The sequence below is a fragment of the Aotus nancymaae genome, unplaced genomic scaffold (assembly GCF_030222135.1).
Source record: "Aotus nancymaae isolate 86718 unplaced genomic scaffold, 86718_ANA_hifiasm-v0.15.2.pri h1tg000267l, whole genome shotgun sequence".
NCBI classification, from domain to species: Eukaryota; Metazoa; Chordata; class Mammalia; order Primates; family Aotidae; genus Aotus; species Aotus nancymaae.
Window position 1 is genome coordinate 645,557 of NW_026988682.1, and position 144,179 is coordinate 789,735.

A 144,179-nucleotide genomic window follows, 5' to 3' on the forward strand; every position below is an offset into this window, starting at 1 on the left:
GATTTTGGCAGGGACACAAATCCAAACTGTATCAACAGTAAAATTCATTCCTATTTGCTTTAAGTGTAGAGTGTTACTGCAATACGAACTAGACTTACTAACTTCTTATCAGCATAGTAGTTCATACTCACTGCTCAGGGAGGAAATGACCTTATTGAGGGGAAAATATATAAAGTTTGTTTTGGCTGAAGAAGAGTCAACCTTCTTCCTTAGCAGAATGCATAAAATACTAGTATTCCATTTATGGTAATAGGTGGCATCAAGATAGTCAAACATTTTTTTCCCCATGAATAGTGGTCACTTTTGCACTGAAACTAAAGCTGTAAAATAGGTCTTTGTTTAACATAAAGCTCACATGACTAGTCACTTTAATACCTTATATTCCTTGTAGTATTACTATATTCCAATTAATATATAATTCTCTCAGACATAAATCAAGACAATTGTGATATTCTTATTTACTTAGCCATTTAGTATATAGAATAAATTATAGCTATATCATATTCATGTATGAATGACATGGTTGAAAATGCTTTTCACTTTTAGGTAGTATTGAATAACAAACACTAATTTACTAATAAATATCAAACAGCAACTCTGTTATAGTTTATGCTGCTGGGAACTAGGAATATAAATATTAAAATGATGTGCTTTCTGTCCTTAATTTGATTAAAATATTTGTTTCTTATGAGTTAGACTTCTGAAATTTAGTAGTTTAGGTGTAGTTCACTCAACTGTCTCAACTTAATTAAAAGAGGTATATATATATATACACACACACACACACACACACATACTTTCAAATATAATTTAAATGAACTGTGTGATTTTTTTTGCTACACTTACCTGGATTATATATTTCTTACTCAGTTATAGATGTCTTAAATGATGAGGTTTCTTCATTTACGTTAGTAAACGCAACAATTGTTCTTGTCGAATTCTAGTTATTTACTAGAATAATGTTATTGGAAATGTTCATGGATTTGAGAACATTTAGAAAAGTTGGCTGGAAGTAGGAGAGAAGGAGAGGATACATCCAGTTTTGGACCCATGGCCTTTCAGTGGCTGTGTGAAAGGCACTGCTTCAAAGCTGAACCCATGGTCTTCTCCAAATTGAGTAATAATTTAAACATACAGGACTGACTAAAACTCATCAAAAAGGGATTAATTAAGGATTTATTCCTTGGATCAGATTGTTCCACATGTGAGTGATAAATGATGGTATAGGTACATAAATTATGATTAAAGATATAAATGATATTATTCAGGAAGGATGTTTTGAAAGATAAGAGTCAAGTGCCTAAATGATATATCTGAAGACACTAATATTTAGGGAAATGGCAGTGGACAAGAAGTCTACCAAGAAAATGAGAGTGAGTGGTGTCATTACACCAAGGAAACCATGTTCAGAAGGGAGTGGTTAGTTAGCAATATCAAATCCTACAAGTAAAATAAAGTAAGAATACCCATGAGAATTTGGAAACAAGGCATTCATTGATGACCTTGACAAGAACAGTTTTGAGAACTCCTGGCAGTGTTTTTCAGATTGCAACAGGTTGAAGAATGCATCATAAGTGTAGGAAGAATAGAACAATGACTCTAAGCCATTTTTTCAAGATGTTTGTCTATGCTAGAGGTAGATAAGATGATGCTAAAAGAGTGACTTGAGGAAAAGAGTGTTGTTTTGCTTTTGTGATTGGAAAGACATAAGTGTATTTACGCAATATTCCTAAAAAAGCTAGTAAACATATAATAATCTGAAAAAAGTGGAAGAATGATGGGTAAGAAAGGAAGAAGGAGAATCCAAAGCACAGATAGAAGGATTGGCCTCAGGTTGAAGGAATAATACCTCTACATTTATGATTGGATGCAGTGGACCTTATCTCCATTTGTTTGTAGTGCTTGGATGATAGTTTCCATTTCTTTGTGAAGAGATAATGATCTGAGAGTCAGAAGGTGACTAGCATAGAGAGAAATGGTCGTGAAAATCCTTTCTTCCAATAATGGAAAAGAGAGCTAGAGAAATAAGAATGAATTGATCCAATCTTGAAATGTTTGCAGGAATGTGTGATGTAAAAGTAAAATTAAGCAAGGAATTTACAGCAAGAGGAGGGGCTAAAGTGGTGGGGCAGGGAATCTAGATCAGTCAGAAGTTGAATAGATTATGGCTGATAGCCATAATAGACAAACAAATTGGAGGATTGAGGGATTAACAAACATAACAAATTGGAGGATTGAGGGTCAGTTTGGAGAATTACAATGACAGTAAAACCTGGACAGTTAAGAAGTTGTTGCCAGCGAGTGGAATTTAAGATTTTAGAGGAAGATCATCTCTAGGTGATAAGAAGCTTCAAGTTTATACATGGCAACTGATCCTAAGAATAGAAGATTAGCAGATCTATCATATTGGCCTGTACATTCCTCAACCTACCATCTTTGTCTCTATGCATTTGTTGATCCCATTTATCTTCACTTATAACATCTGATCATTATCTGGATAATCAAAGTAAATATACCCAAAGTTCATAAGGCAACAGAAAATCTACTTCATTCAAGACTTGTCTCAATATGTCAGCCCACTGGGGTTATTTCCTACCATAATGCATGCTGTTAAATGTGTTTCTTCCTCGCTGGTCACATGAGTTACCATGGTATGCCACAAAAGCTACATTTCCCACTATCCTGCTGTTTGTGCCACTGTACCCTTGTTTATGCTTGTGCCTGTCTTGGAAGCCTCTCATGTTTTCCTCCTCTATCTAACTCAATTATGTTTCTGAGTTAGGTGCTCTCTCTTTTGTTCTTATCACTCCCTATGTATACACCTATTTCAGCACTTAGTCCATTATGTTCACATTAAACTTTTCATATTTTACTTTTTACAAGCCTCTACACTTCTTAAAACTGATTTTTTATTTTATTTATCTCAGTGTCAAACACTATGCCTGGTATAGATCAGATATTCAATATGTCCTTCTGGAGGCAAACTAAAGTAAAATCTTGTTTATTCATTTAATGGCTATGTGGCCCAGACAAGTTATAGCTACTCTTCCCTCTGTCTTCATCTCAAATGTTGGGGAAAACATCTCACAGAGTTATTGAGGAGTTAGGTGAGACACCTAATGAGAGGAAGTACCCAATATAATGTCTGGCAGATAGAAGACTGAAATGAATACTTGCCAGCTTAATTTTCATCCAATTTGTGCCATCCTTGTATTTTTTAATTGATAAGGAATGTATGCATTGCTATTTGATGTGGGTTTTTTTTCATAAGAATGGCTTACTGACTCAACTAGATGTTAAAGTATCTGGAGGGTAAGGATTACATATTGTATTGGCTTATATATCTCAATATCTCACATTATCTAGCATATATTATGAATATGGATAAGTATCTACTCAGCAGATGAATATTAAACATTGTCAATCAAATGAACTACATTCATAGTTTCTGTTTGATGTCACAGCTCTGAAACAAATAAGGAAGGATGATTAATATTTTATTCCTTGAAGAAGGGCAGAGTTTTATATAAATATATGTATATTCAGTGACACAATTCAACCACAACCAACCACTAACTGAATGGGGGCTGAAAGCACTAATTAAAATTTCTATACCATAAACAAAATGCTTTTTGACTGCAGTTAAACTGCATACAGTTTGGCTGGTACAGGAAAATTCTGATCTGGGCTACTTACTACATAAGCAGACAAGAGAAGATATCCTATCTGCAGATGCAGATATAATGCTTGATTCATTAAACCTCTCTTCTCTTTGTTCATAAGAATGACCCAGCATCATGCAGGCATAACATTCAGCTGCACATTGTATTGAAAATTGAAATGGACAAAAGCCTTGAAATTGATGACCTATCCCAATTAGTGTCACTTTCTCACATAAATATATATGATTTTCATTAAAAAGTATATTCTCAATTTACTTAGTGATTTCTTAATGATGATAGCAAAGTCTATTTCCTAAACTGTATGGTAGAAAGATTTATAAACATCCTATTATATGGAAAGAAATTGAAGCAAAAGGATCATCACAGAATAACTTAATAGTGAGTGCATAGAAATATACCTGTTCCTCAGATCTAGCCATTCAGAAAGAAGCCAGGCACAACCCTCACTCATCAAGTCCACTCCTTAATTCTGACAATTTAATACAGTACTAATCAGAAAGTTTTGAATAATATGTATGTCACAACCCCAGAATGGAGAACTGATTTGACTTGTCTATTTGTTTGTACATACTTTGAATTTTGTAAAATGACAAAATACAACTTGAAAATAAAACATTTGATTGCATGTATTCATATGTACTCTTTATGTCTTTTTATAAACCTTCATCTATATTTTAGGCAATTTTTCTTGGATTTCTAACAAATACTGAGATCAGTTTGCCTCTCCATTTACCCTTTTATAATGTTCGTGACACAGTCCTGCATAATTTGACACCTTGGAACTTTAAACAGACTCAGAATCTTTTAGACCTTCTAGCCATCATCAATTCACATAGCGTGCAGTAAATCTAGCTCAAAATAAACAACACAGATGGAATGGAAGCTTATAGTACAATAGCAGCATCCACAGATTGACAGAGCTAGTTAGGTTGCCAGATGCACAGAATGTTCTTCTATCTACTTGTTCTTTGTAACTGGACTTGATGGAGTACATTAGTATCAAACTCCTTGCTGCTTTCCACATGCACATGCACAGAAACTCACCCTCATAAACACCCACATTCCTGTACTCTATGTGAATGGCACCATCTGCTCATGGCTTTACATGTGCTACCTAACAAACTATCCTACTGTGCTTGGTCTCACCAACTGCTTCCCCTGGAAACAGGTGACAACACTTTTTATCTTGTTCCCCCTTGGCATTATAAAATAAGGCTCTTCACAACTCCATAAGCATGTATTTTACCTGCATTTTTTAAAATTTCTGTTCTCTATTTTATTTACTGATTTCCTAGAGAATGGCAATAACGATTTTTATATCTTTCCCAAATTGAGATTTTCCTATGGAACTTCATATACTATGATTGTTTCTTCTAAGTTTTACATCAAAGCCATATATATATAAAAGCAGTGGGTCCTGGGATCATTTTCCTCTTTACATACTATTTTGTAGAGTACTACATACCTATTTGCAAAATGGGGGCGTAAAAAATGTGAGAATGCAATAGATGCAAAAGCCTTCATTCCTTTTCACTATTTTTTTCTATATAATTTTATTGGAAATAATGACCATGCTGGAACTGTTGAGATGGAGGTTGATGGTGATGGTTGGTGGGGGGCGTTGTATAAACATGAAATACTTTTATATGCATGTGTCTTGCCTGTAGGAGAAAGCCCATGTGTTATTCTTTTCCCAAATGCAGAATTTTTGCCTTGACCTCTTTGCCATCTCATGTGAGATCTAAATGTGTAGAAAGATATTAAAAGGATAATCCCTTTTTAACTGGCAAAATTAGATTGTAATATCTTTTCAAAGCAATACATTCACTTGAACTAGGAGTATGAAATGTCATAAGGATAGATGGAATGAAATTATTGAAAGATAACCCAGGTTTGGGCTGTCCCAAATATCCCTTCCTGACCCTTTTCCACATCTTGCACCTGTCTTTATGACAATCTCTCCAGCAGGTCTACAGAAATTATATTTACCTTCTGGTAAGTAGGTAACATAATCTCCTGGAGGCTAGCTAATTGCAGCCCATCATAATGTCCACATACGGTAAGTGTTAAAGTTTTCATTTCTTTCAAATTATTATGGATCAATGGAGAGGGTATTGATTTGATTCATTAACAGATTTCCAGTCTGTTCCAAGATTAATGATTACATGTATGTCACTTACATCCTTAACAAGTTATACTGTATAATCTGTTTTAACTGCTTTGTACATTGTGTATCTTTCTCAGCTGAAAGGTGTATTACCACTTCATGATTTAACAAATCTTTCTCCTCCTCTTCCTAAAACAATGAAGCTGATCTGATGGAACATATGAAAGCAGGACAAAAATGAACTGCAAAAGCTTTCTGCAGAATCTTCCAAGAACCATAGCAGTTTATTTTAGTCAGATAAATACTAGGCAATTCATCCATATTTGAAATATTCATAAGTATGGAGCAGAGGGTTGATCCTTCCTCTTGGTATTTTACACCACCTTCCTTATGTAGGAGGCACTTTATTTTTTAATCTTGATCTTTTGAATATACATATAATGAAATTCTTCTTAGAAAAGCAGGAGCAATATACATGTATCTTAATCACTGTGATTCTTACAACAGAAACCAGATAAATCTTAACTGCTCTGTAACCAAACAAATAATATAATTAAAAATACAATAACCATGTGATACTGTTTACAATGACAGTAAGTCAAACTCAGTAGGTATGCTTTTTATATCTATAATGGATAGGCAGGAGGAGAGAGAGAGAGACTCATTGTCTGGATTCTCTAGCAAGGACTCCATCTACCAATTTGAAGATGACACATTAATTTTGACAAGACAGAAGACATTTATGTATTCTAGTACCTCTATTTTCTTTTTTCCTCTTACTACTGCCACCAAGCCTACTTGCCTCCATACATTTAGGCAAATAAAGTTTTTACTGTATTCTGAACTAGAATTATTGAACCTAGGGACTGTCTATACATGCTTTCTTTGAAGAAAAAGCATTTCTTCTTGTTCATAGTACTATAGATTCTATAGCAGAAATTACATTTTAAAGAATGTAATTGCTTTTACTATCCCCTTGTATTTTGAATAAGCAAAACACCAGACTCTGGAAACTCCAAGATTCTGACAGGGACTCAGAAGCCAAACAAATTATCAGGAGATAATTCAGTTATACAATCCATTAAATAAAACAATAGAGCCTGCAGCTGAGCTATTAAAAAGAGTAGAGCAATTTTTATTTCAATAGCTACATTTCATTTCCTCTTCTGAGTGACTGCTAACAAATGGCCACTGAAAGGACTGGATAAAAAGCAGGCATCAGATGCAGGATCCATGAGTTAAACAACATTATTAGACAGAATTTCATAAAATCTAGTTGCTTTTTTGCTACTAGAAATCATGTCCTTTTGTCAACTTGTGGTCACTTCAGCACTTCTGCTGATATAATTTGCTCCAGCTGCAGAGAATAGCTGGCCTGCAAATCAAGAACCAGAACGAGGACAGGAAGGAATAACTCAATGGCTTGGATAATGTGCAAATCACTACACTTCTTCCTATCAGTCTACTAGTTTTTTCAGAATATTTGGAAGAGGAAAGATTTATCTTTAGCAAAACAGCCAATCAGCCTCCTTCTGAAGAACTGGTTTTTTTGATTATCTTCTCCTGAAGCCTAACCCTCCCTGCAGTAATGCTTTATAATCATGACATTATGCAATTTTTTAAACTTCTATTTCCCACCATAGAGTAGCAATTCAAACACCTAATATTAAATAGCTACTGCTTTTGTTAACTGCTCCCTAAAAAACATCCCTTAGATTTAAAAATACTCCTGAGCATTCCTGTTTATTATTCTTGCATTTCAAATGCATCTATGTGGCCTGGAATGTACACATTTACAAAATAATACATATCACTCTGTCAAGAAATGGCTTTATAGCCTCAATTATGGAGGCAATATGGTTCCAATCAAATATGAAATATAATACTACCTATTGATTTAAGCATAAGTTAAAATGGTAGAGGCTTAACTAGTCATTCAGCATTGAACTTAACCCTGATTAGAAACTCTACTGATTTACATTGAAATCAATTAGAACTGGATCCCAACCATTTAAAATTCAGCCATAATTGAATACTCAATAATCACTTCATATATAATGCAGGTGAGCTGATAGTCTCTTCTCTTGACATGGCAATTTTCCAGGGCCAGGTGCAATCATAACTTCAACCTCATTATGTAACCTGTCACCTTCTAAAATTCATTGCTGCACTAAGTACCAAACCCAAATCTATGGTTGGAATATTTCCCTTCTCTTTTCTGTGTAAATTCACCTGGAAAATTTTGTGATTATACAACATGTTTTTAGATACCATTGTTTTAGAAAAAGACAAAGGTAATGAATGTGCCACATACTTGTAGCACCAACTTCATTTACCTTTTCACAGAATTGTGCAGTGAGATGAAGATTACTCCCATACCCCTTTCTGTTCCTCTTTTGTTACATGTTGCTGAACTGAATTTGCCAAAACTCATAATTCTGTTAACTCCTTAGATCAGAATGGAAGTTATAACATTTTATGAAATGTATGTGGGTAATTTTTACCCATCCAAAAGTCTTTAAAAGTTTGCTTCTGCTAGATGTAGACTAGTGAACCTCATGGGCTGTAGCCTAGAGAAACAAGTTTTAATTTCTGAATGGCAGGACAGCTGATCTTTCACATGTTTTATACATATAATATACACACTTTTATTATTGCTCATTTGTTGGTGGGTGGCAAAATTGTGGTTTATTTAAAATAGAATCTAATTTATGTGATATTGACTAAAAAATCTACAATATTTAATTGTTATATCAAGCAACTGTCTTTGTTCAAATAAATAAGAAACAACTTGAATGACTTGCAAGAGGTTTTTACCTCTGAGAAAGAAAAACGTCATGGTACAAAATAAGTGGGTTTTGAAAGCTGAATTTTAACATCTCTGATCACACTTTTCTAATTCTGCCCATAACTGGTCTCATTAGAGGTAAGGCTAAATACAAAAAGTAGGTGAAAGTTGAGAGGCTTAAAACTGGTGAAGTCACCCTTGAATGGGAATGAGTTATTTTATGGGTCTATATTCATATCTCAGAATAAGCCATTCTTTTATCATCATTAAGTCAAAAATAGTTGTAGCAGTGAACAAAATGTGTGGGGCATGTTTAAAATGACAGTACACACAGACATGCTTTAAGGTTACCAAACTGCTATTGGATACAGCTAATGTGCAGCATCAGCTAAGATTCCTGATTAGTATTATGACTGCTTAAAAGAAAAATGTACCAGACTAAACAAAGAAAGAAAAACAAAATAAAAAATAAAATCTAGCTAAGCCATCTTTTCACTTTTATTTCATCAGAGAGAAACATTTAACACATTTATTTTGATAAGCAGTCAGAAAGTGCTAATTAAGTTCTTGTCAATAAAACCTCTGTCTTCTCACCATGGCTCATAAATTTCAACATTTAGAATATGCTAACACAGCTTAGTAACTTCATCATTTTGACATAAAACATCACAATATTAGTACAAAGTGTTTAGATCAAATTGCTTTTATGGCCTCTAAAGAGAGACCTTTGTGTCAACATCTCTTGTCAAGAGAAACATAATTCCCTGTGTCAGATTATCACTCTACTTTATATCTAAATCCAGAGAATAGCTAGTGTGGGAGCTTAATAAGTGGTTAAAAATCTGTTTCTGAAGTACTGTTTCCACTAAAGAATATTTTAAGAAAGGTCCTACCCTGCAATTATTTTTACATTTTTTTCTAGGATGAGAAAATAATAAACATGGACAGTTAACCCCTAGACAAAGTTTTAGCATCCAACTTACCTGACAAGATTTTCCTTGTCTCCAGGTCCACTGCAAAGTTGCATAACAGTTCTTCAATCTTCAGCCTTGGGCTTCTTTTGCAACACAGACTGCCTTTGTATTCTCTCTCTAGGAACTCTTTCTAGCCATACAAGGGATAATAAAATGAAACATAACAATTCAAAATCAGGATATACAGGAACAATTTTAAGCAAAAACATTTCTCAAAATTAACACTGTGTAAAGTGCTTAATTTATTCCAACCTCATGTTTTTCTTCCTCAAGAGAGAAGCTGTGTTTTCCTCTGCTGGTTCTCTGAAGAAAAAATATACACATATCTAATGTTTATTCAATGATAAAAATAAATTTCCTCTGTTCAACATTCTTGCTTAAGTTAGGTCCTTGAAAACTTAGCTATTTCTCAGGTTAAAGCAATTCTCCTGCTTCAGCTTCCCCAGTAGCTGAAATTATAGGCACATGGCAACACGCCTGGCTCATTTTTGAATTTTTAGTAGAGATGGGGTTTCATCATATTGACCAGACTGGTCTCAAACTTCTGACAAGTGATCCACCTGCCTCCACCTCCCAAAGTGTTGGGATTAAAGGCATGACCCAGCACTCCCAGCCTGAACACATTTTAACATTTAGTTTTTGAGATTAACTTGAAGTACTCTAAGACTATGCGCTGATGAAACTAGAAGAGGCACAGCCTCAGCTCCATGCAGGACAGATGCACAAAAGCATAATCTCCGTGGGATGTCTTTCTGGAGCATCAATATTATTGTAGATTCGGAAGAAGCAAATTTAAATAATTCCCAATTTAAGACACTGGAAATTTAAGAGAAAACTGGAAAGTCATCTGCCTTTAATAACTGTCAATCATCTGTGCCTAAGTCAGACATTCTCCAACAAAATAAAAGGAACTCTGAGGAGAAACTATTTTTCATTCTTCTAAGTAATTAAAATTAGAAATCACAGAAAGTCGGTAGAAAGCTCTGCCCTGCCAGTCTCTTAAATCACAGTATGGCCTTGGAATGGTTTTATTTGTATTTTTTGGAGGGGTTTGTTGACATATTGGGTATAAAAAGTGGGGGGATTTGAACAATTTTTGGAATTTTTTAGCTATCAGTTGGTGATTTACTTTGCACTTCATTTAATTTTTCTGTCCCCTCTCCAACTTGGACTCCATCACTCCACAGGTCTCCAAGACTCTTCATTTTCTTTAAGCTTTTTCACTCTTTTATTCAGAATGGACAGTTTCTATTGCTCTGTCTTCTGTTTCTAATCTTTGAATAAGCTCAAAAGTATTTTTAAAAATTTCTTATCTTCTTGTTTCATAATTTCCATTTTTTTGCTGATGTTCCACATCTCTTAATTCATTGTTAGAATATTTTCCTTTACTCCCATGAACAGATTTACAATAGCTGCCTTTAAACATCCTGAATTACTCTTCAAAGGTACACAACAGAATTGGGAGTCTCTATAATGATTCTTAAAGTTTTAGCACACAACTTAAAAATTGATGAGACATGTAAAGAAACACAAAATTGTAAAGTAATCCATACACAATTTAAAAAGCAGGCAGTAGAAGTGGCCCATGATTGGTCCCCATTTCCACACCCTCCCATACTGCACTACTGCCAGGCCACCAGGGGTGAGGGATGTGCACAGAACAGCACTGGAACTTGAACCGGGCTCTGGACTCTGATGAGGAGGTGTGGGAGTTGTGGCTCAGGGACCTTCTGCCCCAACATTCTCTGACAACAGACAGACAAACAGAGGCCCTGTATAGAACAAAAATGCTTGGCCACTTAGGAGCTGCCTGATGAGGGAGGGGCCCAATTTCCCTCTCCTACCAAGGGCACCAGCAGAGGGAAAGGCTGAGTCCAGCTCAGCCTGCAGCTCATGCAGCTTTGCAGTCATGCAGCTCTACAGCTTCAGCACTCAGGGAGCAGAGACTGGTGGCTGCTCTGAAGCCTCCACCACTCAGAAGTAAGATGGGCCTGATGCCCCGGCTCACAAGGCATGGGGAGGACTGTGCAGCTCACACAGGAGGAGGCTTGCTGAGATGGAAGGGCTGAGTCCAGGGCTCTCTCCTCCCAAGACTCAGGATCCTGGCCCCTGACCTGCCTGCCCCAGGCTAACCCCCATCCACACAGTCCTTCATGGCAATGTCCAGCTTCACCAGGTCAGTGAGGAACCTGCCCAGAGAGGGCCCATCACCCTGGGCCATTGGGGTGGTAGCGGTGGTGAGTCCCCACTGTCAGGTGCCCACCCAAGACCTGTCTCCTGAAATCTCACCAACCACTCCAGCCAGGACACTCCCTCCCCAGGTCTCCTACTTGGAAGAGCCCAGGACCCTCAGCTGCCTCCCCCAGCACTCTCCCTCCTCTCCATGTCTCCCCAGCTGGCCACCAAGGCCATTAGACATCCTTAGTTACTTCCATGGTGGGATTTTAACAAGTTATAAGGTCATAGAGTCCCCTGTCCTACCGTTCCCCAAATTTACACTGAGCCCAGCTCACCCAGGTGGTTTCTCCAGTCTCTCTAATGGAGGCATTTCAGGCCCTGTGGCCACATTACGGCAGGGCTGGGGGAGGAAGACTCCTTGCTCACATGATGTGGAGGCCTCCAGCAGGGAGGGAAGAAGCCTGTCCTCTGACTCCCTGGAGCCCCTCTCCGACACACACATACTCACCTGCTGCTCCTACAGCCTCATATGGGTTGTCTGGGGATTCTTCTCTAGCATGGGCAATTTGAAGGTCCCCACCTGCCAGGGTCTGGAACAAGGTCAGGGAGACCATTCTCTCCTCTCCTCATTCAGTTATACCTCAAATCCTGGATAACCAGTCTGAGCCAGCTGTGGAAATGCTCCCACCCCATCCAGTGAACCCTGATTCTAGATTCACTCCCAGCTCCAACACTCACTGCCTGTGTCACCTTGGGCAGGTGGCCAGGCCTCCCTGAGACTGTTTCCTCATCTGGGAGGTGTGATGGGAACCACACCTTCCTCACAGGGCCTCCTGAAGTCTCAGTTTCATGTGGCTCTCAGCATTGCTCTCACCATCATTGTTTGTGGAAAGGACCAGGCACAAGCAACATCAAATTCTCTTCCTCCCTGAACTCCATCATCATCTTGTGAGGTCTGCAAAACAGGCTCAACATTTCTACATTTGCCAGATGAGGAAACAGAGGCCCAAAGAGGGCAGTGAGTTGCCCAGAGCCTCCCAGGAGAGGATGGCTCCTCCCACATCTGGAGGCCCTGTCCCAGCTGTCTTCACCCACACCCCAGCACCACCACTGAACAGGGTCCCATCCTCTGGAGTCTAGGGGTGTCCACACTCCCATCCAGACTCAGCTATGGTGGGAGAGGGAAAAGGGGTCTTGGGAGGCCTGGTTGAGCAGCACCTACTTGTCCCAGAACCACTAGAATCTCTGCTCCACATGCCAGGCTTTATGCTAGACCACAGGCCTCAGTTGCCCCATGATCCACCAAGGGAGTTCTCTGCACAGAACCCTCTCTTCTTCCATGCAGGAAGTGGTCACCCAAGATGCCATTTCAGACTGACAGGGTAGGGTCTTCCTAAGGTACTGGGTGGTGACATGTCACTTCCTCATTTCCAGGGAAGGTTCTGAAATCTGGTCAGGGAGAATCCACAGGGAATTCAAAAGTCTCCAGGTATTTATAAACCATCTGGATCTTTTAGAAGTACTCACTGGGCACCGGGGTGAGAATCCTGTGACTGTGACTGATTAGCAGTGTCTGCAAAGGACAGAGTGGGGAGCCACAGCAAACACATATATATCCACACCACATTTACCAATGGAGACCCACCTGGCCTGTGATATTACTCTGCTGTCCCCATCATTGTTACAGACAGGGTGACCCTCCCTGTAGAGGTGCAGTACAGGAAGAAGCAGTAGCAGAAGACTGGCTTCCTAGGGAATTTCTGGGCTAGTCTGGGGAAAGAAGGAAGCCCCACCTACCACACCCACCCTGCAGCCTGCAGGAAGTCCATGCTAGCAGAATGGATCAATGTAGAAACCAGAGCCCTGATGCTTCTGCATCTCATCATGCCTGCTCAACAGCCCAGCTGCCATCAGCACATCCCATTACTGGGGTTGCCTGCCCCCAAACCTTCCACATGCCCACGGGCAAACACACAACTTTCAGTTAATCTAGTCTAGACAGGGCTGGAGGTTTTCAAGTAAATGTTTAGCAAGAAAGACACACACACACACACACACACACACAGGCGTGCACACCCTCACACCTGGCCCAGTACCTCTTTCAGCCTAATCTTTTTCTCTACCCCCCAAAACACCTGACTCCCATCTCTACTTTTTCTTGATGTGCAAATCCTACTCAGGATACTCTCTTTTCTGAAAATATTTTTAAATTTTCTGGAGCTTTTTCTGTGGAGAGGGAAAGGAAGGAAAGGTTTGAGAAACACTATGGTAAAAGAATAAATCATTTGAGAATAATAAGCAGATGTGTACATTCAATTTTCTTTTGAGAACCAAGAGGATCAACCTTCCTGGATGAAAATGTCTATGCTGGTCCTCTAAACCCTTAGGGCTCCATGGGTCTGGGGAGAGAGCTCTGTGGAGGCTAAAGCAACTTTGCTTTGGATGCAAATCCACCATGTTGACTTCGGATTAACCCCAGTTCTGGGAATGCCTTTAAGATTGCTACTTACCTACTGTTTCTTGTGTAAGAGCACATACTTACTGCAAATCTTCTCATTAGGTCAAAGCAACCTGGATGTATTATGCAAATTACAGGCTACAATGGGCACATCCTTCTCTTCCTGGAAGGCTGACTTTAATTGTCCTGCACAATCTGAATACAGCATATTTACCCTTTTCCTCTACTAAGTAAGCCCTAAATCTTGGGGGTAACAGCCTGGAGAACTACTTAAGTTGCTACCATTCAAGACCATGCTTCTGTTCATAAATTCCCCCCAATAAATTACCTTTTACTGAAAAATTGGATTTGTCTGTCTCATTCTTTGGTTTCTTGACTCCTTCTGTGTTGGGGATCCCTTTGCAGATACAGCACTTTGTATATTACTAATATAAAACAAGGGATATTAGTCGATCCTCACACTGCTACAAATAAATACCTGGAACTGAGTTTCCTTGGCTCACAGTTCCACAGGCTGTACAGGAAGCAAAGTGGCTTATGCTCAGCTTTGGGAGAGGCCTCAGGGAGCTTAAAATCATGTTGGAAAGGGAAGAGGAAGCAGGCACATCTTACATGGCTGGAGCAGGAGCAAGAACGAGAGAGGAGAGGTGTGACACACTTTCAAACAACTAGATCTTGTGAGAGCTCTCACTATCACAAGAACAGCATGGGAGGGATGGTGCTGAACTATTCATGAGGGACAACCCCCATGATTCAATAACCTCCCAGCAGGCCTCACCTCCAATACTGCAGATTACAATTAGATTTGAGATTCAGGTGTGGACACAAATCCAAACAGTGGCCTGAGGATATGTCTGGATTTTGCTGAACACAGCTGTTGGCAAAAATTGGGTCTTACTTAACCCAACCATGCCCAGGAATGTTATGGTGCCCACTGGTCCCTGGACTTTCTGGGCACTACTGGCCCATACTCTGGATTGTAAATGCTTAAGAGTTTCTGGGTAGATTTCTGCAAAATACTTAAATCTGTAGAGATTAAAATAATATCCATACAGTGTTCCCAGAGAATGAGGGGCACATCACTCCAAAATGTCTCACTTCACTCTAAAACATGCCAGATAGGTGGGCTGTTGGGCTCAGTAAGTTTCTCTGGGAACAACCAAAAGGTACACTGTTGGTCCTCTCAGCTGAAGGCACAAAGGTCCTGGGAAGGGTATGCTGCAGAAAGCATTTGCCAAAGTCAGGACTGTGCCATGGACCTGAGCAACTATTTAGTTTGTCCAGGATTTGAGCCATTTGGGGGACAGCGGCACACATGGCCAGAGTCACCTTATTCAGCTCCCAATAATCAATGATCAACTGTCATATTATCCCAATAATCAACTGTCACACTCCAGGTTCCATTAGGCTTGGGCACAAATCACACAAAGCTGTTTTATGGGCTCTGTGCAGACGTGCAATCACCATCCTCTCCAAGCCCTGAAGAGAAGCTATGATCTCAGGCCAGGCACAGTGGCTCATGCCTGTAATCCCAGCACTTTGGGAGGTTGAGGTGGGTGGATCACTTGAGGTCAGGAGGTTGAGACTAGCCTAGACAATATGGTGAAAGCCCATCTCTACTAAAAATGCAAAAATTAGCCAGCATCATGGCACATGCCTGTAATCCCAGCTACTTGGGAGTCTAAGGTAAAAGACTCTCTTGGACCTGAGAGGAGAGAGTTGCAGTGAGCCAAGATTGTACCACTACACTCCAGTCTGGGTGGCAGTGAGACTTGTTAAAAAAAAAAAGAAAAAAAATGTTATCTCCTGTGCCCTCCTGGGAGGTGATATTGTTTATTGTTTGATGCACACCAGTCCTCTTATGAGAGACAATATCACCAGCTTCCATGTGGCTTCCCCTCAGAGCATGGCTTTTGCCACCTTCACCTAGAGATAGAACTTGTCTAAGGTTGCCTCAAGGGCAGTTTCCAAGAGAGTGTTTGTCCCAACATGTGCTGGGGGATTGGGAAGATGCAGACCCCTGAGAGCCAAAACTCATTGCTTGCTCTGAAGGGACCAGTGACTCATTCTATCCACATGGGGTCTCCAGTCTCCTTCAATGGCCCAACATTGAGGGGAATATTGGCCTTCCTGTCATGGTAGGGTGCTAGATCCCTTCCTTTGGTGCTAGATCCCTTCCTGGGAGAGGGAGGAGGTGGTGGGAGCAGCCTGCTCCTCACACTGGCACCCACATTCCATCCTTGGACCCCAGAATTCCACTCCTGGCCTGTATGGGTCCCAGTATCAGCCAGGCCTGCCAGTATCTGCCCAGTATCAGAACTCAGCCCTGCCCCTTAAGGTCTGACCTGGTCCAGCTACCACCTAGAACCCCAATGAGTTTGAGGTGAGTGTGAGGCAAGTGGCACAGCTTCTCTTTCCTTTTTTCTTCTCTGTCTGCACAGAAAATTGGATCCTGAGCCCTTGCGGCCACTGCCATTCAAAGCCACCCTCAGAAGCAGGCCTGAAGCTTCAGGCTCCCCTGGCACCTCTCTGCCAAGACTTTCTTCCATTTAACCTCCACAGGGGCAACTAACAGAGTGGGCAGCAGTGGGCAGGCCTTTCTCTAGGTTCATTTCTGCTTCTCTAACTTGGAGACCTTGCTCTCAGCCCCCAGTAGAGCCTTTGCTCCCAGGTGGACAGCCCATAGCAGAGGCCAGTCTAACCCTCCTCTGCCCACTGACCTCTGAGATCCTTGGCAATTTCAAACACCCCATCAGTCTCCTCTAGCCTGGTGGAATTTTCACTGCATCTTGGCACTCACAGGGCAGTCTGCAGGTATCAGACAGTGGGTGACAAAGCCTCACATTGGCACTTGCAGGCAACCCAGGATCTCCCCAGCAGGATCCTGTTTTCCCCAACCCATTCTCTCTCTCTCTTTTTCTTTTTGAGACAGAGTCTCCATCTGTCATCCAGGCTGGAGTGCAGTGGTGTGATCTCAGCTCAGTGCAACCTCCAACTTCTGGGTTCAAGTGATTCTCCTGCCACAGCCTCCTCAGTAGCTTGGATTAAAGGTGTCCACCACCATGCCCAGCTAGTTTTTGTATTTTTAGTAGAAACAGGGTTTCACCATGTTTGCCAGGCTGCTCTCAAACTCCTGACCTCATGATCCATCCACTTCAGCCTCCCAGAATGCTGGGATTACTGGTGTGAGCCACTGTGCCTGTCCACCCAGCCCATTCTTTTGAATAATCCCAACTACACCAGTTCTTCCCTCAGGCTGAACCAGTGGCTGAAGTTGCCCCCAAAAGTGACAGTAGGGGAGTTCTCACAAGAGACTTCCCCAAACTGCCCCTGAAATGTGGCAGTTGGAATTTCAAAGGGAGCTCTGAAGCCCAGAGTGCTCTGTCTGAAGCATGCATTGGAGGAACAGACACACAGAGAGGGCTGCAGCATATTCTTGCAAGGGACAAAACAGAGATGTTCTACTGCAATGTGTCTGCAATGAGTGGGTCTGGTTATGGAGTTTATAAAAAGGTTTAAGGAATTTGGCTGAGGGTCAGGGCTACATTATTTCAATACTGTGGACAACATCCTAAACATTTTTATCAGTGCCTGCAAATATTTAAGACCCTGGCTTGGGTTTAAGCCTGCAGGGAAAAACCTGCAGCTGGCAGTATTACAGAGTGGTTAAGTTACTCTGTAGTTCTCAGTCTGGACAGAGAAAAAAATGGGGAATAAGTGGGGTAATAGACATTATTCTTTGCAGTAAGATTTTTTTTTCTTTTGAGATGGAGTTCCACCTTGAGATGGAGCCCAGGCTATCTCAAAGTGGAATTCCATCTCAAAAAATGGCGCTATCTCAGCTCACTGAAACCTCCAAGTCCTGGGTTCAAGCAATTCTTCTGCCTCAGCCTCCCAAGCAGCTGGATTTTAAGGTGTCCACTACCATGCCCAGCTAATTTTTGTATTTTTAGTAGATACAGAGTTTCACCACGTTGGCCAGGCTGCTTTGGAACTCCTGACCTCAAGTGATCCTCCCATCTCACCCTCCCAAAGTGCTGGGATTACAGGTGTGGGCCACCACACAGCCTGAAGTAAGAATTTATACTGGGATGTGGAAGTCAGTTATTCTTCAGGATTGCTTCATATATTTGGTTTCCTGTATATATCTGTATCAGTTTCAGAGTGGGAAGAGTTGCCAATTTCCACAAAAAACAGCCAGGAATTTGAAGGGATTATGTTGAATCTCTTTTTCAACTTGTGGGATATTGTTGTCTTGAAAAGATTAAGTATTTTTATCCTTGAATATTAAATACCTTTCAATTATTTCAGATCTTGATTTCTTTCAGTGTTAAAAAAAATTCAGTGTCGGTCAGGCATGGTGGCTCCCACCTGTAACGCCGATACTTTAACAGTCAGAATTAGGCAGATTGCTTCAGCCCAGTTGGAGATCAGCCTGGCAAGATGGAGGAACTTTGTCTCTACAAAAAAAACACAAAAATTAGTCAGGCATAGTAGCACACACCTGTGGTCCCAGCTACTGAGGAGACTGACGCAGGTGGATTAATTGAGCCCAGGAGATTGAGGCTGCAGTGAGCTATGATGACACCACCGCACTCCAGGCTGGGTGACAGAGCAAGACTTCATCTCAAAAAAATTAAGTGTAAAATCTTCGCACTTCTATTGTTTTTTCTAAATATTTTTGAAGCTATTATAAATCAAATTTATGCACTTTATTTTCACTGTTTGATATGTTCATTTATTTCACTGTTGCAGACATTGGCTCAGCTCTCATCCACAAATCCTCAGGCCACTTGGTATGGTGCCCTCCTAGGTAACACAGGGCAGCTAAGGGCAGGCCAGACCTTGCCAGTCACTCCATCTGGATTTATGTATAATTTTGTATGTGTATCTTTTATCTTGTGACACTGATCAACTTACTAATTCTAGTGGTATTTTAGTGAAACTCTTACACATTTTTATATAAAGGATTATGTTATTTGCAATCAAGACTGTTCCTGAAGTTGACACAAGAAAGGCGGGTGAGCAGTCAGGACACTAGCAGGGCCTGTGGGCAAGTTGCACTGAAGGAAGGGGCCCAGGTGATGGAACCTTTAAGTAACCTCACTTCCTTGGTGACAGGCCCACCAGAACTTAAAACTCTGATGATCAGAAACCCTTATTCTAGACAAAACCTTGTATCAAACAAATTGCATGGGACATGCTCAACAGCAAGACATTCTTCTGACTTCCTGAGGCTCTCATCTGTGGAGGCTCAAAGTGAGGACATTTTCCAATGATGCAGATGTTGGCTCAGCTCTCATCCACAAATCTTTAGGCCACTTGGCAGGGGGTACCCATAGGTAACACAGAGAGGCTCAGGGCAGACCTCGCCTATGATCCTATCTGGGCAACCCCATATCTCTGCCCACCACTATGTGCTGAGGGAGAAAGAGATGAGGGTTCTCTCCCTGGACAGGAGCAGGTTGTCAAGTGTTGGGAGTCTGGTGGATCTGCCAGGATCATATCCCAGGTCATGACTGGCACAATAAGTTGGGCATTGGGGAACACGTTTGTCTACTCAGAAGAGAATCCCAAGATTTCACACTGTAATCTGGTTTTCTCTCTGACTGGAAATCTATGCAGATGCTCCTATGTGCCTGATCTGGGGAACAGAATTTCTAATTGGGTTTTCCCCCTGCAGAGATAGCCAGGCAGGTCACTGACACCTCTTGGCCCAGCTGCTGGGCACTCTCCTTGCAGAACTTCATGCAGATCAGTAGAAATGAGTGATAGGTTCAACCACTCCATCTCCTTCGGCAAAGAGCAGGAGCACCAATGCACAAACCTTGGCCAGTGCTGGTCTGGGGTGGCAGTAGGAACAGAGGGGTCACCTCAGACAGAGATCCAAGATCAGGACAGGTCCAGGATTCAGACTCAAATATGGAGTCTCCATTGCTTCAGGGCTTTCACACCTAAGTAACCCACAGTCTCCTCCCAAAAGAAATGGTCCTCTACTCATCACCAATAGAAACTTGGTTTGGTGCCAAGCTCTCGCTCACATAGTTGTAAAAAGAGGAGAGAACATAGCTTCGCATTGTTTATGCTGGCCCATGGGTATCTTTGCATGTTGCTACTATTTATATTTTGTTTTGGTTTTGGAGACAGTCTTGCTCTGTCACCCAGCCTGGAGTCCAGGGGCCTGATCTCAGCTTACTGCAGCCTTCACCTCCCAGGTTCCAGTGATTCTACTGCCTCAGCCTCCCAGGTTGCTGAGATTCCAGGCACAAACCACCACACCCAACTAATGTTTGTGTTTTTAATAGAGACGGGGTTTCATCATGTTAGCCAGGCTAGTCTTGACTTCCGCCGTCAGGTGATCTTCCTGCCTCAGGCTCCCAAAGTGCTAGGATTACAGGCATGGGTCACAATGCTCAGCCTATTTATATTGTTTTTAACATCCACCCCAGGTGTTTCCTGTAGCAGGCAACTCCACCTCCCTGCCAGACCTTTAAGATGTAAAAGCCCACACTCTTACTAGGGAGGTTTTTACACAAAAAAATGGTTAAAAGAGAGAGGGAGGGTGGCTAAGTTACTCTATGTGTTGATTATCCCACAGAACTCATTCTTGTAGCCCCATTAGGACTGGAGCTGCAACCTCACATGTCTTCATAATATTCCATAAAGAAGGCCATTTTCCTCAGCAGTTCAGCCTTGCAATGCAGGTGGAGCCTGAACACTATCATCTTCTATTTCCATTTCAGCCACTCCTCAGGAAACACCCTCTACGTGCCATAATAGTCTGTAACCATCTACTAGAGCTTCCATACACAGCACGGCAGACTGAAGAACTTTAACAGAAGAAATTTAGTTTTCCACAATTCTGGATGCTAGAAATCCAACAACAAGCTGTTAGCTGGGATGGTTTCTCTGAGAACTCTCTCCTTGGCTTGGAGATGGCTGATTTCTATCTCTGTGTTCTTGCTGCCTCTTCTAACAAGGACTCCAGTCATATTGGATTGGGGCCCACTCCAGTGAACTCAAAACTTACAACCTCTGTGGAGACTGTATGTCCAAATACAGTCACATTCTGAGGCACTCAGTGTTAGAACATAAACTTTGGGGTGGGGACATCTTTCAGCCCATTGAGTGTTTTATTCCCTTGTAGATGATAAACTTCTGGGAGATTACTCAGTGAAAGGATATGCATATGTAAAATTGTAAGAGCTATCACCAGATCACTTTACAAAAGAGCTTTAGAAGGGACATTGCCACCAGCAATTTCTGAATATAGCTGTGTCTCTCAATCCAGATTCACCTGGATGTTAACTTTAATTTTTTGCCAATATAGTGTCCATGTGGAAAATAAAATCATGTTGACTCATGTTGATTTCCAGTTTTCTGACTGAAATTTTTGAGTCATCTTTCAATTGCTTAATACATATGTTTTCCCTGAGTCATCTGCTCAGATTCTCAACCTTTAAACCAACTTTCTCCCATCCTGGACTCTCCCAGCATTTTCTCCCTTGTCATGGCTGGAATGTAGCTGCTTGGCAAGGTTCCTATTAATGTTAAAACTTGTGTTACTGAAAGTCAAAAAGGTACTCCTAGGCTGTCTTACCTTGTGCGCTGTCTCTAAAATAGAAACTGAGGCTTCTTGAGGCCCTCTCAATCCATGTGAGGAGCAGATACAGCCTCAATTAGCTTGAAGGAAATTTCTTGCAGCCCTTGCTGTTTACGGTTCTCAGTTCTGACCCATGTGCTGTTGAGCAGACATTTGACATTGCAAAACTTGTGTTTTCCCAACTCTAAAACAAGGACATTTCATGAGGATTCACTGGGATAATTCTCTCCATACAAGCTTTTAATATAGGTGAGTGCTGTTGCTCCACAGTTGTCGAAGTATCATGAAGATGCCTCGAAGGTGTTAATGGCTTAATTATTCTCCAACTCCACATAAGACTTTGTTGTTGTTGTTTGTTTTGCAGATGGAGTTTTGCACTTGTAACTCAGGCTAAAATGCAATGGTGCAATCTTGGCTCACTGCAACCTCCTTCTCCTGGGTTCCAGCGAGTCTCCCATCTCAGCCTCCTGAGTAGCTGGGATTACAGGTGCCCACCACTTCAACTGGCTAATTTTTTGCATTGTTAGTAGAGACAGGCTTTCACCATGTTAGCGAGGCTGGTCTTGATCTCCTGACCTCAGGTGATCCATCTGCCCTGACCTCCCAAAGTGCTGGGATTACAGGGATAAGCCACAGTGCCTGGCCCACATACATCTTTGGAAGCCTAGAACCTTCTTCACCATGGACACATATGTCCTCCACATGCACAAGTGTCTGAAGAATAGGAGCTTCCTGGTATAAGCCTCAGCCCCCAATCTGCCAGTGGTTCACAGTGATGTCATTGAGCATATGTCTCTTCTTGTTCCACTCCATATGAAAGTAAGTCTACCCTAAACCTAGAGATGAGAATCATGCAGATACTCCCAGCCAGGTACAAGGGAGAAGCTGAATGAGCCTCTGGTACTGGACTTCCAAGTAGAGCCATCTTCTCCTTTACTACTTTCCTGGGCTCCTAACAGTACCTCAACCCCAATCCATAGTTCCTGGGCCAGGTGTAGGTGTCTATCTTCTTCAAGACGCACTGGTGACTCAGCAAGCTACTAGGTGTGTACTAAGGATATCACAGCAGCTCTCTCAATCTGTGCCTCTGCAAAGTGGGAAGATGAATCTCATAGAGTTCTTGTAGGGACCAAATGGCATAAGACATAGTGAGCAGATGTCTAGTGCCTGGCTCTGTACAAAGGCTGCTTAGGATGTTCTGGTTGCTTATATATACATTTTTCTGTCTTTTTGCACAAGAAGTTCTCTGACTCATTGGCCTGTGTCCCTCTGCATTTGGAACACCACATAGAAAGCAAAGCTGTTTTTGCATTTGTAAGCTACATTTGAGATTCCTTCTTACTGGATTTTGTCCTTGACAGAAAATTAACAAACTTCCCAGGGTTCTGAAACAGGAGTCCCTCTCCAATTTAGATATCAGAGGAGGTTCTCATTGAGATTTGTTTATTCAATACATATTTTAAGCATAGTGTGTAAAGTCAGCTTTCTAGATGCTTGGCATAATTCAATAAACAAAGATGACAGCCCCTGGGTTCTGGATATTTACTGCTAATTCCGGAGCTACTGTTGCACAGCTAGCACTGCCTTGTGTGTGTTCATTTATGTGCCAAAACAACCTCATGATGTATAAAGGCTCCTATTGTTTAATAAACAAATTAGCTCAATAAACTTGATTATGTCCATTACAAAAAGAACAATCATGAAAGAAAATGTGGCTTAAATGAAGTTCTCCAATTAAAAGAAAAACAATGGACTGTAACTGAAATCACTAACTGTAGAAACACTAAGATCTAAAAGTTATTTTCTGAGCACTCTTCAATATCATAAACGTCATTCTTGTAATCCCATAGGACATCATATAAAGAATGCTTTGTAAACCTTGAAATGAGAAAATTATATATTAGGTCCACCATAAGAAACAGGCAAGAAAAAGACAGACCATTTCCATGGAAATTCTGAGCCAAGGGGCCATAAGGTTTTAGATAAATGAATTCATTAAAAAGAAGAGAAAATAATTTTGCTTTTAGAACCATTAAGTTTGATCTGCCTAGTAAATGATCAACACTTTCAAAAATTATCTGTATTGATCTAAGGTTTGTCTTTGCTTCTCAAAATAGGCACACTCATACACAAATGTAATTACATTCACCACAAACTCTTACACCTGAAGTTTATCTGTAAAGTGGCATGTTTGTATATATAAACCCATGCAAACCAAAACAAAAATCTGTGTTTTGCAGACTAGTGGGGGCACACTCAGAAAAATGTAAAGTAAAAAATATTTAAAAGTCATTCAGAATTTGAAAATATGTGAATATATTTTATTATAGTCTTATATAATCTTTACTATGACCATCATAATGATCTTGTAGTTACAAAAACTAATAAAAATATTACCTCTGGTAAAAAATAATTCCACTGGGAAAAGGGATTATGAAAGATGTCATTGTACTATGTTATTCTTCACCATGCTATTCAATAGTATATTTCTACCATCAGTTACCTACAACATGTGGGTAAGGTGGGATAGGTTAATGTTGGTGGTAGGATGCATTTCATTCAAAGGAAAACAGTCTTAACACAGTAAAAACAATTTTATTCCATTAAAATAAGTTAAGTTCAAACATTATCTCAAAAAGCATTTTCAGCTCCATTGCATTTCATTATTTTAATGTGTAACTAGTAAAACAATTTACTTCTAAGATTCAAACTGCTTCTCTTCTACTACAATGCAGAATAATATTACCCTGAAAAAATACCTCATGAGTCACTTACAACACTGTTATAAAGGGCCTCTTCACTTAGATTTTCTTTATGCATCTTACATTCAAGTGAGTATCACACACTGGGATTTGTTGGGGGGAAATAGGTGAGGGACAGTGCGGGGTGGAGAGTTGGGGAGAGATAGCATGGGGAGAAATGCCAGATATAGGTGATGGGGAGGAAGGCAGCAAATCACACTGCCATGTGTGTACCTATGCAACAATCTTGCACATTCTTCACATGTACCCCCAAACCTAAAATGCAATAAAAAAAGAAAAGTGTATTAATGGTACCAACCTAATAGAGAAAGATGGCTCAGAGCTCTGATGCAGAAACTATTAACCACGTGCTTTCACATAAGCACTAGAAATGAAAATACAACATCAAGAAATTTGTAAGTTTAATTTGTAAAAATATTTGCTTTACAAAATAACTAAAATTATTTCAATTCCAAAAAGGATAATTTGAACGTAATTATAATTGTCCAAAAAAAGAGAAAATTAATTTCTTTCTCCATTTAAACTTACATATAAGTAAGCAAATTATTTTAAAGTATTCTCTATAATCAACCCTGATTAAGAGTAATGTCTCAAACTGTCACTGTCTTAGTGCTTTTTACTGTCAATCTATGATGGTTACTTGGGCTTGATTTCTAATTTACTTTTTCACATTTCCTAAATCTGTATAATATACTCTAGTAGAAACTCTCCAGTGTTTTCTAAGGTATGTGTATGAAATAAAAGTTGTTCCGCATTAATTACATCCATAGGGTTTCTCCCCAATATAAAGTTTGAGGTACCCGTGTAGAGTTTCCTTTTAGTATAAATTTTCCACTGTACAGTAAAATCTGTGATATAGGTAAAGTATTGTGCCTTTCTTTATATTTGTAATGTTTATCTTCAATAAAACAATCATGTACCCTTTAAGGGTTATATTTTGTGAAGGATTCTTCAACAGTCATTACATTTCTACCACTTTTATTTAGTATTAAATTACTGATGTAGATTGTGATGTCAGCATTCATTAATGATTCGGCCACATTCCATACCTTGGTAGGGTTTCTCTCCAGAATGAATTCACTTACATTAAAAGTTAAGCACAAATTGAAACCTTTGCTACATTCCTTATAATTGTAGGGGTTCTCTATCATGAATAATCTTACATTCAGTAAGGATTGAACATTGATCAAAGACTTACCATATTCTTCACATTTCTAGGGTTTTTCTCCAAATGAATTCTCTTATGTTTAGTAAGGTTTGAGAACCAGTTAAAGGCTTTGCCACAATTTTCTCATTTGTAGGGTTGCTCTCCAGTATAAATTATCTTGTGTCCAATAAGATGGTATCTCTGGTAAAGTTTTTCCCACATTCTTCACATTTGTAGCATTTCTCTCCAGTATGAATTCTCCCATGTTTAGTAAGGATGAAGTGATGCATAAAAGTTTTTTTCACATTCTTCATGATTGTAGGATTTCTCTCCTTGTTATCATGTTGAGATTAAAAGTTTTGCCACATTTTCGTACGCATAGGGTTTCCTTCCAGTATGAGTTATCTTGTGTCTAGTGAGATGTGAGACCTGGTTGAATGCTTTGCCACATTCTTCATATTTGTAAGGTTTCTCTCCAGAATGAATTACCTTATGTCCAATAAAGGGTGAGCACTGATTAAAGGTCTTGCTACATTCTTCATATTTGTAGGATTTCTCTCCAGTGTGAATTATCTTATTTTGAGTAAGGTTTGAGAACCTGTTAAAGGCTTTGCCATATTCTTCACATTGATATGGGTTCCACCTGTACACAAAAGTAAAACTTTGTAGCATTATACTTATTAGGCAGAAAACAATTGTGCTTTAAAATTTGAGAGACATGAAAACTAAAGCAGCCATAAATTTATGATATATTTAGTGATATTATAAGTCAAGGGCAGATAAAATAAACAAGATGTTTCACATGCAACTGAGTGCAAGTTGTTACCAGTTTAAAACATGCAGTTGTAACTTTAAGGGATTCAATCTAATTTAAATGGTAACCATAAAGAAAATGCAGATACAGAAAAGAAAATAAGCAAAGTATGCCACTACATATATCCACAAGACACAAAGGAATACAAAGTAAATAGGGACAAATAGCTACAAGAGACAAATAAAACAATAAAATGGTAATTGTAAGTCATTTCCTTTCAGTAAAGTACTAAAATATTCATGGACTGAACTTTCCAGTCAAAAGGGAAATGATAAATAAAGGATTTATTTTTAAATTTAGGAAACAAAATCCATGTGTGTCATGTCTCCAGGAGACTCACCTCAGATCTAATGATGAAAATAGACTGAAGTGGCAGGATTGAAAAAACATTCCATGCAAATGTTAACCACATGAGAGGTGGAGAACTAACTACATTAAGTCAAACGCTGTCATATTTAATAAAATGTAGTTTAAGTCAAAACTCAACAAGAGACAAACATGGACATTAAATTATAATAAAATAGTTCATTCACTAGGAAACTATTTATATCTCCTCTCAGGGTTCCCAAATATGTAAAGCAAGCATTGACAGAAATGAAGTAACATAATAATGGGAGAATACTTTAATACTTTTACTAATGAATAATAAAACATGACAGAACATTAATAAGGAAACAAGGATGTGAAAGCACTATAAAACAATTACACCTAAAAGACATATGCAGAACACACCACACAATAGCAGAATACACAATCTTTCCAGTAGCTCATAAGAAAATTCTCCTGAATACAACACCTGTTATCTCACAAGTCTTAATAAATTTTTAAAACTTGAATCTTACACACTATTATTTTTGGCTAAAACTGAATGAAACTAAAATTCACTAACAGAAGAAAATCAAAAAATTTCACAAAATATGAAAATTAAACAATATACTCTTAAGCATGTTCTTGCTTAAAGCTTGGAAGACTTAATACTGTGAAGATGGTCATACTGTCCAAAGTGATCTATCTACACATTCAATACAATCCCTTTCAGACTCCAAATTTCACTTTTCCCAAAATAGAAAAACAACCCTCAAATAATATGGAATATCAAGAAACAACAAAGAGCTTGACTGTTTAAAAAAGAAAAACAATATTGGAGGTGTGATGCTTAATGATTTCAAAATACAAAATGAAGGTAGGGTAATCAAAGCACTTTGGTACTGGCATAAAAGTAAAACCCTACATCAATAAAACAGAATACAACACAAATAAAAACTCTCACATATATGGTCAAATGAGTTATTAACACCATTTGTTATGGCACTATTCACAAAAGCCAATAGGCAAAAGCAACCCAAGCTTCCCTCACTAAATGAATGGATACATATAATTTGGAATATAAAAAATATGGAATATTATTCAAGCTTTAAAGAAATCTTCTAACATTTATCACAAGGATAAATCTTGATGATATTATGTTAAATTTAATAAGCCGGTCGAAAAAAGAAAAATACTGTATGAATCCACTTACATTACTTAAAAGAAAAAGTAAAATGGATAAATTGCTGGAAGCATACAACTTCCTAAGACTGAACCAGAAAAAAATAGTATCTTAAATAGACCAATAACAAGTAATAAAATTGACTGAGTAACGAAACATTTTCAAACAAACAAACAAAAAGAACAGATGAGTTAACAGCCAAATTTTGCCAGAAGTACAAAGAAGGGCTAATACCAATCTTACTGAAACTATTCCAAAAATTTATGGAACTTTTGGATTGGAAGAATCAATATTACAAAGACCATATTAATCAAAGCAATCAAGCAATTTACAGATTCAAAACATTTCCTACCAAATTACCAAAGTCATTTTTCACAGGAAAAAAAAAAAACAATCCTAAATATAATATGGAACCAAAAAAAGCATCCAAAGAGCCAAAGCAATCTTAGGCAAAAAGAACTAAGCCAGAGGCATCATATATCTGACTTCAACTTACACTATAATGCTATACTAAATAAAACTGTATGGCATTGGTACAAAAACATACAGATAGGTTAATGGAATGGAATAGAGAATCCATTGCTAGCAAAGATACAGCTAAAAAAGAGAGAGAAAATTGTAAAAGAAAAAAGAATAAAGAATAAGTAATAAAGCCACATGCCTTCAATCAAGTGATCTTTGACAAAGTTGGCAAAAGTAAACAATGGGAGAGGGCATTCTATTCAATAAATGTTACTGGAAAAATTAACTAGGCAAAAGAATGAAACAATCTTCATCTCTCCCCATACACAAACTTTCATTCAAGATGCATTAATAACTTAAATAAAAGACCAGAAGCTATAAATACCCAGAAGAAAATTTAGAAAAAACTCTTCTAGACATTGGCCTAGACAAATAATTCATGACTTAGACCTCAAAAGCAAATGCAATGAACAAAATATACACAAAGGGGACTTAAACTAAAGAGTACAGTAAAAGAAATAGTCAACAGAGTAAATAGGCAAACTGCATAATAGGAACAAAATATTTGCAAACTTTGCATCTGACGGAGGACTAATATCCAGAATCTACAAAGAACACAAACAACTCAACTACAACACAGAATAAACAACCCCATTAAAAAAGTACAAAGGATGTGAACAGACTTTTCTCAAGAGAAGACATACAAGTGGCCACCAAACATATGAAAAATTGCTCAACATCACCAATCATCAGAGAAATTAAAATTAAAACTGCAATAAAGTTTGCACACAGTGGCTCATGCCTGTCATCCCAACACTTTGAGAGGTGGAGCCAGGTGGATCACTTGAGGTCAGGAGTTTGAGACCAGCCTGACCAATATGGTGAAACCTCATCTCTACTAAAAATACAAAAATTAACCAGGCGTGGTGGTGGGAGCCTGTAATCCCAGCTACTTGGGAGGCTGAAGCAGGAGAATCGCTTGAACCCGGGAGGCAGAGGTTGCAGTGATTCTTTGCCACTGCACTCCAGCCTGGGTGACAGAGTGAGACTCCATCTCAAAAAAAAAAGAAAAACAGAGGAATCCCACATGTCTCAGGGGTTCTGTCCTGGCCTGCCCCTGGATCGTCCAGCTTGGGCCGGGGTTCTCAGCTGCCGGCCCCACTGGGCAGCGCCTGGCCCCGCCCAGCCTCTCTAGGACGGGCACTCGCCCTCAAACAACATGGCTCCGACGGCTTCAGCACGTCACGCGACCCGCTCTCCAGGCTCCTCCCGCACTGCTCTTAGCCCCGCAGCCCGCAGCTGAGCAGCAGAGACGGGAGCGTGGCCCCGGGGCAGACGGTGGCGTAGGCGGTGCTCTGGCCGCTGTTGTGGGGCTGCGCGCAGGTGCTTCAAGGCGGCATGCCGTAACCCCGGGAGAGCCCGTCGCGGGAGCACAAGTTGCTGGACAGCCTCTGGAGCTTCCACGCCGACTTTCCCGACCACGGGCGCCAGGACTTCAGGAACAGTGGTAGCTGCAGCTGCTGCGGGAGGTGAGGGCTCGGGGCAGAGCCAGGAGGTGCCCGGAAGCCCGGCGAAGGAAGTGGGGGAATCCGAGCCCCGTGCAGGCTCCTTCCCCTGGGCGCCCCGGAGTTGGGGGGCCTGGAGGAGGGTTAAAGGTCAACGGGCTTGGGGGCGTGGGTTTAGGGGACAGGGGGACCTGGGAGGTCCGGGGCAAAGAAGGCAGAAGAGGGAGGAAGTGGCCCTGCCGAGCCCCCTCTGGAGGCAAAAGCTGAGCCCAGGCAGTGTCCTTTTTAATGTTTATTTTTAATGTTTAACAATTTTTTGATACTTGGTTTGGCTCTGTCGCCCAGGCTGAAGCGCAGTGGCGCAATCCTATCTTCAGAGGCCAAGCTATATTCTAGCAAGCATTGCAGGTTAGCTGGGTCCCCCATGCCTGGCTAATTAAAAACAAACCACACACAACAGACACACACACAAAAAAAACCTTTTTTTTTTTTTCAGTATACAGGGTCTCACTACGTTTCCCAGGCTGGTCTCGAATTCTTGGCCTCAAGCCATCCTCTCACCTCTTACATTGATCTCCCAAAGCACTGATTACGGGTATTAGCCACTCAAAAACTCAGCTGACCAGAGTGGCATGCGCTGCACAGAGCTGGGTCTGGGGATCCAAGAGAGGAGACAGTTTAGACATCCTGAGCTCAGCTCTACTGAGGCAGGAGAGTACCTTGGTTTTCAAGGTTCAGATAGAGGACAGGACATGATATCAAGTCAAGGACGCCACCCCTGTTCCCCTCCTGACTTGGATGTGGTCAGCAGAGAAGTGGGGCTGACGTCTGGGCCGCTTTTGCTTTCTCTGCATCCTCTTTCTCTGAATTTGTGGCATTCAGTATAGGAGGAAGAGAGGAGAAGGCTGGGTGCCAGCATGAGCCCCACTCACAGTGTGCTAAGCAAAGCCCCCCCATCCCCCAGCCAGCCTTCCTCCCTGACAGGCAATGGATCATCTGCCTCTTAGTCATGGATCTGAACCTTCTTGCCTGGGGCTGGGATGTGGCCCTGGGCTCACCCCTGTCTCAGGGGATACTGGGCCCCATCCATTCCGAGGAGGAACCCCTGGCCCCACTGGCTCAGGTGCAAAAACTGCCCTGGCAGTTGACCTGTTACCTACAAATTATCTGTCTGTTCCACCAAGAGTCCTGCTATGTGTCAGGGCTTGTGCTAGGCCTGGGGGCACAACTGTGAAGCACGCTGGTCCCGGATCACCTTGGGGGCCTAGGAGCTGAGCCAGGCCCTTCTTTCCACAGTCGGACCCCACCCTGGACATGCCGGTTCCCTCCAGCTTCAAGGACATTGGCCAAGACTCGTGGCTGCAGCATTTTGTCGGCTGGGTGTGGTATGAAATTGAGGTGACCCTGCTAGAGCGGTGGACCAAGGACCTGCACACAAGTGGTGCTGAGGATTGACAGTGCCCACTCCTATGCCTTCATGGTCAGTGTGGCCAGGAGCAGGTAGGGCAGGTGGGTGGGCATGGCTGTTGAACAGCATGGGACCCCCAGCTGCCAGCCACAGCCTGTCTCCTGGGGTGAGATGGTGGGGGGCCCTGCCCTGGGGGCTGTGCCCTGTGGAGGGGGATAGGTGACCTGATCTACCCCACTGGGATGCCATTCCTCCCATGTAGCTGTCAGGCCTCTGAACCCCATGCTGCAGGTTGTGAGGGAGTACCCCATAGCAGGAACCCTCCTCATGCCCTGACCTGCCGTCCCCTCCCCATATCTCCTATGTCTGCAGTGGGTGAATGGGATTGGCACAGTAGAGCATGGGGGACTACCTCCCCTTCAAGGCCAATGTCAGCAGGCTGGTTCAGGTGGGGCCCCTGCCCTCCCAACTCCACGTCACTGTCACCATCAACAACACACTCACCCCCTCCACCCTACCACGAGGGACCATCCACTACATGACCAACACCTCCAAGTGGGTACCATCCTGCCTCCACTGCCTGCACCTACCTTCCTGCCCCACCCTGTGGTTTTCCTGCTAGGGATAGGGTGGTCTTTGAAGATTGGAGGCCCTGGATCTGGGGAGGCCATAGAGACATGCAAGCTGAGGTTAAAGGGCCCAGGGCAAGGGCCCAGTGAACCACAGTCTTCCCATCCTAGGAATCCCAAGGGTTACTTTGTCCAGAAAACAGACTTTGACTTTTTCAGCTCTGCGGGACTGCAACAGTCTATGCTTCTGCATGTGACACCCACCACCTACATCCATGACATCACCATCACCACCGGCATGGAGCAAGACAGTGGTGAGGGCTTCTGGTAGGATCCTTTCTCAGCGGGGCCCAGCGTGGCTCTGTTTGTTCCCTCTTTGGAAGACTCTTCAGGAAAAATGTTCTCATCCACCCATGAAGCTAAAATCCAGACTGTCTGTATAGGCACTGGCTCCTGAAATCACCTGTGTGGTTGACCTTGCCTGGAGAAGAGGGGTCTTGCCTAAGGTCACACAGCTCAGGGTGGCAATCCTGTCCCTTCCCCATGGAGCTGCCCTCACTCCAGCTCCCCTTGGTACACATCGCGCTCAAGGAACAGGCAGCTTACCAGGTACTCCCTGTGGCCCAAGCTTCACCCGAGGCACCTCCCTGTGGCCCCAGGCTCCCACCAAATCCCTAAGCAAATAGTACAGTGTTCCCAGTCTGTGGTTTCATGTTGAACTAATTATATACTCAAGTGCTGCTTAAGTGTGTGCCTTGATGACTGCTTCTCTCCATCCTTTAATGACCCCTCATGCCCACATGGCTCATAAGTGAAGGTGTTCTGGGCCTGAGATGTCCCCTCCCGGGATGGGCTTCCAGGACTCAGCCCCTGGAGAAGGACAGTCAGCCATGAGGGATAGGGTGGGACCAGGGCAGGGGCTCTCTTGACTGCTGATACCTGCTCACCTGACCTCCAGCATTGCTGTCACCCACTATAGGTGACTGAGGAGTGGGCCCTGGGCACCTTCAGACTCAAACCCAATGATGAAGACATCCACACAGCCAATGAACGCCACCTGAAGGTACGACCCCTGCAGCCCCACCACTTTCCTGGCCTCCCGTCTCCACTTGGCTCTGGGCCACTTTGAGCATTAGCACTATCGTTCTGTTTACTTCACCACTGGCAGACAACAGCTGAGACCTCAGGACATGGCCAGGTGCAGTGGCTTATGCCTATAATCCTAGAACTTTGGAGGGCTAAGGTGGGAGGATCACTTGAGGCCAAGGGTTCGAGACCAGCCTGGGCAATATAACGAGGTTCTATAACTACAAAAAAATATTTGTTTTAAAAAAAGGTCTCAGCAGAAATGGTGAGAGATTTTGGCAAGATCTGGGGCCCTGGGGTAGGGAGGGAGGTTGGCAGGGCTGATGAATGCTGCCCTGCCTGGATTGACTCCTCTGGGCATATAGACTGTGACCCTGGGCCTCCCTTCACCTCCAAGAGCTCATTGGCGAAATTGCTGGGAAGCTGCACACGGGATGCAGCCAGAATGACCAGGTGCCTCTAGCCCCTCTACCCACCTGCTCCATACTGTCCCAACCTTGGGGAGCCCAGGGGGCAGTTAGAGCTCAGCAGGGTCCTGGCTCCCCAGGGAATCAGCTCGTCGGCCTCCCTGAGCACCACCTCCTCCTGGCACAGGTGGTCACGGACCTCAGGCTGTGGATGCGGCAGACCTGCTCCATGCTCTCCGGCCACCTCTGGGAGCTCATCAGGACCATGGTGGATCCGACAGAGGTGTGAGTTCCCAAGGGACACCAAGGGGGCAGAGAGGTGTGATGGCAGCCTGAATGGCAGACTAGGTGACAGGGGTGAACAGGGTGGGGGTGCCAGGCCCTGGGGGACACGGGTATTGCAGAACTCCAGGATCGAGGCAGAGCAGCCAGGAATGGGGCATTTCCTGCAGGCCCCAATACTCCCATGCCAGTCTAGCTCAGCAGGCAGGGAAGAGTCACTCTTTGTGGGGCCTGGTGTGGTGGCTCATGACTGTAATCCCAGCACTTTGGGAGTACCTTGGAAACCAAAGTACTCTCCTGCCTCAGTAGAGGTGACCTCAGGTAGATCACCTGAGGTCATGAGTTCGAGACCAGCCTGGCCAACATGGTGAAACTCTGTCTCTACTGAAAATACAAAAATTAGTCACAAAAATATAAAAATTAGTTACAAAAATGCCACAAAGTCAGAGAAAGCAGATGCAGAGGAGGCAAAAGTGGCCCAGACGTCAGCCCCACTTCTCTGCTAACCATGTCCAAGTCAGGAGGGGAACAAGGGTGTCATCCTTGACCTGATACCATGTCCTGTTCTCTATCTGAACCTCGGAAACCAAGGTACTCTCCTGCCTCAGTAGAGCTGACCTCAGGTGGATCACCTGAGGTCAGGAGTTCGAGACCAGCCTGGCCAACATGGTAAAACTCTGTCCCTACTAAAAATACAAAAATTAGTTAGACGTGGTGGTATGTGCCTGAGGGAATTCAAACCCTGCTGAGTAGTTGGGTTGCACTCAGCACACCTGGTGCACACCACTGCCTGGGGCAGGAGAATTGCTTGAACCCAAGAGACAGGTTGCAGTGAGCCGAGATCACACCACTGCATTCCAGCCTGGGTGACAGAGCAAGTCTTCATCTCAAAATAAAATAAAAAGAAAGAAAACTCACCCTTTGCAGATTTGAGGGCAGGAAGCTAAGGCACTAGCTTGGCTGTGCCTGGAGAAGCCAGAGTCACTCTCCACCCTGCCTGTGCCCCACGTCTCCCATATTCTGTGTCTCCACCCAGCCCATGTGACAAAAGACAGAGCCAGAGGCTGTGTCCTGCTGGCCTCATCCCAGGCTGGCTTCTGGGACCTGGTGTCTTTAGGTCTGGATATGTTCCTTGCAGACCTGGAGGAGGAGCTGCTGAGGAGTCTCCATGTGTTGTCAGAGACCCCTCCTTTTCCTCAACTCCCTAAGACCCTTATTTTACACACCTGGAGGGAAGCAAGGGACATGAATTGTCACCCTAGAGGTGGGGTGGGGCTGCTAGGAGGAACAGGGAGTGTCTACTACTGAATTCAGAGTTTCTTTTTGAGACAGTCTTGATCTGTTGCCCAAGCTGGAGTACAATGGAGTGATGCCAGCTCACTACAACCACTGCCTTTTGGGTTCAAGTGATTCTCCTGCTTCAGTTTCCCGAGTAGCTGGGACTATAGGTACCTGCCACCAGGCTAATTTTTTGTATTTTTAGTAGAGACAGGGTTTCACCATGTTGGCCAGGCTAGTCATGAACTCCTGACCTCAAGTAATCCACCTACCTTGGCCTCCCAAAATGCTGGGATTACAGGAGTTCAGGGTTTCTTTAATTTTTTTTTTTTTTTTGAGACAAGGTCTCACTTTGTCACCTAGTCTGGAGTGCAGTGGTGCGATCTTGGCTAACAGCAAACTCTGCCTCCCACGTTCGAGCGATTCTTAGTCTCAGCCTCCCAGGTAGCTGGGATTACAGGTGTGTGCCACCACCACGTCCAGCTAATTTTTGTATGTTTTTTGGCTGAGATGGGTTTTGCCATGTTGGCCAAGTGGTCTTGAACTCCAGCTCAGGTGATCGGCCCACCTTGGACTGCCAAAGTGCTAGGATTACAGGCAGAAGTCACTGTGCCCGTCCTAATTTATTTCTTTTTTTTTTAGGATGAAGTCTTGCACTGTTGCCCAGGCTGTAGTGCAGTGGCATGGTCTTGGCTCACTACAACCTCTGCCTCCTGGGTTCAAGCAATTCTCCTACTTCAGCCTCCAAGTAGCTGGGATTACAGGCATGTGCCAGCACACCCAGCTAACTTTTGTTTGTAATTTTCGTAGAAATGGGGTTTCACTATGTTGCCCAGACTGATCTCAAACTCCTGTCCTCCTGCCTCTGCCTCCCAAAGTGCTGGGGTTACAGGCATGAGCCACTGCGCCCAGCCTAAATTTTTAACTTTTCAAGTTGTCTTTAGAGATGAAGTCTTGCTCTCTCACTTAGGCTGGAGTGCAGTGGCTTGGTAATAGCTCACTGAGGACTCAAACTTCTGGACTCAAATAACTCTCCCACCTCAGCTTTCTGAGTACCTAGGACCACAGTAGCAAGTTTTTAAATTTTTTTTTATACAAACTGGGTCTTGCTCTGTGGCTTAGGCTGGTCTTGAACTCCCAGCCTCAAATGATCCTTCCCTCTTGACCTCCCTAAGCACCGGGATTACAGGCGTGAGCCACCACACCCTGCCAATTTTTTATATTTTTGGTAGTGACGGGGTTTCACCATGTTAGCCAGGATAGTGTCAATCTCCTGACCTCATGATCCACCCACCTTGGCCTCCCAAAATGCTGGGATTACAGGCTCAAGCCACCATGCTTGGCCGAGTACAGAATTACTTTACGGGGTGATGAAAATGTTCTGAAATTGGTTGTGGTGATGGTTGTACACTAAAGGGTAAACTTTAAATGGGTGAATTGTATGTGAATGATGTCTCAGTAAAGCTGGTTTATTTAGAACAACAACAGGCCAGGTGTGGTGGCTGACACCTGTAATCCCAGCACTTTGGAGGCGGAGGTGGGTGGATCACCTGAGGTTAGGAGTTCGAGACCAGCCTGGCCAACATGGTGAAATCCCATCTCTACTAAAAATACAAACAATTAGCCAGGCATGGTGGCAGGTGCCTGTAATGCCAGCTACTTGGGAGGCTGAGGCAGGAGAATCTCTTGAACCCAGGAGGCAGAGGTTGTAATGAGCCAAGACTGTGCCATTGTACCCGAGCCTGGGCACAAAGAGTGAAACTCTGTCCCAAAACCAACAATAACAACAACAACCAAAAAACCAGGCCAGGTGTGGTAGCTCACATTTGTAATCCCAGCCCTCTGGGAGGGCAAGGCAGGAGGATTGCTGGAACCCAGGAGTTTCCGACCAATATGGTCAACGTAGCAAGACCCCATCTTTACAAAAACTTAAAAATTAGCCAGGCATGGTGGCATGTCCCTGTAGTCCAAGTTACTCAGGAGTCTGAGGCAGAAGGATCCTTGAGCCCAAGAGATCGACGCAGCAGTGACCTGTGATCGTGCTACTGTACTCCAGCCTGGGCAACAGAACAAGACCCTGTCTCTAAAAACAAAGACAAAACAACAAGAAAACAGGGGCATCACTCATAGCACTCTGCCCTGCCTACTTGAACGAGGGGCAGGGCATCCCATCTGCTCAGAGCAGCTCAAACGAAACCTCTCTCATGGCCAAGTCATACCTGACACGGGCCTCCTCCCCTGTTCTAGCCCTGGTCAGAGATGCTGAGTGACAGAGGCTCAGGCTTTGGGTGTTTCTGGCCAAGCCTCACCCCAGGAGCCCCATAGCTCAGGCCCAGTCCGTGGTTCACACGGCCTCACTTCCGGCCTCTTTTTCGCTTGAGAGCAATTTGTCCCTGGGAGATCCTGGATCCCTCATTCAGGTGCAGTGCTGCAGGGCAACACTTCTTCCCAGGGGTGACCCAGGCCTGCAGGGTCCCAGTGTCACCAGCAGGCCTTGCCCTGGCCTCCACCTGAGTCCCTGCTCCTCCTCTCCCACAGGGAACATGACGTCCTCTTCCCAGGGTACACCCACCAGCGGAGGGCCCAGCCCCTCCACTGGAGCCCCTGGATTCTGAGGTGAGCTGCATGAGGTGCTGGGGCTGTACTGGAGGGGAGGACCCTGGCTGCCCTGACCCTCCTGCTCCTGGCTTCCCACAGTCATGCTGTAGTGCTGACCTGAGACTCTGAGCAGCTGCTGGAGGTGTGGAAGTGGATCTGTGTCCCATCCTGGGGAGGTGAGTGAGGCTCCAGTGCTCCAAGGGCCTGGTGGGGGTGGCTGCTGCATAGCCTTAGGGATTCACACATGAGCTGGGAAGGGCAGAGAGGGATAGAAAATCAGGTTATCTGCTCAGAGGGGGACCCTGCATGGAGCCCCAACTCTTGCTAAGGTGGGGACGTCCAAGCCAGTGAATGTGTCTGAGCAGGGCCAGAGCTCTCCAGCAAGGCTCCTAGTGAGTCCAGCCCACTGCCCTCAGCCTGACATATGGGGACATGTATCGGGAGACAAGGGTCCTGCACCCAAGGTGACTCGGTGCTTGGAGAGAAGTGTTCTGGGGACACTTGGGGACAAGTGTTGTGTACCCAAGGCAACTGGGCCACGGAAGGGGCTGAGCTCCAGGCAGTTGCTCTGGCAACTAGGACTTGGTTCTCTGTGTGTGTGTGTGTGTGTGTGTGTGTGTGTGTGTGTGTGTGTGTGTGTGTGTGTGTGTCTGTCAGGGCTGCCTGCCAGGTGCACTGGTCACCATGAATCCCTGTCCCTGCAGCAGGGCCAATTCGGGCACTGCACCTGAATGAGGGATACAGGATCTCCCAGGGACAAATTGCTCTCAAGGGAAAAAGAGGCCGGAAGTGAGGCCGTGTGAACCACAGACTGGGCCTGAGCTATGGGGCTCCTGGGGTGAGGCTTGGCCAGAAACACCCAAAATTTGGTTCTCTGTGTGTGTGTGTGTGTGTGCATTTATGTGTGTGTGTGTGTCTGTCAGGGCTGCCTGCCAGGAGCACTGGGCACCATGAATCCCTGTCCCTGCAGCAGGGCCATTTCGGGCAATCTCCTGGGTATGGACGGAGAGCTGCTCTGAGCAGGTGAGATACCCTGCCCCTCCTCCCTAGGGAGAGTCACCCTCAGCACCCACCAGGACATGCAGACACACCAGAGGGAAGGGGCCTGTGGCCCCTGGTGAAACCATCATTCATTGCCTATGGGCACTGAGCTTCTCCAGGCTAGGGGTCACCCATGGCAGGGGTGCCTGGTACTGAGAGACTCAGGGCTCCTACCTCCATCTTGGGACTGTGCAAATATCCCTCCCCCCAGCTCCCACCCCACCACCCTGATCCTTTTTCCATGGGGAGGGCTCCAGGCAACCTAGTTAGGGGAGAGGAGGCCACTCCCTGTGCTCCAGCCCAGCCCCGCTTCCGCCCAACCCCCAGAACTCAACTTTGGGGCTGTCGCTCTCAGCATGGATGCCACCAGTGAGCGTGACTTTGTGGTTGAGTGTTGGGGAGCCAGTCCCCTGCCCTGTGCCTCACTTCTGTCCCCCAGCCCAGCTTCTCTCTAGTCTCCTCCCACTGTTGTATGGTCAGGCTGGTTGTGGTGATGGTTGTACATTAAAGTGTAAACTTTAAATGAATAAATTGGGCAGGACACTGTTGCTCACTTCTGAAATTCTAGCACTGGCCTGTAGAGATGGTGAAACCCCGTCTCTGCTAAGAATACAAAACTTGTCCAGGAGTGGGGGCAGGTACTTATAATCCCAGCTACTCAGGAGGCTGAGGCAGAAGAATTGCTTGAACCCAGGAGGCCAAGGCTGCAGTGAACCAAGATCGTGCCACTGCACTCCAGCCTAGGAAATGAGCAAAACTCCATCTCAAAAAGTCAAAGAAAAATACATAAATAAATGGGTAAATTGTATGTGAATGACATATCAGTAAAGGTGGTTTATTGAAAACAACAACAACAACAGAAACAGGCTAGGTGCAGTGGCTCACCTTTGTAATCCCAGCACTTTGGGAGGCTGAGGCAGGAAGATTGCTTGAGCCCAGGAGATTCAGACCAGCCTGGGTGACATAGCAAGACCCCATCTTTACAAAAAATGAAAATTTTGGTTGGGTGCAGTGGCTCATGCCTCTAATTTCAGCACTTTGGGAGGCCAAGGCAGTTGGATCGCGAGATCAGGAAATTGAGGCCCTCCTGGCCAACATGGTGAAAACCCATCTCTACTGAAAATACAAAGGTTAACTGGGCAGGTGGCAGGTGCCTGCAGTCCCAGCTACTTAGGAGGCTGAGGCAGGAGAATCACTTGAACCCAGGAGGCAGAGGCAGTGAGCGGAGCTCACACCACTGCAGTACAGCCTGGCAACAGAGCGAGACTCTGTCTCAAAAAAGAAGAAAATAAAAATTTAGCCAGGTTCCCCAGGGCCTAACCTTCTCTTACCCTGTGTTTGGTCAGGCTGGGTGGGGATGGGAGAGGCCTGGTGACTAGGAACCTTTTCTTTCTCCCAGTTGAGTTCCTGTTCTGGCCTTCACTCTGCATGACCCATCTCAGCAGGATGGTCAGGGACCTCAGCCTCTACAGCACCAAGGAATTCAGCTTCCTGCAGCTCTCAGATGCCTACAGGTAAGCCCCATGCTGCCACCTCCACCTGCCCCTCCCAGCCTCTGTATTCCCCATCCCCTTTGGGCATGGCTTCCTTCATCCCTGCCCCACCCCTCCACCAGACCTGGCCAGGGAGCTGCTGGACCAGCCAAGGGCCCAGCGCCGTCAGTGCCTGCATCTCTATCCCCAGCACTAGGAGCAGCCTGATGCCCCAGAAGAAAAACCCCGAGAGCTTGGAGTTGATCTGGAGCAAGGCAGGGTGTGTGTTTGGGCGGGTAAGCAAGGCAGGGAGAGTAGTGTGGGTGATGGGGGGTGCCCAATGGGCAGGATCCCGGGTCCAGCTCCTGTGCCTCCCTCTTCCTGTAGTGTGTGGGCTCCTGATGACCCTCAAGGGACTTGCCAGCACCTGCAACAAAGACCTACAGGTATGAGGCTGGGGATGGTGGCTGGGGGAGGCCTGCCTGCCTACACACCACATGCCAGTTCTCAGGGCTCTGGCACACCCAGGCAGGGGCCCCCAGGATTGCCATACATACTCCCATCCTGTGCACTCAGCCCCATCTGTGGCTGCCCTTGGAGCTCTCTGGCCTTCCTTTGCTTGGGTACTGAGTGTTCTTCCCATGGAAGGCAGTGGGGATGCCTCAGTGTGGGGTGGGGCTGTGGGGACCCTGGGTGCCAGGGGGCGGCTAGGCCCTCACCTCCTGCCATGTACCTTCCAGGAAGACAAGGAAGCTGTGTTTAAACTGTCAGACACCATGAGTGCCGTGCTCCAGGTGGCCACTGGCGTCATCTCCACGCTGCAGGCAAGAGTACACCCACCTGCCTCTCCTCCCCTAGATCCCAGGCACTGGGGTGGGCTTGCCAGGAGGGTGGCCTTGGAAGGAGGGAGAAGGGGCCGGAGGAACTGGGGCAGGGAAGGAGAGGTGTGCTCACTCCTACTCCTGGGGAACAGGGAAGGGACAGAAACTGCTGCCATGCAATGGAAGTAGATGAGACTCAAGGGATCTGGGGCCCATGAACTTGCCCAACCAGAACCCTTAAAAAAAAAGAAAATTTATATAAAAGGCTGATGCAGTGGCTCATGCCTAGAATCCCACCCTTTGGGAGGCCGAGGCAGGAGGATCACTTGAATTCAGGGGTTTGAGACCAGCCTGGTCAACACAGTGAAACCTCATCTCTACTAAAAATACAAAAATTAGCCAGGCGTGGTGGCACACTCCTATAATCCCAGCTACTCAGGAGGCTGAGGCAGGAGAATCACTTGAACCCAGGAGATGGATGTTGCAATGAGCTGAGATCATGTTATTGCACTCTAGCCTGGACAACAGAGTGAAACTCCATCTTCAAATATATAAATAAATTAAATCAAAACCTGAAAAATATATTTTGTAGCAACAGAGTTTCTCTCTGTCACCCAGGCTTGAGCACGGTGGTGCAGTAGCTCACTGCAGCCTCTAACTCCTGAGCTCAACTGATCCTCTTACCTCAGTCTCTGGAATAGCTGGGACTACAGGTGTGTACCCCCACACCTGGCTAATATGATTTTATGGAGACAGGGTCTCCCTATGTTGCCCTGGTCTTGAACACTTGGCCCCAAGCCATTTTTTCCACCTTTATCTCCCAAAGTGCGAGGATTACAGGCACGAGCCACTTTGCCTGGCTGATTTCTTTTAAAATCAATTATTATGGGAAATTTCTGTATATAACAGCTAGAAAATGCATAATGAGCCCTATGTACTGACACTCAGCTTCAACAATAATCAACTCATGGACATTCTGGCTCCTGCTGTCTTTACCCACAGCCCTCTCCAACTCCTTCAACCCCTTATTATTTCAAAGCAAATTCTCATCATCACATCATTTCATTCCTAAATGGTTCAGAATGTATCTTGAAATCAGTGTTTCTTGGTTTGGTGCAGAGGCTCACACCTGCAATCCCATCACTTTGGGAGGCTTAGGTGGGCAGATCACTTGAGGTCAGGAGTTTGAGACCAGCCTGGCCAACATGGTGAAACCCAGTCTCTACTAAAAATAGAAAAGTTAGCTGGGTGTGGTGGCACACACCTGTAATCCCAGCTACCATGTGGGTGAGGCAGGAGAATCACTTGAAGCCCGTAGATGGAGATTGCAGGGAGCGGAGGTGGTGCCATTGCACTCCCACCTGTGTGACAGAGCAGGACTCCTTCTCAGAACAAACAAACACAAAAACATATTTCTTGAAGCTAGTACCCCAACTAGCAACACCAATATCACCTAAACTCCTGAGAAATGTGATGTGAGGCCGCACCCCAGATGGCTTAATCAGATACTCGGGGTGGTCCCCAGCAATTTGTATTTTTAGCAGATTCTCCATTGGTTAGGCCTGGTGGCTCATGCCTGTAATCCCAGCACTTTGAGAGGCTGAGGCAGGAGCATTGCTTGAGCCCAGGGATTCAAAACCAGCCTGAGCAACAAAGCAAAACACTGTCTCTAAAATTAAAAAAATTAAATTAGCCAGTCATGATGGCATGTACTTGTGGTCCCAGCCACTCAGGAGACTGATGTGCAAGGATCCCCTGTGTCCAGGACATCAAGGATGCAGAGAGCCATGATTACACCATTGCATTCCAACCTGGGTGACAGAGCAAGGCCCTGTCTCAAGAAAAGCCCAAAACAGGCTGGGCACTGTGTCTCATGCCTGTCATCCCAGCACTTTGGGAGGCAGAAGTGAGCAGATCACAAGGTCAACAGATAAAGACCATCCTGGCCAACATGGTGAAACCTCGTCTCTAACAAAAATACAAAAAAATTAGTTGGACATGGTGGGGCGTGCCTGTAGTCCCAGCTACTCAGAGGCTGAGGCAAGAGAATTGCTTGAATCCAGGAGGCAGAGGTTGCAGTGAGCCAAGATTGCACCACTGCACTCCAGCCTGGCAGACAGATCTGTCTCAGAAAGAAAAGCCCAAAACAACAACAAATTAGCTGGGCATGGTGGCATGCATGCCTGTAGTTCCAGCTACTTGGAAGTCCTAGGCTGGAAGATCACCTGAGCTAGGTAGGCCCAGGCTCCAGTGAGCTATGATGGTCACTGCACTCGCACTCCAGCCTGGGCAACAGAGCAAGACCCTGTCTCCTAAAAAGGAAAACAGATCCTTCAGGAACTTCTGATGCATGCTAAATATAAGTACTCTGAAATTGTAAAGGCCAGTGAAACATACAGGCCAGTAAGCATTAATAGCACACATAAATACTATCAGTAATTATGAGCAGATGGTTCAAGCTGAGAGTGAGAGAGCTGAGTGGGTAAGACAGGATCTGCCCAAGGCAGGGACATCCTGGCAGAGGGGCAGGTCCTGGGCCTGCAGCTTCAGACCCCAGGGTCCCCAGGGCTCACCACTCACCCACTTGTGCCCACAGATTCACTGAGAAAACATGTGACAGGCTCTCAGGCCTGACATGATGGCCACTGACCTTGCCTACTCCCTGGTCCACAAAAGGGTTAATGTGTAGCAGCCAGGGGAAGGGGGAGGTGATGGGGTGCCCCCTAGAGGGTGGGGGAGCTCAGGAAGGGGCACAGGTGGCCCTGCCTGGTGGTTCACACCTGTAATCCCAGCATTTTGGGAGGTCTGGGTGGGCAGGTCACTTGAAGGCAGGAGTTTGAGACCAGCCTGGTTAGCATGGTGATACTCCATCTCTACTAAAGATACAAAAATTAGCCAGATGTGTTGGCACACTCCTGTAATCCCAGCTACTCAGGAAGCTGAGGCCAGAGAATCACTTTAACCTGGATGGTGGAGGTTGCAGTGAAGTGAGACCCTGTCTCTAAAAAAATAAAATGGAAGTGGAGAAAACTGGGCAAGGGCAGTGAGAGTTATAGATGGGAAGGGAAGAGGGGGCTCCTGCCACAGCCTCTGCCTTGTCCAGGAACCATCACCTTCAAACAGGGTATCACAGTGACCTCCTAGGCCAGGAGTAGTGGCTCATGCCTGTAATCCTAGCACTTTGGGCAACATTACAAGGGCCCAGCTACCACATTTTAAAAAAGCCATGCCGGGCATGGTAGCTCACACCTGTAATCCCAGCACTGTAGGAGACTGAGGCTGGTACAGCACTTGAGGCCAGGAGTTTGAGAGCAGCCAGACCAACATGGCAGAATCCCATCTCTAATAAAAATATAAAAATTAGCCATGTATGGTGGCACCTGCCTGTAATCCCAGCTACTCAGGAAGCTGAGGCAGGAGAATTGCTTGAACCTAGGAACCAGAGGTTGCAGTGAGCCGAGATGGCACTACTGCACTCCAGTCTGGGCCACAGAGCAGGGCTCTGTCAAAACAACAAACTAGCCAGTTGTGCTGTGTGTCTTTAGTCCCAGCTACCTAGAAGGCTGAGGTGGGGGGATTGCTTGAGCCCAGCGGTGGGAGGCTGCAGCGAGCTGTGACGGCACCACTCTACTCCAGCCTGGGAAACAGAGACCCCCGTCCCTAAAAAAAAAAAAAGCCTGAAACTTACATTTTATTAACAACAAAGATAAACAAGCTAAACTCAAGGAAGAATGAATAACCCCTACCAAGTGATTTTGAGAGCAATGACAGATTTTGTTAACTAAAGAACCAAGGCTCGGTGCGGTGGCTCCCTCCTGTAATCTCAGCACTTTGGGAGGCTGTGGCTGGTGGATCACCTGAGGCCAAGAGTTGGAGACCAGCCTGGCCAACATGGTGAAACCCTATGTCTACTAAAAATACAAAAAGCTAGTTGGGCATGGTGGCACATGCCTGTAACCCCAGCTACTTGGGAGGCTGAGGCAGGAGAATCACTTGAACCTGGCAGGCAGAGGTTCCAGTGAGCTGAGGTTGCACGATTGTACTCCAGCCTGGGCAATGAGTTAAAACTCTGTCTTAATAAGACTGTGCACAGTGTCTCATGCCTGTAATCACAGTACTCTGAGAAGTCGAGGTGGATGGCTCACCTGAGGTCATGAGTTTGAGACCAGCCTGGCCAACATGGTGAAACCCCATTTCTAAAAATACAAAAAATTAACTGGGCATTGTGGCAGATGCCTGTAATTCCAGCTACATGGGACGCTGAAGCAGGAGAATTGCTTGCATCCAAGAGGCAGAGGTTGCAGTGAGCCAGAATGACACCATTGCACTCCAGCCTGGGTGACAAGAGCAAGACTCCGAATTAAAAAATAAAATGAATAAGAAGGAGGAGGAAAGGGGTGGAAGAGGAGGAGTAGAGGAAGAAAAAACAGCTGAAAGAGGGGGAGGGGGAGGAGCAGCCAGACACGGCGGCTCACACCTGTAATCCCAGGAGGAGGAGGAGAAACAGGTGTGGTGGCTCATGCCTGTAATCTGAAGAGGAAGAGGAACAACCAGATGGGGTGGCTCATGCCTATAATCTGAGGAGAAGAAGGAAGAGGAAAAGAGGAGTAGGAGGTAAAAGGAGGAAGAGAAGGAAAAAGGGAGGAGAAAAAGGATCAGGAGGAGGAGGAACAGCCAGGCGAGGTGGCTCATGCCTGTAATCTGAGGAGAAGGAAAATTGGAGGAGGAGGAGGAACAGCCAGGCACAGTGGCTCACACCTCTAATCCCAGCTCTTAGGGAGGCTGAGGCAGGCAGATCACAAGGTCAGGAGTTTGAGACCAGCCTGACCAATTTGGTGACACCCTGTCTTTGCTAACAATGCAAAAATTAATTGGGTATGGTGGCCCTGCTTGTAATCCCAGCTACTCGGGAGGCTGAAGCAGGAGAATTGCTTGAACACAGCAGGTGGAGGTCACAATGAGCCATGATTGCACCACTGCACTCCAGCTTGGCAACAGAGCTGGACTCCATCATAAAATATAAAATAGTAAAGTACCAGACAACATGGCTCCAGTCTGGTAAAACACCCATCTGCATAATAAAAGATTAGGATGGAGTAGCCAGCTTCTTTCACATGCTTTACAAATAGCATCCCTGATCCAACCAGTCTTTTTTGCACCCTATGTGAATCAGATAGCACCTTCTCAAGCTCCTCTATAAAACCTGTAAATCCAGCACTTTGAAAGGCTGAGGCCACTGGAGGTCAGAAATTCAAGACCAGTCTGGCCATCATGGTGAAACCCGTCTCAACTAAAAATACAAAAATAAGCTGAGGATGATGGCAGGTGCCTGTAATCCCAGCTACTCGAGAGGCTGAGGCAGGAGAATCATTTGAACCAGGGAGGCAGAGGTTGCAGTGATCCAAGAGAGCACCACTGCACTTCATCCTGGGAGACAGAGTGAGACTGTCTAAAATTAAAACAAAAAACCTTCCTCATTCACTGCGGAAGTGGCAACCCATTTTCTCCAGGACTCCTGTCTGTGCAGTGAGCTCTTCTCTTTCTTTTGCCTGTTACACTTCTGCTCTTAATTTCACTCTGGAGTGTCTGCATTCAGTTTTCCATGGCCTTGGGACAATCAACCTGAGATTTTACCCATACAACAACACTGCTTCACAAATACAACTTCAAAACCCGTTTTTGGCCAGACACAGTGGCTCATGCCTGTAATCTCAGCACTTTGGGAGGCTAAGGGTGGGCAGATCATCTGAGTTGGGAGTTTGACACCAGCCTGACCAACATGGAGAAACCCCACCTCTACTGAAAATACAGAATTAGCTGGGCATTGGGAGATGCGGATTTTCAAAGACAGGGATAAATTCAGGAAAGCAGAAGCTACACGTAAAATCATGAAGCTGGCCAGGCATGGTGGCTCATGCCTGTAATCCCAGGACTTTGGGAGGCCCAGGTGGGAGGATCCCTTGGGGCCAGGAGTTCCAGACCAGCCTGGGCAACAAAGCAAGACCCCCATCTCTACAAAAAACTACAAAAATTGGCTGGGCATGGTGGTGCTCACCTGTAGTCCCAGTTACTCGGGAGGCTGAGGTGGGAGGGTCGCTTGAGCCCAGGAATTGGAGGCTGCAATGAGCTATGATCGTGCTAAATACAAGGATATCAGAAAAATGTTGGATGGCTGGTTGGGTGCAATGGCTCTCTCCTGTAATCCCAGCACTTTGGGAGGCCGAGGTGGAAGGAGCACCTGAGGTCAGGAGTTTGAGACCAGCCTGGCCAATGTGGTCAAACCTCATCTCTACTAAAAATACAAAAATTATCTAGGTGTGGTGGTGTGTGCCTGTAATCTCCACCTACTCAGGAGGCTGAGGCAGGATAATTGCCTGAACCCGGGAAATGGACGTAGTAATGAGATGATATCACTGCTCTCCAGCCTGGGCAATAGAGCGAGGCTCCGTCTCAAAAAAAAAAAAAAAAAAAAGGAAAGAAAAATGTTGGATAGCATCTACATCTCTGAAAAAGGAACAGATCAGCAGGCTGATGAATACGATCTAAAAGTCTATGAATAAGACCTACAGAAATAAGAAGATGCCAAATGATTCCTGAGACCTCTTCATGATGTTTCTAAAATGCAATAAAATACGTCTCTCAAGTTGACCAAAAGGTACAATGTTTGAGTTAGATGGGAGGAGTGGGTTTTTGAGATCTATTGCCCAGCAAGAGTATTATTCATTAGGAACCATAGTTACTAATAACATATATTTCAAAATTACTTGAAGAGTAGATTTTGGTTGGGCCCAGTGGCTCACGCCTGTAATCCCAGCTGTTTGAGAGGCTGAGGGCAGATCACTTGAGGCCAGGAGTTCAAGACCAGCCTGACCAACATGGGAAAACCCCAGTCTCTATAAAAATTATAAAAGTGGCTGGGGATGGTTTCTCACGCTTATAATCCCAGGACTTTGGGAGTCCAAGGCGGGTGGATCATGAAGTCAGGAGTTTGAGACCAGCCTGGCCAGCTTGGCGAAACCCATCTCTACTAAAAATGCAAAAAAAAAAAAAAATTAGCTGGGCATAGAGGTGTGTTGCTGTAATCCCAGCTACTCAGGAGGCTGAGACAGCAGAAGAATCACCTGAACCTAGGAGGTGAAGGCTGCAGTGAGCAGAGATCTCACCATTGCACCCCAGCTTGGGTGACAGAATGAGAATCCTTCTCAATTAAAAAAAAGCCAGGTGTAGTCGTGGTTGTCTGTAGTCCCAGCTACTCGGGAGGCTGAGGTAGGAGTATCACTTGAGCCTAGGGGTTGAGGCTGCAGTGAGCTGTGATTGTGCCACTGCACTCCAATCTGGGCAACAAAGCAAGACTGTCTAAAAAAGTACAATTGAGGCCAGGCACAGTGGCTTACACTGTAATCCCAGGACTTTGGGAGGCCGAGGCTGGTGGATCACCAGGTCAGGAGATCAAGACCATTGTGGCTAACATGGTGAAACCCCATCTCTACTAAAAATACAAAAAATTAGTTGGGCATGGTGGCACATGCCTGTAGTCCCAGCTACTCGGGAGGCTGAGGCAGGTGAATCGGTTGAACCTGGGAGGCAGAGGTTGCAGTGAGCTGAGATTGTGCCATTGCACTTCAGCCTGGGTGAGAAAGCCACACTCCATCTCAGAAAAAAAAAAAAAAAGTACATTTTATTTTATTTTATATTTTGTATTTTTTTGAGACAAAGTCACCCTCTGTTGCCCAGGCTACAATGCAGTGGCACAATCTCAACTCACTGCAACCTCCGACTCCATGGTTCAAGTGATTTCCCTGCCTCAGCCTCCTGAGTAGCTAGGATTACAGGTGTGTGCCGCCTTGCCCAGCTAATTTTTGTATTTTTAGAAGTGGGGTTTCACCATGTTGGCCCAGCTGGTCTTGAACTCTTGACCTCAGGTGATTCGCCTGCATCAGCCTCCTAAACTATTGGCGTTACAGGCTTAAGCCACTGTGACTGGCAAAAAGTAGACTTTACATGTTCTCACGACAGCAAAATGGTACATTTGTGAGATGATGGATATGTTAATTACCTTAATATAGTCAATAATCATTCCACAATGTACATAGATCAAAACATCACACTACACCCCACAAGCATACACAATTATTATATCTATTAAAATAATTAAGTTTATCTCTTCAAAAATTAATAAGAAGTCCCAGCCAGGCTCGGTGGCTCATGCCTATGTAATTCCAACACTTTGGGAGGCAGAGTTGGGCGGATCACAAAGTCAGGAGTTCAAGACCATGCTGACCAACATGGTGAAACCTCATCTCTACTAAAAATACAAAAAAATTAGCCAAGCATGATTGCATGCACCTGTAATTCCAGCTAATCGGAAGGCTGAGGCAGGAGACTGTTCCTAAACCCAGGAGGCAGAGGTTGCAGTGAGCCGAGATCACGCCACTGTACTCCAGCTTGGGCATCAGAGCGAGACCCCATCCAAAGAAAAATAAAGGCATCTCAAACTTGTAATTTCACCTCTTTGAGCCTCAACTTCTCAAATTTGAGATGAGGTTTCACCATGTGGGTCAGGCCAGTCTTGAAGTCATGACCTCAGGTGATCCACCCACCTTGGCCTCCCAAAATGCTGGGATTTCAGGCCTGAGCCACCGCTGACAGCTATCCATCACTTATGCCTTTCCCTAGCTCAGGGAATCTGCATTTTCCAGCAAAGGAAGCAACAGGTATGCACTTGTCTAGGTGAGCAGAAGGATGATGAGTTAAGTAAAGTTCTTGGTGCTCACAAGGAATTTCCTAGCAGGCAAATTGGGTGAAAGATATATAGCTCTTTTTTTTGAGTTGTAGTCCCACTCTTCCTTACGCTGGAATGCAGTGGCACTATCTTGGCTCACTGCAACCTACGCCTCCTGGGTTGAAGCGATTCTCCTGTCTCAGCCTCCCAAGTAGCTGGGATTACAGGAACCTGCCACCATGCCCAGCTACTTTTTTTGTATTTTTAGTAGAGACAGGTTTTCACCATGTGGTCTTGAACTCCTGACCTCAGGTGATCCACCTGCTTTGGCCTCCCAAAGTGATGGAATTACAGGCATGAGTCACTACAGCCAGAACTCAGTTTCTCTGGATGGTCTCTGAATGCCATGAAACTTTTATTTTCTATTAAAAACATTTTTTTTTGACACAGGGTCTCACTGTGTTGCTCAGGCTAAAGTGCTGTGGCCCAATCTTAGCTCACTGCAGCCTCTGGCTCCTGGGCTCAAGCAATCCTCCTGCCTCAGTCTCCCAAGTAGTTGGAACACAGGTGTTAGCCATCACACCTGGCTAATTTTTTTTTTAATAGAGTTGGGGTCTTGCTCTGTTTCCCACACTGGTATTGAACTCCTGGCCTCAAGCAATCTTCCCCGCTTGGCCACCCAAACTGCTGGGATTACAAGCATAAACTGTGCACAGCTGAGATTTTTTTTGACTTAGTCTTTTTGTACATGTGCTATATTATTCATAGAATCCATAAATGGTAGGGAAATTTCTGAGTTCAGGGAAATATATATGATACAAAACTTGATATATAGACTAGAGTTTCTTAGTTCAACTGGAGGGGCTGGTTTTAGGTGATCCATGGACTCCCTGAAATTGAGGACACCATTGGAAATATATGTGAGCTCATGGACAATTTTCTATGATTTTCAGTCCTCAGAATGTCTCTTGGACTCATGCCTTAGGGCAGAGGACGCATGTACCCCTAGTACAGAATCTCGGACAGTGAATGTCAGGAAGCATTCAGCAGAAAAGCTTTGGCAAATTGAGTGCTTTGATGTAACTTTTTCATCAAGTCAGTGTACCTGGGATCTCTTGTACATGTTAGTCTCACTCTGTAAGGTTTCATCATTTCTGCTTTCCCTACTTTTCTTTGCCACCCTGCTCCCTCTCCCACCAGAGAGGACTCTGAAATGTGCATGTCCAGATGAGACCCCAGCATGCTTCAGCCTTTGAGTGGAGAGGACACAGCCTCTGCTGGGACAGGGAATGAGGGATGCGGAGACCCTGAAGATGCTTTAGGACAATGGTCTGAGGTTGGGACGGTGGCAGGAGATGCCATTCACTTCGGATCTCCAGGACAGGAGCTCAGGCTGGCAGTTACATGTGTTTTTCTTCAAACTGGTTGCCTGGTTGGAGTGACTGATGACATCAGAGATTCCAGCCTTACTGATTGGAGGGACTGAACTCCGTGGGCACTTTGAAACTCAGGTGGACAACAGTATCTTCTCAGAGCTGTTCTCCACTCCTGACTTCTTCCCAGCCTTGAGAATAGACAACACATTCTTCTGGTTCCTAGTAGAGTGTGGAAGAAGGCTTTGGCCACAACAGGAACTAGCTTCTCTGGGAGGGAACAGAGTTTGGGGGAGATCATGGCCAGCCGTCAACGGCAACCCCAGGTTGAGGAGCAGAGCCCCCAGCCTAGCACCTCAGGGTACCCCCTTCCGGAAGTGGTGGACAATGAAATGCCAGGACCATCAGGTGAGGGGACTAGAGGAAGAAGAGATGAGAGAGGATTGACTAAGAACCAGGAAGGAATGAGGGTAGGGGGTGGGGGTTGGCTCACAACTGTAATCCCAGCACTTTGAGAGGCTGAGGTGGTCAGATCACCTGAGGTCAGGAGTTTGAGATAGTCTGCCCAACATGATGAAACCCCATCTCTACTAAAAAAACAAAAATTAGCTGAGTGGTAGTGGTATGTGCCTGTAACCCCAGCTACTCAGGATACTGAGGCAGGAAAATTGCTTAAGCCTGGGAAGCCAAGGTTGCAGTGAGCCAAGATCCTGCCATTGCACTCCAGTCTGGGTGAGAGAGTGAGACCCTGTCTCAAAAAAAAAAAAAAAAAAAAAAAAAGAGCAGGGACCCAGAAGTCAGGAGGAAGCACTTGAGGAGGGTGTATGAGAAGAAAGGAGGGACTCAGGCCAGGTGCAGTGGCTCACACCTATAATCCCAACACTTTGGGAGGCCGAGGCAGATCACTTGAGGCCAGGAGTTTGAGACCAGCCTGGCCAACATGGTGAAACCCCATCTCTACTAAAAATACAAGAATGAGCTAGGCGTTATGGCAGGCACCTATAATCCCACGACTTGGGAGGCTGAGGCAGAAGAATCACTGGAACCCAGGAAATGGAGGTTGGGATGCAGTGATACGAGATCGTACCACTACACTCCAGCCTAGGTGACAAAGCAAGATTCTGTCTTAAGAAAAAATAAAAAGGGCGAATGCAGAGAGCCAGGGACCAGGAAAGGAAATAAGGACACATTGTGAGGATAGAGAGATAGAAGGATGGGGAGGAGAAGGAGAAGCACATGGGGTTTACAGAGGAGAAAGATGGAAAGATGGCTTGCAGAAGCCAACAGTCTGTGGGGCTGGGGAGGATGGAGAATGGTTGGGGTTTGGGGCTGGGGTCTAAGGTGATCAATTGCAGAAGTGTTATATGGTGGCCTGGTTTCTTTACTCAGTCCCTTGGGTAGATCCCAGCCCCCCATTTAGGTTCCTTTGCTCAAAAAGGAAGAGGGAGTAGTTGGACAAATCTGAGGAACTGGATGAGGAGCCAGAGAAGGCGCACACCCCTGAGTCTGAGGAGACCTGGGTGGTGGAGACCCTGTGTGATCTCAAGGTGAAGCTGAAGAAACGGCGAGTGTCACCCGTGCTCCCTGAGCACCACAAGGTCTTCAACAGGCTGCTTGGTAGGAGGACACCCCAGAGAGCACCTCCAATCCTGTTCTTTTCAAAAAGGAAACTTTCCATTACCATACTTTTCCCATGAAAAAAATATGCCCCCCTAGTGGGTGAGCCCATGCGGGAGGACTCAAGTGATCGATCACTCATGAGGGATGCTTAGGAGGTGATAGAGGATTCACTTAAATTGTGATTGGGATAAGAGAGCTTGGTTTCAGGCCAGGTGCCATGGCTCATGCCTGAGATCCCAGCACATTAGGAGGCTGAGATGAGGATTGCTTGAACTCAGGACTTTGAGGCTGCAGTGAGCTATAACTGTACCACCGCACTCCAGCCTGGGTGAGAGAGCAAAACCCTATCTCAGAAGAAAAACCAAAGCCGGGTGTAGTAAGTCATGCCTGTAATCCCAGCACTTTGGGAGGTCGAGATGGGTGGATCACCTGAGGTCAGGAGTTTGAGACCAGCCTGACCAACATGGTGAAAACCCATTTCTACTAAAAATACAAAAATTAGCTGGGTTGTATGCCTGTAATCCCAGGTATTTGGGAGGCTGTGGTAGGAGAATCTCTTGAACCTGGGAGGTGAATGTTGCGGTGAGCTGAGATGGAGTCACTGCACTCTAGGGGACAGAATGAGACCCTGTCTCAAAAGAAAGAGACAGAGAGAGAGGAGGAGGGAAGGGGAAGGGGGGAAGGAGGGAGAGGGGAAGGGAGGGGAGACCAACCCAGTAGTCAGGAAGGAGCACTGAGGGAGTGTGTGGGGGAAGCAAGGAGGGACTCAGGCCAGGTGCAATGGCTCACACCTGCAACCCCAGGTCTTTGGGAGGCCAAGGCAGGAGAGTCGCTTGAGGCCAGGAGTATGAGACCAGCCTGGCCAACATGGTGAAACCTTGTCTCTAAAGTACAACAATACGCTGGGTGTTATGGTGGGCACCTGTAATCCCAGCTACTTGGGAGGCTGAGGCAGGAGAATCACTGGAACCTGGGAGATGGAGGTTGCAGTGATAGGAGATTGCACCACTACACTCCAGCCTGGGCGATAAAGTAAAAAAAAAAAAAAGTGGGACTCAGAGAGCCAGGACCAGAAAAGGAAATGATTCATTCTGTGGACAGAGAGATGGAAGAATGGGAAGGAGAAGGAGAGGCACATGGGGTTTACAAAGGGGAAAGATGGCTTGCAGAAGCCAACAGTCTGCGGGGCTGGGGAGGGTGGAGAGTAGTTTGGGGTTTGGGGTTGGGGTTTAAGGTGATCAGTTGCAGAAGCATTACATGGTGGCCTGTTTTTTTTTACTCAACCCCTTGGGCAGATCGCAACCCCCCACTTAGGTTTCTGTGCTGGAAACGGAAGAGGGAGTGGTCGGATGAATCAGAGGAGGAGCCAGAGAAGGTGCTCGCCCCTGAGCCTGAGGACACCTGGGTGGTGGAGACCCTGTGTGGTCTCAAGGTGAAGCTGAAGCAACGGCGAGTGCACCACGAGGTCTTCAACAGGCTCCTTGGTAGGAGGACACCCCAGAGAGCACCTCCAATCCTGTTCTTTTCAAAAAGAGGAAAAATTTCCCATAACTATACTTTTCCCATGAGAAAAATATGCCCCCTAGTGGGTGAATTCTCCATGCAGGAGGACTCAGAAGTGATCACTCATGAGGGATGTTTAGGAGGCCATAGAGGATTCAGCTAGACTTGATGAAGGTCTGCGATTGGGATAAGAAAGCTTGGTTTCAGGCCAGGCACTGTGGCTCATGCCTGAGATCCCAGCACTTTAACAGGCTGAGGCAAGAGGATTGCTTGAACTCAGGACTTTGAGGCTGCAGTAAGCTATGATTGCACCACTGCACTCCAGCCTGGGTGACAGAGCCAAACCCTGTTTCAGAAGAAAAACCAAGGCCAGGCGTGGTAGATCATGCCTCTAATCTGAGCACTTTGGGAGGCTGAGGTGGGTGAATCACCTGAGGTAGGTCAGGAGTTTGAGACCAGCCTGACCAACATGGTGAAACCCCATCTCTACCAAAAATACAAAAATAACTAGGAGTGGCTGTGCATGCCTGTAATCCCCACTACTCAGGAGGCTGACAGGAGAATTGCTTGAACTTGGGAGGTGGAAGTTGCAGGTGAGGTGAGATCATGCCATTGCATTCCAGCCTGGGCAACAGAGTGAGACTCCATCTCCAATCAATCAATCAATTGAAATAAAAACAAAATCAAAGAAAGAGGTTTCAGCTGTGCCCTCTGAAACTTAATGTTTCTTGCTGACTTTGTTTTTTTTTTTTTTTTTTTTTGAGACAAAGTTTCACCCTGTTGTCCAGGCTGGAGTGCAATGGTGCAATCTCAGCTAACTGCAGCCTTCTCCACCTCCTGAATTTAAGCAATTCTCCTGCCCCAGCCGCCCAAATAGCTGGGATTACAGCCACACATCACCACACCCGGCTAATTTTTTTGTATCGTTAGTAGAGATGGGGTTTCACCATGTTGGCCAGGCTGGTCCCAAACTCCTGACCTTGTGATTTACCCGCCTTGGCCTCCCAAAGTGCTAGGATTACCGGCATGAGTCAAGCTGCCCGGCCTCTTGCTGACCTTCTAAACTTAACTGTCTCCATCCCTAGAGGGAGATACCAAAGCCATGGTCACACCCTGATGTGACTGTTTCATGAGGAAATGACAGGAATTACTTTATGACTCTGCAGTGGTCTCTGCGTATCTGCAGGGAGGGCATCCTGGCTTCTTCCCAGCTCTCCATCCTATAGATTTGTACACCCAGGACCTCCTTCAGCCCCTTGTCAGGGCAGCCTCAGAGCGGGAGCCTCTCCCTTGCCCAGTGAAAGTAATTCCTGTGCCATCGACCTCACCTGAGCCACCATCCCGAGGCTTTCCCCAGAGAGGCGCACTTCTCCTCACTGCCCTCTTGCTCCCAGGGAAACTGTTCTGCTTCTCTCACTAGCATGCTCTCTAATCACAGAGGATCCTGTCCTTAAAAGATTCCTGGCCTGGGACAAAGATCTGAGGGTGTCGGACAAGGTAAGGTTGTTCTCCAGGTAACTGTGTTCCTGCTCCAACACAGCCTAGGGGAGGGCGCAGCCTCCACACCCACAGTTCCCCTCTCTCTCTCCTTCACCATCTCCCACCTGATGCTCTGCCTCCACAGTTTTGTTTTTTCCTGAGATAGAGTCTTGCTCTGTTGCCCAGGCTGGAGGGCAGTGTCATGAAATTGACTCACTGCAGCCTCCACCTCCAGGGTTGAAATGATTCTCTGTCTCAGCCTCCAAAGTAGCTGGGATTACAGGTGTGCACCACCACACCTGGCTAATTTTTGTTTTTAATAGAGAGAGGGTTTTGCTATGTTGACCAAACTGGTCTTGAACAACTAACCTCAGGTGATCTGCCTGCCTTGTCCTCCCAAAGTGCTGGGATTACAAACATGAGCCACTGTGCCCGGCCAGCTCCCAAGGTCTTCAGTTTTGGTGCCCACCATTTTTTTTTTTTTTCAGACAGATTCTAGTTTTGCTCCCAGGATAGAGTGCAGTGGCATGCTCATAGCTCACAGCAGCCTCTAATTGCCTGGGCTCAATTAGAGCCAGGTAAAAACACAAACAGACAGAAAACACAAACACAAAGTCGAGTCGAAGGCATTTGGAAGGAGTGGTGAAACCAAGCCAGGAAACACAAAGAGGGTGAGCCGGTTTGGCTCACCCTGAGTAGCTGAGACTACAGGCACAGGCCACCTCGCTCCACTAGTTTCTGTAATTTTTGTAGAAAGAGGGTCTTGCTGTGTTGCCCAGGTTGTTCTCGAACTATTGGGCTCATGTGATCCTCCTGTCTCTGCCTGTCAAAGTACTGGGGCCACAGGCTTTGGCCAATACTCCTGGCTATTCTTGGTCTTTTTATGATTTGTCAGCATTTCCCTTGGGACTCTGCAGGTCTTTTGCAGAGTGACTGAGCGGCCCTTCCCTCTCCTATGGGTCCTTTGAGATCTGAGCCCTGGGCCACAGTCCGACTGCAGCCCTGAAGCTCCTGGCCTCTCTACTCCTAGCACTTTGGGAAAGTTCTCTGCCTGGCACAGAAAAGACCCTCCTGACACCAGCCAATGTAGATACACTCCTTGCAAAGATCCCATTGGAGCTCACCATCCTGGGTGCATCACCCACATCCCTTCCTCTGGCTCCTCAAACTTGCATCCCACCATCAAATACCCCTCCACCCCACAGATTCCAAATAAGCACAGTCACCCCAACACTGAGGTCCCTTCTCTGATGGGCAACCTCTCCCCAGCCCCCATTGCCCCATCTCCAGGATCTTCCTCTTCCAAGATGTGACTTCTCTCTCTGTGTGTTCTTTTCTCTCCATCAGTACTGCTAGCTATGGTCATAGCATATTTTAGCCTTGCCAGCCTCTTCTTCTGGCAATACCGATGCATTCATTTTTTCCTGGCCCTGTGAGTGGCTTTCTTCCTCCTATTCGTCAATGTCCAACACCTTGGGACAGTGGGGGAAAGTGGGATTCCAATCTTTCATTTATTCTTTCACCTATTTGTTCTCTTTACTCTGTGTATTGAAAAGATAGCATTATACCATGGTGTTTTTAGACTGTTTTATCTAAAAACAAACTCAGGCCAGGTGCAGACTCATGCCTATAATCCCAGCACTTTGGGAGGCTGAGGTGGGCAGATCACATGAGGTCAGGAGATGGAGACCAGCCTGGCCAACATGTCAAAACCCTGTCTCTACTAAAAAAGTACAAAAATTAGCCAGACACGGTGATGTGCACCTGTAATCCTAGCTGCTTGGGACACTGAGGCAAGAGAACTGCTTTAACCCAGGAGAGAGAGGTTGTAGTAAGCTAAGATTGAGCCACTCACTCCCGCATGGGCAACAGACTGAGACTTTTTCTCAAAAACAAACAAAGCCAAAAAAAAAAGAAAAAAAAAAAAAAAAAAAAAGAAAAAACAAGCTCAAACGCCAGTTTACAAATAAAAGAGTAAAACAAAAAGAATTGTAACCACCCCTCAAGGGGAGAGGAAACATAGCAGACATGACGCTTCCCCCAGCAGACAGCCATTTCTGGTCCCTCTGTCTCTCCTTCCCACATCAACCCCAAATGCAACAGTCCATCATCCTCCTCTAGGTTCCCATGACAGAGGCCACAGGTCAGGCCCCCTGGCATCACTTGAATCCACTGTCAAATGCTCCCTGCTGGGGTCTCCTGGAGCCTCTCCCTAAGCCAGGGGACTTCCTAGTTTAGTCAGAACATCTCTCCAAAGCCCAGGTCCGACCCCCCACTGCCCATCTGAACAGCTTCCTTAGCTGATGTCTTTTGAAATCGAGGCCAGGGTCACAGTGCCAATTCCACCCTCTTTACAATCTCTCTACAGCCAAACCGGCTCACCCTCTTTGTGTTTCCTGGCTTGGTTTCACCACTCCTTCCAAATGCCTTCGACTCGACTTTGTGTTTGTGTTTTCTGTCTGGGGTCCTGCACACGTGGTTTTGAGGAGAATGACATATTCCTTAAAGTCAGTTCACCCCACAGCCTCTGTGATGCCTGCCCTCATCTTCCCACCTCTGCACACCCACAGCACTCCAGTTACATCCTATTATAATGTGACATTGGGATTAGGTGATCTGCCCTGATTTCTTCCAGTACCATTAGACTAGATGCCTGTAGAAGGCAGAGTTTGGCAAAATATCAATGTATCCTATTTTTTTTTTTTTTTTTCAGACAGAGACTTGCTCTGTCCCCCAAGCTGGAGTGCAGTGGTGAGATCATAGCTCACAGCAGCCTCCACCTCCTGGGCTCAAGCAATCCTCCCAACTCAGCCTCCTGATTAGCTCAGACTACAGGGCTCTGCCCCTACACCAGGACAGTTATTTATTTATTTTTAGTTAATTAATGTATTTTTTGATATAAAGTCTCACTCTGTTGCCCAGGCTGGAGTGCAATGGTGTGATCTCAGTTCACTGCAACCTCCACCTCCTGGGTTCAACAAATTCTCCTACCTCAGCCTTCCAAGTAGCTGGGACTACAAGTGTGTGTCACCACGCTCCCCTAATTTTTTTGTATTTTTAGTAGAGACGGGGTTTCACCATGTTAACCAGGATGGTCTCAATCTCCTGACTTCATGATGCACCCACCTCAGCCTCCCAAAGTGCTGGGATTATAGGTGTGAGCCACAGTGCCCAGCCTACTTATTTATTTATTTATTTTTTTGAGATGGAGTCTCACTGTCACCCAGGCTGGAGTGCAATGGCACGATTTTGACTCAATGCAACCTCTGCCTCCTGGGTTCGAGTTCTCTGCCTCAGCCTCCTGAGCAGCTGGAATTATAGGCGCCTGCCACCACATCCAACTAATTTTTGTATTTTTAGTAGTGACAGGGTTTCACCATCTTGGCCAGGCTGCTCTTGAACTCTTGACCTTGTGATTCACCCACCTCGGCCTCCCAAAGCACTGGGATTACAGGCATGAGCCACTGTGCCTGGCCCCGGCCTACTTATTTATTGAGACAGAGGCCTACTGCATCTCCCAGGCTGGAATGCAGTGGCCTGATCTTGGCTTACTGCAACATTCATCTCCTGGGTTCATGCAATTCTTGCACCTCAGCTCCTTGAGTAGCTAGGACTAAGGTGTGTGTCGCCATGCCAGACTAATTTTTGTATTTTTAGTAGAGATGGGTTTCCCCATGTTGACCGGGCTGGTTTCAAACACCTGGTCTCAAGCAGTGCACCTGCTTCAGCCTCTTAAAGTGCTGGGATTCCAGGCATGAACCACCATGCATGGCTAAGAGTTTTTTCTATTTTTATTAGAGACAAGGGTCTTGCTGTGTTGTCCAGGCTTGTCTTGAACTCCTGGCCTCAAGCAATCTTTCTGCCTTGGCCTTCCAAAGTTTGGGAATTCCAAGCATGAACCACCTTGGGTTTTTGTCTCTCTCCATCCTGAAGGTGTGAAAGACACCTTTCAGCAGGTCTCTGTCCAGCAGGTCCCTCCTGAGGAAGGCATGGCTCTCTGCAGGGTGAGTACCAGTCCTGAGCTGAGGACAGTCCCCTGCCCTCCTCTCTGGGAAGTTGACCTCAGCTGGAGATCTCTCCTGGTGGTGTCCCTCAGCAGCAACCTGATTTCTGCCCCCAGCTACCTGGCCAATGACATGGAGGAGGATGACAAGGCCCCCAAACAAGCCATCTTCTACTTCCTGTATGGGAAGAACTGCTCCCCGTGACCCTTGTTCCAGAAGCTTCGGTTCCATTTCTTCTGTTCCATGCACTGGAGAGCTTGGGTTTCCCCAGAGGAGCTGGAGGTGAGTGGGGTGTGGGGAGGTGGATGAGGTGGGGAGGAATCAAGTGGATTGGAGGCTGGACGAGGGGAGGGAGGGACATCTGAGGAGTCCCCGTCTTCTCAAGGGGCATTTCCTTTTCCAGATCCAGGCTTATGACCCAGAGAACTGGATGTGGGCTCGAGACTGTGCCCTCCTTTCCTAGAGCTCCAGGGACCATGGAGGCCTGAGATCATTGGCCTGAGGGAAGGTACATCTGTGTCCCCTGGAGTCAAGGCAGAATATCGTGGTCTATTTAGGAAATCTGAGGAACCCAATTGCTTGAACCAGCTTCAAGGCTGGGCAACATGGTGAGATCCGTTTTCCACAAAAATACACAAATTAACTGGGCGATGTGGGAGGCATCTCTATTTTCAACTACTCAGGAGGTTGAGGAGGGAGGATCTCTGGAGCTTGGGAGGTTGGGGCTGCAGGGAGCCCTGATCCTGCCACTGCACTCCGGTCTGAGACCCCGTCTCAAAAATCATCATAAATACTGAGTTCCGGTAGATTCATTACGATTGATGCACTTGAGTAACCGATGCAGGTTGAGGATTCAGTGAAGATTTGGTTTATGTCTTGTGCAGCTAACCACGTTGAGGACCCAGCATGAGACTTAACCATTAGGAAGTGGGATTATGGATCAGGTTTCTGGACTGGTGGTTTGTGATGTTGTCACATTAGAAACACAGCTAGCATGGTTACAAGTTTAGATCTTAAGTGACACAAAAGGCCCCAGGCATGATGAAGCTACGTGGTAGTTCCCCTAAATTCCTGTAAAAATAAATTTTTATTTGACGTTAAGTGTATGTTTTTGAAATGTGAAAATTCAGATGTGATTTTTTACTTCATATTGACATGTTTGTATGTTACTTTAAAGAGGATGTGTTTTAAAGGAGGACATGCACTTTGTGTTTTCAAGAGAACAGTGTGGTGCATGTCTTGGGGAAATGTAATAAAGATGAAGTTTTTTTTACCTTTACAGAGTGCAACCATATTGCTCTGGATTGCTTATTTGCTATCAAGTGACATTTTTCCTTAATGGGGTTGTGGTTATTTGAACATATTTATTAGCTCTGGAAGATAATCCTGTGTTATTTTTCATGTAGAAAAAAACATAAAGCTGGGTGCAGTGCTCACACCTATAATCCCAGCACTTTTAAAGTCATGGCAGGAGGATCACTTGACACCAGGAGTTTGAGACCAGCCTGGGCAACATAGCATCTACATCTATTTGTAAAAAATGTTTTTAAAAAGAAAAAAAAAATAGAAGAGAAGGCCAATCCCAAGCTAGAGGTTTTTGTTTGTTTGTTTTGTTTTTTTTTTTGAGATAGAGTCTCGCTCTGTCGCTCAGGCTCGAGTGCAGTAGTGCAATCTTGGCTTACTGCAACCTCCACCTCCTGTGTTCTAACCATTCTTCTGCCACAGTGTCCCAAGAAGCTGGGACTACAGGTGTGTGCCACCATGCTGAGGTAACATTTGTATTTTTAGTAGAGACACGGTTGCAACATATTAGCCAGGCTGATCTCAAACTCCTGACATCAAGTGATCCATCCACCCTGGCCTTTCAAATTGCTGGGATTACAGGCATGAGCACCATGCCCAGCCCCTAAGCTTGAGTTTTAAAGCAGGAAATGAGGGAAAGATATTGAGAGAAGAAAACCAGGTGGTAACAATACTCTAAACGTTTTTATTTTTTAGAGTTTCTAAAGTGGCTCACACCTGTGATCCCAGCAGGAGTTCCAGACCAGCCTGGCCAACATGGTGAAACCCCATCTCTACTAAAAACACAAAAGTTAGCCAGGGATGGTGGTGCCCACCTGTAATCCTAGCTATTCAGGAGGCTGAGGCAGGAGAAATCACTTGATCCTGGAAATTGGAGGTAGCAGTGAGCAGAGATTGTGCCACTGCACTCCAGCCTGGGTGTCAGAGCAAGAGTCTGTCTTCCAAAAAAAAAAAAAGAAAGAAAGTTCCTGCAACATTTGAGCCATTAAAGACAGGCACTGTGCCATGCAATTTTTTTATTTTTGGAGATGGAGTCTTGCTCTGTCACCTACGCTGGGGTGCAGTGGTGTGGTCATAGCTCACTGTAGCCTCAGACTCAAGCTCAAGTGATCCTCTTACCTTGCCTCCCAAAGTGCTGGGATTACAAGCATGAGCCATCACAGCTGGCCTGTGTGACACAATTCTGATGTCAACTCCTCAAATGCCACAGGTTAAGGCCACAAGCCCCCACTTGGCTGCCTTCACTTTAGATGCAAGCTGCAAGTTTGGGTGTCCTCAGACCACATGTACTTCTCACCAACTGGCTACAAATTCAGAGATTCCCACAGTGTCCTCAGGTTTGATAATTTCTCTATAACAACTTAAAGAACTCAGAAAAGCAAGATACTTTTTTTTTTTTTTTGAGATGAAGTCTCACTCTGTTAAGCAAAAGTGTAATGGCACAATCTCAGCTTACTGCAACCTCTGACTCCCAGATTCGAGCGATTCTCTTGCCTCAGTCTCCCGAGTAGCTGGGATTTCAGGTGAGTGCCATCATACCTGGCTAATTTTTGTATTTTTGGTAGAGAGGGTTTCACTGTGTTGGCCAGGTTGGTCTCGAACTCCCAAACACAGGTGATCTGCCCACCTCAACTTTCCAAAGTGCTGGGATTACAGGCATGAGCTACTGTGCCTGGCCGAGCATGATATTTTCATTACAGTTTTATATAAGAAACACTGACAAAAGTTAACCCCAGCCAAAAGCAGAGACACATAGTATAAACTCCGAGAGGGTCCTGAAGATGACATTCCTGTGTCCTCAGGACACATCATCCTCTCAGCACACTGATGTGTATCACCAACCAGGGAAGGTCACCTTGGCTTCCATGTCCAAGGGTTTTATTACATCAGGCGGGTTGATGCAATCATTGGCCAGGCAATTGAGTCCATCTCCAGCCCCTCAGTTCCTTTCTGGAGGTCGGACTGACATCGTGTGGCTCAAAGTTGCAACCTTCAAATCACATGGTTGGTCTTTCTGGTGTGGTTGGCCCCTTGGCCAAGTCATCTGGTTAGCAGGAACTCAGGTGTGACCCTGGGGTGGCCACCATGAGTAACAGACAGGCCTATCATTCAAGAAATTCCATGGATTTAGAGGCTGGCTACCTCCAGGAATCAGAGAGAAGACCAGAACCAGCAGGGAAAAGAAGACCAGGGAAGTGTCAGAACAGCAAAGAAATAAATTCCTTTTTTTTTTTCATTTTGTGTAAATGAGTTTATTGACAAAGACACAAGGTCACGCTTCCCTCAACCCCCACCCTCCCCCAAAACAGGACCCAACAAGAACAGAGGAATGAGAAGCATTCTTGTGGTAACATTTCCCCCGCCCCCTCCTTCCCATTTCTTTCCAAAGACTCAAGCTTCACAACACAGACCCACAGAGCAGGCTTGGGTGAGGACAGACACTCAAGGAATCTCTGACCAGCAAACTAGTTCTGGGTGTTTGCTTCTCCTGCCCTTTGTATGATGCCAGCTGACGTTACAAAGACACACTTAGGCAGAGGAGGGGGGATGCAGGGCGATCTCCACCCACTTCCCCAGTTTGGCCAACCTTGGAATGAGCCAAGAGAGAAGTTGTGGTGGAGGCAACAGTTTCTGCCTCTCGGGAGAGGTCCTTCCCATAATAAATTCTACTCCCCATAATAAATTCCTTTTTATATGTGTATATATAATGTACATAAAATACATATCTAATGAATTAATGTATTAAATATGTAGATTGTTTTATAAAGAGAAATGTCATTTTTTCATATAACATATACACGTCATACATATAGAGACAAATACATAAGTTTCTCCCTTTATTTATTTATGAGTTGAGTTGGAGTCTCACTCTGTCGCCCAGGCTGGAGTGCGGTGACATGATCTCAGCTCACTGCAACCTCTGCCTCTTGAGTTCACGTGATTCTCCTGCCTCAGCCTCCCGAGAAGCCTTTAGGCCTTGTCAGTGCCTAGAATGTATTTATTTCACTACACTGGGGACTCCATTTCCAGTATGTATAAGGTCCATTTTCAGAAGACTGGCCGAACATGAAAAAGGGGATGGGGAGGAATCGTGCAAACAATTGCATCCAGGTGGTGTTCCTAGGACCTGAGGGCCCCCTCTGTATGGCAGGGGCACCCAACAGCTGTAACTGATGTGTACCCTGAGAATGATTTTATGGTCTGAGAAGAATGTGTGTTCTGAGCCCCAAGCTAAGGAATCAGGAGTGGCAAGACCCCAGAAGGATGCCAAGCTATGAAACCCCGAGTCAAGAGGTCTAGCTGGGCACTTGGTTTCTCAGGTCACCCACTTGGCCCTCTTCCAGGTTTTGCTCTCATTCTTTCCTTTCCTTTCCTTCCTGTTCTAAAGTTTTTTTAATAATTTTTTTTTTTTTTTTTTTTTTTTTTTGAGATGGCATCTCACTCTATCGCCCAGGCTGGTGTGCAGTGGCACCATCTCGTTTCACGGCAATGGCCACCTCTCGGGTTCAAGCAACTCTCCTGCCTCAGCCTTCCGAGTAGCTGGTCTGAGACCACTACCACACCTGGCTAATTTTTGTACTTTTCGTAGGGATGGGGTTTCTCCATGTTGACCGGGTTGGTCTCAAACTCCTGACCTCAAGTGATCTGCCCACTTCAACCTCTCAAACTGCTGGGATTACAGGTTTGAGCCCCTGCCTCGGCCTTCTTTTTTTTTTTTGAGGTAAGTCTCTCTCCAGACTGGAGTGCAATGGCATGATCACGGCTCACTGCAACCTCCGCCTCCCAGGTACAAGCAATTCTGCAGTCTCAGCATCTCTACTAGCTGGGATTACAGGTGCCCGCCACGACGCCCAGCTATTTCTTTTTTTTTTTTTTTTAAGTAGACATCGGTTTTCGCCATGTTGGCCAGACTGGCCTCAAGTGATCCACCAACCTCTGCCTCCCAAAGTTCTGGAATTACAGGCGAGAGCCACCGCTGCACGCGGCAGACATGGAAGAGGTTCCACTGGAGCCTGCTCCGAGGAGTTGCGCTGGGGAAAGCGAGTGGAGGTACTCCTTGAAGAAACTGGGGAATCTTAGATCTCAGGGGTTCTGTCCTGGCCTGCTGCCCTGGATCGTCCAGCCTGGGTAGAAGTGGGGAGAAGACCTGGCCCTTCTTGACTGGGGCTGAGTGTGAGGGTCCCAATTCGCCAAAGGCCTAGCCCGGGGTTCCCAGCCCCTGGCCTCACCCAGCAGCACCCGGCTCCCCCTCCCGTCCAGACCTGGCACGCGCCCTCAACCAACATGGCGCCGACGGCCTCAGTACGTCAAGCGACACGCCCACCGGCCGCCTCCCGCGCTTCTTCTTTCCCCGCACCTGGAAGCCGAGCGGAGGAGCGGAAAGCCTGACTTCGGGGCCGGCGGTGGCCTGGGCCGCTGTCGTGTGGCTGCGCGCTGGCGCTGCAGGGCGGGATGCTGTACCCCCGGGAGAGCCCGTCGCGGGAGCGCAAGGAGCTGGACGGCCTCTGGAGCTTCCGCGCCGACCTCTCCGACGTCCGCCGCCGGGGCTTCCAGGAGCAGAGGTAGCGGCCGCTGCTGCGGTACTCGGGGCTGGGCCGGGAGGCGCGCGGAAGCCCGGCGGAGGGAGTGGGGGAGCCCGGACCGCCTCGCAGGCTCCTTCCCCTGGGCGCCCGGGGCTTGGGGGCCCAGAGGTGGTTAAAGGTCAGTGGGCTTGGGAGCGCGGGGTTGGGGAAGTGGGGCACGGAGGGGACCCCGGAGGACCGCGGCGGAGGAGGCGGGAGGAGGAGGAAGCGCCCCTGCCGAGCCCCCTCCCGAGGCCAAGGCTGAGCCCTGGCAGTGTCCCTTTTTTTAATGTTGATTTTTAGTTTTAAAACATTTTTTGAGACTGGGCTTGGCCCTGTCGCCCAGGCTGGAGCGCAGTGGCGCAATCCTAACTTCTGAGCCCAAGCGATCCTCCCGCCGCAGCCTTGCAAGTTAGCTGGGGCCTCCACGCCTGGCTAATTTAAAACAAAATTTTTTTTTAGATATAGGGTCTCACTACTTTGCCCAGGCTGATCTCGAACTCCTGGCCTCAAGCCATCATTTTATGTTGACCTTCCAAAGGACTGATTACAGGCATGAGCCACCCAGACACTCCTTCCGCTAGTCGGGCCAGAGTGCCTTGCGCTGCACAGAGCTGGACCCGGGGATGGGGAGGAGGGGACAGTTTAGACATCCCGAGGTCAGCTCTGCCAAGGCAGGAATGTACCTTGGTCCCAGATCTGTTTGGGGGCCTAGGAGCTGAGCTCCGCCCTTCTTTCCACAGTCTGGCCCCACCCTGGACATGCAGGTTCTCTCCAGCTTCAAGAACATCTGCCCGGCCGGACTGACGGCTGTGGCATTTTGTCAGTTGGATGTGGTACAGACGGGAAGTGACCCTGCCGGAGTGGTGGACCCAGGACCTGCACACAAGAGTGGTGCTGAGGATTGGCAGTGCCCACTCCTATGCCATTGTGGTGAGTGCAGCCAGGAGCAGTTAGGGCAGGTGGGTGGGTGTGGCTGCTGAACAGCATGGGAGTCCCAGGTGCCACCCACAGCCTGTCTCCTGGAATGGGCCGGTGAGGGGCCCTTCCTTGCTCTGCCCTGGAGGCTGTGCCCTGTGTAGGGGGATAGGTGGCCTACTCTACCCCATTGGGATGCCATTTTTCCCGTCTGGCTGGCAGGCCTCAGCTCTATGCTGCAGGTTACTAGGGAGTGCCCAATAGGAGGACCCCTCCTCATGTGCTGACCTGCTGCCCCCTCCCCATATCTCCGGTGTCTGCAGTGGGTCAACGGGGTCGATGCGCTAGAGCATGGGGGGTTACCTCCCCTTCAAGGCCAACATCAGCAGCCTGGTCCAGGTGGGTCCCCTGCCCTCCCGCCTCCCTGTCACTATTGCCGTCAACAACACACTCCCTCCACCCAGCCACCAGGGATCTTCCGCTACATGACCGACACCTGCAAGTGGGTACCCTCCTGCCTCCACCACACGCCCCCACCTTCCCGCTCCACCCCATGGTCTTCCTGCTAGGGACAGGTTTGCCTTCACATAGTGGAGGGGCCTGGATCTGGGGAGGCCACAGACATGTGAGCTGAGGTTAAATGACCCACAGCAAGGGTCCAGCAAATTACAGTTCTCCCACCCTAGATATCCCAACGGTTACTTTGTCCAGAACACAGACTTTGACTTCAGCTCGGTGAGACTGCAGCGGTCTGTGCTTCTGTTCACGACACCCACCACCTGCGTCGATGACATCACCATGACCACCAGCGTGGAGCAAGACAGTGGTGAGGGCTTCCGGTAGAATCCTTTCTCAGCGGGGCCCAGGGTGGCTCTGTTTGTTCCCTGTTTGGGAAGCTCTCCCAGGAAAAAGGTTCTCCCAGCATCTCTAAACCTTTACAGGTTCCTATCCACCTGTGTAGCTAAAATCCAGACTGTCTGAGCGGGCACTGGCTCCCAAAATCACCTGTGTGGTTGACCTTGCTTGGAGTAGAGGGGTCTTGCCTAAGGTCACACAGCTCAGGGTGGCAATCCTGTCCCTTCCCCATGGAGCTGCCCTCACTCCAGCTCCCCTTGGTACACATCGTACTCAAGGAACAGGCAGCTTACCAGATACTCCCCGTGGCCCAAGCCCCACCCGAGGCCCCTCCCTGTGGCCCCAGGCTCCCACCAAATCCCTAAGCAAATAGTACAGTGTTGCCAGTCTGTGGTTTCATGTTGAACTAATTATATATTCAAGTGCTGTTTAACTGTGTGCCTTGATGACTGCCTCTCTCCATCCTTTAATGACCCCTCATGCCCACATGGCTCATGAGTGAAGGTGTCCCCACCTGAGATGCCCCCTCCCAGGGTGTGGTTCCAGGACTCAGCTCCTGGACAGGGACAGTCAGCCGTGAGGGATAGGGTGGGACCAGGGCAGGGACTCTCCTGGCTTCTGATATCTGCTCACCTGCCCCCCAGCATTGCTGCCACCTGCTATAGGTGACTGAGAAGCGGGCCCAGGGCACCTTCAGACTCAACCCCAACGATGAGGACACCCACACAGCCAGCGAGCGCCGCCTGAAGGTACGACCCTTGCAGCCCCACTGCTTTCCTGGCCTCCCGTCTCCACCTGGCCCCGGGCCACTTTGAGCATTAGCACCATCGTTCTGTTTACTTCGCCATTGGCAGACAGCAGTGGAGACCTCAGGACGTGGGCCAGTTGTGGTGGCTCATGCCTATAATCCTAGCACTTTGGGAGACTGAGGTGGGAGGATCACTTGAGGCCAAGAGTTCGAGACCAGCCTGGGCAACCCAACAAGGTTCCATAACTACAAAAAATTGAAAAAAAAAAAAAGGAACAACAGGGCTAAGCAGAATTGGTGAGAGATTTGGGCAAGACCTGGGGCCCTGGGGTAGAGAGGGGGGTTGGCAGGGCTGATGAATGCTGCCCTGCCTGGATTGACTCCTCTGGGCATATAGACTGTGACCCTGGGCCTCCCTTCACCTCCAAGAGCTCATTGGCGAAATTGCTGGGAAGCTGCACACGGGATGCAACTGGAATGACCAGGTGCCTCTAGCCCCTCTACCCCCCTGCTCCGTGCTGTCCCAACCTTGGGGAGCCCAGGGGGCAGTTAGAGCTCAGCAGGGTCCTGGCTCCCCAGGGAATCAGCTCGTCGGCCTCCCTGAGCACCACCTCCTCCTGGCACAGGTGGTCACGGACCTCAGGCTGTGGATGTGGCAGACCTGCTCCATGCTCTCCAGCCACCTCTGGGAGCTCATCAGGACCATGGTGGATCCGACAGAGGTGTGAGTTCCCAAGGGACACCAAGGGGGCAGAGAGGTGTGATGGCAGCCTGAATGGCAGACTAGGTGACAGGGGTGAACAGGGTGGGGGTGCCAGGCCCTGGGGGACACGGGTATTGCAGAACTCCAGGATCGAGGCAGAGCAGCCAGGAATGGGGCATTTCCTGCAGGCCCCAATACTCCCATGCCAGTCTAGCTCAGCAGACAGGGAAGAGTCACTCTTTGTGGGGCCTGATGTGGTGGCTCATGACTGTAATCCCAGCACTTTGGGAGGCAGAGGTTGGTGAATCACCTGAGGTCAGGAGTTCAAGACCAGCCTGGCCAACATGGTGAAACCCTGTCTCTACTAAAAATACAAAAATTAGCCAGATGTGGTGGTGTGCACCTGTAATCACAGCTGCTTGGGAGGCTGAGGCAGGAGAATCCCTTGAACCTGAAAGGCAGAGATTGCAGTGAGCTGCAATTGCATCATTGCACTTCAGCCTGGGAGACAGAGTGAGACTCCGTCTCAAAAAATAAAAAATAAAAAGAAAGAGAACTCACCCTTTGCAGATTTGAGGGAAGCAAACTAAGGCACTAGTTTGGCTGTGCCTGGAGCAGCAAGAGTCTCTCCCCACCCTGCCTGTTCCCCACATCTCCCACACCCACATTCCGTGTCCCCACCCTGCCCATCTGGGGAAAGACAGAGCCAAAGGCTGCCTCCTGCTGGCCTCATCCCAGGCTTTGGCTTCTGGGACCTGGTGTCTTTGGGTCTGGATTTGTTCCTTGCAGACCTGGAGGAGGAGCTGCTGAGGAGTCTCCACGTGTTGTCAGAGACCCCTCCTCTTCGTCAACTCCCTGGGACCTCTGTTTGTCAGACTTGGCGGGAAATAAGGGCACACAAATTGTCACTGTAGAGGTGGGGCAAGGCTGCTAGGAGGAACAGGGAGTATCTGCTACTGAGTTCAGGGTTTCTTTAATTTACTTTTTTTTTCTGAGACAGGGTCTCGCTCTGTCACCTGGTCTGGAGTACAGTGGTGTGATCTCTCCTACCTGCAAACTCCGCCTCCCAGGTTCAAGTGATTCTCGTGCCTCAGCCTCCCAAGTAGCTGGGATTACAGATGTGTGCCACCACATGCAGCTAATTTTTGTATTTTTTTTCAGTAGACTGATCTCTTGAACTCCTGAGCTCAGGTGATCTGCCCACCTCAGCCTGCCAAAGTGCTGGGATCATAGGCATAAGCCACTGCGCCCAGCCTAATTTTTAAATATTTTTTTGAGACAGAGTTTTGCTCTTGTCACCCAGGCTGAAGTGCAGTGGCACTCGGCTCAGTGCAACCTCTGCCTCCCGGATTCAAGCAATTCTCCTGCCTCAGCCTCCACAATAGCTGGGACTACAGGTACGTGCCACACCCAGCTAATTTTTGTATTTTTTAGTAGAGACAGGGTATTACCATGTTGGCCAAGGTGTTCTCAATCTCCTGATCTTAGGGTCCACCCACGTTGGCCTCCCAAAGTGCTGGGATTACAGGCGTGAGCCACCGCGCCTGGCCAAATTTTTTCTCTTTAAATTGTCTTTAGAGACGAGCTCTTGCTCTGTCACCTAGGCTGGAGTGCAGTGGCTCAGTAATAGCTCACTGCAGCCTCAAACTCCTGGACTCAAATGATCCTCCCACCTCAGCTTTCTGAGTAGGTAAGACCACAGGTGTGCACCACACTCTGCGAAGTTTTTATATTTTTTGTAGTAATGGGTTCTCACCGTGTGGCCCCGTCTGGTTGAACTCCCGGCCTCGAGTGATCCTACCCTCTTGGCCTCCCCAAGTGCTGGGATTACAGGCTTGAGCCGCCATGCCTGGCCTTGAGTACAGAATTTCTTTAGGGGATGATGAAAATGTTCAAAAACTGATGAAGGATGTACACTAAAGTGTAAACTTCAAATGCGTAAATTGTATGTGAATGATATCTCAGCAAAGTTGGTTTATTTAAAACAACAGGCTGGGTGAAGTGGCTCATGCCTGTAATCCCAGCACTTTGGGAGGCCAAGGTGGGTGGATCATCTGAGGTCAGGAGTTCGAGACCAGCCTGGCCAACATGGTGAAACCCTGTTTCTACTAAAAATACAAAAAATTAGTAACTTGAATGAAGGGCAGGGCATCCCACCTGCTCCAAGCAGCATTTTATGAGCTCCACCTATTTCGGGGATCCTCAAACGAAACCTCCCAAGTCATACCCAAGGCATACCCAACATGGGCCTCCTCCCCTGTTCTAGCTCCCACTGGGAGATGCTGAGTGACAGAGGCTCAGGCTTTGGGTGTTCCTGGCAAAGCCTCACCCCAGGAGCCCCACAGCTCAGGCCCAGTCTGTGATTCACATGGCTCCATTTTGTCCTCTTTTTCCCTTGAGAGCGATTTGTCCCTGGGAGATCCTGGATCCCTCTTCCAGGTGCAGTGCTGTAGGGCAACACTTCTTCCCAGGGGTGACCCAGGCCTGCAGGGTCCCAGTGTCACTGGCAGGCCTTGACCCGGCCTCCACCTGAGCCCCTGCTCCTCCTCTCCCACAGGGAACATGACGTCCTCTTCCCAGGGTACACCCACCTGTAGAGGGCCCAGCCCCTTCACTGGAGCTGCTGGATCCTGAGGTGAGCTGGGTGAGGTACAGGGGCCATGCTGGAGGGGAGGACCCTGGCTGCCCTGACCCTCCTGCCCCTGGCTTCCCACAACCATGCCATGGTGCTGACCCTAGACTCAGCGGCTGCTGAAAGTGCGGAAGCTGATTGATGTCCTGCCCCTGGGGAGGTGGGTGAGGCTCTAGTGCCCTAAGGGTCTGGTGGGGGTGGCTGCTGCATAGCCTTAGGGATTCACACATGAGCTTGGAAGGGCAGAGAGGGATAGAAAATCAGGTTATCTGCTCAGAGGGGGACCCTGCATGGAGCCCCAGCTCTTGCTAAGGTGGAGACGTCCAAGCCAGTGAATGTGTCTGAGCAGGGCTGGAGCTCTTCAGTGAGGCTCCTAGTGAGTCCAGCCCACTGCCCTCAGCCTGACATATGGGGTCGTGTCGGGAGACAAGGGTCCTGCACCCAAGGTGACTCAGTGCTTGGGGATAAGTGTTCTGGGGACATTAGGGGACATGTGTTGTGCACCCAAGGCGACTGGGCCAGGGAAGAGGCTGAGCTCCAGGTGGTTGCTCTGGCAACTAGGACTTCGTTCTGTGTGTGTGTGTGTGTGTGTGTGTGTGTGTATGTGTGTGTGTTTCTGTCTGTCAGTCAGGGCTGCCTGCCAGGAGCACTGGTCACCATGAATCCCTGTCCCTGCAGCGGGGCCATTTCGGGCAATCTCCTGGGTATGGATGGAGAGCTGCTCTGAGCAGGTGAGATACCCTGCCCCTCCTCCCTAGGGAGAGTCACCCTCAGCACCCGCCAGGACATGCAGACACACCAGAGGGCAGGGGTTTGTGGCCCCTGGTGAAACCATCATTCATTGCCTATGGGCACTGAGTTTATCCAGGCCAGGGGTCACCCATGGCAGGGGTGCCTGGTACTGAGAGACTCAGGGCTCCTACCTCCCTCCTGAGACTGTGGAAAAGATGCTCCCTCCCAGCTCCTGCCCCACCCACCCTGATCCTCTTCCCTGATCCTCTTTCCAGGGGGAGGGGACCAGGCAACCTGGTTAGGGGAGAGGAGGCCACTCCCTGTGCTCCAGCCCAGCCCTGCTTCCTCCCAACCCCCAAGAACTCAACTTTGGTGCCATCACTCTTAACAGCATGGATGCCACCAGTGAGCGTGACTTCCTGGGTGAGTCTTGGGGAGCCAGTCCCTGACCTGTGCCTCACTTCTGTCCCCCAGCCCAGCTTCTCTCCAGTCTTCTCCTACCCCTGTATGGTCAGACTGGTCGTGGTGATGATTGTACACTAAAGTGTAAACTTTAAATGAGTAAATTGGGCAGGGCACAGTGGCTCATGCCTGTAATCCCAGCACTGGCCAACATGGTGAAACCCCATTTCTACTAAGAATGCAAAATTTATCCGGGTGTAATGGTGGGTGCCTGTAGCTACTTGGGAAGCTGAGGCAAGAGAATCGCTTGAACCCAGGAGGCCAAGGCTGCAGTGAGCTCAGATCACACCAGTACACTTCAGCCTGGGCGACAAGAGTGAAACTTTATCTCAAAAAATAAAATAAAATAAAATGAAAATAAATAAATGGGTAGATTGTATGTGAACAATACCTCAGTAAAGCTGGTTTATCTAATTTTTTGTTTTGTTTTGCTCTGTTTCCAGGCTTGAGTGCAGTGGCACGATCTCGGCTCACTGCAGCCTTCACCTCCTGGGTTCAAGTGATTCTCCTGGCTCAGCCTCCCAAGTAGCTGGGATTACAGGTGCATGCCACCACACCCGGGTAATATTTTTGTATTTTTAGTAGAGACAGGGTTTCACCATGGTTGGCCAGAATGGGCTGGATCTCCTGACCTCATGATCTGCCCACCTGGCCTCCAAAAGTGCTGGGATTACAGGAGTGAGCCACCACACCCAGCCAAAGCTGGTTTATTTAAAACAACAACAATAACATAAAACAGGCTAGGGGCAGTGGCTCACATTTTTAATTCCAGCACTTTGGGAGGCCAAGGCAGAAAGATTGCTTGAGCCCAGGTGTTTTAGACCAGCATGGGCAAGATAGCAAGACCCCATCTTTACTCAAAATGAAAATTTAGGTCAGGCTCACATCTCTAATCGAGAACTTTGGGAGGCCAAGGCAGGTGGAACACGAGGTGAAGAGATTGAGACCACCCTGACCAACATGGTGAAATCTCATCTCTAATAAAAATAGAAAAATTAGCTGGCCATGGTGCCAGCTACTCAGGAGGCTGAAGCAGGAGAATCGCTAGAACCTGGGAGGAGGAGACTGCAGTGAGCCGAGATCTCACCACTGCACTCCAGCCTGCCAACAGAACAGACTCTGTGTGGAAAAAGAATGAAAATTTAGCCAGGTCCCCCCCACCGCCTAACCTCCTCTTACTCCCTGTATGGTCAGGCTGGGTGAGTACCAGAGAGGCTTGGTGACTGGGAACCTTTTCTTTCTCCCAGCTGAGTTCCTGTTCTGGGCTTCATTCTGCATGACCCATCTCAGCAGGATGGCCAGGGACCTCATCCTCTACGGCACCAAGGAATTCAGCTTCCTGCAGCTCTCGGATGCCTACAGGTAAGCCCTGAGTTGCCACTTCCACCTGCCCCTCATAGCCTCTGTGTTCCCCACCCCCCTTAGGCATGGCTTCCTTCCTCCCTGCCTTCTGCCAGACCTGGCCAGTGGGCTGCTGGACCAGCCAAGGGCCTAGCCCCTTCGGTGCCTGCATCTGTCCGCAGCACCAGAAGCAGCTTGATGCCCCAGAAGAAAAACCTCGACAGCTTGGAGCTGATCTGCAGCCAGGCGGCATGTGTGTTTGGGTGGGCGAGGCAGGGAAGAGAGAAAGGAAGGGTGGATGTGAGGTCCCCAGGGGGCAGGATTCCCGGTCCAGCCCCGTGCCTCCCTCTTCTTGCAACATGCCGTGCTCCTGATGACCCTCAAGAGACTTGCCCGCACCTGCAACTAAGACTTACAGGTGTGAGGCTGGGGACAGTGGCTGGGGAGGCCTGCCTGCCTACACACCACATGCCAGTTCTCGGGGTTCTGGCACACCCAGGCAGGGACCCCCAGGATTGCCATACCTACTCCCATCCTGTGCACTCAGCCCCATCTGTGGCTGCTTTTGGAGCTCTCGGCCCTTCCTTGGGGTACTGAGTATTCTTCCCATTGAAGGCAGTGGGGATGCCTCAGAGTGGGGTGGGGCTGTGGAGACCCTGGGTGCCAAGGGGCTGCTAGGCCCTCACCTCCTGCCATGTACCTCCCAGGAGGACAGGAAAGCTTTGTTTGAAGTGTCAGACACCATGAGTGCTGTGCTTCAGGTGGCCATTGGCGTCATCATCTCTACGCTGCATGCAAGACCACACCCACCTGCCTCTCCTCCCCTAGATCCCAGGCACTGGGGTGGGCTTGCCAGGAGGGTGGCCTTGGGAGGAGGCAAGGTGGGGCGGGAGGACCTGGGCAGGGAAGGAGAGGTGTGCTCGCTCCTGTTCCTGGGGAACAGGGAAGGGACAGAAGCTGCTGCCATGCAGTGGAAGTAAATGAGACTCAAGGGACCTGGGGCCTGTCAACTGACCCAACCAGAACCCTTTTAATAAAGAAAATTTATATAAAATACTCATGGTGGCTCACGCCTGGAATCTCACACTTCGGGAGGCTGAGGCAGGTGGAGCACTTGAGTTCAGGATTTTGAGACCAGCCTGGCCAACATGGCGTGCTCATGTCTCTTAATAAAACTACAAAAATCAGCTGGGTGTGGTGGCCCACACCTGTAATCCCAGCTACTTAGGAGGTTCAGGTAGGAGATCTGCTTGAACCCGGGAGATGCAGTGAGCCGAGATCATGCCACCACATTACAGCCTGAACAACAGAGTGAAACTCCATCTTCAGATATGTAAATTAATTAATTAACTAAATACCTTTAAAAAATTATTTTTTAGAGACAAGGTCTCTCTTTGTCACCCGGGCTGGAGTGCAATGGTGCAGTCATGGCTCACTGCAGCGTCAAACTCCTGGGCTCAAATGGTCCTCCCACTTAGTCTCCAAAGTAGCTGGGACTACAGGTGTGCACCACCACGCCTGGCTAATTTTTTGTTTTTCTTTGTAGAGACAGGGTCTTTCCTGTGTTGCCCAGGCTGGTCTCAAACTCCTGGCCCCAAGCCATCCTTCCACTTTCGTCTCCCAAAGTGCAGGAATTACAGGCATGAGTCACTTTGCCTGGCTGATTTCTTTTAAAATCAATTATTATGGGAATTTCTGTCTATAACAGCTAGAGAATGCGTAATGAACCCTATGTACTGACACCCAGCTTCAACAATAATCAGCTCACGAACATTCTGGCTCCAGCTGTCTTTACCCACAGCCCAACCCCCCTGTAATCCCAGCACTTTCGGAGGCCAAGGTGGGTAGATCACCTAAGGTCAGGAGTTTGAGGCCAGCCTGACCAACATGGTAAAACCCCGTCTCTACTAAAATGCAAAAATAATTATCTGGGCGTGGTGGTGCATGCCTGTCGTCCCAGCTACTTGGGAGGCTGAGGCAGGAGAATCACTTGAACTCAGGAGGCGGAGGTCACCGTGAGCCAAGATTGCACCATTGCACTCCAGCGTGGGCAATAAGAGCTAAACTCTGTCTTAATAATAATATTAAGGCTGGGCACAGTGTCTCATGCCTGTAATCCTAGCACTTTGGGAGCGCAAAGTCACACAGCTCATGGTAGGACCTCCACACTTATTAAAGGTACCCGGCATAACAGAGACTACTGAGTCATTCACCTATGACTAGAAGTGAAATGTGGAGCCCAGACCTTCAAAAGGCTGGGATGGCACTGAAAGAAAAAAGAGGGATAGCATATGCTATAGACTGAATGTCTGCCTCAAAATTCATGTTGAATCCTAATCCCCAATGTAATGGTATCGGAGGTAAGGACTTTGTGAGGTCATTACAGCTATTGATGAAGGAGTCCTCATGAATGGGATTAGTGCCTGGTAAAAGAGGCCCTAGAGTGCTTTCTTACACTTCTACCACCTGAGAACACAGCAAACAGGCACCATCTAGGAATCAGGAAGCAGGGCTTCCCCAGACAACAAACCTCCTCCTTCCTGAACCTTGACCTTGGGCTTTCAGCCTTCAGAAATGTGAGAAATAAATTTCTGTGGTTTATAAGCCACCCAGTCTATGATATTCTGTTATGTCAGCCCAAACAGACTAGGATAGTACAGTAGCTTTCGAGGGCAACCGGATCAAGGGGAAGGAGGACTGACTATTTGTTAAAGATGTCAGCAACTGGCCGGGCATGGTGGCTCATGCCTATAGTCCCAGCACTTTGAAAAGCCAAGGGGGGCAGATCCCCTGAGGTCAGGAGTTTGAGACCAGCCTGACCAACATGGTGACAACAAAAAAATTAGGTGGTTGTGGTGGTGCGCACCTGTAATCCCAGCCACTCAGGAGGCTGTGGTAGGGGAATCACTTGAACCTGGGAGGTGGAGGTTGAAGTGAGTGGAGGTTGTTGCAGTGAGGCGCGATCACGTCACTGCACTCCAGCCTGGGTGATAGCGACTTCGTCTCAAAATAAAACAGATGTCAGCAACTTAAGTATTTTTATAGGCAGGGCAGAGGGTACCAATGAAAAAGAGTAGGACATCCTGATCTGAGGGGAGGGTTTGGCTCAGGAAGGAGGAAGTACACCTCTTCCTTGGATACTGGAAGGGAAAGTGTTGCTGATGAAAACTCCAAAGGCAGAAAAGGTCCGTGGAGGATGCATCATCACTGGGTTTAAGTTTTTTAACAAAATTGGTGAGGAAGACATCTGCACAGAATCCGAAAAATAATGAATGCAGCCATGGTACCTTAGGGTGCTGGAAAAGGCACTGCACCTGACCTTCGGGGAAGCTGATCTGAGAGGCATGCGGGACGTCTTAGTGTGGGGATCTGTGTGGAGATGCGTCTGGAGACAGTGAGTCTTACTTCCTGACTTTATAACCATGCAGCTCAGCAGTCTGCGAGAGTCAGCTCCCTGCAATTTGCTTTCCAGGTACTACTCTTGGGCGTTAAGACTTCCGCAATGGGGAAGATAAAAGAAATACATTTTAATTTGTAAGAAAATGAAGCATTCAAAAGTAAAATCACCTGCTCTATCCAGGGTATCATTTGCTTTCCAGCCTATCTTAGCAGTTACAGAGGATAACTGCTAAGCACACTTGACTCATTCATTTGAAGAATTCATGTAAGCACAATTGACAACCCATCTTAAAAAAAAATCTTGAGAAAAAAGTATTTAACTTCTTGACTAAATTCAGCTTTCAGAAGGGATCAGTGATTCTATTGATGGTGATCGAGAAGGTTAATATGTAGATGTTTTCTTCTTGGCATGTGAGAGACATGTTTGTGTTGGTGGGAGCAGCAGGTGTGTGTGGAAGGAGAGCTAGAGTCCCAGGCCAACACACTGCTTGGGCTGGTAACATGTATTTCCCAAGTTCCGCTCTGCCAGGCTGAGTACAATGTGTTGATAACTGACATCTGTGCTTCTGTCAAATTAAACCTGAAGCGCCTTTCTCTTTTCATTTCAAATAACTTTGCTCTTTCTTTGCTTACGCCATTTAAAGTGAGATTTGTACCAAAGTGTTAAAATGTATTTAGTAACATGAATGTATACATTACAATCTTTCATTTAATCATATCTTTAAGTCTTTAGTAACGGTGTACTCTTGCACTGGAAATCTTTCAGCTGACTATCTTTAATCTTTATCATAAAGTTCATTAGTCTGTTTAATCTCTTATGCCACTTTTACACTTATGCCATTTAGACTATCAATTAATAAACATTGAGAAATATAATTATTATAATTGTTACATTGAATTCAGAAGAGTGACACGTTTAATATTACATTCTATAAAAAATCCTAAGATTAATTTCAGGAAAGATTCAGTTTTATTCTTAGAAGTATGTACAATTAGTCAAAACTCCCCCTACCCCAATCCCTTATCAAAATCAGTGTTCATAAACCAACACGTGAGTTTTTTGTGTGCCCACTAGTTGCTTATATGTCTATGGGCAGGAATGATCACAGGAATTAACTCATCCATCCGGCTGGACTGTGGAGATGTTTCTAATGTTTGATAGAGATCCTGCTATTCACATAGCTGTAGAGTGACTTGGCTAACTGACATATTTTCTTTAGGAACCATGGAGCACGCAGCACATCCCGGTGCTGTTCTCAGCCTTCTGTGGCCTCTTGGTCACCCTTTCCTACCATCTGAACTGGCAGAGCAGTGACCCATCTGTGTTCATGTGAGTGATCTATGCCTGTGCTCTATCACTGAGCATGGGGTGCGGTTCCCGCAGCTTTTTGCCCTGACTGAGGTGAGGAGATGGCAAATCACTGCCGATTGTGATTTGACTCTCATTATTAAACTAGCTGGTCATTCACCGGAGGAGGGCAGGAGAAATACAGGACCAGCCAGAAACTAAAAACAGTTAAAAGTGAACATCCAGCAAACATTTTAGCTTTGCTCTGTTGATTTTGGAATAAAATGCACAGTGGCAGGAACAGATGGCCAATAGCACCCAAGCCCTATTGTGACTTTCCCTTGGGTGAGTTGAGTGAGAAGCTACCACTTCAACAATACCCTCTCTAGATCCATTAAGCTTCATACCTGCATGTAGGCAGTTACCTGTGGAGACTAAACCAGCACCTCTGAAAGGAAAGGTTTTTGTTCTATTGTTTTGTTGTGGTGGTGGTGGTTCTCAGTCTGGCCAGTGCCCACTGGATTTAAAGTGAGATTTGCACCAAAGTGTTAAAATGTATTGAATGTGATCCTTAGTAACGTAATGTATACATTACAATCTTCACTTTAATCATATGTTTAAGTCTTTGGTAACATGTACTCTGGCACTGGAAATCTTTCAAGTGATGCCAGAGTAAGTTTCAGATACTGACAGTAGCATCTTAATGTGTTTAAATTTATGAAAGATTTTGATTTAAGATAACCACACTCTTGGAGGACCAGAGACACCATAATTTTAGGCTATTAGGTGTGGCTGTATCAAAGGCATGAAAAATGGAAAAAAGAAAAGTTAAATGGTTCTCACAATTTTTAGTGTCAGTTGTATTACTGCAATGTTCACTTTCCGCTGCTAATTGTTTGTGAAGATGAAACCCTAGTGTGCTGGCAGAGATGGAGGACCGTTCCTTTGTCCCACTCCTGACAGTAGAGGGTGATGATGCTGCTAAGGTACTTGACTGCTCTCATTAGGGTGGAATTTAGAAATCAAAACACCATCTTTATGATCACTTGAACATGTACCTCTTTTTATTATAAATTTTTAAATGAAGAGAGCACTTGCTTTTGTCATGTGTGGGTGTGAGATCTAAGGTGAAATTATTTACCAAAAGTACTGTCCCAGGAACGTCTTTGATAAAGTAAAACCTGTGTGTTTTTCCACTTTCAGGTCCTTCATCCAATGCAGACTGTTTCCTAAATTTTCACATCAAAATCTGGAAGGTCAGCTGCTGACCCTCTCCCCAAGAAGATGAAAGATTCGGTGGTGAGACATTTGTGTTGTGTAATGTAGTATGGGAGGGCCTCGCGTTTTCAGCAGAGCTCAGGCTCTCAATGGGGCTCTAGGCAGGTGGACGTGAGAAGGGCTAGGACAGAAAGGGACACCTCAGCATGGTACCTGGCACACTGGGCTGTTGAGCTGCCTGCCAGGTGCAGCCCTCTAGAGCATCTTGTGCAGCCCTCTAGAGCGGCCGTTATGCACACATGGCATGGGTGCTTAGGTGACCCTCAGTTGGCTTCAGTTTGCCAGGATAGTCACATGAATCACATTCAGTCAGTTTTGCCTTTGCTGGCACCAAATAGCAGGTGGGCTCTGCACAAATGAAAGCTTGTCAGATAAACGTTTAGCCAACCTGCTTTCCTGATGTGGTCCACATACAACTCTTTTCCATATCTTCTCCCTGCAGTGCCACACTGAGTTCAGAGCACTCTTTGAAAGTTGATGTCTGCACAGCCATTGCTTGGGGCACTTGGGCTTTAGACTAAATTAGGGCTGGGTCACAGAGAAGCAGGTAACCACACTGTGGGGAGCACAGGAGAAGAAAAGGAAGAAGGGGAGGGAGACAGGAAGAAGAGAATCCTACAGCTATAAAAGAATGATGCCATTTCCTTGTTCACCAGGAAAATGGCCTGGACAGCTTCAAAGTTTTTTTCTTTTCTTTTTTTTTTTTTTTGAGAGAGTCTCGCTCTGTTGCCAGGTGCCAGGCTGGAGTGCAGTGGTGCAATCTCGGCTCACTGCAACCTCCGCCTCCCGGGCTCAAGCAATTCTGCCTCAGCCTCCTGGGTAGCTGGGACCACAGGCGTGTGCCACCATGCCCAGCTAGTTTTTTTGTATTTTTAGTAGAGACGGGGTTTCATCGTGTTGGCCAGGATGGTCTCAATCTCTTGACCTAATGATCAGCCCGCCTCAGCCTCCCAAAGTACTGGGATTACAGGCTTGAGCCACTGCACCTGGCCCAAACACTCTTTTAGCAAATGTAGTTTCTTTGGTGTCAACTTACAAACATTCATATGTCAAAAACCAATGCTCATTAATTAAGCTCCCATACATCTGAGTATTGAGCTTGGAGCTGTCTAATGTCCTTGACTCACACTTTTCCTGGTTTTCTTAGGAATAAGAGGTAAAAGGAAAAGGGAATAGTCTGTTGATCCAACCAGGACTGTGTCTCATTTGTCTTGATATCCACAGAGCCCGTGCATGGTGTTCTAGTGGGTGCTCAGTACAGTTCATGGAATTTCGACAAGTTTAATTGCAGTCTGCCATTTCAAGGCAATGTACAGGACTCACAGCCAACATGATAGCCTTTAAAAAAATTCATACTCAGCTTTTGTGCCTTTAAGTGTGGTCACAATTTAATGTATAAAGGCTTTTTTTCCCACCTCAAGGGAATCAAGGGACAAATCACTTAATATCAGTAAGGGCATAGTTCATGAATTTTAAGAGCAGAGATACATTTAAAAGCAAGTTAAAAGTCAAAGCAGCTGGGCCTGATGAGATGGCAGCTAAAAAAAAGAAATATTTGACATAAGCCTAGCATCCTCAACCTGACTGCTAATATTTATACCCAGAGACTTACAGGGAGAAGGTCAAACTGACATTCCCACAATACTTTCTGTAAAAGCTGTAGGGTAGCCCAGAGTCTACCTAAAAGTATCCCCATGGATAGCTGAAAAACTATGCCCTTCAGTCTTCTTTGATTTCATGACTAATGAAGGTGTGTCTCTACTTTCTGATTGATTGTAGCTAAAAATAATGTACGAATTACAAAGAAACTTGCCCATCAGAGGTTGATGCTATTTCATTGGTATAATTAGATGTGATGGGTTAGGTTTTTGCCTCCCTTGGTTTTCATACCCTTTGAAATGCTTTGTACAGTGTGGAGCGCTAAATCACCTAACATAAGTTGTTAGGTGATTTAATAAGATGTTGTGTTCATTTCCCTGAAAAGTCTCTGGCCTAATTATAATATTTTAATAGGCATATCACATTCAGGTTTTAGGGTTTGATATGTGATACCTTCCGTAACACAGGGCAAGCATAACACCCCTCTCCTCGTTGTCTCTGATTTTGTTTCTCTGTATCTCTTTCCACCTCATATTTTCTTTCTCTTTTCTTAAATTTTAGTTTGTATGAGAAGCCCTTAGGGATCCTCATTAGATGCCAGTCCTCTAGCCCTCCTTCCCCCATTCTGATTCATTTGGCCTGTCAGAGGGTCTGAGGATCTTCATTTTAACAAGAATGTTCACCAAGGTGATTCTGTTTAGGTGATCCACATATTGTACTTCAAGAAACATTGATCTAGAAACAGGATATACCAATGGACCTATACATTTGCCTATGAGCAAGATAAGTTATGCATACAAAGTTTATCACCCAAATCCATTACTGAATAAAAGATACAAACTTTCTACTACTGGTTTGCCTGGTTAGTCTTTTTCTATATGTCTTATTAGCACAGATGGTAAGTTTTTGTTTGTTTTCTGTTTTTTAATTTTTTATGAGACAGAGTCCCACTCACTCTGTTCCCAGGCTGGAGTGCAGTGGTGTGATGTATGCTCACTGCAACCTCTGCCTCCTGGGTTCAAGTGATTCTCCTGCTTCAGCCTCCCAAGTAGCCAGGATCATAGGCATGTGCCACCATGGACAGCTAATTTTTGCATTTTTAGTAGAGATAGGGTTTCACTAAGTTGTCCAAGATGGTCTCAATCTCTTGACCTCGTGATCTGCCTACTTCAGCCTCTCAAAGTGCTGGGATTACAGGGGTAAGCCATTGCTTGCAGCCCAGACTGCAAGTTTTTAACTTTCACATCTTCATCATTTTCAACTGGAAACATCTCATGGCAGAAAGAAACATGAATTCTCTCTAGAAGATTCCCTTATCCAGGTGTTTCCCAAACCATTTTTTTTTTTTTTTTTTTTAGGGAAAATGCAGAGCTTACTATAAAAATTTTTTTAACCTACACATGGAAATAAGGAACCAGCAGAAACAAGTCTATAAGTACTTCAGATGTTGGAGGTATCAGACACAGATTTTAAAACAGCTATACATACTTATTCTTAAAGAAGTAAAAGGCAAATTTTAAAATGTATAGACCATAGAAAATATTTAAAATAATCCAGCGGGTTTGAAAGCCAAATAGAATTTTTGAAACAAGCAAACAAGTGAATCAATTGAATTATACTCCACCACACCACCCCACACATGGAAGATTAGATACATCTGAAGAGAGAATTAGTAAACTGAAAAATAGAGAAGAAAATATTCAGAACATAACACCAATTGACAAAAAAATCAAGAAATATGAAAGAGAAATGAAGGATAGATTGAGAAGATTTAAAATATATCTAATCAGAATCCCTAGAAAAAGAGACTGAAGTGTAGTCAATATTTGGTGAGATAATATCTCAGTTTCCCAGAAGTGATGAAAGACACTTATCTTGAGATTCAGGAATTTCAGTGAATCACAAGTAGGGTAAATTAGATAAGAAAGAATCCACACCAGCCAAGCCATAGAAACTGCAGCATGCCAAGCACACATACCAACTTAAAGCAAGTAAACAGAATGAATAGATTACATTCAAATGAATGACAAACTGCAAGCTCCCTTATCAAGAGCCATCATGGAAGCCAGAAGACAGTTGTTTGATATACTTAATGATGGGTAAAGAAAGTAATTACCAAGCTAGAACTTTACTCATACTGAAAGTATCTTTTAAGGATAAAGGCAAAATAAATTTTAGAAAAATAAAAGCTCAGAGACCCTCATGACATGTAATCTGAAGGTATTTTTCAGTAGAAAGTGATCTTGTGGTAAAAGTAATTTGAGGCGAAAAGACAAAAAGGAAAAAGTGATCTTGGATGGAAGGTCTGATTGGCAAATGAACAAAAAGGAAAAGTGTCAGGTACATTGGCAAATCTGAATAAATGTTAGCTGCATATACCATGATAAGGCTATATAGTTGGCTTTAAAATATAAAGTAGATTAGCCGGGCGTGGTGGCACGCACTTGTGGTCCCAGCTACTTGGGAGGCTGAGGGAGAAGAATCGCTTGAACCCAGGTGGCGGAGGTTGCAGTGAGCTGAGATTGCACCACTGCACTCCAGCCTGGTGACGGAGCAAGACTCTGTCTCAAAAAATATATATAAAGTAGAATTAAAATACATGACTATATTAACATACAAGTTTGGACGAGAGGAGAAATGAACTTCAAGTCGTCAGAGGTCTTAGTAATGTCCAAGAGAAGAATAAAGATATAGATTGAGTGTCCCTAATCCAAAACTCCAAAACCTGAACTGCTTCAAAATCCAAAACATTTTGAGCACCAATGTGACGTGCAAAGGGAGTAATTTGGATTACCAATTTTTGGATGAGGGCTGCTCAGCCTGTACCATAAACTTCAGTTTGTGGTAAATTAGATATGCATGTTGGAATGTTTTGTGCAACTACTAAAGGAATAGAAACAAAGCATGTAGGTTCCAGTTCCAAATAGAAGGAAAAAACAAAACTAAAAAATAGAAGTTATTTGTAAATAACAAAATGAAATTGGACTACCATGTCATAGTCTACTTAAAAGCAATTCCAGGTAAATTATAAGCCTAAATATGAGAAAAGAAAACCTGAAAGCACTTAGAGTCACAATAATGGAAACTTCTTTCATGATATCAGTGTAGGAAATAATTCTTTAAAACAATAAAAAACGTTCAAATTTATTAAAATTATGACGATTTATTATTTTAAATTATAGAGAAAAGCGACTAGTGTCTAGATGAATATAAAATTCCTCTAAATCAATGAGAAAACCATATCTCTCCATTGAAAATAGTTGCAGAAGAATTGCACATACACTTCACAAATGAGGAAATATAAATGGCCAAAAAACAGGAATATATGGTCAACTTCATTAATTATCAGAAAACTCCAAATTGAAATCACACTGACTTACTGTTTCAAAACTACCATACCAAGAAAAATAAAGTTCTCACAGTATTAAGTGGTGAGAATTGTAGAGCAAGAGAATTCTCATGTATTGCTGGTTGGGAGTGTGGATTAGTATACATATTTTGGAAAAAATTTGGTTATATAAAGTTTAAGACATGAGTAGACTGCAGCCAGCAATTCTCCTAGGTACTTATTGTGGAGCAAATCTTGCACATTTGCACCAAAATACACATATAAAATTGTTCATAATAGTACTTGTTCATGGAAGTGCCAAATAAGTAGTCTGTAGCAAAGGAAATGAACTTATTACAGCTAAATGCAATGCATGGGTGAATCTTAACCACATAATGGTGAGCAAAGGAAACATGACACAAAATAATGCATATAGTATGGTACAATATTTTAGGTAAACATGGACAAAATTAAATAGCTTACAGTTGAATATTTAAGTCCTAAGTAATGAAATCATTTTTTTTTTAGGCAAGAAAATGATTTTTCACCAGTCAGGATTGTTTATGAGAACCTCCAGGAGGAGAAAGAAGGATTGTGATCAGACAGCCACATGCAAAAATCTTCTAGAATGCTGGAAATGTTACATTTATTGAATTAGTTGGTGGTTACAGAGGTGTTCACCTTATAATTATTAAATTGTGCATACTTATTATATGTGCTTTATGGTTTACCTGTGTCACATTTTAAAACTATAAAAGAAATTTTTTAAAAAAGATTAAATTAAATCAAACATTTATCCAAAATATAGAGAAATGAGTTTTGCAGACTTAGGATCCATAAAATAAATAACACACATACACAATACCCCGAGTTAGATTTAAGAATGTAAAAATATTAAACTTGCATTAAAAAAGGTAATAAAACAAATAATTTGGTACAATACTTGTGGCAAACTTAGCAAAATTAAATATCTTTCCAATGTCAACAGTCCTTACGATTTGATTTTTAAAACCCTGTAGGCAAATTATATGTGTATCATTTGAATATAACTATATAAAAATACATATATATCTGAGCTCCAAAATGAAGCCATTTGAAATTTTGTATAAAATTTAGAAACAAATTATTAAGTAAATGTATAAAATAATTATCCTTCTTATAAATTAAAATGCAAATTAAAACTAGTTGGCATTTTTTTGGACACAACATTAGCACTGGAAAAATTAGTGATGGTGCCAGTTGTGTCAAGATGCAATCTCTTAGACATCATTTGTATTTATGTAAATTATTATAATCATCTGGAAAAGCATAATTTATCAAGGATTATAAAATGCTTACAACCTACGATAGAGTAAATCTATTTGTTAGAGTTTTTCTAGGAAATCAAATTATGAAAAAAGTTTTAGGTACATAAAGATGATTTCAGCATAATTCATTGTGATAAACAATGGAAGGCAACCTAATAGTAGCAGTCAAGGGATATTTGCAATAACTATATATAAATCATTAAATTTCATTCACTAAATTAATGTTTTGAGTGATCACATGGTCTTATATGTGTGTGTATGTGTATATGTGTATGACGTCACAAGATAGAAAATTATTTAGCCACTATGTGAGCCTATACAATTTTATATATATATGTGTGTGTGTGAGTGTGTATATATAAAAGAAAGTACTATAGAAAAGATAGAAAATTGTTTACACACTAAGATTAGACCCTTATGAAATATGCATAGAAATACTCATATACATAAGGATTATAGCTAGAGCCATGGTTTAACATCCACTTAAAACACAATTATGCAAATACAGTTAATGTCAGGCTATAATCATTGTGAATGATTTTTCCCTCTCATATGTGTTCTGGGGTGCTGCAGTGTTATTATGTTATTCTATAATGAGAAAATTAACAATAAAAATTACAAAGCTCTGAATTTGCAATTTGCTTCCATCTTGCAGAACATTCCCTTTCACATTCATTTTTGTAAGATCTAACAGTACATTTCACTATTAAGACATAGGGCATTTATTCAAAAGAAACAGATTCTTAAACTCTTGTTTAAGTAATTTAACACTCAGATTATATTTTAACCTCAAGCATGTGAAGAAAGAAGGCAGTACCAGTATTTCTATTTTTATATTACAAAATTAAGTTTAAAATAAAATAAACTCTCCTGAAAAACTTCACAGATATTTATGTCTTATAGAAGGTGGAAAGATATAATAATATACATTTAAATGAGCAAAATGTTATTTAACAAGAAAACCAACAAATTACAAACTTTTTAGAGTGTTAAAATCTGCTATCACAGGACAGAGTAGCAAGCTCTGAAGTTTGGGTGTCTTAGATTTCCTTTTAAAAATAGTATTTTTATTTTAAAAAATAGATTTTATTGTGTATATTTAAGGTCTATAACACAATGTCATGAGATACATATAGATAGTAAAATGGTTACTATAGTGAAGTAAATTAACAAATCTATCATCTCGTAGTTAACCCATTTTTACTTGTTTTTGTGGCAAGAGCAGCTAAAATCTACTTATTTTGCAGGAATCCCAAATATAGTATAGTTTTATTAATTATCGTTCTCATGTACATCAGATCTCTGGAGTTGTTTATCCTATGTATCTGCTACTGTATAACTTCTAACATACATGTCTCCATCTCTACCTCCCCCATGTCCTTGTTAACTCCTGTTTTATTCTCTATCTCTGTATATTTGACTCTCTCTCTCTCTCTTTCTCTCTCTAGATTCTACCTACAAGTGAAATGATGCAGTATTTGTCTTATGATGCAGTATTTGTCTTTCTGTGTCTGGGTTACTTCACTTAGCAACATGTGCTCCATGTTCCTCCATGTTGTGGCAAATGGCAGGATGTCTCTTTTTATAAAGACTGAATGATATTCTATTTATCCATTATTTCTCTGTTGACAGACACTCAGGTTGTTTCCATATCTTGGCTACTGTGAATAGTGCTGCAATACACATGGTAGCACAGATATATTTATGGCATGGTGATTATATTTCCTTTGGATATATGCCTAGAAGAGGGATTACTGGGGCACAAGGTAGTTTTGTTTTTAATATCTTTTTTTAAATATAGATATGGAGTCCCATTATGTTGCCCAGGCTGGTCTTGAACTCCCAGCCTCAAGCAATCTTCCCACCTCAGCCTCCCAAAGTGCTAGAATTACAGGCGCGAACCAACTCACCTGGCTTATTTTAAAATTTATTTAGAACCTCCATATTCTCTTCATAATGGCTACATCGATCTACATTCCCACCAAATATATATATGTTTTCAGCAGTATTAGGAGAGCAGTCTAGTTTCATTAAGTAGCATCAAGAGTAAAAAGCTCAGTAATTACCATTTGCCATGTGTATATCTCCTTCACTGAAGCATCTCTTTAGAACTATCTCCCATGTGCAGCTGAGGATGCAGGGGGGTTTTGGTTTATAGGTAAATGTCCTTTGTTGAATGTGGGTTTTATCAGTAGTATTTTTTCCCTAGTCTTGGCTTGCCTTTTTGTGTCTTTCGAAGAGCAAAAGTTTTACATTTTTGTGATGTCCAATTTATTTAATTTTTTTTTCTTTTACAGTTCAAACCTTTAGTGCCCCGTTTAAGAAATCTTTGCCAAATCCAGGGTCATTAAGATTTCTTCTTATGGTTGCTTCGAGCAGTTTGGTGGTTTGTTAGATTCATGATGGTGAGTTAATTTCTGTATGTGCAGCAAAGTGAGTGTCAAGGTGTTTTTGTTTTATTTTATTTGTAGATGACTATTCCATTGTTCCAGCACATTTCATAAAAAGATTATTCTTTTCCTCATTTAGGGGATTTGTCATTTCACCATTGCAATTTTGTTGAAAATCAGTTGATCCTATATCTGTCATAGCCTCTTTCTGGACACTTTATTCTTTTCCATTGATCTAGATGTGTATTTGTACCAATACCATCAATACCATAGTTACTGTAACTTTGTTAATAAACCTTGAAACCCAGATATTGGATGTCCTCCACCTTCTTCTTTTTCAAAGTTGTTTTAGCTATTCTAGGTCTATTACATTTCCATATACATTTTTAAATTAGTATGTCCATTTCTAAAAACTCTGCTAGATTTTTTATTATAATTGCATTGAATGTATCAATCAGTTTTGTGAGAATTGACTTATTAGCAATACCGAATCTTCAAATCCAGGAATGCAGTATATCTCCCTATTTATTTCTTTAGTTCCTCTGTTTAGTTTATCTCACTTCTTTACTGATATTTGGTGGCTTTCATCCTGTACATTTTTTTTCTCAAATTTATCCCTAAGTATATTTTTTGGTGCACAAATAAATAGTATTTTAAATTAAGTACGTGAAAAGATGTTCATCGTTAGCCATTGGAAAAAGTAAATTAAAACCACAATTAGATACCACTGCACTAAGGTTTCTCAGCTTCAGCACTGTTGACATTTTGAGCCTCACAATATTTCCTTGGTTGCAGGAAGGTGGGGTTCGGGTGCCTGACTTGTGCATTGTAGGATGTTTGGCTGCATCCTTGGTCTCTACCCATCAAATGGCAGTATTATTTCTTCCCTTTCTCAAATTGTAAACACCAAAATATCTCCAGACATTGCAAAATGTGCCCTAGGAGGCATCCATTCACTACTATGGTTAAAATTTTAAAAACTATTGGCAAGATTATGGAGCAACGGAAACTCACACATGCTGCTGTTGAGAATGTAAAATAGTTTCAACTACTTTGAAAACAGCTTGGCAGTTTCTTTTTTAAATTTTGCTTTCAATTGGCACTTAATTGTACACATCTATGGGGGTACTCTGATGTTTTTATACATGTATGCATTGTGCAATGATGAAATGGTGTTTAAAATATCACCTCACTTATTTCTTCATTGTAAGAATATTCAGAATTTCTCTTCTAGTTATTTTGAAATATACACTGTGATGTTTTTACTGATGTCTTCCTCCTTTTGTGCTAATCAAAGCAGTTTGAAACTCAGCTCTATGCCCTTGAGCATGGCATTTAGTTTTTCAGAGCTTTCTTTTACCCAAGGATAAGATGGGGATAATAACACCCACTGCACAGGGTCGTTGTGTGAAGATTAGACATGCATGTAAAAGTGTCCGTGTCAGGACTTGGACATGAGATGCCCTCCCTCTAGGGGTCCTGATGTTCTCTGGTTCAGCCTCACCCTTGACTTACTCTCTGACCTTGAACAAGTGTCTGGGTCTCTCTGGGCTCTGTTTTCTCATCTGTAAAATGAATGAGGTTGGAATAAAGGATCTACAAGGTCCCTCTAGCCCTCTTGAGCTATATGCTTTGAATCACTCCCTAAATGAAATGGACAGGCTGGGACTAGCAGGAGGGATAGGAGGATCTGATTGCTGAAAAGGAGCTTAGGGAGAAGGGAGGGCTTGCAGAGGTTCTGGCTGAGTCTGCTGTGTGCTCCACTGGAGAACATCCTCACATGTCAGGCAGCTCACATCTCAGCCATCTTAATGTTCCCTGCACCTCCAGGTTGATGTTGCCCCTGGCAACACCGACATAGTTTCTGTTCCCTTTGATGTGCTCACTCCCAGCATGGCTCAGTTGACAAGAAATTGCCAGGAGCGGCATTTTCCTGCACACAGTGATCCAGAAGGAAAGGGGGCCTTAAATCTATCATGAAGATTAGGTTTGCAAGTCATGGGGCCTGTGAGGGACCTGAATGCCTGAGCTTTGAGAATCTTCCTATTTCGGCTGGAATTGTGAGTTTAAACCTGCTGGCACTCAGGAGGTGCTGAGATGCCTGCAGAGGCCAGTATTCCTGGGAAGCACTGCCATCCATGGGCTAAAACATGAGGCACTTTTGTCCAGCAGAGAAGGGTTCAAGCGTCTATTGTGCCACTTGCTAATTTATGCCAATTTCTTAGCTTCTCTGAGACTTGGTTTATTTATTTATAAAAGGAAATCATAATATCTACTGCAGTTTGCATTTGGGCTGTTTTGGTTCATCTGGCATCTCTTTCCCCCTCTGTTTTTGGTACCTATCACTCCTGTCTCCCTTCCTTTGGGAAAGTACGCTTCCTGCACTCAGGCCCTGATATTCTGACCAGATGATCAGTCAGTGACTATCCCACCCCTCTCCTCAGAGAGAGGTATCAGCTTAGACTAAGCCAATCACAGCAATCCATTCCCCCCAGGAAATAGTGATTGGTCCAAGAAGAGCATGTGACTAAAATCACGAATTAGAATCCTTGATTGGGACCTTATCTATGGCTGTAAGAGAGAGCAGTTCTCTCTTCCCTCTGGAGTCACTAGATGGGATGATCTAAGCTTGGAGCTGCCAGTGGTTATGATTTCCCTTCCAGCTTCCCTTTCTTGCCTCATGAATAAATCCCATAGCAAAGAGAAAGATGCTCCTACACAGAAGCAAAATGTTGAGAAACAAGGAGTATGAGCGATCCAGTGATGTCATTGGAGCCCCTGAGTCCAGCTGTGCCTGAGGCTATTCCCTGGTGACTCTCCCAGCTCTGCAAGCAACTACATTCCGTCTTAGGTGAAAGCAGCTCTTTTGGTTGAAAGTCGAAGGCCCAGGGAATTTGGTAGCTCAGTAAATACTGCTTTTACTCCAGTGGCAGTCACTGCATACCCTACCACAGCTCTTTTCTCCCTAATCTCAGGTGCCTAGGGGAGTATCTGTCCCTCCCATTTGACTGAGAGCTCCTTGGGGGAGGTACAGGGTCTGACATGCCCACCATTTACTTCCATCTCTGTGCTTGGGGCATAGAAGGTGTAGAAAGTGCCCAGGACAAAAGAACCACTTGAACCTGGGAGGTGGAGTTTGCGGTGAGCCAAGATTACGCCACTGCAGTCCAGTCTGGCAACAGAATGAGACTCCGTCTCAAAAAATAAAGAAAGTGCCCAGAGAATGTCTGATGATTGAGGGAGGGAGAAAGTGACTGAATGTTGACCCAGGTCTGCCCCCTTCCCATTCTGCATCCTGCTCAGGCCTCTCCTCCATGAATTCTCCCTAAACCACCCCTGTACCCATAGGATGGTTTACTGAGTGTTTGCCATCCTCCTCCAACATCCTCCAACATCCTCCTCCAGGTTGGGAGCTCTTCATTTGTCCCATAATCCTTAACAGTTATTTATTAAGCACCTAGAGGTGCTGTTCTAGGAACTTGGAGTACACATGTGATCAAGATAGACTCCAGCCTACCTTCATGGCATTTGCAATGTGTCTGGGGACACCTATGAATAACAAAGAAATAGACAGTGCTAGGTCCTGAAGAGTCCTCTGCAAAAGCTAATGCAGGGGAAGGGGAGGGAGGGTGGGGAGGGGCTGAGGAGTGAAGGAGATGCCGTCTCTGTCATCACCTCCCCTGACCATGACTACCTGTTCCTTGCATAAGCCTGCACCTGCAAACATGAAGTTGAATCCAGGAAAAAGCAGAAAGAAATACCCTGACCTTCTCTCCTCCTATCTTCTAGTCTCCTGGCAGCACCTCCCATTGGCTGAACCCAACAGAAGCCAGCTGTCACAAGAGTCCCTGACATAGTGCACACAGGGCAGCCTCCCTGGTGCCAAGCTGGACAGGAAGAGATGGGGAATGAACTAGGGTGTGAAGAACAACCAGCCAGGGATGATTAGCAGAATATTTCCTCCAAAGCTAGTGGCATTGCCTCAGCATGCTCATTACAGTCTGTTTCTTTGTATTTTGGTATGAATTGATTGTTTCACAAATGGTGTGAATCATTTATTTTATGAAATTATTTAAAAAAATAATCAGTTGGCCTGGTGCTCAGGGACAGAAAAAAGGCGACCTTGATATCATGACCCCCACCTGGAAATTGCATCTCAAAGCCACATTTGAGGCTAAGCAGGTGCAAGCTCCAGTGAAAGAGCAGAATCAGGAGCCCAAACACCCAAGTTCACGTTCTGCTCCAGCTACTCACCTGCAGGGTGACCTAGAGAAAGTCCCCCCGCTCCAAGCCTCAGTTTCCCCAGGATGCATTAGTGATCCCTCATGGGCTTCTCAGCTCTGATGGGCCAAGAGCCCTCTGAGAAGTGAGAAGACACTAATACTGTCAGAAGCCCAGCGTTTACTGATTGTGGAAGACAGATGACTGAACGTACTTATGCGGAGGAAGAAATTGAAATAAATGCTCCTGGAAAGCACCTCAGGAGCATTTCCAAGATGATTCAAATGCAATGATGAGCACTCTTATCAATGCCTGCTGGGACATGAGGGAAAACCAAGGGCAGGTGCCACCACAGCAGTTTGTAGGGGGAAGGAAGGATCCCGGGAGCGGCAGCAAGTTGGGGAGGTGAGAGAGGCCCAGCTGGCAGCTGGGCTGTGATTCTAGCTGTGACCTTTCTTCAGGATGTGATCTTTGGCAAGCCCCTTTGCCTCTTAGGGCCTCAGTTTCCCCAGCTGTAAAATGAAGGGGTTGAACATATCACTGCTGTGGCCCCTTTCAGCCCTGTGCCCATATGGGCCAATGGATCCAGCAGTAGGCAAAATGCTGGGGAACTGAAGTTTCCAGGTCTTTAGCCAGAGGGAAAGCTCCCCACTGGGTTAGGAGCACAGGCCCCACAGGCTGAGCTGAAGGCCAGGCCCACTCCACATTCTCTCCATAATTTTGGGCAGGCTCCTTTCCTTCTCTGTGTCTTGGTTTCCTTCCCTGGAAGAGATTGTCATGGTGATATGATTGGGTTTGGATTTAGATCTCACATTTCTATTTGTCCTCTCTATTATTTGTATACCTTTCTCCCTTTCTCTGCCTTCTTTTGGACTGAATATTATTTATGATTCCACTTTGTCTTCTGTGTTGGCTTGTTGACTATAACTACGTTTTACATTTTAGTGGTTGCTTGAGTGTTTATAGTAGACATTGTTAGCACAGTCTGCCCAGGAGACATTATACCATTTCTCACTTTAAGAACATTTACGGCAGTGTAATTCCACTCCTCCTCTCCCACCTTTGTACTATTGTTATATGTTTTACTTCTACATGATTTGCAAATACTACACTATGTTATTAATTTTGTTCAACAGGTCAGTATTCTTGTGTGTGTGCATGTGTGTGAATAAAAACTTGTTACTCTATACAGCTGAATAGTATTGTATTACATGGCTATATTACCATTTGTATTCACCTACTGAAAGACATCTTGGTAGTTTCCAGTTTGGGGCAATTATGCATGTAGCTGCTATAAATATTTGCATACATATTATTGTATGAACAGAGGTATTCAATTTACTTGGGTAAATATCTATAAGGAGGATTTCTGGATTACATGGGAAATGTATGTTTAATTTTATAAGCAACTTGGAGACCCTCTTTTGCACACAGCCTTTACAGGACTTCAAATTTATGTATAGGCTATGATAACTTTCAAAAGAGATGGCCAATTTTGCTAAAATTCAACACAGAATGCGAGGATACCTAGATGTACTTTAACTGAATTTGATTTGGGATTTCAGGATATCTCCATGAAACAAATGTTATCTACTAAAATGTTGAAATGGCTATATTTTTGATATATAAATACATCATTTTGTGAATGAATGAATGAATGACAGTGGGAATGGAACGGACATGGGAATGAAGTTGATGGGATGGGTATGAATAAGAGCTGAAATAGATGCCTAAGGCTGTGGTATTAGCTGAAGTAAGGAGTATAGTGATGAAAGCAGAGTGGAGACTGTAACATGTGCCACCTGTGTAGTTACCTGAGAGCACTCTTGATTTCATGTGGATTCAAGTCACCGTTTAGGGTCATTTTGTTTCAGTTTAAAGGAATCCCATTTTACAGTAGATCTGTTAGGAGTTGATTCTCTTCATTCTTGTTTATCTGGGAATGTCTTAGGTTCTTCTTCATTTTTGAAGGTTAGTTTTCCTGGACATAGAATTCTTGATTAACCTTCCTCTTCTGTTCTTTATATGTCATCCCATGTCTCCAGAAGTGTGGAGACTCCAGGAACTGCAGGGCCCCAAAGAAGGAGTCATAAGTCACAGCCCTTGCTCAGGGAGCTCCCAGATCTGGGCTCCCCAAAGGGCCAGCAATATGGCAAGCAAGGGATGTGTTTCAACCTTGTTTCTGTTACAGCTCTTTCAGCCCCACCATTTGGCAGGTCCTGAGTTGTTGTCCTGTGTCCAGGAAGAATGAGATGTGTGGACAAGCAGAGGGTGAGCAAGGAGAGAGGAGCTTTAATGAGTGGCAAAATAGCTCAGAGGAGGCCCTGGAGTGTGTAGTCCTTCTCTGCAGGCAGGGTGGTCCTCATGTGTGTTCAGCTCTCAGCAGAGAGGAGGCCCTGGAGTGGGTAGCTCCTCTCTGCAGCTGGTCATTCCAGTGTCTGCTCATCTCTGGCTGAGCCTGGGGCTTTTATGGGCCTCAAAGGGGAGAAAGGGCATGCTGATTGGGTGGGCCTGAAAAAGGGACCACAAGTTCTCATTCCAATCCATGTGACTGGCAGCCCAGCCCTCAGCCTTCATGCCCTCATTGGCCTGAAGGTAGAGCCTCACCAGGGACCTGCCCCCTTCCACCCAGGAACCTGTATGCCTTCTGCTACTGTTCATGGAACCCAGGCTGTAGGTGCCAAGGGATGCCCTCAGGACATGTGAAACTGCTCTCAGCCCTCCTCAGCTTCCCTCTTATGCTCTTCAGTGCCCAAAGTCTGGAGGGGGCCTAGTTGGCAGGGGTCTGGTGTGTCAGCACTGCCCTGAGCATGTGCACACTCAGTCAGGCTGTGACAGTACCCAGGCTCAGCTTTGAACTTGCTCTGAGATCAGAAGCATGGAGAAGCCAGGCAGCAGGAGCAGGCACTTCTGAGCCTACAAGGGCAGGGGGCCTTCCCAGGCCCCCAGTAATGCAGAGATGTCTGGGTCTACAGCTGCAGTTTGGACAGGGGCTCCTGCCTGCTTCATTGAGTGAGGCTCGGGTCTGCAGTTCTGATTTGGGAGGCCAGCTGCACCCAGGAGGGTGGGGCCTCTGTCTGCTTCCAGCCCCCCAAGAGCACAGGGAGGCCCAGGTCTGCAGCCATGACTTGGGTGGCTGCAGCTACACCTCAGGAGCTCCCACCCCACCAACTGTGAAGGGGTGGGGCTCCCACTTGTCCCAGGCTCTTGCCAACTCCACAGAGTGTGAAGCCCCAGCCATGCCTCTCTGCCTCAGTCTCCTGAGCAGCTGGGATTACAGGTGTGCATCATAATGAGTAGAGATGGGGTTTTACCATGTTGACCAGGCTAGTATCAAACTCCTGATTTCAGGTGATCCTCCTGCCTCTGCCTCCCAAAGTGCTGGGATAACAGGCATCAGCCACTGTGCCTGGCCACTTGGCTCAAAACAAAACAAAAATACTCTCTGGGCTTTTCTTCAGGGAAGACAGGAGAAAACTGTAAATTTTAGTTTTGCTATAATGTTCAGCTAATTTTGAAAATAAAATCATGGAGCTAAAAAGATTGTTTCTGATTAATTCTGGTACAAAGCAGAATTACAGTGTAAATGTTTGATTTTAAAATATTAAGAGGCAAATAACTACACAGTCTATGATTCCATTTGTTTATCTGTTTATTTTTGAAGTGGAGTCTCACTCTGTGACCTATGCTGGGGCACAGTGGCATGATATCAGCTCACTGCAACATCCAACTCCTGGGTTCAAGCAATTCTGCCTCAGCCCCCCAAGTAGCTGGGATTACAGGCACCTGCCACCATGCCTGGCAATTTCAAACTTTCAAAATTTGTTAAGATTTGTTTTGTGGCCCAATATATGATCTATGTTGGAGAAAGTTTTGTGCCCTTGAGAAGAATGTATTCTGCTGTTGAGTGAAATAATCTATATATGCCTATTGGGTCTATTTGGTCTATAGTTTATTCACATCTACTGTTTCCCTACTTAATTTCTGTTTGGATGGACTATCTGGTGTTGAAAGTGGAATATAATAGTACCCCGCTGTTCCTATACTGCTGTAAGTTTCTACCATCAGTTCTGTTAATATTTGCTTTGTATATTAGGTGCTCCAATGTTGTCATATATTTGACAATTGTTATAACCTCTTCATGAATTTCTCTTTATTATTATGTAGTGATCTTGTCTCTTATGACAAAATCTGACCAAAATCTAATTGTCTACAATAAGTATACCTGCCCTGTCCTCTTTTGCCTATAATTTGTATGGAATATCTTTTGTTTCTCCTTTTTTTTGAGACAGAGTCTTACTCTGTTGCCTAGGCTAGAGTACAATGGCACAATCTCAGCTCACTGCAACCTCCACCTCCTGAACTCAAGAGATTTTCCTGCCTCAGCCTCCTGAGTAGCTGAGACTACAGGTGCCTACCACCATTCCTGGCTAATATTTTTTGTATTTTTAGTAGAGACAAGGTTTCAGTGTGTTGGCCATACTGGTCTTGAACTCCTGACCTCAAGTGATCTTGCCTCAGCCCCCCAAAGTGCTGGGATTACAGGCGAGAGCCACTGCACCAGACTATCGTTTTCTATTGTTTCATTTTTAGTCTAAGTATGTCCTTAAGGCAAAAGTGAGTCTCTTGTAAGCCACATATTGTTGAGAATTGTTTCTTTATTTATTCTGCCATTTTGTATCTTTTGATTGTGGGCTTAATCTATTTCCTTTTTCTTTTTTTTTTTTTTCTTTTTTGAGACAGAGTTTCACTCTTGTTGTCCAGGCTGGAGTGCAATGGCATGATCTTGGCTCACTACAACCTCTGCTTCCCAGATTCAAGCAATTCTCCTGCCTCAGCCTCCCAAGTAGCTGGTATTACAGGCATGTGCCACCACTCTCAGCTAATTTTTTATTTTCTTGAGATGAAGTCCTGTTCTGTTGCTCAGGCTGGAGTGCAGTGGTGAAATCTCGGCTCACTGCAAGCTCCACCTCATGGGTTCAAGTGATTCTCCTGCCTTAGACCCCTGAGTCCCTGGGATTACAGGGACCTGCCATAGCTCTCAGTTAATTTTTGTATTTTTAGTAGAGATGAGGTTTCATCCTGTTGGTCAGGCTGGTCTCAAACTCCTGACCTCAGATAATCCACCCACCTTGGCCTCCTAAAGTGCTGGGATTACATGTGTGAGCCACCAAGCCTGGCCAAAAATCTCTTCAACTTGAAAAATAGACACACAAGTCCAGAGAAGACACATCTGAGAACATGCCTGTGAAGCAGCCAGAATCAATAACCTGGCTGATTGCTGTCAGTGTTCCCTTGTAGTAAGTCAAAAAAGAATTTCATGAGATGAGCGTATGCACACAATAAACTACAGTAGAAACATTTAGCATATAGAGTTTAAATTTCTAAGCTTGGTTTCTACAAAGAAAAATAAAATGCTAAAGTTAAATCAAGAATTAGATATTCCCATATTTAAGGAAATGCTTATTCTACTAAAAATACAAAAATTATCTGGGAATGGTAGTACATGCCTATAGTTTCAGCTACTCAGAAGGCTGAGGAAGGAGAATCACTTGAATCCAGGAGGTGGAGGTTGCAGTGAGCCAAGCTTGCACCACTGCACTCCAGCCTGAGTGACAGTGGACTCTGTCTCAAAAAAAAAAAAAAAAGAAAAAGAAAAAGCCTCTTTATATACATATATGTATACATAGTAGAGACCCAAAATAGAAAATCAGAAAATCAAAGAGATACCATTTCCAAACATTGAGTCATGGAAGAAAAGTTTATAAAAAAGAGTGGAGAAAATGAAGATGAAATATGGGACTTATTGGACACCATCAAGTAGACCAATATATTCATAGAAAGTCTTAGAATAATATATTATTCTAAGAAGGAAGTGGTAGAGAGGTTACTTAAAGAAGTATAAACATTTCAAAGTGATGAAACAAAAAATACCACCAATCAAGAATATTTGATTGGGAAAAATTTACTTCAAAAATAAGGGCTTTCCAAGATAAGCAAATGCTGACGGTGATTGTCACCACTAGAATAATTCTACATGAAATGCTAAAGGAAGTCCGTTATATTGAAAACTGAAACAATGCTGGGCAACATCAATAAACCATATTAAAATATAAGGTTCTCTGTTAAAGGTAGATATGCAGACATAAAAATATCTATTGTCATTCATCATGGTACATAAAACCCTTAAAACTCTGCTATAGAATTTAGAAAACATGAACATAAATCTACATAAACCTGTTAATACATATATTCTCTAAAATGACATAATTTGTGACATTAATAAAGTAGGAAATGTGAAGAGGTATAGTTTTCTTTTTTTTTTTTTTTCTTGAGACGGAGTCTTGCTCTGTAGCCAGGCTAGAGTGAAGTGATGTGATCTTATCTCACTGCAACCTCTGCCTCCCCGGTTCATGCAATTCTCCTGCCTCAGTCTCCCAGGTAGCTGGGACTACAGGTGAGCACCACTGCACCCAGCTAAGTATTGTATTTTTAGTAGAGATGGGGTTTCACCATGTTGGCCAGGATGGTCTTGATTTCTTGACCTCATGATCTGCCAGCCTCAGCTTCCCAAAGTGCTGAGATTACAGGCATGAGTCACCGTGCCTGGCCAGCTCTTATATTCAATTTTAAGTAAAGTTGTTATAAGATTAAACTATACTGTAATAACTTTAAGATGACTTATGTACACTGTATATCTCAACATAATCAAAAAGAAAATTAGAAATGAATCAATGCATGTCATTACAAAATTAATGCCAAAAAATGAAGGCAGTATAAAAGAAAGTGAGACAAAACATCTACAGGAAACACAGATAACATTTTAAAAATGGTAATAGTAACTTCATTTTCTTCAGAAATTTTATTACATATAAATGGGTTAAACTCACAATGAAAAAAATAAAATGGCTGTGTCATTTTATTGGTGCAAGGGAAGAACAAACAAGATCCTACAATATGCTCTGTACAAGAGACTCACTTTAGCTGTAAGGAGTCAAAACAGGCTGAAGTAACAGGATAAAAAAATATATTCCATGCAAATAGTAACCACAATTGGACAGAGAGACCAGAATTATATTAAACCAAATATACTTTGTCAAAAACTGCCATGAGACAAAAATTGTTATACACTGCTTAAATGGGTACATTTACAATAAATCTACAAGTTATAAATAAATATATGTATATAATCAGGGCATCCAAATATATAAATCAAACATTGACAGAAGTAGAGCAAGAGATACAGAGTAATGCAGTAACTGTAGACTTCATGACCCACCACCTTCAATAATAAATAAAAATCAGGAGATCAACAAGAAAACAGAAAAATTGGAAAACATTATAGACCAATTAGACATAAAACACATGTACAGGAAGAACTCTAGTCAAAAGCAGAATACACAATACTCTCAACCACATACGGTAGATTCTGTTAGGACACATAACCATAACCCACAGTGATAAATTTGTGTTCAATGTAATCTTTATCAAATTCCCAATGGTACTTTATTTGCAAAAATATATTTCTTCAGTCCTATAAATTGTGTAGAAACTATGACTAGCCAAGCATCCTTAAAAAAGAACAAAGAGGCCACAAACCAAAAGAAAAAATAAAAAAGACCAAAGAGAAAAAAAAGACCAAAGAGGCATTATGCTTTCTGACTTGAAAACATAAAGCTAAAAAATAAAAACAACGTGGGCCAGACATGATGGCTCATGCCTGTAATCCCAACAGTATGGGAGGCTGAGGTGCATAGATCACCTGGCTCAGGAGTTTGGGACCAGCCTGGGCAACATGATGAAACTCCATCTCTACTACAATACAAAAAATTAGCCAGGCATGGTGGCATATGCCTGGAACCCCAGCTACTCAGGAGGTTGAGACAGGAGAATTGCTTTCACCCAGGAGGTGGAGGCTGTAATGAGCTGACATCCTATCACTACAGTCCAGACTGAGAGTGAGACTCTATCTAAAAACAAATGTGATATTGTCACAAAGACAAATAATTCATAGAACAGAATAGTGAGCCCAGAAATAAGCCCCTGTGTATATGATCAAATAATATTTCACAAGTTTGCCATGACCACATAATAGGGAAAGGAGAGTCTCTTCAATATGATGTTCAAAACTGAATATCTACATGGGAAAACTGAAGTTGGATCCTTCCCTTGCACCATATAAAAAATATTGTAAGTAGACTAAATACTGAAACTTAAGAAATACAATTAATAAAACTCTTAGAAGACAACAAAGGGGAGAATATGACACTGGTCTTGGCCCTGTTGTCTTGGATATGCCATCAAAGGCATAAGCAACAAAGAAACAGAAAACAGGACTACACCAAATTTTGAAATTTCTGCACATCGAAGGAAACATTTGCTGCAGCAAAAATGTCACCTAAAAAATGGGTGAAAATATATGCAAATCACATATTTGTCAGGAGTTAATATACAGAATAAATAACTCCTAAAACTCAACAATAAAGTGGATACCGATTTAAAAATGAACAAAGGATTGAACTGACATTTCTCTAAAGATATACAAATGGCCAAAATGCATCTTAAAGGATGCTCAAAATTTGCTGATTTTTAGAGAAATGTGAAGTAAAATCACAATGACATATCACTTCACCCATTAGAGCTGTTGCTATAAAAATTATCAAATCTGTAAAGGGTTTGGAGGCATTGGAATTCCTTTGCACTTTTTGTGGAGAAAAATAATACCATCTCTCTCTCTCTCTCTCTCACACACACACACACACACACACTATAGATTCCTCAAAGAATTCAAAAGGAAATTATTATATGATCAGCAATCTCACTCCTTTGTATGCATCCAGCTATGCACTGCAGAATTTAGAGGGGATATTTACACACTCATGTTTATTGCAGCATTATTCATAAAAGCCAAGAAAAGAAAGCAACCCAGATATCTCTCGACTAACAGATTTAAAAAAAAAAATGTGGGATAGACCAGGTGTGGTGGCTTATGCCTGTAATTCCAGCATTTTGGGAGGCTGAGGCAGGACAATTGCTTGAGTCCAGGAGTTCAGGACAAACTTGGGCAACACAATGAGATCTTGCTTTTACAAAGCCATATTTTTAAATTAGCCAGGCATAGAGGTATGCACCTGTAGTCCCATCGATTTAGGAGGCTAAGGTGGGAGGATCTCTTGAGTCTGAGGTAGAGGCTGCAGTAAGCTTTGATCACACCACTGCATTCCAGTGTGGGAGACAGTGAGATCGTGTCTCAAAAATAACAACCCTGGGCATGGTGATCATGCATATAATCGCAGCACTTTGGGTGGTTGAGGTGGGTAGATCATTTGAGGTCAGGATTTGGAGACCAGCTTTATCAACATGGTGAAACCCTGTCTCTACTAACAATGCAAAAATTAGCCAGGCATAGTGGCAGGCACCTGCAATCCCAGCTACTCAGGAGGCTGAAACAGAATTGCTTGAACTCGGGAGGTGGAGGTTTCAGTGAGCAGAGATCACACCATTGCACTCCAGCCTAGGCAAGAGTGAGACCCTGTCTCAAATATATAGAATGCTAGTCAGCCTTAAAAAGAAATTTTGTCACATTCTATAAGGATAAGCCTTGAGAATATTATGTTAACTGAAAGAAGTCAGTAACCAACTAACACATATTTTCAATAGTGAAACACACAGAAACAGAAAATGGAAGTGTGTTTGTCCAGGACTGGAGAGAAAATAGAACAGGCAAATGTTCATGTGCTTGAGTTTTAGTTTTGAAATATGTAAGTCTGAAGGTCTTTTTAATAATAATGTAAATATGCATACCACTAGTGAAACATGTAGTTAAAAAAATTAAGATGGCAAATTTTATGTTTTCACTGCAGTTTTTTTGGGGGAGACAAAGTTTTGCTGTCACCCAGTTTGTAGTACAGTGGCACAATCACGGTTCACTGCAACCTCAGGCTGTAGTGCAGTGGTGTAATCACAGCTCATTGCAGCCTTGACTCTGCAGGTTCAAGCAATCCTCCCACCTCAGCCTCTAGAGTAACTGGGACTAGGCACACACCACCACAACTGGTGGGCTTTTGTATTTTATCTACATAAGGTGGGGTTTCGCCGTGTTGCCCAGGTAGGTCTCAAACTCCTGAGCTCAAGTCATCTGCCCACCTCTGCCTCCCAAAGTGCTGGGATTACAAGTGCAAGCCACCATGCTCAGATTTCCTTGCTTGTTTTAAAGGCTGAAGCTGGGCGTGGTGGTTCACACTTGTAATCTCAGCACTCTGGGAGGCTGAGGTGGGTGAGTACAGGAGTTCGAGACCGGTCTGGCCAACATGGTGAAACTCCATCTCCACTAAAAATACAAAAATTAGTCAGGCATGCTACTTGGGAGGCTGAGGCAGAATTGCCTGCACCTAGGAGCTGGAGATTGCAGTGAGCAGAGCAGGTGCCACTGCACTCCAGACTGGAAGACAAGAGCAAAACTGCATCTCAAAAAAAAAAAAAAAACTAACAAAAGCCTTACATTTCCAAGTAAAGGAAAAATACCAATGTCATAAAATGAGACTCTATACAAAAGAAACATTTTGGAATAAATCATATTATCATTTTGATATATGATGAAGAAAGTTGATGAAATTCTCATGACACCTTTTTGCCTGCAATAAACTTGAACTTGGAAATGATTATTTTTTACTTTGTTTGCGGAAATTTATATTTTATTTAAAAATTAAATTATGTTAACATGTAATGGGTTTATTATTATTTTAAAGGAGTAAATAAAGTTTTTTTTAATTTCTCAGTTTTAATTTCTTTTTTTAAAAATTATACTTTTAAGTTCTGGAGTACATGTACAGGTCATGCAGGATTGTTACATAGGCATACACATGCCATGGTGGTTTGCTGCATCTATCCCCTCGTCACCTATATTAGGTATTTCTCCTGATGTTAGCCCTCCCCAATCCCCCCACCACCTGCTATCCCTCCTCTAGCCCTCTCCATGCCCCAACAAGCCCCAGTGTGTGATGTTTCCCTCCCTGTGTCCATGTGTTCTCATTGTTCAACACCCACTTATGAGTGAGAACATGTGGTGTTTAGTTTTCTGTTCTTGTGTCAGTTTGCTGAGAATGATGGTTTCCAGCTTCATCCATGTCCCTACAAAAGACATGCACTCATCCTTTTTTATTGCTGTGTAGTATTCCGTGGCGTATATGTGCCACATTTTCTTTATCCAGTTTATCATTGATGTGCATTTGGATTGATTCTAAGGCTTTGCTATTGTAAACAGTGCCACAATGAACATACATGTGTATATGTCTTTATAATAGGATGATTTATAATCATTTGAGTATATCCCAGTAGTGGGATTTCTGGGTCAAATGGTGTTTCTATTTCTAGATCCTTGAGGAATCACCACACGTCTTCTACAATGGTTGATCCAATTTACACTCCTACCAACAGTTTAAAAGTGTTTCTACTTTTCCACATCTTCTCCAGCATCTGTTGTCTCCAGTTTTTTTTTAACAATCGCCATTCTAACTGGTGTGAGATGGTATCTCAATGCGGTTTTGATTTGAATTTCTAATGACAAGTGATGATGAGCATTTTTTCATATGTTCATTCGCTACATAAATGTCTTCTTTTGAAAGGTGTCTGTTCATATCCTTCACCCACTTTTTGATGGGGTTTTTCTTTTCTTGTAAATTTGTTTTAGTTCTTCGTAGATTCTTTATATTAGCCCTTTGTCAGATGAGTAGATTGCAAAATATTTTTCCCATTCTGTTGGTTATTGGTTCATTCTAATGATTGTTTCTTTTGCTGTGCAGAAGCTCTTCAGTTTAATTAGATCCCATTTGTCTACTTGGCTTTGGTTGCCATTGCTTTTGGTGTTTTAGTCATGAAGTCCTTGCTTATGCCTGTGTCCTGAATTGTATTGCCTAGGTATTCTTCTAGGGTTTTTATGGGATTTTTAGATTAAAATTTCCAAAATAAGATGGTAGGGGGAAAGTGTTTAGCAGATACAGTCTTCCAACACCGTGTTCAAGGCATTGGCGATCATCGGTGTCTACATTTTATTTATTTAATATTTTTGAGACAGAGTCTTTCTCTGTCATCCAGGCTGGAGTGCAGTGGCACAATCTTGGCTCACTGCAAACTCCACCTCCCTGGTTCAAGTAATTCTCCTGCCTCAGCCTCCCAAGTAGCTGGGATTACAGACACCCACCACCATCCTCAACTAATTTTTTGTATTTTTAGTAGAGATGTGGTTTCACCATGTTGGCCAAGCTGGTCTTGAACTCCTGGACCTCAGGTGATCCACCTGTCTTGGCCTCCCAAAGTGCTGGGATTACAGGCATGAGCCACTGTGCCCAGCCTGGTGTCTACATTTTAAAACAAATCTTCTGATTATAACAGAAACGTGTGCTCATTTGCAAAACTGTAAACTCACTCTTAATGCCAACACCTTTGGACAAGCATTGTTAATGTTTTTGGTCCATTTATTCCCATTGTTCTTCTGTACCATGTTTTTAAGCAAAAACTGAAATCATACTGTGATTGCAGTTTTGTTTGTATCTGCACTTAACTGGTACATTAGAAGTCACCAAATTAAGGTCACCAAAGCATTTTCTATCTGTTACCCTTAAACACTGCATTTTATTTTACACTCTGATGGACAAAGACTTACTTTATTATACCAAGGTAGTGAAGGCAGAATGGAAGTGGAGACAAGCATGATCTTTAGAAAATATAGACTAAGTCACATAACTCACCCATTTAAAACCCTTCAGTGGCTTCTATTGAATTCAGTATCAAACGCAAACTCTACAGGGTGGCCCGTATGAGCTAGGCCCCAGCTCTCTGGACTCATCTCCTGCCACACCAGCCTCCTTTCTCCTCCTCTAATGAGCCCAGTTCATTCCTGCTTTGAGAATTTTGCACTGGCCGTTCCCATGCCCTGGCAGTTTTTCCACAGATATTTCCCCATCTTATCACTTCATGCCATTCTGGTGTCAGCCTAAATATAGCTCATCAGTGAGACCTTTCTTAGTCGGGCATGGTGGCTCATGCCTGCAATTCCAGCAGTTTGAGAAGCCAAGGCAGGCGAGTCACTTGAAGTCAGGGATTCGAGACCAGCCTGGTCAACATGGTGAAGTCCCATCCCTATTAAAAATACAAAAATGAGGCCAGGCTCAGTGGCTCACACCTGTAATCCAGCACTTTTGGAGGCCAAGGTGGGCAGATCACCTGAGGTCAGGAGTTCAAGACCAGCCTGGTCAACATGGTGAAACCCTGTCTCTACTAAAAATACAAATATTAGCTGGGATTGGTGGCAGGTGCCTGTAATCCCAGACCTCTCAGCCTTGTGGTTCTGTCACCACCCCCAGTTTAGGCTTCATTCCTGGGCTCCAGGAACTGCATAACTTTGCTAGTTCCTCAGGCAATCAGTGGGGTCCCTGACCAAAGCCCCAAGGATGCCCTGAGCTGTGTATCTGTAGTGGCCTGTCCTGGTGGAAGCCCAGTGGAGGGACTCTGTTTCTTCAGTTCACTGCAGACATGTGGGTGTCTCATGGCAGATAAAAATCAAGACTCCACATTCTTCTTCCAACACCTCCTCCTACCCCACAAAAATGAAACAAAACCACGAAGACGCCAAGGAGGAGAGCTGGAATCCGGTGACTATGAAAGACACATCTTGTTCTAGCCTCAAGACAATTTCACACCAAATGGCTTTAAATTCTTTTCCAAAGCTCTGATGTCCAAATTGAAAAATAATTTTCCTTTTTGATCAAAAGCCGGCAGTTAAAGAAGCAGAACCTGAAACTCCTAGGAACTCATGAGTTCTCACATGTGCACAAATGTTGCATTTGTCTGAACACACACAGAGAAGAAATCTACCCATTATTTCTGGGAATGTCATCTCGACTCTATCGCAGAGGTTACTGTGGGTCACTTTAGAATGTAGATATTATCACCACTAAACAGACTTCCCAGCCACACACAGCTGGCGCTAAGGTGCTGGTCTCTGAGCCCAAGAAAGTCTCCTTTTTTTTTGCAGAAAACGGGCTCAGGGCCTGGGGGTGGCTGGTGCCCCAGTCTTGGCACCGAGGGAACTGCAGGCACCGCTTCACTCAGGAGCTAAGGGCTTCGACCCAAATAGAAGAAAGGCGCCTTCCTCACACATGCCTCAAACAAGAAAAAAGAGCAGTGGGAAATGACGGTGGTGGCCCTGGCGCATGTGGACCGAGGCTAGGACGCAAGCCCCTGCTCTCAGTGCCCCCAGCCTGTCAGGTTGGGAAGTCCCGCGCTCTCCCTCTCCCTGAGGCCAGCCCAGAACTACCTGCTGCTGCTTAGGCGCCTTCAGACCAAGTCTCCGCTTTGCGCTAGTTGGGGGAGACCGCACCCAGGCAAACCCAGACTGCCCGGGAAAGACGGAGCCCACCCCTGCCTGGGCGCCAGACCCATCCAGCTGCTTGGAGCTCAGGGACTAAGTCCCAGCCAGACTGCAGAGGCCTGTCGAGTTACCCCTTGCACCCCAGCGCCCCAGGACCCAGGGTGGGTGGCAGGAAGGAGCATGCGCCCAGGAAGGCTAGCACTCCGCGCTGGGGCCGGAGGTGGACAGAACCCAGGACTCCCACATGGAGGGCAAGGTGGCCGGGGCGGCCCCCACGGTGCCCAGTGCTGGGGCCAACAGGTACTGGAGGCGTTGTCTGCAAATTGCCCCCTGAGTCCGAACACCAGGACCCGCAATGCCCGGGATTTCAGGCACCCTGGAGAGGGGCGAGGACCGAAGGAAGAGGAGAGGAGAGGGAACGCGCGGGTAAGCAGGGGAGCGGACGAGTGGGCGGCGGCACTCACCTCTCGCTGGGCGGGCACCCCACAGCCCGGCAGCGGAGGCGCCTCCGCACCGCGCGGGGGGCTTCCTCCCAGGCCCGCAGGGAGGGGGCGGCTCGGAGTGAAGGCGCGGAGCTGGCAGCCCTCAGCCTCTTGTTCACACCCTCAGCCGGCAGCCGCTTTCCCGTGCTGGCTCCCAGGGCGCCTCCGGGCCTCTCCCCACGCGCGCTCCGGGACCAGCACGAGACCCCTCGTCCACTCGGAGCGCGATCTGGGCTCGGCCTTCCTGTCCTCGTCCTCCGCTTCCATCTGGGGACGTGTGACCAGCACCCCCTGCACGCCGCGCTCCTCTACTTCTCCAGATCCCGCTGGCCATTAGGGCTCAGCCCTTGTGCGCGGCTGCATCGCTGAGCCCCGGAGCCCAATGACTGAAGCCCCACTGGAGTTGCGTGCTTAGAAACTCCTGCAGCTCTGGTCGCCCCCCTGCTGGGGCGCCCGGACCTTGCGACCGCCACAATACCGTCCCCGCTCTGCCTGCGCCTGAGTTCCGGAGCCGGGCTTGGAGCCCCCACCACCACTCTCCACCTCTCCAATGGCTCCTTAGGTTTCCAAGCTGCACAACCTGAGGAACGCCTTGGCGCACGCGTGCGCACGCGCACACACACACACGCACTTGCACAGCACATACAGGCAGACACGCGGGAGCAAGCAGGAGCTTGGCAGATGATGCTCTTTCCTTCCCTTCCCAAAGGAGCTGCCCACATTAACTCCAGTAAACTGCTGCTCCTTGGCACAGGACGACTCATCCCAGCACCTGCCGCCTTCACTACTTCATCCTAGGTGCCCACACCCTAGGGCCACTATCAGAACCTGAACCCAGGAGGGAAGGCGGGGAGCCGAGGTGGAGGAGTCAATGGTCGAAACTTCGGAGCAGGGGGAGGATTCCGCGTGACCGCCCCTGGCAACATCCAGGGAGGCATGACTGCCACGGGGCATCACCCACCCACCATGGATCCCATTCCTCCAGGACCTGAGAACATGTGGCGTGGCCCCCACTTCTCCCAAGGTCATAGGATGGATCCAATGGGAGGGAGAGGGCTCTTGGGCACAGGTGTGAGCTGCAAATTTGCAGAGTGTCAGCAGCCAGTCCTTGCACTGACCTCTGCTGAGTCTCCGCCCAGATCCTGCTTGAAGAGTATTACAGGAATGGAGTGAGGCAGCAAGCCCTGGTTATACTCTTGGCCACACATATACAAATATTTATATAAATAATATATAATATGACATTACATAATATATATTACATTATATTATGGCATATGTTGTATAATATAGGTTATATTATATGTACTATTAATATATTTATACATAACATATGTAATAATATATTATACATATTATATTGTATAATAATTATAATTATATTATATAATTCATCCAAACTAAGGAATCAGAGGGAAAGATCTTATGAAATAAGCTCATCATCAAGGACAGGGTATCCATCCCCTCAAGCATTCATCCTCTGAGTTACAAATAATCCAATTACACTCTTTAAGTTATTGTAAAATATACAGGTTATTATTGACTATAGCCACCCTGTTGTGCTACCAAAGAGTAGGTCTTATGCATTCTTTTTAACTTTTTTAACCTATTAACCAGTCCTACCTACCCAAGATCCTTGCCCCCACCATGCCCCCCCTCACCCTTCCAGATTCTGGTAACCATAAGTATGTCCATGAGTTCAATTGTTTTGATTTTTACATCCCATAAAGTGAAAACATGTGATGTTTGTCTTTCTGTGCCTGGCTTATTTTACTTAGCATAATGTTCTTCACTTCCATCCATGTAGTTACAAATGACTGGATCTCATTCTTTTTTGTGGCTGAATAGTGCTCCATTGTGTGCATATACCACATTTTCTTTATCCATTCATCTGTTGATGGGCACCTGGGTTGCTTCCAAATCTTAACTATTGTAAACAGTGCTGCAAGAAACATCAGAGTGAGATGCCTCTTTGACATGCTAATGTCTTTTCTTTGGAGTATACATCAGCAGTGGGATTGCTGGGTCATATGTTCCCTAGCCATATTGTAACTGAGATGTAACAGGCACCACTCTTAGGGACTTGCTGAGTGCCACTCCCCAACCCCAGCATGAAAACAGAAAAATCTTGAGTTCCTTCAAAGAAATTCCAGGCACCTAGCTAGCCCTGAGAAGTAAATCAGCAACTCTGTAAACAATAAGGTCATTGTAGCTTAAAACAATAGCCAAGGAAGTTAGAGTCAAGAAATGTTTTTGTTCCCTGTATCAGTCTGTTCTCATGCTACTAATAAAGACATACCCAAGACTGGGTAATTTAAAAGGAAAGGGGTTTAATGGATTCACAGTTCCACATGGCTGTGGAGGCCTCACAAACATGGCAGAAGGTAAAAGAGAAGCAAAGTCACATCTTACATGATGGCAGGCAAGAGAGCTTGTGCAGGGGAACTCCCATGGATAAAACCATCAGATCTCATAAGACTTATTCACTACCATGGGGGAGACCTGATTCAATTAGTATGATTCAATTACCTCCCACCAGATCCCTCCCATGACACATGGGAATTATGGGAGCTACAAGTCAAGATGAGATTTGGGTGGAGACACAGTCAACCCAAATCACTCCCTATAGAATCTAAATATAACATCTTAGTGTATGTCCTTGAGTTGTTTTTCAGAAACCTAGACTCCCATTAAACCAATCGACTAGCACGTAGACCTCAATAAAAAGGAAATGAGGACTAAACTCTAACTGTGGTTAGAGTTCTTGTTCTAAATTTCTTCCTGAGGGATCTGGAGGAAGCCACACTCACAGGCCAGAGTGAACATTCTTTTCTGCAGACCCCATATTTTTAGACAAAGCTTCACCGCCTTAACTAATCACAAATCAGAAAATCTTTTAACTCACCTATGACATCTGTAGAGACAGGATCTTCCTATGTTGCCCAGGCTGATCTCAAACTCCTGGCCTCAAGAAATCCTCGCTCCCCCACCTTCCAAAGTATTGGAATTACTAGTCCTAATGTGAGCCTACATGGGCCTCTGCTTCCAGATGTCTGCTTTTTTAGGTCAAACCAAATGTAGAGGCTTCATGTATTGATTTATGGTTTTGCCTATCACCTCTTTCTCCCACCTTTAAAAATCCTTCCCTGTAAGCCAACTGGGTGGTTGGGACTTAAACATGAGCTGCCTTGCTTGGTGCCCTGCAAATAAATGCCTTCCTTTCTCCTGCTGCAAAACCTTGATGTGGATAGCTGGTCTTACTGCACTGCGTGAGCAGCCCCAGTCCCTCTGAATAACATGACATGCTTGAGCCACTGGTTGAGTTTTACATACCTAGTTCAGAGATGTGCATAGAAGGTGATATGATTTGGCTCTATGTCCCCTCCCAAATCACATCTTGACTTGTACTCCCATAATTACCACACGTTGTGGGAGGGACCTGGTGGGAGATGATTAAATCATGGGGGTAGTTTCTTTCATACTGTTTTCATGGTAGTGAATAAGTCTCATGAGACCTGATGGTTTTATAAGAGGAAACCCCTTTCACTTGGCTCTCTCACTCTGTCTCTTGTCTGCCGCCATGTGAGATGCACCTTTCACCTTCCACCATGTTTGTGAGGCCTCCTAGCCATGTGGAACTGTGAGTCCATTAAATCTCTTTCATTTGTAAATTTTCCAGTCTCAGGTATGCTTTTATCAGCAATGTGAAAACAGACTAATAAAGAAGGTATTATATTTACAGGGGTTTCCACAGTGGGTTGCAGGCAGAGGAATAGTGGATGAATTATATAATATAATATGTATAATATATTACATATATTATGTATAAACACATTAATAGTACATATAATATAACCTATATTATACAATGTGTGCCATAATATAATATATATTATGTAATATGCCATATTATATATTATTTATATAAATATTTATTTATATACAAATAGTACCATACAAAAATAATTTATATATGTATATATATTTATGACTATACAAACTTATGAATATATACAAATATATTCAGGAATATATGAATTCATGAATATATGAATATATACATATATATTCATATATAGATATATATCATATAAATGTGTTGTTTATGTTATATTTATATTATATATTTACATAATATACATTCAATTTATATATTATATAAATATATGCCATATTGCATAAATATATGGCATTTCTATAAATAGAAGTACTGTAATAATTATATATTTATGTTTATATATAATTATAAACTGTTATACTATATAAGCATATAGTATGAATGTTCTATAACAAGCATTTTAAGATCACCTTCTTTTTTAATGAAAAAAAGTTGTTCTGCATTCATTTTGTTTCAAAGCAATGACTATGTGATATAGGCCCACAAAAAGAGTAACACAGTCACTGCCTTAAGAAAAAAACTAATGATTTATTCTGTTACAGGATTATGAATAAAAAGATTATATTCACATATATGCTGATAATCTTTTAAATTTCTAAAATTCAGATGAGACAAAAACCCAGCATATTAACAAAGGCAAAAAAAAAAATTAAGGTTGACTTTAGGTGTGAAGAAAACTCCAGATCACAAGAGAAAAAGAAACCAATACTCTTAGAGGGTAAAATGGTCTCATCCAGGCGGAATTATATATTCAGGTAAGATATACTGTATGACAGTAAGAGAAAGCTATTTTCCTAATGAAATAGGTCAGAATATACACAGCTGTTTTATTTATCCAAAAAAAAATTCTCAAAAACATGTATTATCCAACCACAAAACTGGAATCAAAGTACGACTTCAAGAATAGGCCCAGGAAACCAGAGAGAAGAGAAAGGCATTTGTGTGAATGACCCTGACTTTCTCTGCTGGCTTTCCTTTTAAACATTAGCTAATTTCCAAGTAGTATTGGACCATGATGCCAATAGGAACTAACATCTTAGAGATCTTCAGAATATCACATACATAGAAGGAATAGGAAACTTTGGAAAAATTAAGGCACTATTATTCTCCATTGTCCCCTTAAAGGCATTCATTCACCTTCTCGAAACTGCACATGGTGAAAGGTATAAAAAGAGAGAGAGAGAAATAGAGAGAGAGAATGAAAGAAAGAGAGAAAGAAGAAAGAGGGAGGAAGGAGGGAAAGAAAGAAAAAGAGAAGGGAAGGGAGGAAGGGAAGGAGGAAGGAAGGAAGGAAGGAGAAAGGAAGGAATGAAGGAAGGGAGGAATGAAAAAGAGAGACCAAAACAAAGAAGAGAGACAAAATAAAGAGAAAGGAAGAAAAAGAAAGAAAGAAGAAGAAAAGAAAGAAAGGAAAGAAGAAAGAAAGAAAAGAGGGAGGGAGGGAAAGGAAGGAAGGGAAAGAAAGAGAGGAAGGAACAAAGCAGCAGGTAAGAGGCTAAGAAGTGAAAGAGAATTCTTGGGAAACTGGAGTCTATAAGCTCCCTAGAAGGAGGGGCACTGATAAAAACCCCAGGATTTCCACTGAAGGTCTTGAAATACTGCATGATGCATTAAGATTAAGGGCAAACCAAAGCCTTTGGAGAATCAAGTTCAGACTTAAATTGTCTCAATAACTGATTAGCCAAAAATGATCTTTACATATCTTAAATGCCTGCTGGATGAAAAGTTAAATGTCTCTGAGGAGAGAGAACAAATGCATAGACACTATAATTTTTTAAAATATAACTTGGCATTTAATTAAATATCAACAAGCATGTCTGGAAAAAGAACCAAACTAATAAAAAATAAAGAGAAACAACAGAGAACAAAATAGGAAATCCAGATATTTGAATTATATAAAACAGTCATTTAAACAATTGTGATTGAGATTTAGGAGAATGAATAACAAGATAAAGAACTTCACCAGTGAATAAAGTCCATTTATTTATTCTTAATTTCTTTCTTATTAAATAATTTAACTTTTATTTTTTTTTTATCAAAGTGATCCATAATTGTTAAAGGTCAAATGGTAATTTGTTACACAGAAGTAGAATTAAAAAATAAACATCAAATGGTTCTAAAAGGTCAATTGTGCAAACGGAGTTCTCTCTTTCCTCCTCCTTTCCTTTTTCCCAAAGATAACCACTTTTAACTAGTTATCTCTTTGGATATTTATATCCATATTTCTAAATAAGTGATTTTTAAAAAATACTGATTTTCTTTTCTGATTAGAACACCCAATTGAAGGGTGAAGATGTAATATTATTACTTGTTTCTCCAATCCACACACATATCTTCCATATCTTCTGTCCTGATTCCCCCATATATAATTTTTAGTTTGATCTCTATTCAGTTAAAATTTGTTTTTTTTTTTTTTTTTTTTTTACTTTAATTTGTTTTATTTTACTTTTTGAGATGGAGTCTCACTCTGTCACCCAGGCTGGAGTGCACTGGCTAGATCTTGGCTTACTACAACCTTTGCCACCCAGGTTCAAGTGATTCTCCTGCCTCAGGCTCCAAAGCAGCTGGGATTAAAGGCACCCACCACCACACCCAGTCAGTTTTTTGTATTTTTATTAGAGATAGAGTTTCACCATGTTGGCCAAGCTGGTCTCAAACTCCTGACCTCACGTGATCCACCCATCTCAGTCTCCTAAAGTGTGAGATTACAGTTGTGAGCCACAGCACCTGGCCACAATTTGCTTATTTTTAACACAGAATAAAATAGTAATTCTGGGACCAACAAAAAAATAAAGAAATAAAATTCACTCAGTAGATGTTCTTAAAGCAAATTGGACACAGCAGAAGAGATTAGTGAACTTTAAATAAGTCAGTAAAAAATACCCTGCTAATGTGTGAGGAGAAGCAAAGGTGGGAATAGAGAAAAGAGAATAAGAGAGAATTAGAGCACTGTGAAGAGTCAAACATGTAACTGAAGTCTGCAAAGGAAAGGAGAGAAAGAGTGGGGTGGATGCAATGCTGGCTGAGAATTCTCCAAAACCAATGAAGACATAAAGCCACAGATTCCAGAAGTTCTATAAACTCCAAGCAGGATATGTGCAATGAAATTCACATGAAAGCAGTCATCATTATATTTCTAAAACCCAAAGACAAAATATCAAAAGCAGCCAAGCCCCCTCTCCTTCATACACACATACACCTTTAAAAGGAACAAATCATCTGACAGATGACTTGTCACCAAAAATAATAAAAGCTAGTGCAACTTGTAATTATTGGTATTATCTTTGGTTCTCTAATAGAAAGCAACTATCCACTAAATTCTGAACAACATGCCCACCAAAAAGAAAACTGAGCAATTGTTCCTTCTATGTTACTAGGTTGGTGCAAAAGTAATTGCAGTTTTTGCCATTGGCAGTAATGGCGGTAGGGCATGGTGGCTTATGTCTGTAATTCCAGCACTTTGGGAGGCCAAGGCAGGTGGATCACTTAAGAGGTCAGGAGTTCGAGATCAGACTGGCCAATGTGATGAGAACTTGTCTCTATTTAAAATGCAAAAATTAGCCAGGCATGATGGTGGGCACCTGTAATCCCAACTACTTGGGAGGCTGAGGCAGGAGAATTGCTTAAACCCAGGAGGTGGATGCTGCCATGAGCTGAGATCACTCTAGCCTGGCAACAGAGCAAGACTCCATCTCAAAAAAAATAAAGTAATTGCAAAAACCTCAATTACATTTGCACCAACATAATAAGTTAGTTTCTCTCCCACTATTAATGATTAGAAACTAAACAATCATACAAATTAAGTGTTTTCTCTAATCAGACAACTGATAGTGCAGGGCTGTGATCCATGTGAGAAGAGGAACAAATTATGTGTGTCCTGTGGTTGCCCAGCTTTCTACCTGGAGATATTTTCTGTATCACTGTAGAGGAAAAGGAAGCCAAACAGAACACAATGGCCTCACTAAATTGAGGGATCAGAGTTCATGGAGGCTTAGGTAGCTGGATTCTGGGGGTCAGAGAACTGGAGAGGAAAAGGTTACACAGATAAAAAGGTAGATATTTTTCATAAAGATTTCTTTAAGTTCCTAGCTGACAACTAAGACATGCATGAAAAGACTAAAATCCCATGCAGCTAGGAAGAGAGCAGTTAGTGGAGAGTTGTAAGTTGAACAATTTCTAGATGTCAGAAAGAACTGGAACATAGGCAAGTTCTGTTGATCCTGAGTGAGAAAACTCATTGAACATCTTGGGGGTACAAGAGAGCCCATAGGTGGATTGCACCTTCCTGGCAGCAGGAATAAATTAGCTCTAGAATAATAGTTATTGTGAGACTTGACCTAACAAAGCTTAAAAGCAAACATCAAATGGATCAAGGTGATTCCCACCTTACTTATCAAATGCCTAGGAAAGAAACTTCAAAACTCTTCAAAGGACAAAAACAAAATTCAGAAACTCAACAACATGACACCCACAGTGTCCATGGAAGCAGAAGCAGAAATCACAATGGTGATGGAGTCTGCAGAAAGCTGCTTTCGAGCAGCTGTTAGAAATATGTTCAAGGATTTAAAGGAAATTGTGAACAAAAAAGGAAGGTGTGCAAACTATTTAAAAAAGCAAAATTTTAGGGGGGAAATGTAAATTTAATGTGAAAAAGCTATTTGAGAGCTTAATATAACATTAGATATTTTAGGAAAATAAGTGAGTTTGAAAACATAATAGAAACTGAAGCAGAGAAAGAACACTGGCTAAAAAAATCTTAAAAACCTTGATGACAGGTGGGACAATGTTAAGCTACCTAATATATGTTCAATTTTAATACCTAAAGCAAGAGAGAAAAAGAAAGACTTTCTGTGCATGGTGTGTGTGTGTGTTTGTGCATGTGTGCATGTGTGTGTGTGTGTTGGGAAGGTTAAATAGAAAAAAGTATTTGAATAAATAGGGGGCAATATTTCTCAATTTGATAAAAGCCTAAATATACAGTTCCACTTGACACAACTTACCCCAAGAAAGGTAAATACAGAAAATAAACAGCAAGCAAGGTACCTTATAAGCAAATTACTGGAAACCAACGATAAAAAGAAAAATCTTAAAAGTACCCAGAAGAAAAAAACACATTATATCAGGAGAACAAGAGAAGACATAATACTAATTACTTTTAAGAAACAACACAAGCCAAAAGACAAAGAAACAACATTTTTCATGTGCTGAAATTGAAAAAAAAAAAATACTGAGAATTGTCATTGTGGTTTTGACTTTGCATATCTCTAATGATTAGTGATTTTGAGCATATTTTCATATGCTTATAGGCCATGTACATGCCTTCTTTTGAGAACTGCCTGTTTGTGTCCTTTGCCCATTTTGTTGTGGTGGTGTTTGCTTTTTTTTGCTTGTTAATTTAAGTTCCTTATAGATTCTGGATATTAGCTCTTTCATAGTGCATAGTGTGCAAATATTTTCTCCCATTGTGTAGGTCATCTGCTTACTTTGTTAGTTTCTTTCACTTTGCAGATGCTGTTTTGTTTAGTTAGGTCCCATTTGTCAATATTTGTTTCATCATTGCTTTTGGCATCTTTGTCATAAAATCTTTGTCAGTATCTATGTCCACAATGATATCCTCTAGGTTTCCTTCAAGGGTTTTTATGGCCCCATAAACCCTTTAGGTTTTAGGTTTAAGCCTTCAATCCATCCTGAGTTGATTTTTGCATACAGTAAAAGGAAGGGGTCAAGTTTCAATCTTCTGCATTTGCTAGCCAGTTATCCCAGAAACATTTATTGAAAAGAGAAGGCTTCCACTGTGGAAAGCAGTTTGGAGATTACTCAAAGATCTTAGAACAGAACTAAAATTTTACCCAGAAATCCATTGGGTACATACCCATAGGAATATGAATCATTCTACCGTAAAGTCCTATGCATATATATGTTCATCACAGCACTATTCACAATAGTAAGTCCATGGAATCAACCTAAGTACTCAGCAATGGAAGACTGGATAAAGAAAACATGGTACATATACACCATGAAATACTATGCAGCCATAAAAAAGAATGAGATCATGTCTTTTGCAGCAACATGGATAGAGCTGAAGGTCATTATTCTAAGCAATCTAATGCAAAACAGAAAATCAAATACTGCATGTTCTCACTTATAAGTGGGAGCTAAACATTGAGTACACATGGACAGAAAGAAGAGAGCAACAGACACCAGGGCCTACTTGAGGGTGGAGTGTGGGAGGAGGGTGAGGATCAAAAAACTACCTATCAGATACTATGCTCATTACCTGGGTGATGAAACAGTCTGTACACTAAACACCCCTGCAAGACTTAACTTACCTACATAATAAACCTGCACGTGTACCCTGAAACAAAAGTAAAAGCTTAAAAACATTAAAAAGAAAAAAATACCTAGAATTTCCTAATCAGCAAAAATATTCTCTAAATTTAAAGGCAATGGCTGGGTGAAGTGGCTGACTCCTGTAATCCCAGAATTTTTGAAGGTCAACTGGGAGAATGACCTAAGGTCAGGAGTTCAAAACCAGCCTGACCAACATGTTGAAACCCTATCTCTACTAAAAATACAAAAATTAGCTTGATGTGGTGGCAGGCACCTGTAACCCCAGCTACTTGGGAGGCTGAGGCAAGAGAATTGCTTGAACCCAGGAGGCAGAGGTTGCAGTGAGCCAGGATCACACCATTGCAATCCAGCCTGGGCAACAAAGTGAGACTCTGTCTAAAAAAAAAAATAAAAGATAATGTAAATTTTAAAAATAAAGGTGAAAGAAAGAGTTTTCCAGATAAACAAACAGTAAAAACAATTATAGGCCAGGCACAGGGACTCATGCATGTAATCCTAGCCCTTGGGGAGGCCAAGGTAGGAGGATCATTTGAGCTCAGGAGTTCAAGACCAGCCCTGACAACCTAGTAAGACTCTGTCTCTACTCAAGAATTTATAGCCATCAAGCTGAGGTAAATGATAACAGAAACTTAGAAATGATAAGACCTTGGAATTGTAAATATATCAATAAAAATTAAAAGTTTTGTCATAATTTTTATCTTCCTTTAAATGGCAGTTCACTGTTTAAGACAAAAATATTACCCTATGCATTTATGGTACTTATAAGACTTGTATAAATAAAACATATATGACAGCCACAGCACAAAGGGAGAAAGGAAATGGAAAAATACTATTAAATGATAGTCACTTTATCCATGAAGTGGTGTAATATCATTTGATATCAGACTGCTATATTGGAAGTTGCACATTGTAAACCCCAGAGCACAAAGAGATATAGCAAATAAGCTAACAGAGAAGAACAAATACAGTATTTGAAAAATAGCAAATACCAAAAACTCATGAAAAAGGAAAGGTGAACAAAGAAGAAATTAAATAAAAAAGAAATAACAAGGTGGTAGATTTAAACCTAAATGTGTTGGGAATTGCATTTAATTTAAAGAGTGTGAACTATTACCAAATTTGACCATATTAAATTTATAGAGCACTATATTAACACATCTTTTCAAGTGCACTTGGAATGTTCATAAAAGATGAACTATATCTTGTGCCATAGAATATTTCTCAATACTTTGATATTTTAGGCCAAGCATGGTGACTCATGCCTGTAATCTCAACACTTTAGGAAGCTGAGGTGGGCAGATCACCTGAGGTCAGGAGTTTGAGACCAGCCTGGCCAACATGGTGAAACGCTGTCCCTAATAAAAATGCAAAAAAATTAGGCATAGTGGTGCATGCCTGTAGTCTCAACTACTTAGGAGGCTGAGGCAGGAGAATGGCTTGAACCTGGGAGGCAGAGGTTGCTGTGAGCTGAGATTGTTCCATTGCACTCCAGCCTGGGCAACAGAAACACATTCCATTGCAAAAAATAAAATAAAATAAAATAAAATAAAAAATTCACTTTGAGATTTTAAAGTTATCAAAATCATACAGAAAACATTCTATGAACACAATGAATTTAAATTAGAAATATATTATAAGAAGATACCTTAGAATTCCCCACTATTTCACAAGTGAAAAATAGTTTGCCATAATGCATATGTCAAAGAATAATCACAAAAGAAGTTTAAAAATATTTTTGAACTAAATGAAGTAAAAGCACAATGTATTGAAATTTGGAAATTTATAAGATCAGCTAAAACTGTGCTTACAAGGAAAAGTATAGCTTAAAATATTGACAAAAAGATGAAAGGTTTAAAACCAATGTTTTAAGATTCTAACTTAAAAAGCTAAAAAGAGAAGAGCAAGTTAAATTGAAAGAAAATAGAAGGAAAGAAAAAGACTAGTAGAAATAAAATTTTTAAATGGATGGAGAAAAATGAGTTAAAATGGCATAAAATTAAAAAATCTGTAGCCAACTTGATTTGAAAATATGACAAAAAAACAAATTACCAAATCAGGCATTACTGTAGATCTTAAAGATATAAAAAAGAATAACAAGGGAATATTATAAAACAATGTTGTGACAAACAATTGACAATTTAATCAAAAGAGAAACATTTATTTAAAAACACAAATTATCAATGGAGCACAGTGGATCATGCCTGTAATCCCAGCAATTTGGGAGGCTGAGGCAGGCAGATTATGAGGTCAGAAGTTTGAGACCAATCTGGGCAACATGGGGAAATTCCGTCTCTACTAAATATACAAAAAATTAGCCAGATGCGGTGGTGGGCGCCTATAATCCCAGCTACCTAGGCTGAGGGAGGAGAATCACTTAAACCTGGGAGGCATAAGTTGCAGTTAGCTGAGATCTCGCCAATGCAACCCAGCCTGGGCAATAGGGCAAGACCCAATCTCAAAAAAACAAAACAAAACAAACAAACAAATTACCAAAATAGATCAAAAGAGATATTAAAAATCAGAATATTCCTGTATCATTTAAAGAAATTGAATTAATAATTAACCTCCTATGCCCTCAAAACATAAACAAATTCCTCTGTGCCCAGATGGCTTCTCTGGTGAATTCTAACATTTAATGAAGAACTAATGCCAATCTCATAAAATGCTTTCATAAAATAGAGAGTGGGAACACAGTTCAACTCATTTTATGAGGCTACTATCTCTCTGACACCAAAATCAAATACAGACACTACCGAAACAGAAAATGAAAATAAATGTAAAAAAGCCTTAACATATATTAGAAAACTGAACTCAGCAATATATAAAAAGGATAAATCATCTTGACAAGTTTGAGCTTTTTGAAGTCATACAAAATTAGTGTAAATCTTAAATTCTAAAAGGTGAAATAAATGTAATTGATTTTATTTATAGAAGAAAAAAATTACAATTATCCTAATGCATTCATGAAGAGTATTTGACAAAATTCAACCCCATTCTCCATGAAAACTTAGAAAAATAGGACTAAAAGGGAACTTCCTCATCCTGCTAAGGGATACTACAAAAAACTTACAGCTAACATCACACAAAATGGTTAAAACTTGAATGCTTTCCCTGTAAAATCAGGAAAAGGGCTTCTATTGAAAATTTGTTGGATGCTCCAGCCAGTGAAATAAGTCAATAAAAAGACAGCAAATGCATACAGATTGGTAAGAAGTAAAATTGTTTTTATTGAAAAGCAACATGATTGTGTACAGTTAAAAAAAGGGTATTTGAATTAACAAGTGACCTTAACAAGGTCACAGAATATGAGATCAATGTCAACAATAAACAACTGAAAAATAAAATTTTAAAAACAGTCCCATTCAGGCCTGATGTGGTGGCTTGCACCTGTGATCCCAGCACTTTGGGAGGCTGATGTGGGCAGACCATGAGGTCAGGAGTTCAAGACCAGCCTGGCCAACATGGTGAAATCCCATCTCTACTAAAAATACAAAAATTAGCCAGGTGTGGTGGTGGACCCTGTGATCCCAGCCACTAAGGAGGCTGAGGCAGGAGCTCAAGAGGTGGAGGTTGCAGTAAACTGAGATCGTGCCACTGCACACCAGCCTGGGCAGTACAGCTAGACTCTATCTCAAAAAAAAATCCCATTCACAATAATATCACAAACGGGAATTATTAGGGATAAGTTTTAAAAAATAAGTGTTAAGTTCTGTATACTAAAAACCTCAAAACACTGCTGAGAGAAATTAAAGAAAACCAAAAATAAATGGAGAACTATACCATGGTAATGGATTAGAGGTTTGAAAATTTTAAGATGTCACTTGTCCCCAAATTGATCTACAGGTTCATCGTCCCAGTCAATATCCTAACAAGGTTTCTTTTGCAAAATTATTAACAAGCTGGTTAAAAAATTTATATATGTATGCAAATTACATAGAACAGTGAAAACCTTTTTTTTTTTTCAGAGAAGAAAGTTGGAAAGACTTTATTTCCAACTGATTTCAAGACTTAACTATAAAGATAAGAGAGTGTGGTTTTGGCACAGGATAGATATATACAGCAATGGAACAGAATTGATTAGGAATAGACCCACACTATTCCTAATCGGTGTCACTAATTGGTTTCTCACAAAGGTGCCAAATTAATTTGAATTAATTAATGCAATGATGATAGTCTTTTTATCCAATTGTGCTGGAAAAACTGGATATTCACATGGAAATAAATGAACTTTGATACTTTGTTTACTCTATATGCAAAGATTAACTCAGAACAAATTGTAGATCTAAATGTAAAAGTTAAAGCCAAAAAACTTTTAAAGAAAACCCAGGAGATAATTTTTGAGGACTTGGGTAAGCAAAAATTTCTTTCTTTCTTTTTTTTAAAGTTTCCCTTGAGACAGGGTCTTGCTCTGTTGCCAAAGCTGCAGTGCAGTGGCACAGTCACAGCTCACTGAATCCTCCACCTCCCAGGCTCAAGCCATCCTCCTACCACAGCCCCTGTAATAGCCTGGACTACAGGCTTGTGCCACCGTGCTCAGCTAAGTTTTCTGTTTTTTATAGAGACAGAGTCTCATCATTTGACCATGCTGGTCTCAAACTCCTGTGCTCAAGTGATCTGCCCACCTTGGCCTCCCAAAGTGCTGGGATTACAGGTATAAGCCACCATGCACAGACAAAAATTGCTAAATGAGGATACAAAAGGTACAAATCGGCTGGGAGGCTGAGGCCCAAAAATCACTTGAACTCAGGAGGCAGAGGTTGCAGTGAGCTGGGATTGTGCCACTGCACTCTAGCCTGGGCAACAGAGTGAGATCTGTCACAAACACAAAACAAAATGAAACCAAACCAAATCAAAACAACAACAACAAAAGGAAAGCATGAATCATAAAGGAAAAATGTAATCATTTGATTTCATCCAATTTTAAATCTTATGCTCCTGAAAAATTCATCTTTGAGAAAATGAACAGACAAGTCATAGGCAGGGAAAACTTATTCATAATATATATCCATTATTTTATTCTTATGAAGTTCTAGAGCAACAACAACAACAACAAAAACAACCAAATCTATAGTGACAGGAAGCAAATCGGTGGATTCCTGGGTCAGAGTGGTTTACTCCAACAGAATACAAGGGAATAGACTAGGTTGAAGGAAATGTTTATGTCTTAATTATGATGATGGTTACAAAGGTTTATACAGTTTGTCAAAACTCATAAAGTGTACATTTTAAATGGGTGCATTTTATTATATGTAAATTATCCTCAATAAAATTGATTTGAAAACAAAGAAACTGAAGCCTTAAAAAACTTATGCTTGTACAAAAAGATGACAAATGTTTGAGGTGATTGATTTCCTAGTTACCCTGATTTGATCATTACACATTGAATACATGTATTGAAATATCACACTGTATCCCATAAATACACAGTTATTATGTGTTCATTTAAAATAATAATTTAAAAGTTAAAGATTGTGGTTAAAATTTTGTAAAAGAAAAGAATTGCTATAGTGAACTATTCAGACAGAAAAAAATACGGTTTCAAATGGAGGAACGGAGATGAAAGAGTAAGGAACATTGGAAATAGCAAATGTGTAGATTAATCTCAATAACAATTGTATTTTAATCTAATAATAAATGTTAATAATGTTTGGTAGATTCTTAAATCTACTATGAAATAAAATAAATGAAAACAACTGCACAAAAAAAAGGTGGGAGTGAGGTAAATGGAGTAAAATGTTCTAAGGTCCTTGCAACTTTAGATACAACTTGTATTAAAGCAATAAATATACTAATTTAGGATCTATACCAGTGGGTCAAGGATACACATTGCAGTCCCTAGGGGTATCACTAAAAGAATAATAAAATAATGTAAAGCTAACAAGGAAAACTAAAATTGTATAAGTGCCAATCTCCCTGGAAGATATAACATTTCAAAAATTGGATACACCTAATAATATATGCTCAAAATACATAAAGGAAAACTTACAGAATTATAAGCAATTATTTTTATAGTGTATTATTAGCTCAATCTAATTGACAAGTAATTAATTAAAGAACTAAAAGAACATAAATTACAATATAAGAGAAGAAAATCAAAATATATTAGCTAAAAACTATAGGAAAATGTCTGAGCTGTTATTTAGACTGGGCATTTTGAAACAGATCTGATTCAACATTGCTGCTTCAGGGGGAGTGAGAAAGCTTACAGCAAGATATTACTGCTTTGCAGCATATGTCTTGCTCCAAAACCAACTCTGAAGCCAACACTTCTAAACTTTGTTGTTGGTTTGTTTTGTTTTGTTTTTAATTCAGGGGAATAAGTGGAGACTTCCAGGAAAGAAAGTGTCAAAGTCTCTCTCTTTGGCTGGCCTATGTGTAAGAGTTATTGTAATGTCTGTAAGCTGGGTCAAAGTATATGTCACCATCTCAACTGTGGGGATCCACAGGCAGATGCAGTGAGAGTTGAGATGGCAGGAGGGTTGTGATGTCCTCTACCAGGATGAAATTGTTATTGTTTTGGGGCTGTTTTTACATAGAGTCAATTAAAATAAAATTAGAAGTAGATAAGAAGTAACTTTATTCTCAAGTACTGTGGCTGAGCCTGGTGGCTCACACCTGTAATCCCAGCACTTTGGGAGGCCAAGGTGAGTGGATCACTTGAGATCAGGAGTTCAAGATCGGCCTGGTAAACATGGTGAAACCCTGTTTCTCCTAGGAATACAAAAAATTAGCTGGCTGTGGTGGTGGGTCCCAGCTACTCAGGAGACAGAGGCAGGAGAATTGCTTGAACCCGGGAGGCAGAGGTTGCAGTGAGCTGAGATCATGCCACTGCATACCAGCCTGGGTGATAGAGGGAGACTCTATCTCAAATAAGTAATAAATAAAGTAGTGTTGCAATGAGGGAAGAACTAAACTTAATATCTGCAAACATCTTAAATGTTAAACTGAAAAGTGGTGTCAATTCATATGGAGGAGCAAGCAAGATGAGAAAGAAGGTGGGAGAGGAGGGGAAGAATGGAGGGTGGCAAAATCAATGCAAGATTCAAGAGTGTTGCACCCCGAAGTCTGCCTATTTGTGGGATGGACATGAAGCGGGGTTGTGTGTTTGCTCAGACTGGATGTGGAGCAGAGTCCAGAGGTCTGGGGGAAAGAGAGAAACTTAAGCAAAGTTTGCTTAACAAGTATTTTCTTCTGAACCCTGAAGACAAATTTATTTATGAATAACAATGGGAATGTAGAATATGTGATATCTAAAGGAGGGAATGTCTAAAATAAGTCATAATGGTAAGGGTATTTCTTTGCAGTAAGCTATTCTTACAGAACACAAAACATTAGAGATTTTTCTTAATTGTAGCTATTCACCAGGAACTCACTACCCACCCTTCTTTTTCTCCTACTTTTCTGTGCCCTATACTTTCTTTTTCCAGTTGGCATTTCCTGAATTGTATTCTGATGTTTACCTGGTAAACACAGGTAGAGTGTTTTGTGAAGTTCTGTGAGTAGTTTCATCAAATTATTAAACTTCAGGGAGAAGTTTATAAAAGCCCATGATTTATAGATAGTGGCTTAGAGGTATAGGCAGGCCCCTGGTGCTTGTCACTGGCGTGTGCAGTAGGCACTGTATTGAGGAACTGAGGCTTGTAGTGGTCAGGCCTATGGTGACTCTGGATTCTGTGAGAATTGAGTTGCTGAACACCCAGTTGGTGAAGAGTTGCCTGGTGTTCAGCAAATGCTGTATATTTGGTGTGAGAACAAAGACATCCCAGCAGCCTTGGCTGGAGGAAGACTGTGGGTCTTTTGGGGAATGGAGACTCTATTCTTCTGCACACACGCTGTTGCGCTATGAACTGTCCTGTGATTCCAGGTCTCATCCGGGTTCAGAGGGAGCCGAGAACTAAAAGGAAAGGAATTGTGAGGGCAGATTCCACTCCCCACTCTGCTGCTATAAAGTGATTCCTGCATACTCACACACATGCACACTGGGCAATGTTGTAGCTACACCCTTCCCATAACAAGGCTTCACCCTCAGAAATTGTGCTGAGAGAACTTGTGCTTCTAGAGTTTTCTGCCAATAGGCTACGTAAGTTCCCAGAGGACTCATGGCTTACTTTTATGCCCAGATCTTGAATCTGCATCAGTGACGTGTTTTCTCCACTAGCCTAGGTTCCATCCCTCCTGTGACTTATGTTGCATGCATTTATAAGTCGGATCTACCCCGCCTGCCTGGATCAGTAACTGCAGCACTAACCTGTCTTTTCACCAACTTTGTACTGTTCCCTACCCATAGGTTTCTTTCTTTTTTTTTTTTCTGAGACCAAGTTTTACTCGTCATCCAGGTTGGAGTGCAGTGGCAGGATCTCGGCTTACCACAACCTCTGCCTCCCGGGATCAAGAGATTCTCTTGCCTCAGTCTCTCTAGTAGCTGGGTTTACGGGCTCATGCCACCATGCCCAGATAATTTTTGTATTTTTAGTAAAGACCGGGTTTCACCATGTTGGCCAGGCTGGTCTTAAACTTGACCTCAGGTGATCCACTTGCCTTGGCCTCCACAAACTGCTGGTATTACAGGAGTGAGCCACTGCACCCAGCCCTAAAGGCTTTTTATAGCATGTTCTCTTATTCCACCTTTTTCTTTTCCACAAATGCTCTTTCACAATCCTAAGGCTACACCTCTGGTGCCTAAATACAAACCCTACTGGAAATCAAATGTCCATGAGTTCAGGATAAATTATTTGGACCTGCTTATTGCATGCATATATACAAAATAAAAATAAGAAACTTATCAATCAACTTAAAAATAAAAAAGGGAATTTACTCATCTTTTTCTTAAAATGTTTCGATACCTTTTATATGTAAATTCTTTTTCTGCTTGTTTTTTAAGAATCTATGAGATTTATTTCTGCCTTAATTTTTCTCCTTTTTCTTTCTCTCTTTTTTTTTTTGAGATGGAGTTTTGCTTTTGTCACTCAGGCTGGAGTGCAGTGGTGGGATCTTGGCTCACCACAACATTCGCCTCCTGGGTTCAAGTGTTGCTTCTACCTCAGTCTCTGGAGTAGCTAAAACTTCAGGCACCTGCCACCACACCTGGCTAATTTTTGTATTTTTAGTAGAGACAGGGTTTCTCCATGTTGGCCAGGCTGGTCTCAAACTCCTGACCTTAGGTGATCCTCCCACCTCGACCTCCCAAAGTTCTGGGATTACAGACGTGAACCACAGAATCCAGTCTATTATTTTCTTTATTATGCAAACATTGGGATTATTTAGTTGTTCTTTTTTAAGTATTTTGTGGATTAAAGTTATGTTTTTTATTTAACATCTTGTCCCTTTTCTTAATATAGAAATTTAGCACTACAGACTTTTGTTTTAGAACTGTTTTGTTGGGTTTTTTTGGTACCCCAGGAGTTATTGTATGCAAGTGTTTCTATTTTCTTTTTTCTCAGTATACTTTCTGATTTCCCTTTGCTTTTTCTCTTTGACCCACTGGATGTCCAGGAACATATTGTTTACTGTCCACATATTTTTTAGTTTCAATTTTTTCTTTGGCTATTGATTTCTAGTTTTATTAAATTATAATTTAAAAAGTTGAAACAGTGGGGTATGGTGGCTTATGCGTGTAACCCCAGCACTTTGGGAGGCCAAGAGAGGTGGATCACCTGAGGTGAGTTTTAGACCAGCCTCACCAACATGGTGAAACCTCATATTTACTAAAAACAAAATTATCCAGGCGTCGTGGTACGTGCCTGAAATTTCAGCCACTTGGGAGGCTGAGGCAGGAGAATCACTTGAACCCAGAAGATGGAAGTTGAAGTGAGCTGAGATCTCACCATCTCACTCCAGCCTGTGTGTCCAAGCGAGACTCCGTCTCAAAACAAAACCAAAAAAAAGTTGATGTAATTTTAATCTTTTTAAATTTGAAAAGACTTCAGGTTTTTTAGCCCAACATATGATCTATTATGGATAATATGTTCCATTTGTACTTGATAAGAATGTGCATTCTCCAACTGTTACATGAAATACTCTATATGTAGGTGCAATTGTTCTATACTGCTATGCAAACACATTTTTTTCTTTCTAGCTTTCTGTCTGAATAATCTATCATTTTAAGTAGTGTAATAAAGTCCTCTATTATTGTCATATTTGTCTTTTTTCTGAAGTTCTGTTTATATACGTTTATATATTTATGCATTCTAATGTTATGTGAATATATTTTTTAATTGTTATGTCCTTTTGACAAATCATCCTCTTATTACTACAGAGAGATCTTGTTTGTCTCTTGGGACAGATGTTTTTTTCTAGAAGTCTATTTTGTCTGATATAAATATAGCCACTCTTATAGTCTTTCAATTATTATTGGTATGAGTTTTTTAAATTTTTTAACCATTAACCTATGTGTGCCCTTAAATCTAAAATAAATCACTTGTGTGAACCATACTGTTAATTTAAAAAATCTATTTAGACATTTTGTGAATCTTTTATTTGTTTCTGATTTAATAATGGAATATCCTAGAGTTGGTATTTTATAATGAATAAAAGTTTACTTAGCTCACAATTTTAGATTGTGGAAGTCCAAGAGCATGTTATTGACATCTGATTAGAATCATATTTCCATATCACAAAATGACCAAAGGAACGAAGATGAAGATGACAAAAGGCATACACCAGAGAGCTGATTTTTTTTTTTTTTTTTTGAGATGGTGTATTGCTTTGTCACCCAGCCTGGAGTGCAACAGTGCAATCTCAGCTTACTGCAACTTCCACCTCCCAGGGTCAAGCGATTCTCCTGCCTCAGCCTTAAGAGTAGCTGGGACTACAGGTGCATGCCACCATGCCAGGCTAATTCTTTGTATTTTTAGTAGAGACAGGGTTTCACCATGTTAGCCAGGTTGGACTCCATCTCCTGACCTCGTGATCTGCCCACCTGGGCCTCCCAAAATGCTGGTATTACAAGCATGAGCCACCAACTCTGGTGTCACACAGCTTACTTTTGTAATAGACCCACTTTCCTGCTAAGTAAACCACTCTGGAAATAATGACATTAATTCATTCAAAAGAGTAGGTCCCGCATGACCTAATATCTTCTTAAAGGTCAAACTTTATAATTTTATTACAATGGCAGTTAAATTGCAACATAAATTTTGAAGGGGATATTCAAAACATAGCAATGTGTTTTTAATTAGATAAACTATTTGATATTTTAAAAATTATTGATAGGTAAGAACTTACTGCCATTTTGTGAATTGTTGTCTGACCATGTAGTATTACACTTTAGTATTTTTACCATTAGTTTTAATGGCAAAAACTGCAATTACTTTTGTGCCTGTCTTTGTTTTACTTTTCATGCTGTCTTTTCTTGGGTTTTGTTGAAAATTTTTTTGGTTGTTTTTTGTTGTTGTTGCATGCTTTTTTTTTTCTTTTCCTTTATTTCTTTGAGACAGAGTTTTGCTCTTGTTGCCCAGGATGGAGTGCAATGGTGCAATGTCAGCTCACCACAACCTCTGCCTCCCAAGTTCAAGAGATTCTCCTGCCTCAGGCTTCCAAGTATCTGGGATTACAAGCATGCACTACCACACCCAGCTAATTTTTGTGCTTTTAGTGGGCACGGAATATATATATACTTTTCTGAATCTCTGAGGTTTCCAGGTTTCTACTTAATTATCCACCTTATTAAAATGATTTTTTGTTTCATATATTGTTCTTCTGAAATGCATACAAACTCACAATCACTTGCTACATGAATTTCTTACACTTAAGTTATACATGTATATATATATATATACTTTTTTTATTTTGAGACAGTGTCTCACTCTATCACCAAGGCTGAAGTGCAGTGGCACCATCTCTGCTCACTGCAACCTCCACTTCCTGGGTTCAAATAATTCTCCTGTTTCAGCCTTCTGAGTAGCTCAGACTACAGGTATGCACCACCACACCTAGCTGTTTTTTTTTTTTTTTCTTTATATTTTTAGTAGAGAGGAGGTTTCACCATGTTGACCAGTCTGGTTTTGAACTTCTGACCTCAAATGATTCACTCACCTTCGCTTCTGAAAGTGAAGGCATGAGCCACTGTGCCCAGCTGGTATATCTTTAGAGTAATATATTTGTATATGTAACTCTATGTAAATCAAAACTAAAAGTCTGTTTTTGACAGCAGAGAGGCCACATGGACAAAAAATATATAAAACAAATGTTTAAAAATGTTTAATCAAGACTCAGAAATATATGGATATTAATTATACCCATGTAATTTTTATGATCATAAAAATGACTTTGTAGCTAATAATAATTCACTTGTACATATTGAAATAACTGAAAGTATATAATGGGATTCTTTGTAATATAAAAGTACATGTGCAAGATGATGAATACCTCATTTACTCAGTTGTGATAATTAAATATTGTATACCTGTTAAAATATCTCTTAGATGCCATAAGTGTATATGCACACTATTTACCCACAAAAATTTAAAAAAAATTAAGGTAAAAAAGAATACAATTTGATCTATGGGAACAAAATTCTTCAACTTATTTGCAATTTAAAAACAATGGCAGGCCAGGCCTGGTGGCTCACTCCTGTAATCCCAGCACTTTGGGACTCTGAGGTGGGTGGATCACTTGAAGTCAGGAGTTTGAGATCAGCCTGGACAATGTGGTGAAACCCCATTTCTATTAAAAATACAAAAAATTAGCTGGGCATGGTGGCACATGCCTGTAATCCCAGCTACTTAGGATGCTGAGGTAGGAGAATCGCTTGGACCTAGGAGGTGGAAGTTGCAGTGAACCGAGATCGTGCCACTGCACTCCAGCCCAAGATTCCATCTCAAAACAAACAAAAAACTGGCAAAAAAGAGCTTACTAGAGATGTCATTCCCCTACATTAACAAACAGTATATCATTATCATCTTTTACTTAGAACCTCAAGTAAGATGGAACACATTAAAGTTCATGGCAAATTAACAGTTCATTCAAAGCACAGTAGTTTTAACACATTAAAAACAACTTTGTTTAATGAAAAACTGAATTCACACATAATCTTTAAAAACTTTTAAATTTATTGCATTTTATTACCTACAGCTACAATTGATAAAATAATTTACTACTAGTATTCGAAGTTTTTTCTTTCACTAGAATTCAGAATACTACTCTGAACAACCATCTTATCCATCACTAAAACAATTTTGTAAGTCAACCACAAAGAGCCTCTCCATCTAGGTTTCCATTATGCATCTTACAACTTAATGTCCTTATTCTTCTATAGAAAAGTTCATGAATAATGGACACCTAATAAAAAACAATCTCTCATATCTCTGATGCAATAATTAATCAAATACTTTTACATAAACAATGGGAAGAATCAACATTAAGTAACTTGAGTTACAATATTATTTGCTTTTTAGAAAATCCGTATTTTTTTAAAGAAAAAGAAACATATCTTGAATGTTATAAATCTCAAAAAAAAATCTGCTTCTTTAAAATATATATAGTGTTAGCTTTGGCTCCTTTGTATCCTCAACACTGGTTTAGTGTAATGTCTGAAGTTGCAGTCTTCATTCTTTCTGCTGTGAATCCTCAAAGGTATATATAGACTTACTTTTTGATTAAATTTATTTTCCCCATTTACTGCAACTGCAGAAATATATTAATAGGTGTTTAGTAAACTACAGTTTTTGAACAAACTACAGTTTGTTCACATTCATTAAATTTTTAGGCTTCCTCTCAAGTATAAATTCCCTGATGTTTCACAAAGTTTGAGCATCTTCTTTGGGGCTTTCCTTTAATGTAAAATGTGTACAGTTAAATCTGTAATACAAGTAAAGGCACTGCAATCCTGTTTGTAATGTTTGTCTTCAAAGTCTTTAAAGACCTACTTTTTCTGAAAGGTCATTTTACAGTAATAATATTTCCAATGCTTTTTTTTCCCCCTGAGATGGAGTCTTGCTCTGTCACCCAGGCTACAATGTAGTGGCTCAATCTTGGCTTGCTGCAACCTCTGCCTGCCAAATTCAAGCAATGCTCCTGCCTCAGCCTCCCTGGTAACTGGGATTACAGGTGCATGCCACCACAAACCCACTTACTTTTGTATTTTTAGTAGAGATGGGGTTTTACCATGTTGAACAGACTGATCTTGTACTCCTGACCTCGTGATCAACCTGTCTTGGCCTCTCAAAGTGCTGGGATTACAGGTGTGAGCCACCACACCTGGCCTATAGTGCTTTTATTAAGCACAAACTTTCTGATATTGTGCAAGATGTGAGCAGATATTAATGGCTTTTCACATTCTTTCCATTTGTAAAATGTTTCTCTAGTATAAATGCTTTCCCGTGCAATAAGGTGTGACCATTTGTTAAAAGTTTTGCAACATTCTTCATATTTGTAGGAGTTTTCTTCAGTATACATTACCTTACCTACTATAATGTGTGACTACCATTTAAAGGCCTTGCAACATTTGACACATTTCCAGAGTTTCTCCCAGTATAATTTCTTTTTAGAAAAGTTTGAGGTGTGCTTAAATGCTCTATCACATTTTTTATGTATGTAGTTCTTCTCCAGTAAAACATTTTTTAATTAATAAGGATGGAGAACCAGTTAAATGCTTTGCCACATTTTTTCCCACAATTTTTGTATTTTGCTACTAAAAATGCAAAAATCAGCCAGTGTGGTGGCACATGCCTGATATCCAAGCTACTCAGGAGGCTGAGGCAGGAGTGTTGCTTTAACCTGTGAGACAGAAGCTGCAGTGAGCTGAGATTGTGCCACTGCACTCTAGCCTGGGTGACAAAGTGAGACTCCATTTAAAAGAATTTTTTAAAAATAAATTCTCTTAGATTCCTTAAAGTTTGAGAGCTGATTAAAGGCTTTGTTACTCTTTTTTTATATTTATATGATTTTTGTCCAAGTTGAATTTTCTTATGTACAATAAAGGTTTGGAACTGGTTAAAAGCTTGCCTATATTCTCCATAGTTGTAGTGATTTTTTTCCAGTGTAAATTATTTTACGTATTATAAGGCCCAAGAGTTGGACTTTGCCACATTATTCACTGGGTTTCTCTCCAGTATGAATTATCTTATGACTAGCAAAACCTAAGGGCCACTTAAAAACTTTGTCCCATTCTTCACATTTGTAGGGTTTTTCAGTATGAATCCTCTTATGAGTATTAAGAGTTGAGGAGAAGGTAAAATCTTTCCTACATTCTTCACATTTGTAGGCTTTGCATCCAGTATGAATCATCTTATGTTTCTTAAGGGTTGAGGAGCAGTTAAAGGCTTTGCCACACTCTTCACATGTGTAGGGTCTCTCTCCAGTATTAATTCTCTCATGGTTAGTAAGGGTTGTGAAGCGGCTAAAGGTTTTGCCACATCCTTCACATGTGTAGCATCTCTCTCCAGTATGAACTCTCTTGTGGTTAGCAAGGTTTGAGGACTGGCTAAAGGCTTTGCCACATTGTTCACATGTGTAGGGTCTCTCTGCAGTATGAACTCTCTTGTGGTTAGCAAGGTTTGAGGACTGGCTAAAGGCTTTGCCACATTCTTCACATGTGTAGTGTTTCTCTCCAGTATGAATTCTTTTATGTATAATGAGGGTTGAGGACCAGCTAAAAGCTTTGCCACATTCCTCACATCTGTACGGTTTCTCTCCAGTATGAATTCTTTTATGTTTAGTAAGGGTTGAGAAGCAGTTAAATGATTTGCTGCAATCTTCACTTTTGTAGGCATTCTCTCTAGTATGAATTATCTGATGTTGATTTAGGTGTGAAAGCATGCAAAATGGCCATAATTTTCACATTTGAAATGTTTCTTTCCAGTATGTCTTGTCTTATGTCTATTGGAATTTGAAAATTTACCAAAGATTTTGACACATTTATGAGTCTGAAATACTTTGTTATGTGTAGTTGACAAACATTGGTTTACTTCATTATAACTTCTTCTGTGCACCTCACACTCACCCACACATTCATTGCATTTTTTAAATTGTAAATTCTCATGTCCACATATCTTCTTGGTATTACTTTTTCTGTATCTTCTTGGTATTACTTTTTGGACTGAATCTTTTATGCCTTTATCTGGCTGAAGGTCTTGGGTAAAATATGAATACATAACTGAAAGACATAAAAATTGCAACTGACTCCACTTACTAGACCCAGATAAATATACTTTAAAAATCAAATACATAAAATTATACCAGGTACATTAGGAAAATGGCATATTGTCTGCAAATAGAGACAATTTGACTTCCTCCTTTCCTAATTGAATACCCTTTATTTCTTTTTCTTGTCTGATTGCTCTGGCTAGAACTTCCAGTACTATATTGAACAGGAGTGGTGAGAGAGGGCATCCTTGTCTAGTGCCCGATTTCAAAGGGAATGCTTCCAGTTTTTGCCCATTCAGTATGATATTGGCTGTTGGTTTGTCATAAATAGCTTTTATTATTTTGAGGTACGTTCCGTCGATACCTAGTTTATTGAGAGTTTTTAGCATAAAGGGCTGTTGAATTTTGTCGAAGGCCTTCTCTGCATCAATTGAGATAATCATGTGGTTTTTGTCTTTGGTTCTGTTTATGTGGTGAATTACATTTATAGACTTGCATATATTGAACCAGCCTTGCATCCCTGGGATGAATCCTACTTGATCATGGTGGATAAGCTTTTTGATGTGCTGTTGCAATCGGCTTGCCAGTATTTTATTGAAGATTTTTGCATCTATGTTCATCATGGATATTGGCCTGTAATTTTCTTTTCTTGTTGAGTCTCTGCCGGGTTTTGGTATTAGGATGATGTTGGTCTCATAAAATGATTTGGGAAGGATTCCTTCTTTTTGGATTATTTGAAATAGTTTCAGTAGGATTGGTACCAGTTCCTCTTTGACATGATTGTATATCTAGAAGACCCTATCATCTCAGCCCAAAATCTCCTGAAACTGATAAGCAACTTCAGCAAAGTCTCAGGATACAAAATCAATGTGCAAAAATCACAAGCATTCCTATACACCAATAATAGACTTAAAGAGAGCCAAATCAAGAACGAACTGCCATTCACAATTGCTACAAAGAGAATAAAATACCTAGGAATACAACTAACAAGGAACGTAAAGGACCTCTTCAAGGAGAACTACAAATCACTGCTCAACGAAATAAGAGAGGACACAAACAGATGGAGAAACATTCCATGTTCATGGTTAGGAAGAATTAATATCGTGAAAATGGCCATACTGCCCAAAGTAATTTACAGATTCAACGCTATCCCCATCAAGCTACCAATGACCTTCTTCACAGAACTGGAAAAAACCACCTTAAACTTCATATGGAACCAAAAGAGAGCCCGCATAGCCAAGTCAATTCTAAGCAAAAAGAACAAAGCAGGAGGCATCACACTACCGGACTTCAAACTCTACTACAAGGCTACGGTAATCAAAACAGCATGGTACTGGTACCAAAACAGAGATATAGACCAATGGAACAGAACAGAGGCGTCGGAGGCGACACAACATATCTACAACCACCCAATCTTTGACAAACCTGATAAAAACAAGCAATGGGGAAAGGATTCCCTGTTCAATAAGTGGTGTTGGGACAACTGGCTAACCATATGCAGAAAGCAGAAACTCGACCCCTTCCTGACACCTTACACTAAAATTGACTCCAGATGGATTAAAGACTTAAACATAAGGCCTAACACCATAAAAACACTAGAAGGAAACCTAGGCAAAACCATTCAGGACATAGGCGTAGGCAAGGACTTTATGACCAAAACACCAAAAGCATTGGCAACAAAAGCCAAAATAGACAAATGGGACCTAATCAAACTCCACAGCTTCTGCACGGCAAAAGAAACAGTCAATAGAGTGAATCGGCAACCAACAGAATGGGAAAAAATTTTTGCAGCCTACCCATCTGACAAAGGGCTGATATCCAGAATTTACAACGAGCTAAAAAAGATTTACAAGAAAAAAACAAACAAGCCCATTCAAAAATGGGCGAAGGATATGAACAGATACTTTACAAAAGAAGACATACAAGAGGCCAACAAACATATGAAAAAATGCTCATCATCACTGGTCATTAGAGAAATGCAAATCAAAACTACATTGAGATACCATCTCACGCCAGTTAGAATGGCGATCATTAAAAAATCTGGAGAAAATAGATGCTGGAGAGGATGTGGAGAAATAGGAACACTTTTACACTGTTGGTGGGAGTGTAAATTAGTTCAACCACTGTGGAAAACAGTGTGGCGATTCCTCAAGGACCTAGAAATAGAAATTCCATTTGATCCAGCAATCCCATTACTGGGCATATATCCAAAGGATTATAAATCGTTCTACTATAAGGACACATGCACACGAATGTTCATTGCAGCACAGTTTACAATAGCAAAGACCTGGAACCAACCCAAATGCCCATCGATGATAGACTGGACAGGAAAAATGTGGCACATATACACCATGGAATATTATGCAGCCATTAAAAACGAGGAGTTCGCGTCCTTTGTAGGGACATGGATGAACCTGGAAACCATCATTCTCAGCAAACTGACACAAGAACACAAAACCAAACACCACATGTTCTCACTCATAGGAGGGTGTTGAACAAGGAGAACACATGGACACAGGGAGGGGAGCACTGTACACGGGGGTCTGTTGCGGGGGAGTGGGGGGGGACAGCGGGGGGGGGGAGTTGGGGAGGGATAGCATGGGGAGAAATGCCAGATATGGGTGAAGGGGAGGGAGGCAGCAAATCACACTGCCATGAATGCACCTATGCAACAACTTTGCATGTTTTTCACATGTACCCCAAAACCTAAAATGCAATAAAAAAAAAAATAAAAATAAAATAAAATAAAATAAAATAAAAAAAAAAAAAGGAAAATGGCATATTAAAATACCACAGGCTGTAATTTCTTTATAGATGTATGAATGTAACAAAAACAGCAATCAAAATATCTTTGTTCAAAACTTATAAATAAAGTGTGTGCACCAGGTGAGCACAATGCCAAGAGCCATGTAGAAAGAAAAGTCTGCTACATTTCCCAACACAGCCCTTTCTCAGCCCCAATAGAAGAACATGGTGTCTTTAGGAGTAAACTGTCAACTTCTGGCTTCTATCTCAAAAGACAAGAAAAATACTGGCAACTATGTCTTTACTTTTGGCTTATGGGGCCCTTTCTATCTTCCAGGACAGAACATGCTGAATGAAATGGTGGCATACTTTGAATTGACAACTTTAAGTCTTTTGAGATTGAAAGTGAATGTTACAACAGCAGAAAGACTGCAGTACCATGGACATTAAACATGTGTAGAAAGTAGTTACTGACTGGAAAGAAGAAACATGGCGATGTCTCTTAACAGAAAAAGTAAATACAGAATTGCACACAAGACACATCCTGAGAACATGTTTGAGAGACTCCCAGAATCTCTAGCCAAGACAATTGGTTTTAGGCTATGCAAGAAAAGAGCTGCATTAAAGATTGTGAAAGGTAGTTTTATGTTAATGTCTAAATCTCAACCAAAGATTACAATGTATACAAAATATTAGAACATTGTTCAATAAAAAAATAAAAATTGCAATGATAAAAATAAAGATGTACATATTACCTTTAAAAATTTAAGATAATCCATATTATGCTCAATGAAAAAAATAAAAAAACAGACAACTAAATAAAATTAGAAAAATAAAAATAACAAAAGGCTTGGGACAATAAAAATAAACATATTGTGGAGGTCAAAAAAAACAAAAAAATGTAAAAAAATTAAGATGCTAAACAAACAAATATATTTAAATATAATGACAACAAATTTTTCTGTGCCACTGAAGTCACTTTTTTTAACCAGTTTAAAATATACTGTTGTAACAGTAAACTGAATCAGTTGATTTAGAAATGGATGAATGAGCTGGGCACGATGGCCCACATCTGTAATCCCAGAGCTTTGGGAAGCTGAGATGGCTTCAGATCACCTGAGGTCAGGAGTTTGAGATCAGTCTGGCCAACATGGCAAAACCCCATCTTTACTAAAAATACAAAATTAGCTGGGCATGGTGGCACATCCCTGTAATCCCAGCTACTCAGGAGGCTGAGGCAGGAGAATAGTTTGAATCCAGGAGGCAGAGGTTGCCATGAGCTGAGACTGCACTATTGCATTCCAGCCTGGGCAAGAAGAGCAAAACTCCATCTCAAAAAAGAAAAAGAAAAGAATGGACCAAATGATTAAACTAAATTTTAATAAAAAAGACATACAAATGGGAAGAAGCATTTGAAAAGTTGCACAAAATTAATTATAGAAAAATGAAAAACAAAATCAAAATACGAAACACAATTACCTTACATAGATTAGAATGACCACTATAATTTCTTTTCTTTTTTTTTTTTTTTGAGACGGAGTTTCACTCTTGTTACCCACGCTGGAGTGCAATGGTGCAATCTCGGCTCACCACAACCTCCACCTCCTGGGTTCAGGCAATTCTCCTGCCACAGCCTCCCGAGTAGCTGGGATTACAGGCACGCGCCACCATGCCCAGCTAATTTTTTGTATTAGTAGAGATGGGGTTTCACCATGTTGACCAGGATGGTCTTGATCTCTTGACCTCATGATCCACTTGCTTCAGCCTCCCAAAGTGCTGGGATTACAGGCTTGAGCCACCGTGCCCAGCCAATTTCTTTTAAAAATACCAACTATGTTGATTATGTAAAGAAACTGAAACATATGTAAGTTGTTGATGAGAAAAAAAATGCAGCCATCATAAGAAATATGAATATTCTTCAGATTAGAAATGAAATTACATAATACAGCAATTCAATTTATGAATCTATATCTAAAATATGCAACACAGTAAAATGAAGACATGAGAGGTATCCTGTTTACATATCCCTTCATAGCAAGTCTCATAACACAACCTCTAAATAAATAAATAAATACATGGATAAAAATTTAAAAATAAATTTTGTAAAAAACTTTAAAATATATTTCAAGGCTATAGTAATGAAAAAAGAATGGCATATGCAGAAAAATGGACAACCACCAATGAAACAGAAACTACTATTCTCACACATTTTACACATTATGCAAAAAAAGAATTTTAAGAATGGTGTAACATAGAGCTTTTCAAAAATATGCAGATATTTGTGTATCCCCAACAGCAATGGCAAAGCAGTTTGTGCATTACCTTATAAGCCATAAAGAACACTTTGGCTCACACTCTGAACTTGAAGGAAGATTACTGAAGCAAAAGTGAAATCCTTAGAGAATTTAAAACCATGAGACAAGTGTTCATATATGAGAGCAAAGGAAAATAATTACTCGGGTTTCTCAGAAACTCTTTCCATTGAAGCACAGCTCCTCAGACCACATTTTAAGGACTGTCTTCCTCCTTGACTTTTGTGCCTCTCATCTGTGCCATCTACTTCTTTCACTCTCACTTACCTGGGTGTTTGGCTACCATTTCATTTCTCTTTATATTCCAGGGCTCTATATTTTGCTCCAGGTAGGTGATCAAGTCTGGCTTAGAGACAGCAATACCTGTTTTATTAAGAAAAAAGGTAACATAAATCTTAGTAAATTCTTTAATTACCAACGTAGTATTATGCTTAGTAAAGAGGATATAATAGAAAATTCCAGAAAATTAATATTGATTCATAACAGAACTTTCTAAATATTTAGAATGTAGGTCCTTAATTTCACTATTCAGTACTACTGAATCAAAAATTGATGGTGGCAATTGAATTCTAAGGTGTGGGCAATGACATTTTATGCCACAATAGTTTTGGAATTGCCACTTTCCTAAAACAAAGGATGCATAAGCTCAGGAAAGGGAAAAGTTCAGGTCAAGATAAAACATCTTGAAGAATTTGTTCTACACCAATGAATCTCCAAGAGTTTCTTAAAATAGGAGATCTAAAATTCATTCATGCAAACATAAATTACCAAAAAACATGTTAGAAAAGAAAGGAAATACATTAGGAATTGTGTATGGAAGCTATTCTCACCCAGGGAGACCAGGTTTCTGTAGTCCTCTAACATCGCATCTCTATATAAATTCTGCTGAGCATGATCCAGGCATTGTCACTCCTCCAAAGAGAATTCTATGGCTACATCTCTGAATGCCAACAGGCCCTGAAATAAAAAACACTCATGAAGGCACAAACACTTACCAAGTGGCCATAGGCAGAGATTTTTATTTGACTCAAGTTAAAAAAGAGAGTAAAAAGAAGTGGTTCCAACTGATAAGAGTGACTAAAATTATTCAGTAAGATAATTTTTAACACAGAAGTATTCTCTGACTCTGAGAAAAGAGGATAGCTTAAGAGCCACAATGCCACTGTAGATATAATTCTTTTCTAGATAATAAATTATAAAATTAAGTACATCAACATGTATTTTTTTTTTGAGACCGAGTCTCAGTCTGTCACCCAGGCTAGAGTGCAGTGGCATGATCGTAGCTCATTGCAACCTCCATCTCCCAAGTTCAAGCAATTATCCTGCCTCATCCTCCTGAGCAGCTTGGACTACAGGTGTGAGCCACCATGCCTAGCTAATTCTTGTATTTTTAGTAAAGATGGGGTTTCCCCATGTTGGCCAAGCTGGTCTTGAACTCCGGTTTCTTTTTCCCTGCCCTCTCCTATTAGACACCAGTGATTTTTTTTTTACAGTAATGGGAGCATAAACTACACTGACCTCTTCCTTCCAAACTGAAACAGGACAGGCAGTGCAGCCTTCCTTTGATGCAAAGGTTGAACTAAACTCTCCTCAATGTATCTTAAACCCCTCAAGTTTATAAATCACTTGGTAATCTTGGCCCTGCTTTATGCAATGTAATTCTGCAGGATCCAAAAAGGTCTAGGAATGGGCTTTTTCAACAAGTCCCCTGTCTTGTTGAAAACTGTCACAATACAAATACTTCTGGTACAAATAAAAATAACCAATCTCCATCCTGAAATATATTTTTTGTTGGCTTTTTTAGTTTGCAGAGACAACAGAAGGCAACAATGTCTGAGTAAGTCTGCACTTGGGAAAAAGTCCCCAGGATAAAAGCTGATTGTGCTTTCCCAGACACATTATTAGCATTAGTTAGAAAAAGCAGGCACAGCAGAGTCCCTGGCCAGGTGCGGTGGCTCACAACTGTAATCCCAGCTACTGAGGAGGCTGAGGCAGGTGAATTGCTTGAACCCAGAAGGCAGAGCCTGAAGTGTGTTGAGACAGTGCCACTGCACTCCAGTCTGGACAACAGAAGGAGACTCCATCTCAAAAATAAAGAGTCCCTTACACCTATCACAACTGTCACAACACAAATACTTCTGGTACAAATAAAGACAACAACCAATCTCCATCCTGAAATACATTTTTTGTTGGCTTTTTTAAGTTTACAGGGACAATAGAAAGCAGCAATGTCTGAGTAAGTCTGCACTTGGGAAACACGTACACATGTACTAACAAAGTATTTGTTGAGCAGGTACTATGTGCTCAGGAGCATGTCACAGAACACTGTGCTGGGAATAATACATAATGTGATTTACTTTTCATAGCACCCTGGAAATTGGTACTAAGTGTTGAATTACTTTTAGCATTTAGATTAAGAGCACAGCATTTTCTTCTTTTGTTTCTCCATTATTAATTTTAAAAAGGAAATGTATAGAATAATAATTCAATATGAAATACATCCAAAAGGATAAAATTACATAAAAATTGAATAATCAGCTTCTGAATGGCTATTTTGTAAATAATGAAATTAAGGCAGAAATAAAAAAAAATTTTGAAAGTAATTAGAGCCGAAACACAACATACCAGAATCTCTGGGTCACAGCTAAGGCACTTTTAAGAATGAAATGTATATCACTAAACATCCACATCAAAAAGAAAGATCTCAATTTAAAACAATCTTATGAACAAAAGAGTTCTGAAAGAGCAAACCAACTTCAAAGCTAGCAAAATACAAGAAATAAACAAAATCAGAGCTGAAATGAACAAGACTGAGACATAAATATCTATAAAAATCGGCCAGGCACAGTGAGTGGCTCATGCCTGTAATCCCAGCACTTTGGGAGGCCAAGGTCAGTGGATCATGAGGTCAGGAGTTCGAGAACAGCCTTGCCAACATGTTGAAACCCCATTTCTACTAAAAATACAAAAATTAGCCAGGTAAGGTAGTAGGCACCTGTAATCCCAGCTACTCGGGAGGCTGAGGCAGGACAATCATTTAAAATCGAAATGTAGGGGTCGCAGTGAGCTGAGATTGTGCCACTCCACTCCAGCCTGGGCAAAAGAGTGAAACTCTATCTCAAAAAAAAAAAAAAAAAAAAAAAAAAAACAGTTCCACAAAACCAAAAATTGATTCTATGAAAAAATTAATAAGATAGATAATACAGGAGACAGATGAAGAAAAAAGAAATAATTTAAATAAACACAATCAGACTAAAAACTGAATAAAACAGATGCTTGTGAGGTTGTGGAGAAATGGAATGCTTATATGCTGCTGGTGAGAGTATAAATTTGCTTAACCATTGAGAAAAGCAGTGTGGCAACTTTTCAAAAACCCGATAGCAGAATTACCATTTGACTTAGCAATCCCACAACTGGGAATACACCCAATGAATGTAAGTTATTCTACCATAAAGACACATGTACACATGTTTTACAGCACTATTCTAATAGCAGAAATGAGAAATAAACCTGTATGTCTTCAATGGTAGACTGGATAAAGAAAATGTGGTACGTATACACCATGAAATACGACACAGCTACAAGAAAGAATAACAACATGACATTTGCAGCAACATGGATGGAGATGGAGACTATTATTTTTAGAATACTAGTGCAGGAACAGAAAATCAAATACTGTATGTTGTCACTTATAAGTGGGAGCAAAACAATGAGAACATGTGGACACCAATAAGAGAACAACAGACACGAAAGGGATCCAAGATGGCTGATCACTAGCAGCTCGGGCACGTAGCTCCCAGTGAAAGCGCAGAGAACGAGAGGACGCCACACTTTCAGATGAATATTTGTAGCTCACGGACCAGGAGATTCCAAGCGGAGGAGCTCCACGGGTCGCCAGAGCGACTCTTGTGGCTGGCGCGGCGGTTTTGCTGGCGCCTTAAAGCGGCAGTTCTTGGTGCAGAGTCCAGAGATTCCTGGGCAGAAAGGCACCATCAACCTTAACACCGCTGTCTTGGCCGGCGCAGTGGATTGCTCAGATTTTGGCGCTGGGAATCAAAAAGTTGGACGTCCGCTCAGAGACCTAGTTAGAAAGTCGGTAATTACAAAGACGACAGATGGATAAATATATAATCAAGGGAAGAAAGCAGCCTAAAAAGGCAGAGAATACTCAAAATCAGAATGCCTCTCCCTCTACAGGGGATCGCAATTCCTCATCAGTAACGGAACAAGGCTTAATTGAGAACAAGTGTGTTCCAATAACAGAAGCAGGTTTCAAAATGTGGGTGATGAGAAACTTCTGTGAATTAAAAGAACTTGTTCTAACCCAATGCAAAGAAACTAAGAACCTTAAAAAAAGGTTTGATGAAATGCTAACGAGAATGGACAATTTAGAGAGGAATATAAGTGAATTGATGGAGCTGAAAAGCACAACACGAGAACTTCGCAAAGCATGCACAAGCTTAAACAGTCGAATCGATCAAGCAGAAGAAAGGATATCAGAAGTCGAGGACCAGCTCAGTGAAATGAAACGAGAAGACAAGATTGGAGAAAAAAGGATAAAAAGGAATGAGCAAAGTCTCCAGGAAATATGGGACTATGTGAAAAGACCTAATCTACGTTTGATAGGTGTACCTGAATGTGATGAAGAGAATGAATCCAAGTTGGAAAATACTCTTCAGGATATCATTCAGGAAAACTTTCCCAACCTAGCAAGGCAAGGTAATATTCAACTCCAGGTAATACAGAGAACACCACAAAGATATTCTTCAAGAAGACCAACCCCAAGGCACATAATCGCCAGATTTATTAGGGTTGAAATGAAGGAGAAAATACTACAGGCAGCCAGAGAGAAAGGTCAGGTTACCCACAAAGGGAAATCTATCAGACTCACAGCAGATCTCTCAGCAGAAACCCTACAAGCCAGAAAAGAGTGGAGACCAATATTTAACATCCTTAAAGAAAAGAACTTTCAACCCAGAATTTCCTATCCAGCCAAACCAAGCTTTATGAGCGAAGGAAAAATTAAATCTTTTGCGAACAAACAAGTACTTAGAGAGTTCACCACCACCAGGCCTGCTTTACAAGAGCTTCTGAAAGAAGCACTATACATATAAAGGAACAACCAATATCAGTCTTTCCAAAAATATATCAAAAAGCAAAGAACATTAATACAATGAAAAATTTACATCAACTAATGGGCAAAACAGCCAGCTAGCATCAAACGCCAGTATTAAACTTATAT

At 43.1% G+C, this 144,179-nt stretch overlaps 1 protein-coding gene, 1 long non-coding RNA gene and 2 pseudogenes across 2 annotated transcripts; 2 read left to right on the forward strand and 2 right to left on the reverse strand.

Annotated features, from left to right (window-relative positions):
• Window positions 1–6,042: 6,042 nt before the first annotated feature.
• Window positions 6,043–9,656, reverse strand: LOC135273128 (uncharacterized). Its single transcript, XR_010340980.1, has 2 exons — window positions 9,562–9,656; window positions 6,043–7,165 (listed from the first exon to the last, which is right to left on the reverse strand). It is a non-coding gene; the product is annotated as an uncharacterized LOC135273128 (long non-coding RNA).
• A 16,236-nt stretch (window positions 9,657–25,892) lies between these two features.
• On the forward strand, window positions 25,893–60,912 carry LOC105704845 (beta-glucuronidase-like; annotated as a pseudogene).
• On the reverse strand, window positions 56,335–57,078 carry LOC105710764 (uncharacterized; annotated as a pseudogene).
• LOC135273121 (uncharacterized) lies at window positions 59,877–86,717 on the forward strand. Its single transcript, XM_064372044.1, has 19 exons — window positions 59,877–59,915; window positions 60,037–60,065; window positions 62,186–62,272; window positions 64,885–64,985; window positions 65,196–65,497; window positions 66,241–66,430; window positions 66,739–66,814; window positions 67,102–67,254; window positions 67,915–68,503; window positions 68,645–68,740; window positions 69,722–70,118; window positions 71,279–71,356; window positions 71,461–72,084; window positions 72,477–72,508; window positions 72,991–73,088; window positions 73,795–73,909; window positions 78,508–78,617; window positions 79,779–79,874; window positions 85,309–86,717. The coding sequence occupies exons 1-9, from the start codon at window positions 59,877–59,879 to the stop codon at window positions 67,937–67,939; spliced, it is 1,002 nt and encodes a 333-aa protein (XP_064228114.1). The 3' UTR covers window positions 67,940–68,503; window positions 68,645–68,740; window positions 69,722–70,118; window positions 71,279–71,356; window positions 71,461–72,084; window positions 72,477–72,508; window positions 72,991–73,088; window positions 73,795–73,909; window positions 78,508–78,617; window positions 79,779–79,874; window positions 85,309–86,717.
• Window positions 86,718–144,179: the final 57,462 nt, after the last annotated feature.

What these genes read in the sequence shown, in the direction of transcription:
- LOC135273121 (XM_064372044.1), top strand. Translation starts at nt 59,877, where the DNA reads ATGCACTGGAGAGCTTGGGTTTCCCCAGAGGAGCTGGAG. An exon ending in GATTCCCACAGTGTCCTCAG is followed by an intron (nt 62,273 to 64,884) that starts GTTTGATAATTT and finishes TGCCTCCCAAAG; the next exon opens with TTCTGGAATTACAGGCGAGA. An exon ending in CCCACTCCTATGCCATTGTG is followed by an intron (nt 66,431 to 66,738) that starts GTGAGTGCAGCC and finishes CGGTGTCTGCAG; the next exon opens with TGGGTCAACGGGGTCGATGC.